The sequence below is a fragment of the Diadema antillarum genome, unplaced genomic scaffold, assembly GCF_040938485.1.
Source record: "Diadema antillarum isolate AM-2024a unplaced genomic scaffold, OU_Dant_1.0 seq00001055_RagTag, whole genome shotgun sequence".
NCBI classification, from domain to species: Eukaryota; Metazoa; Echinodermata; class Echinoidea; order Diadematoida; family Diadematidae; genus Diadema; species Diadema antillarum.
This window is the reverse complement of record NW_027271883.1, coordinates 204,393-329,228: the sequence shown is the minus strand read 5'-3', so window position 1 is coordinate 329,228 and position 124,836 is coordinate 204,393. Positions and strand designations below refer to the sequence as shown.

The 124,836-nt window shown below is 38.8% G+C and overlaps 2 protein-coding genes, 1 long non-coding RNA gene and 1 other non-coding gene across 4 annotated transcripts; all 4 read left to right on the top strand.

The window, feature by feature from the left end:
- The first annotated feature begins 3,445 nt into the window (after positions 1-3,445).
- Positions 3,446-3,517, top strand: Trnad-guc (transfer RNA aspartic acid (anticodon GUC)). The gene has a single exon. It is a non-coding gene; the product is annotated as a tRNA-Asp (tRNA).
- A 3,407-nt stretch (positions 3,518-6,924) lies between these two features.
- Positions 6,925-25,765, top strand: LOC139743174 (uncharacterized). The gene is made up of 4 exons (XM_071653680.1): positions 6,925-7,079; positions 21,403-21,597; positions 24,230-24,491; positions 25,349-25,765. Exons 1-3 carry the CDS (start codon positions 7,074-7,076, stop codon positions 24,476-24,478), a joined length of 450 nt encoding a protein of 149 aa, XP_071509781.1. The 5' UTR covers positions 6,925-7,073; the 3' UTR covers positions 24,479-24,491; positions 25,349-25,765.
- Positions 12,246-15,180, top strand: LOC139743173 (uncharacterized). The gene is made up of 3 exons (XR_011711738.1): positions 12,246-12,322; positions 14,218-14,444; positions 15,145-15,180. It is a non-coding gene; the product is annotated as an uncharacterized lncRNA (long non-coding RNA).
- Positions 25,766-34,962: 9,197 nt separating the features above from the next.
- LOC139743182 (homeodomain-interacting protein kinase 1-like) lies at positions 34,963-112,089 on the top strand. Its single transcript, XM_071653685.1, is given in 19 exon segments — positions 34,963-35,335; positions 62,931-63,152; positions 63,155-63,552; positions 63,554-63,824; positions 63,827-64,027; positions 64,030-64,066; positions 71,013-71,136; positions 75,039-75,158; positions 84,409-84,551; positions 86,674-86,802; positions 88,545-88,716; positions 89,156-89,344; positions 90,256-90,357; positions 102,550-102,726; positions 103,222-103,349; positions 104,934-105,066; positions 106,026-106,201; positions 106,970-107,299; positions 107,927-112,089. Coding segments are annotated over 19 exon segments (4,347 nt in total). The 5' UTR covers positions 34,963-35,328; the 3' UTR covers positions 109,215-112,089.
- Positions 112,090-124,836: the final 12,747 nt, after the last annotated feature.

Genomic DNA, 124,836 nt, shown 5'->3' with positions numbered 1-124,836 from the left:
GCCCAGAATTAATTACTTATACCCATACAATTATGTCTCTCAATGTGCTAAAGTGGATGCAAGAAAATGACCTTTTGTTTTGTTGTGTTTTGTTTTTGTTTTATGAGGTATTATTCTTGTATACATACAACTTTCTAAAGCCTAAACCATGTGCCCATAATGTAAATGCACTCTGGTGAAGAGAACTTGGTATGTGTAGTTGGAATGTTAGTATGAGCAGTGAAAGGTAAAAAGTGTGTCAAAACTCTTTTGTTGTTGTTTATGAAGAGAAATATTTGTCATTTTTTGTTTAGTTGTTTGTTTTCATTTAATATTTCTCCATGATGGTGCAAGTTGTAATCAGCTGTCTAACATCTTGACTCGATTCGGTTGTGAAATGTGTTGGTGGACTTACAGTTTCATACTCACTGTAGCAATACATGTTGATCAAAAATAAGCACATTGTATAGATTATAAGTTCTGTGGACCCATGTTCATTACCGTTAGGCCTACTCATCTTTCTTCTGTTTTTTTCCTCTTTCAGTCAGTGAGGTCTCAAAACAGTTGAGTTACCTTTAGTTTTGTCATGAATTATTTCTTTTGTTGTTTTTAAATATGTATGGTTATTGGAAATAATATATAGAAAGTTCTGTGAACGAATCAATTTTCCCCACAATGAAATGAATAAAATGAGGTATGTGCTGTAGTTAAAGGTGTGTCAGAGTTCTTTTATTCAATGTTTAACATGCTCAGTGTCAGACGAGATGCATGGAATGTGATGCAGAGGGTTAAACCCCAAAGAGCATTACAGAACAGTTGAAAGATAATTCTCGGTATTTCTAATGTGCAGAAAACTTCTGCGTGCGCTAAAAAGCCCTGTCACAGATGCTCTGTGGTATTCCTTGGTGCCATTGTCACCTCCTGTTGTCTTATTCATGTCTGGGATCCCATGCAATTCAATGCAATTTTCGTTTACTTTTCTTTTGTTGCTCCTTTATCTTTGCTTATAATTCAAATAAAAGATTATAACATTTAAAAATTTTACTGATTTGCAGTAAGTAGAGTCATGGTTCACTACTTCAAGGCTTCAATGTGCTGGTCACCTGATGAAAAGTGAAGAAATATTCAACAAAAAATAGGTGTCTCTGGATAAAGACAGTGTGACCCCAGTGCATATGCAGCCAAAACCAGGGCAAGTCTATCCCCTGAGCTACTAGTATTTGTTAATGCATCTAAATCGTTACTCTGTGCATGACACCTAGGTATTGGCAATACAGAGAATTCCTCCTACCCATGAAACCAGCAGCATGGTATGTGTATGTGTGCATATCAGTGTATGCATATGAAGGCCCGGCCTATGCATATAGATAAAATGTTACTACAGTCAAACCTGCCTTAGCGGCCACCTGTCCATAGCGACCACCTGTCTATAGCGGCCACTGAAAAATCCCCCCCCCCCCCCAAGAGAAAAGCCCTGTTAAAGACCCTGTGTAATAGCGGCCACCTGTCTAACGCGGCCAGCGGCCACAAATTTTGCGTCCCGCGGTAGATTTTAACCTGTCTATAGCGGCCAAAAACCAAATGGAGCCGTAGCCGAGCCGATAATTCAGCGTGTTTTTCTGCTTTGTAGCCGTGCGGGCAACTTTCAGTGGTCGTCACTGCTGCATTCATCCCCCATTCAGTCATAATAATGCACTAGTGTTCAGCTTTCTTCAAGATAATACACATACTACTGTGCAACAATTTCATATGCACCGGCATGGTTAAATGCATGAAACAGATGGTGTGTGCATACCTACACACATATGTACATGTAAGGATACAACGATGATACATGTACACGTAAGCAATGCACACAAAGTTGGATTACCTGTCTATAGCGGCCACCTGTCTATAAAGGCCACTTTTTCCGTCTCCCTTGGGTGGCCGCTATAGACAGGTTTGACTGTAGATGTATGGATAGATGCAAGTGTGGTTGATTATACGTTGTACATTATGAGTGTGTGTGTGTGTGTGTGTGTGTGTGCACATGTGTATGTGAGTGATTGTGAAATTGCAGGGCCTACCGGTAAGGTACATATAGGCCTATATCGCCTTTCTCTTGTTTGTTTGTTTTGTTTTGTTTTGTGGTTGTTTTTTTTTGGGGGGAGGGGGTATTTTCAAACAGCTTTCTCAGGATAGCCCCAAATGTCCATGGTTTTATTCTTTTAGTTACTTTTATTTATTATTTGCACAAATCTGCAGCTGGCATATTCTTACTGTAGGCCTCTATGACAAATAGTCTATTGCATGTTTCTGTGAGCACTCGTATTTGTGCTATTGTATTAATTATTATGACCATACGTGGTCGGACCGGACAAGTTACGTGACCGGACGAAAAATTTACTACCACAAATACAATAAAATCCCATAAAATAAGCATAAAATAAAATGGCTTTTTTTGAATACCGGTACCCGGTACCAATAACTATTTTATACCAATTTTTTAGGTACCGCTGGGTAACTTCTCTAAAGCAGAACTCGGCGATTTGTTTCATGATATGTCAACTAGAAGAAGCGCGCAATATTCTATCACACGCGCAATGTGAAACTTGTGCTCGTGTTTGAGTCAGAAACAACAAACTTCAATGTTAATCCATTCCCATAGACAATACACGCAGGCTGGCCACAACGTTCAAAATATATTTGCAAGGGTTTCAGTTAAGTTCTCTAATTACCATGGTACGACAAAAATTGATTTTGTTCGCTTTGCTTTGGAAGAACTATTAAGTATCATTTTCAGAACCTCATCATTGTGTATACAACTATTGTAATATTTTTTATTGAGAATGCCTATGGCAATGTGAAAAACTCATCTATTAAGTGTTCGGGTCACAACCCCCCATCATACTACCCAAGCTCAGCAGTGCCCCTCACCTCCCTCCCCCCACCTCCAAATTTTGATACATATCACAAAGGAAAGGATCTAGTCTCTACCTATCATTCTTATCAGTATAACAACCTCCGTGGGTTTTGCACTTTCCCTAAAGTTATGATATTTCCTCTGGAAATGTAGTAAACTCAGTTGGCCATAGCCTGGGAAGAGAGAGAGTGGTGCACCAACAGAGGGCCTGCGAGTCGTACGAGTCCGTTGCGAAAAGCTGCATACGTAGATATGAGTATTTGGGACTATATGAGAAGGTTTCCCGAGGGTCGTTCGACTGCACTGGTAATGTATTGACAGCGCTTTATCCGAGCTAAATTCTCATACTATGACAACTTAAACACGGCTTTCCATTGTTGTGATGAAATACAGAATGCTTTTAACACTATCATAATAATGTACAACATGTTTTTCTAGATGCATTAATTTCATGTTTCGCCACTTTTTTTCGCTGTGGCCAGTGTGTGGGCGGAAGTTTTTCAGCACCGCACAGAGACGCCGGTGAGGATTTAATTTATAAAATCACTGAGTCTACCATCTAAATCCTTGGTAGTATAGTGGTGAGTATCTCCGCCTGTCACGCGGAAGACCGGGGTTCGATTCCCCGCCAAGGAGGATAACTTCATTTTTTTTTTTTTTTTTGGATCCTTTTTTTCTTTTTTCCCCCTCTTCTTTCCTTTTGGAAAGAGTTCCTTATGTCCCCCCCCCCCCCACTAAATTACATTTTTTTTTTACTAATAATAAACTAAATAAAGGTTATGCCATTTATGGGAAGACTTTTGAGACATAACCCTAGTATAACCTTTATTTAGTTTATTATTAGTTTAAAAATAGTAATTTATTCATTTTGTGCAAATTAGTGGGGGGGGGGGCATAAGGAACTCTTTCCTTCCTTTTTTTTTTCTTTTTAATTTGTCGTCTATCTTCTTCCTTCTTTTTTTTTTTGCGAAATATTACATTTGTGTTGTGGGTACTATAATTATTATAGTTGGTATATAGGGTTTATAATATACTGGTATATGTTCAAGTGATAATGGCGAAGATGACAATAAAAACAATGATAACAATGATAGTATAATAAATGAAATAAGTCATGATAACAATGCATTGATATATAAATCTTTTCTTCACATACGTCAAAATATATTTCTAATCACTAATCAATATTCAGCGTAACTACCATTGAAAGATAATTGTCATAGCACGATGTACAAACCCAAAGTGAATTTATAAGCGGTGACGAGTCACCATAATTATTTTTTTCTAAACCCGCGCTTCTCATTTTTTTTTTCACCCGCTCCCCACTTTGGTTTCAAAATTTTTTTGAGGGCCAAGGCCTACATATTATTATGTAGGCCTATAGATCGAATACATTTTTTTTTAACTTTTTTTTTTTTTTTTTGGGGGGGGGGGGGGACGTGGCCCATTTGGGAGAGCCTCGCGGCCCACTGGTTGAGAAGCACGGATATAAGGAAAACACAATATTGGAACTACATGTATATATAAATACAATATTATGCGTAATGATGATAGTAATAAATGATAATAATAATAATAATAATAATAATAATAATTAACATTTTTACCGCACTTAATACATAGTTTCTAAGCGCCTTACACATATCATAATTATATCAAAACATAATCTTACATTAATCATTCAGCATAATAACAAACTCTATAATATAGGTTTTCCCGCCCAATTTCATGAGATTTGCATTCGAATTAATGACTAGGCATTCAAATTCAAGGGATTTTTGTCACTGCTCTACTCTCACGGTTCATTCTAATTCTTTGAGTATTCAATTTCATTTCATGTCATTCCTTCTAGATTTCATTTCATTCAATTTAGAGAGAAATTTATTCAATTTAACGGCTCAAAGTTGGCATTTTCGCGCCAGCTGGATAGACGTTCAAATTCGCACCAAATACCAGTTTCAATTTCATTTATAGGCACACAACTTCGACCTTTGAACGTTCAAATTCAATTAGCATAACCAAGTCCTGTAATTCATAGGCATTTCTTACGAATATTCTTACGTTGATGAATGGTTATTTCATCAACGTTCAGTGTTATCATTTCAGTTTCAACATCTCTTTTTCATGTTTTTTTCATGTTATCATTTCAATTTCAACATCTCTTTTTCATGTTTTTTTTTTTAATTCGGCTAGTTTCACTTTACTTCTCCATCAAAATATCACATTATTTTACAGAATGTTTAAACTCTGACTTTGCTAACATAATGAGAGATCACATGAGAACACCGATATGTCAAGTGTGATTGTTATAGTCGTATTACAGATTTTGTTTTCAGTCACGTTATGAGGTGTGAAATGTGTGTGAGATACATTGCATTGGGATATTCTTTTACATAATATTCATAATTTCGATGTTCAGTTCCTCAGTCTTTTCAGCGGTCGATCTGATGACGCGTCAGGCACCTTGGCATGTACGTCTGAAAGTGGTTGCACAGCAGCACCGTTATTCAAACAGATGGAGAATATACAAAGAACATGAGCAGCAACGAAAAACACTGCCCAGATGCTGTAAATGTTTGCCTATTCGTTAATTTGAATTCATTAATGTTCATCGCCGCTGTGCTGGTGCGAATTTGAATGCGTTTCACGTGCATTTTCAATTTGAACGCGCTGTTTGCACGTTTATGTGACAAAATCAGGAATTCGAATGCTGATGAAATTAAATTGAATAGACTACTTAGCTTTTTGAATGTTGATCTCGGTGATCATTCAAATTCGCTCGAAAATGAATTCTGGCATCATTAAATCGAATGCAAATCTGATGAAATTAGGCGGGAAAACCTTTAATTTACATTACTTGATATACTCTGGCAACTGTGTAACTGAAAATATTCATGTAAAACTTTGTTTTTCCGAACCTGTCTTACTTTTTTTTTCTTTCTCTTTTATACAGAAACACTTTTGTGCATGACTGTGTTTGACTTTTTATGCTGTTTTGTTAATCGTTTTGTTTTGGATGTTTATGCGGGCTAGTGTTTGTTTTTGTGGGTTTTTTTTTTTTCATTTCTAAATAATCTTATGTTAAAATTGCATACTGGGAAGTACATGATTGAAGTACTCCATCCCTTCTCTCTTTCTCTTTGCTCGACCTCCGGGTTTTGTACTAAATTCTGTTGTCATTATACCAGACTAATGATTTTCTGAAAAGATCGGTTCATGCACGAATGCACCTACATTTAAAGGGACTGTACAGTACTGGTCGAGGTGGGGATTCAGGTTTATAACATATACTAAGTGAGATAATGAGAAACCTCTTATGGTATGAAAGGGCATATAATTTTCAGAAGGATTAAAGGTTTATTTGATGAAAATTGGTTTTCAAAATGGCTGAGATATCAAAAAAGTGATAATGATAATACTATAGGCGACAGGCCATGCCTTTTATTTATAGGATCTCTTTGTTTCACCTTGTTTTTGGATATCTCAGCCATTTCAAAACCGAGTTTCATCGAATAAAATTTTGATACCATTAGAATATTGCATGCTCCTTGACATCCCACAGAGTGGTTTCTGAATATCTCGCAAAACGTTAAAAGCTAATCCTCACCTCAACCAAAACTGCATGTAAAGTCCTTTTAATTACAGTAACGTGAACCCTGTTACAGTACGGAATGTTTTCGACAAATTTGCTGTCCTCGTTGCATTATTGGCGTGAACGATTTACGAAACAGAATAATTATGACAAAGGCAAATATTATTAACATTGTGAGAGCAATATATGTCTGCTATAACTCTGAAGTATATGCCCTATCTATACTCTCACGATCAATATATGTCAAAATGGGCAATGACGTAAATATTGGAGCGTGCTGTATATACGTCTATAAACGAGCGAACCAGCAGGAAAAAAAAAAGGTAATGTGCGTAGGGCCGCCCTTATGTTGACGCTTGATATCATGTGATGTGATTTTACACCATGCACCACAAGGATCTAGGATACGAAGTCCAAAGGTATTCCATTTCGCCTCATCGGAGTACTCTTTTATCGCAGCGCACCGTCTCTACTCGACTCCACGAAAAAAAAAACACTAACGTATCGTCACTAATCATCGACTGCATTGAGTTCAGTTTCTCGTTTTTTGCAGAATTTTATACGCCAATTAGTTGATACGTCTGAAAACGCTCTGACAAAATGCCGGTAAGTTTTCAATGTCATATCATTTAGTTTAGCCGTTCGTGACTCTTGTGTTTACTCTACTGTTCGATACACGGTGACATTACGATACACCTCTAACCCATGTACAACTACTGCGAAGAATAAGCGAAGAAAAGTTCTGAAGAGCCCTCAACAATATGTAGAGGGAACAATATACTTAGTAGGTTGCAACTATCATATAGGCCTATATACTGTAAGTCTTTGTGACTGTAATCCTTACTGATCACGTTGGCCACGCAACCCGAATACTTTTTAATGGGTATAGTATAGTGTGTGTGTGTTCGTCTACAACGCGTTCTTTGCATGAGAAAAGGAAAGTTGTTTGGTATGCCGCGATATAGGAGCGAGAGGAAGTGTATGCAACAGCGAGATTTGAGGAACGTTATATATATGTCATGTTTATTAATATTGTATTAGGCCTAACGTTAACGCTGAACGAGTGTTAAAACGAACTCCATGCAGGGTTCATGTCTGCATGGCCAAACAGTGCATGCTGATCGCAGTCAATAACTCAATAATTTTGATTAGATGTAAGATACTGTTGTCATTGTGTCCTAAGAATATATAAGTATTGAAACAAGTTCACGCGGTTGACTGCAGATTCATCCGTAATTATGCAAGTCTGAGTTTCATGCAACCTCCATGAGGTGTAATAATTGCCTGATGATTGCACCTCATGGAGGTTGCATGAAACTCAGAGTTCCAATAGCAGATGAACCTGCAGTCAACCGCGTAAACTTGTTCCAATAGGCCTACTTCTGTGTAAAGCTCTTCCTTGGAGGCTATCGAGCACTCTTCATAGAAGGATAGAATCACCCAGTATTATATATATATATATATATATATATATATATATATATATTTCGACTTTTCCATTCTTGCATGTAAGACCTTTGAGAGACTTAACATCATTATTAAGGGCTTTTTACACTTGTAAATTTTTGCTTAGTCCCGTACCAACGGTGGGACTAAGGGGGGGGGGGGGGGGGCTTAGCCCCACCGTTGGTACGGGACTATCCTTAGCCCACTTTCTGTTTACACTCGTTTTTGCCAAAGTGGGCTAGCCCCACCGATAGTCCGGTACTATCTGGCCCTGCAAAATAGCAGGGTTAGCACCGCAATTGCGGTGCCAAGCAAGTGAGTGTAAACAGAACGAAAAAATAATCCGGGGCTAAGCGACGGAGACGAAGTCCGACCCCCACTGACCAATCAGAAACGAGGTAATCAAGTGCTGCCGGTGCGTGCGTGTACGTGTACAGTGCACAGCGTAATCATGAATATTCATGTGGTTTGGAAAGTCCGGGGCTAAGAAATACGAGTGTAAAATGGTCAGTTTTCTCCTTATCCCCGGACAAGAGATAGTACGGGACTAATTGGCCAGTGTAAGAAGCTGAAAAAATTGGTACGGGACTAACGATAGTCCTGGGTCAGAGAAAGTCCGGGGTTAAGAAACACAAGTGTAAAAAGGGCTTTAGAATCTCTTGTACAATAACAAATAAAGAGTATACAAGTTGCGGTGGTATAGATGTTTTAATCGTTTTATTTGTTTTATTTCCGTAAAAATCAACATATTTCATACATAAAGGTCCAGTAAAGAAAAAATACATACGGAGGGTAGCCCATTTTCAGTAGTGACAATGACAGTCACTTCTGGTCTTCCATGGGGCCCTGTTCACAAAAATTACATACAATCAGGGACTGACGATAGAATAAAATATAACACAAACACAAATAGAACGGTACATACATTACTACATTGTATGACTACATAAAATACCATAATATTATTACACATTGTTCAAAGGTTTGGAGCATTAAAAAAAATCAAGTGAAAAGGATTTCGGTTTTGTCTAAATTGAACTTAAAAAAAACCTTCAGAACTTAAAAAAATAGATCTTGTTATTTCTATTGTAATATCATCATTCGTATCATCAACTTTAACAATATCATCATTACTATAGAATGCTGATAATGATTGTTACATTATTATCATTCTAATTGTTATTATCATTTGTTATTATTATAATTATCATCATCATGATCGTCGTCTTCGTCGTCGTCGTCATCATCATCATCATCATCATCATCGGTATTGCTAATTTTTCATGAATTTTTATTCATTTGTAGGTAGGAGCGACATTCTCTCGTTACGGGGTTTGTATAGGAGCAATTTTTTTTAATAATTAAGATAGAATGCAAGAGAGGGGGAGAGAGAGAGAGATGGAGAGAAAAGAAAAGAACAAGAAGGAGAAGCACAGAATTGAATTTTTATCACATATTCACCAGCTGAAAGAATGAGACATAGCAAGATTATTTTGTAGCACAAGTATAATCGTTATGAATATGGAGCGTTGGAACATTTATATATTACTTCAATTATTTCCGCAGCATTTTCATATTCCCCATATTCATATAGAATATGTTTATTTTTCCATGGGAAAATATCTCGTAAACTTTGACAAAAAGGTCAACCCATCGCCATTGCGGGATTTCTTTCTTTGTTCAATCATGTTCAATTACGTTTATGTATATGATTCCATATCATTGTAAATGATTAATCCCAAAAAGAATACGGGTTAAGTTAATGACCTGATTGTATAAGTGCAGTGCCAATTTTTGTGTAGCTAGTTAAAAAAAAAAGGTGCGTCGGTGGTTCTTAATTATTGTTCTTTGGTATAATAAAGGGGAGTTTGCTATCATTTGGGGCATGGTGAATATCATACAGTCATGCAATATGCCTCTCAAGAAACGAATTACTCTAATCATGGTAAGTATTGATTAGGGGATACGGAAGAAGAAAGTACATATACGACTGGCATGAACCGATACATGTCTTGTGACTTTTCAAAACTTAGTCACAGCGGTATACGTAACACATCCGGAAACAGCCATTGAAGGTACCATGGGATATCTCACACTGTAATTGCGCAACTGTGGAGAGCATGATGAATACAAAACCACACATCTTTGCATGCGGCAATGGATCATCACAATGAAAACTGTTTTCATGTTAACGAAGTGAAAGATAGTCTTACAACAGGGATAGTTACAACAAGATGAATTTGACATATATATTTGCTGTAACATCACTCTGAACACAATGACATGCAAAGTACAATAGATACTAGCTGTTGTAAACGCTGTTATTAATGACCTCAACATAGAGCGTCTTGCAAAGCGCCAACGCAGTCATTACAAACATCACATTCCTAACCTGTTCTCAGATAATGAAAAAGATGCAAATCCTTCTTTTTTTATCATTGTTAAAACATGCAAAAGGTATGTTATTTCGTTATTTTCTTCGATAGCTTACAGCTGTAAATAGTCTAGATTCCCTCTGAAATGCCCCCAAAGCATGCAGATGATAAGATAGCCGGTTCCGGTTAGTTTTGTCTCACCTCCCTGGTTTCATTGACCCAAGATAATCCGGCAGACTCCAGCTTAAAGTCTCCGATTCTGTAGCAAATCAGAGCGTTCCTTTCACGAAAGGGATTACAGGTTAAATTGCCTTAAAGGGTAAGTATTTGTTTTGGTTGGGATGGGGATTCAGGTTTTGACTTTTTGTGAAATAACTTAACTTAAACCTCTTGTATATGAAAATCCAATAAGGGCATGTACAATATATGAATCTAATGTCTAAGAGGAATTAAAAATTTATTATTTTGATGAAAATCGGTTTTGAAATCGTTTAGGTATAAAATCTAAACCAAATAAAACAAAGGTTCCTATAAAGGTGGGTCCCTATTTTTGTAAGGAACTCATCGTTTTTGGATTTCTCAGCCATTTCAAAACCAGTTTTCATCAAATAAACTTTTAATTCCTGTTAGAATCATAATATGCTCTTCATTTAAAAGATTTATAATTATCTGACAAAGGATTAAAACCTGAATCAACATCTCAACCAAAACTGAACCATCCCTTTAAGCTTCGTCACCACAATCTTGTGCATTAAAAATTCCCCACCCCCCCCCCCCCCGACAGATTATATTGGCGGAGTGGGCAAGGTAGGGGCCTCCACCAGCCTATCAAATTTAAATGTGTCTGAAAACTGAATCTGTCTTCTTTTGTGACGCGTGGTGTAAAATAATGATCACCATCAGAGTGATGTATAAAGCTCGATTGGTGTGTAATGTAAGTTACGATTCGAAACTTCATAAAATGTATGCGTGTCTACAACGCAGAGGCTTGCACGCTGCAGCGCCTACATTAGTTAGTAGTCTTCTCTGATGACGACTGGGCAAATACTGGCACAAAATAATGTGTGCTTTCGGTATTAGATAAGGGGTTGAAGTCCAAGTGGAAACCAATATAAACTTCCTAAGGAAGAAACTAGAAAAATGAATGTAATTCAGACAGAAGTGGCCTAACAAACATGACGTTGTCAGGACCGGCGGAGCGTTTTCAAAAGTGTGGGGCGTGTGGGGAGGGCACTTATGGGTTTCATGAGCTAACGAGCAAAAAAAAAAAAAAAAAAAAAAAAAAAAAATGGCCCTCAGCGTAACTTCTGGGTGCCACTTCCGGGTTTCTTCAGCTGACAAGCAAAAAATAGCAAAAAAAAAGAAAAAAAAGAAAAGAAACTGCGCAAGAACATTAACCCTACCGCGCTCCACACTTCAAGGTCTCTATACCTATTTCTTTCTAGTGCTACTTACGCACTTCCGGGGTTTAAAAAAAAAGTGTGGGGGTGGCCAAAGTGGTGACACCTTATGTATTCCGTTGTGTGGTGCAAAAAAAAGTTCCGCCGGCCAAGCGCGAATCGATTAACGCGAGCGACTATTCTGCAGTAATCACACTGCAAAAAATGCGGTGTTAAAAGTGTAACACCAACCGGGTGTCAAACTGTGGGTGTTAAATTTGGTGTTAAATTGACACAATTTGACACCCTTCGGTGTTAATTTAACACCAACATTCTCTCATTCATTGGGTGTTAGATTCTCGGTGTTAAAATGACACCCAAGTGGTGTTATAGTTTTGTCATGAAAAGGGGGTTTTCACTAATAACACCGTATCGGTGTTAGTTGTCCACCAGAGACAGTCACGTGTTCGCAGTCCGATGATCTCATTGGTTACACATGCCAATGCCTGAAATTTGTTGCTGTGGCGCGGAGTCGTCAACGTCTGTCATCGCGATAGTCAGGTTTCGATGTCGTCTGGGGCTAAAAATGACATTGAATCTATGATGGTGACTTTGCTAAGTCTGTCAGCGGGGATAAGTATCTTTTAAGGTAATTATTTCCTGTACCAGTTATTTTCTATCATAAACGATGTGCATGATTTTCACGGATTTCATCGCATATTATAGACAACTTTGTCTTTGCACGCACATAATACTATAGTATACATAGCGCAGCATACTAAGTACTGTAAAAGTGGAAATTTTCGCGGTGTTGAAATTTTCGCGCATTTCGCGCAACCAGAAACTAGCGCGAAAATAAAAGCCCGCGAATATTTTTGCTTGCCATATGTTCCTGTGCGTGCTGTCTTGATTCCGCGGAATTAAAAACACGCGAAACTCTTCTGACCCGGCCAATCGCGAAAAATTAGTCGCGCGAAAATATCCACTTTTACAGTACATGTAGCCTATAGTGTTTGCCATACATAATAGGCCATAACACCAACGCGCTGTATCACAGCGGTGCATTGAGTCCGAATTTCGCTGAGGGTTCCTTTGTCCAATAATTGCATTTTAAAAATATCATCAAATTTTAAATATAAAAGGTTCCGTGGCATTTTGTATTGTTATTGATGTAGTTTTCTTACCTCAGAGGCTCTGGTGCGGATCTTTGTTAGCGCGCAAATCATTACCCGCTACTGACGTGCACGAAGACGAAGTTCGAACAATGTTTGTGTGTACATGTTCGTAGGTTTGTACATGTTCGTAGGTATACTGGTAGGCCCCTAGGCCTACTATATTTTTTGTAGGGCCTACTGTAACTGTTCTAGGTCCAAACTGTTGGGTTTAAATTAGTACTAGGTACTAGTAGCAAATATCGCTCTAAAAAGAGCGTAAATACCCGATTAAAGGGGCTGGGTGGGGGGTTCTCCCGACCCGATTTTTGTTTATCACAACAGGTTACGTGATGTTTTCAGTAGCTACACGTAGGAACGTAGGGGCCTATAGGACGCTAGTGTTTGCGCGTGGATCTTACGTTAGAATCTACTAACTAGTTTCTAATATGAGTACTACTATTTATGAGTTTGCTAACCGCTTACAAATTTACATTATACAAGAATATGCTCTTATAAAGTTGATGACGTCACATGCTGCATGTAAAACCGGTATTTCCACCGAGTCCATGTTAAGACTCTTAGACTCTATAGATCTAATAGTAAGGTGCGAGTTCAAGGGTAGCGAGAAACAGAATCACAGCCCATATTAATAACTGGCAGTTGTTCTCTGTCTGAGAACTGATCCTAAATTTCACAAATGAGTCAAAATGGAATACATGTATCATCGCTTTTTTCATGATTCAGGTGAGGGAATATACGTCTACTTTGATGGTAGTATTTGTTGAAATAGTCTCTTGAAAAAAAAAATCCCTTGTGGAATATGCCTCTTCCCCATACTTATGTTATTGCCACACTTAATGATATTGGCAATAGTGCACTTGAGAATCTTGAAAATGACAGAATTGCAAAAAGACCTTTTATTATCTATCTAAAAAACCTTGAAAATGAGAGTAGATCAATTGCAAAATGGCATTTGATTTTTCCATTTCTCCTCAAATAATATTTGCATAAATGTACACTGCATAAAGATGATGAATACCTGGAAGCAGGATATTATTGCCCCCCCCCCCCCCCTGGTGGCTAATTAAAACGAACTTGAAATTATGAGCATATCTCAAGTAGGTATATATTATATAGAATCACCGACTGAATTAATCTGAAGCCACCTGAACAAAACCCTTTGTTTTCTGCAGCTCTGATCAAATCTTTCATGCACACAAGATAAATCTGTTTCGTGCACTTGTATACAGTAAATACACTAGTGCAGTTATGTGGATATTCAGTACTTTGAATCCTAAGCCAGTGCATCACACCTTGCGCACCAGTTTGACAGTTTGCGGACTTGTAGCCACTTGATAATTATGTATGTTCATGGTCCTTACACTTGCAGGTTGAACAGTACTTCTCACTCCTTCTCCCAGGCAACGATGCCAAGCTTTTTTGAGCAGTGGCCAGTTTTTGGTGGAAGGTCTTGTCAAGCTAGCAAGAGGAAAGCCTTCAGAAACCACAGTCAAGCTGTTAAGTTTGCTGGGAGAACACATGCGGAAAACTGATGTGGATTCATGAGACTTGGAGCAATCATCAAATAGTGTACCACCAGACCTGGTAGCAGTCAGGGTATGCACAATACTATAGGTTTTGAAAGCCCCTTTTTTATGTTCTAGATGTCTATCCATCCAATATCGTTTCTTGTGTATCATGCCGCAAGTTGAAAACAATCATCTGTGAATGAAACTTGGTAAGGTTATGTAAATCCAGGGGACGTTCCACAAAACTTGTCATTGGTGACAACTGTTATAAGTAGCTGAAATCTTTGCATCTGACAATACATTTTATCAAATGTTTCCCTGGAGTCGATGAGGGTCATGAGGTCAATAATCAAGGGTCAGGAGCCCTTCATTATGAAAAAAATGCAGGAAATATCTTGTGACTTTGATTTTTCAAAGGCAGATGAATGGATTTCACCAAACTCAATTGTAATATAAAAGTTCACAGTCACAAATCAATATGTAATGTAATTTTGTTATTTTGGAGATGCTGATGAAATAAAGAAGAGTTTTTTTTTTCTTGTTTTTTTTTAAAGAAGTCACACAACAACCCATGGGTTCATACTACATGAAGGATCATATGTTTTACTTAATGCTCCCTGATTATGCAGTGCAATTCACTGATAATTTCTGTTGATACCTGGATACTTTGTTAATGAGTCGTAGAATATATTGTATATAACATGCATTTCTTACAACACAGCATAGAATGTACAATAAGTAACCTGCAAATCCTTCTTGTACTCTATCTGCTTCCACCTGTGAACCAGGGCGCAAGGATTGTGCAAGATTGCTGTGGCTTTGGCTATAGACTACCTTATCCGATTTCAAAAGGTAAGTCTACATGACTATAACGTTTGTTCAAATATGATGTGACAAACCCCCTGACATTTTTAGTGTTCAGATATGGTGCGCCGAACCACGCCACTTTCATTATGTTAATGAATGCACATGACTAGAAAAAAAAATAAGATAAAGATAAACTCATGACATTGTATCTTCACTTACTTTTGAGCTTGATTGCACCATAACTTCTTGCTACTGTGTGGCAAAATATATTCCTCTTGCCTCAGTGTTTTTGTTTTGTTTTGTTGCATTTTGATCTGTTTATTTGTTTGTTTTTTACCATCTCATATCGCATTGATTTGTGCACTAAAATGTTGCCGGAGTTTGACTCATCATATCTGAACAAGCCTTTATGAGTCATTTTGGACAGGCAATTAGAACTCACAGTACTTTGGTATTCTGAAAATGAAATTGATTTTTGCGAGTTTAATTGATTTTGCATTTTCTACTTTCTATGATCTGTTTTTGTATAAGAAAAGAAATTAGAGGTCAAGGGAAATTTTCTGGGTTTTTTGTGTTGTTGGACTATGTAATTTATTAAGATCACTTGCTTTTCAATGTTTCACAGGTTAACTTTTTTTTTTTGGATGTTGTGAATATTTTTGCGCACGAGAACTTTACTCGTGAATGCTTCAAAGTCGATCCTTGAACTTTAAAGATTGTCTTCCCCATATGTAGGCTAAAATTTTGAAGTTGCTTTTTGATCAGTCACGAATAAGAGAAAAGTGATAAATTTCAAAGCTTCTTTAAGAAAAAATTGGTATAAATGAGTTTTAATTGTGAAATTATAGTGATCTTTAAGTAAAATGGAATAAGATCCATTTATTATCCTCTGCCAAGAAGTGGTGCCTGAATTGTTATGGTTTTGAGTAGTCCATCCCTCCGTGTGTGTGATAGCTTGAAATCTGTTAAAATAATCATAAATGTGAATAAAATGTGTTAAGCCTATGTATGACTGAGTCTATCAAATTGCATTATGGAATCGAAATAAAGGTCACAGTCAAATTTGTCTAGTTTTTATTTGTAATAGATTCATACAATGTCTGTTTGTTTTTCATTGTTTCCTTACATTTTCAGCCTGATGCTAGTTTTGATCACCACTTGAAGAGGGAAAGCAGAAGAAGATGCAGCTCTTGATGCAGCTTGCTTGCTTGAAGATCAGAAGATGCAGCTTGCTTGACAGAGGACGTCAGAAGGATAACATACATGTGTACCAATATTACTTCATTGTTGACCACTTGGTACTACCCTGCCCTGGTGATATCATTCAGAGTGCCTTCGACACATTGTTCAAAGCACATTAAATATGTGTTTTGTCTACGGTATGCAAAACCTCTCATCAACCTTTGGACATTTGGAATTACCCCGAGTTCGTGAACCGAGATCTAAACTTTCAAATAGATAATGAAGTGATGCATTCTTTAGGAGTTCCCACTGAAACTGCTTTTTTTTTCACTGTTTGCCATACGAACATGGACTGAGTGATGGACAAACAATAAATTGCGCCCAGGGGGCCTGTGTACGGACATAATTTGATTCGTTCAATGGTTTTAGAAGACACTTGAAGAATCATCATTGTGACAATGAAACTGTGAAGATACTCCAAGTCCAGTTCTATGGAGGAACCGAGATAGAGACTGATGATATACAGTTGATGAAGCAGTACTCTCCATTAGTCGATGACAGTTTTTGATGAGGAGGTGATTACCTTCAGTCCAGGGGACATTGAACAACGACCTTGTAATTTTTACATGTCCTAGTTTACATGTGTCAGTATGGAGTAATGCATTACCATGGTAACATCAAATTTTCATAAAGATTACAAATACAAAATGTGGATCAAGCTACTCAGTTTTAAATCAATTCTGTTGAAATTCGATTGTCCAGAAATCTGTTGCCATGGCAATTGCAGTTTTTAAACAAATCATACAAAATTGTGTGGATCACGCTGCTCTCTTAGTTTCTTTTTTTTTAGCATTTGAATTTGAATTTGATACATATGGTCACTATGATAATATGTTATCGTGCAAGACACTTTTTGTGGGGGTCATAAATCTGTTTCCATGGCAACAGCATCTTCATACAAATCATCCACAAGTACGATGTGGATTCAGCTAACTTCCTCAGATTTTGAGCATTTGACTTTAAATTTGGCACATGTGACCACTGTATTATGTACCTGTGCAAATTTTATTTTTCGTCATTGTCAAATAGTATGTTGTCAAGTTAATGGTATTTTGTAATGAGAATCGTATAAACTACAAGTGGATTGAGCTTACTCTCTCAATTTTTAGCAATAACCTTGAGATATGTATATATTGTGACAAGATAAATTTTAGATGTGCAAAACACTTTTCTCGTCAATATTAAACAATGCGTTGCCATGCTAACTTATTTTTTTTTTAATACAAAGCAATCGAAGATATTGTGATTGACTCATAACTCCCTCATGTTTTAGGCATTTGACTTGAAATTTGGCACGTGACCACTGTAGTGCGCTAATGTGCAAATGTCATCTTTTGTATCGGTCAAAGAAAGTGTTATCATGGCAGTGACATTTTCAAATTAAAAACTTACACAACAGTTGATTATGCAATCTCCCTCAGTTTCTGAGCATCTGGCCTGAAATATTGCACAGAGTGCTAATGTAATGGCAACTATCTTTTAAAATGAAAATCAAACAAAAAATACTGTGAATTGGGTGAGCTCCCTCAGTTTTCTAGCATTTGACTTGAGGTTTCGCTCATGTAACCAGTGTAATCTTAAAATGAGTCGCACACTGATCTCACTGTTGAGTAATCTTGCTATGGTAACAACTTTTGTTACATTGTACTTTTTTTTCAACAAAAGGCATACAAGAATATCATGAATTGAGCTAACTCTCTAAGTTTTAGGTGGGGGTATCAATTACATCCAGTTCGAGTTGAAAATATTGGCCCAAGAAGGCCTTATGTGTGTCATTTGAATATTTAAATGATCCGAATTTCACATGCTTGTATCGTCACTTGCAATAGCATTGATCAAAAGAAAGAGTATATATATTTTTTTTTATGTTAACATTTTACAACCAGACTGGATGATCTATGTTGAATATTTGAATTATACAGCTGAGTAGGCAATTCAATTTGAACATTTGAATGATAGAGCCAAGAAGATATAATACTAGTATCAATTTCATTTGAAAATTCAACTTGATAGTGCCAAGAAGGCCAAAGGTATTCAGAGTGAGTATTTAAATTTGATATTTTAGCCTACAATAGCCATAATGTATGTCATTTGCATAGATAATGAAAGAACCAACTGACAGGGTCAAAGGTATTCCATTTTGATACTTATATTGTAGAGATGAGGCTTTCATTACATGTAATAGAATTATAGTGTTTTGTTGTGACAGACAGAATTTATTAAATATTTTGATCAACCTAGTAGCACGTGACTGTCTTTCACCTACTTACATTACTGTGTTATTTTGTGCGATTGAATGTGGAGAGTGTGAAATGATGTCGAGGTATCGACACTTCAAATTGTTAATAAGTTGGCATCACTTGGAATTTATTTCTCACTCTGAAGCGTTGAATCAACACTTCTGTGGTGTCAATAAACACCAAATAATGCAAACTTATAACACTTTGAAGTGTTAGAATAACACCATGACAGGTGTTGGGGTATAGATTCTAACAACAAATAGTGTTGAAGTTACACCGTCATTGGTGTTAAAGGGTGTCAAAAGAACACCAAAGTGGTGTCAACTTATCAATAATCTAAGCAACACCAAAGCTGGTGTTGGTATATTTTAACACCACGGGTGTTGAACTTACACCATAACTGGTGTTGGGATGTGAAATGAACACCATTATGGTGTCAACTTCTTGACACTCTCTTAAGTGTTGAAAAAACACCGAGGCTGGTGTTGGTATATTTTTACACCATTTAACACCCATGGGTGTTGGATATTTTAACACCAGAGACGGTGTTACTTCAACACCAGATGGTGTGGTCCTTTATTGAAGTTCGGCCGGTGTTAGATTCAACACCAGTGGTGTTAAATCTAACACCACTGTTTTTGCAGTGCATGGTAATGAACCGAGTTGCTCAATTATCTATATAGACTAAACACAGAACCAAGTTGTTCAAATCGTTTTGAAGGTATTATTTACGTACAAGTTCGTTTCGAAAACAACCCATATAAGAAGTTATTCAAGGAATCCATACATCACAATCATGTTGAAGAACTGACAAATATATACTTGGTATATCAAAAACATTTTGTTTGATGGAGAAAAAATGTATTAGATTGAATTGTAAGTGAAGAAAATGTATTTTGTATGGATTGTCATGAAACATAAACACACGCACATACACACAAATATACAAAGGAAACGATGAAAGAGATATAGCTTTAAAAGTATTGATGACTATAACGGCTATATTTAAAGATTAAAAAGAAAACGTTGAAAAAACAAAATGAACCACCTTAGTACAGGTAGAGTGAGAGCTAGACATTGCTATAGAGGGCTATATAGAGACACTTGAGTTGTCACTAAGTAGAAGAGTTGGATGGTAGACCGTAGAACACAGTTCCATAGGTCAAGGAGAGATCTAAATACATGACAAGTATATGCAGTGGGATGTCGTTATATCGAGATCGTCCGTTCCAAGTGATTTTTCTCGTTATATCCGGACTCTCGTTGTATCCGAACACGACTGTGATCTCTATGAGAAGTGCAGAAGAGTTCAGGGAACAAAATCTGCTTTTACTGTGCACACTCAGCGTCATCTAGCAATGGGTAAAAAAAAAGAGAAATCACGATGTAAGCTCAGTTCAGTTCAGTTCATTTTTCTCAATCGCAACAAAATCAATAACATTCAGTGTAAGTGAAAGTAAAGAATTTCAACGTAAATAAATTAATAAAAAGGGAGGTAGGCCTACATCATACTTTAGAAGGGAATCATGCAAAAATGATGCTGATGATAAGAGGATGGAGATGGGGAACCTACTGGAAAGCCGACATTCCGACATTCATCAGATAATGTTGAAAGACATGTTTAAAGGGATGGTAGAGTTTTGGTGAGACCTAATTTTAGGTTTCTAACATTTTTTGGTGAGATAATGAGAAACCTCTTATGAAATATGAAAGAGCATGTAATTTCATGAGGAATTCAACATTTATTTGATGAAAATTGGTTTTGAAATGGCTGAGATATTCAAAACAGAGCGATTCTAATAAGTGTGGGACCCACAATTTATTACGATCGCTTTGTTTTACGTTGTTTTTGGATGTTTCAGTCATTCCAAGCCCGATTTTCTTCAAATAAACTTTGAATTCCTCTTAAATTGGTATGCTCTGTACTATTTCATAAGTGTTTTCTTGGTATCTCGCAAAGAGTTAAAAGCCCAATTCTCATCTCCACCAATACTGTACCATCCCTTTAAGGAAAGGGGTGGGCAAATGAAAATGCGTAATTAACCAAAATGTTATTTCTGGAGAAAGAAAACAGAAAGAATATCAGGTTTGATTCAATCCATCTGGAAACAGAACGAAGTCCCCAATGAAATTATTTTTAGTAACACGAAATTATTAGAAAATACGGTTGAAAGAAATCGTGCCATTCACGTCCAAAGAGTGTGGAGGTTTGATAGCGTAGCACAGACGCCACATGATTAGGGAAGGGAGAAGCAGTTTCAATAAACGTGATATTTAAAGTTTTTTTTTTATTTGTGTATGGAAAGGAGAGTACATCATTGCCTTAAGCATGTGACTTTGATATTACGATTTCATTTAACACTAATATACTGACATTACGATTTCATGAATAATGTGAGAGTTTCATCGCAACTGATAAAATAAGGTGCCATTTTAAAACAATTTAAGTAATTCATCATAGCTATAGCAAAATGAAACCTTTCCAGTGATACCTCACTTGTAACGTGATATGAAATATTATTGAAGTTAATATTGAATATATACCGTATATTGTTTTATTATTTTCTTCATCTTTTATCAGATTTACTGGCGAATCTCGACTTTTGTAGAGTGGATTGCATGTTTTGTAATAAAACTCTTCACACCATGATTCTTTAAGACCCTAAGACTTCCCTAATTACTTTTATTCTACATGTTCTATGTCCGATCAGTCAATTTTGTTTTGTTTTTTATACTAATGTGCTTTTTCTCCTACAGTTCGGACATCATCACCACCATCACCACCACCATCACCACGGTCCCCGCCACCACCACCCGCATCACCACCACCACCATCCCGGCGTCGGCGTCGGAGTCGGCCTGGTAGCCGGAGCTGCTCTGGCTGCTGCCGCCACGTCTCGACCAAAGCCCGCACCGCCCAGGACCGTGGTGAAGGAAGAAAAGACCGTTGTGGTAAGTTGGACTCAGTCTCGAATCGGTATAAATACTTCACAGCCGCGTCAAGTGAAGGTCAAGTGAAGCGAAGGGATTCTGGCGCCATTTACAGATTTGTGGAAAAACAAAGACCAAAAAAAAAAACAAAACAAAACCCACAACAAACAATCAAATCAAAATCAGTCAAGGTAACTCAGAAAAAAAGTAGAGAGCTATTCTTGGCAAGTCCCTAAACAACTGTTCTACAATATGTCCCCCCTCTAAAAAAGAAAAAAATGATAATTGTAATAATTAAGAAAATAAAATATAACAAAAATCAATCGAATTTTTGCATCAATAACTTCCAATATGATTAGACTATACTGTCTAAATGCTATTTCAAGGTCTGAAAATATAACATCTTATCTATATTTTTTTAGAAAAACCCGTAGCAGTCAATTTGGTTAAGTGGTCACAGAGAAATGTGAATCGTTGTGAAGCATGTCGTGGATGTGATTCTTTCAAGTTTAGCACTTGGATGCTCTTGGAACTGCGTAATAATGTGTAAACACAATAGACAGAACTTGGAGGGAAGGGATCCTGACATGCTCTACAAAAATCCTCATTTCTCTTTGACCACTGAAGCAAATCGGATGGGGTTTTCTGCAAGATGTGGGTAAAAAGTTATAGTTTCATACCCTGAAATTGTATTTGCGGATTATCATTGCGGAGGGTCCCTATTTGTCATTGTTGTTGTTGGTTTTTTGTTTGTTTCTTTGTTTGTTTTGTTTTGTTTTGTTTTGCGTGTGTGTGTGTGTGTGTGTGTGTGTGTGTTTTTTTTTTTTTTTTTTTTTTTTTTTTTTTGGGGGGGGGGGGGGGGAACATAATATTACGATATAGGCTGTAAACAACTATACTTGTGCAACTATTAGGCCCGAATCAGTAGTTGTAGACAATGAATACAAACTCTAGGGTTGATTGAGACGGGCGTTCAGGTTTTCACATTTTTTGGGTGTGAAATAATGAAGAACCTGCTATGAAAATAAATTATAAAGAAGCTATAATGCTAACAGATATTCAAAATTCATCTGATGAGAATTTGGTTCGACATGGCAGAGATATTCAAAAACAAATGCGTCCTAATAAAATTCTTCTTAAAATTGAATGCTCTTTGATATTCCATAAGTCATTTCTAATTATCCCGCAAAAATTTAAAATCTGAATCCCCATCTCAACCATATACCATCCCTTTAACTTAAAACACACATACACACACACATACACACACACACACACACACACACACACACACACACACACACACACATCCAACCAAAGTCCTGAGGTTTCCGATCCGAGATTCAACGCGACCGGGGGAGGGGTTCTGTTGACCAAATACACAAAACAAAATACCCCCTCCACAAAAAAACAAACAAACGAAAAAAAAAAACAAACAAACAAATAATCAAACAAACAACAACAACTACCTTTGACCCCTCCCCTGCCCCATTCTAGGATCGATTGTACATGACATTTCGTCGATACTGTTTCCTTTTTCTTGTCCCACCGGCATTCTGAGAGTCCAAAAGCACTCTATTACATGTTGGTAAAAAGCATAAATTCTGTAGTTATAAAAAGAGGTGCCATGTGACGGCCTACATGTTTGTAAGTTTGTACAAAGCTTAGATTCAATGCCGCCATTTTGAACTGCCGTAAGTCCTATTACTGTGGTTGATACTTGCTACGTATTACAATTATTTAAACTGTATAGCCTAGATACAGCTCTACAGGGACCAGCACTGAGTATGCCTCCACATTTGCACAGTCTGTCCTCGTATATATTATGTGCTGGTAATATAAGGTATCTTCTTACATCCATTTTATTGTTGTTATACAAACAATGGGAACAAAACAACGCACAAGCATTTCATAGAGCATACAAAACCTCAAGACGTCTTTAGGTAAAACAACCAAAAGAGATTGCCGTCATTTGAACTTTCAGTCTTCACTAACCTGTTGCCAATTTGCAATTCACCATTTTAACATCGCTGCAAGATATCTAGACGCATCTAATCTCTTTGTTCTTTTGAAAGAAATGACCTGTTTAAGGTATTTATACCTCACAGTCTTGAGGGACAATGCTCCAGTAATTATTATCTTGTCATCTCTGAATATCACTATTAGATTATACTTTTATGCATCGATACAAAGGATTTTCAAATAATGACGGCAATCTCGCAGTTACAATTCATGCACACATTTTTAAACACATACACTTTGTCATAGGTTTTTTACAAAATATGATGTGTACAGTTCGCTTTGTTGTTTTTGGTGTTTTTGTTATCTCCACCAGTGCAACGCTATACGCTCTTAGCATAAAATTAAGCTGTGCCATAATACCAGCTGTTAAGCCCGACCAAGACAACCCTATTTGCGAAGGTTTGAATAGTATAGTTTTTAACAATACTTTCTATAATGATAGTGGGGATTATAATCATTATAAATTATCTAAAAGTCTGAAGGGTCTCACTCCTCTCTCTCTCTCTGTCTACGTGTCTTTTTCTCTGAATAGAACAGACAAACAAACAAAAAACACATTATTGTTAGATTTTGAGGATACGGGAAAGGTGGTATGATTATCACTCGGGATACATTGTATTTTGCTTGACAGTACGTGACAAACCCAACTCCAACTGCTGCCGCCTATCCAACCGGATCCCAGCCGCCTCCACCTCAGGGATACCCGTATCCGCCGCAACCCTATCCGAACCCTCCCCCTCCTCAGGGCTACCCATCAACAAGCTATCCGAGTGCTCCTCCACCACCGGCCGGGTATCCGCAACCGCCTCCACCACAGGGGTATCCGCAACCGCCTCCACCACAGGGGTATCCGTACCCACCACCCAGTTATCCGCAGTGAGGATACAAACGAGGTGATCTTCCGAAAGACATTTTATAGGCCTACTGCTAGTACTGCAACATTGGGCATTTCACTGGAGGTTTTGCTTACGTTTATTTGCTTATTTTGTCGTTATTTCGCCTCCCCGTCTGCACTTAATATGACTTACTCTTGCCCCGGTCACACTGGCAAGACATGGCAAAGTTTACATGATGTTTAATATTGATTTCCATGTTTTGCCAGTGTGACCGCAAACTTCCCGAAAAAAAAAAAAAAACTCACCACTTAAACTGGAGAAATTTCCCAGACGCCGCGACCAAATTAGCTTCTCGTAGTTATTATGTGCAGTCGAGTCTAAACGCTGGCAGATAAAACTTCGTAAAGTTTATCACGTGACCAGTCCACCACCTGTTTGTGGGCGGTGCCTAAAGCGCGTGCTTATTTTGCATGTACGAGGGCGCGTGCGTTCTTCTTTGTTGCGCATGCGCACCAGTGACCCTAACTTTGAGAACTGAAACTTCGCGAATTTTGGCTGTCAGTGTGGACAGGTGAGCTAACTTCGTAAGGACGCGATGTTTTACCAGTGTGACGAAACACGAACGAAATTCTGCTTCAGATTTGAAAGGCAGCACAAAATGATAACGATGATAACACATGACAAGTTCATAATGCAGAATATGACATAATGCCATTGCTGACACCCGCAAAAACCATTTCGAGGTATATCAGTGGCTGTTGTTTGTGTTGTTCTACTTCATTTTGTTCTGATGAGCTTTGTCCTCGTATCTGATGAATTAAATGTGTGTACCCAAAAGTAAACCCCTTCTGTGGAAAATTTGCGCAAATATATCATTTATATAATTTGTATCATTTTTTTTCTTAATTTCTCAGATGAACTTTGAACCTCACCCGAAGCGCCAAGAGTTACTGCACAGAAGTGAAGGCTGTCCCTGGGTTGTCAAGACCTGTCCAGCTGGCATGATATACGTCAACATCTTTCAAATAGATAAAACAAAACAAAACATAACATAAAAGAAAAGGAGACAATACATGACTGAATGAAGGAGTCTTTAAGAATCATAAATTCTGTAGATTTATACATTAGCACTTCCTTCTCTTTCTCTTCCTCTCTTTCTGCCCTTTTCTTTCTCTCCCTTTTCCCCTATCTCTTTTTCTTCGTCTTGTTGTCATTATAATGATTTGCTTCATAGATTACACTCTCACTAATCCATCATATTATTATAGTTATGCTCCAACTCCTCTCTATTTCTCTCATTTTGTGCCTTTTTTACCTGCGTAAACACCATAAATAATTCTCTTGACAAAGTTATGACAAGGAGACAAATTAAAACGACTTGCAAAACGATGTGAAATCGCTTTCTACATACATCAATCAGTTCATTTGCCTGATATGTCCCCTAATTATGACACATTTAATGAATGAATGAATGAATGAATGAATGAATGAATGAATGAATGAATGAATGAATGAATGAAAATGAATGAAAAAAACGCCTACAGGGGATAACATGATCAACATGTAACATAGTGTCGATTCGCTGTGTAAAGATAATGATTCACATGTATTTACCATTTCAAAAAATATAATTTCTGTTGATAGTTCTTCATTTATTGTTTTTGCAACTATCTTCATGAACATACATTTTACAAAGAAAAAATATTATTCAAGACAATGTGAAAGTACTATGTTGCAGTTGTTTTGTAAATAATTCTATATACATTTTATAATTGCTGAATGTTATTTCCGTACTACGACTCAATCTATCAGTCACGATGTATGGACGTGGTTATGGTAACGTATCTTCAAGATCTTACATGTTGCTAATTGCAAGAATCATGATTTCTTGTATCATAAATTGCGGCTGGTTTTAAGAATTCCTCGAAAATGGGCATACAAGTACTACATGCATGCTGCTATAGCTTTAAACATATAGTTGTATTTACAAAGAATAGTTATTATATAAATCATGTTACGTCGGAACAATAAGTTACAGGGCTGTATGATAGTATGTTTAGATTTTACGAGTTTAGCTCAATTTCACTTTATTCAACGCGGCTATAGTCTGGCTTTTAGACAATCTGCCTGTACCATTATCGCTTCCCAGCATGTGCTGGCAAACAGTCTGAAAACCAAACTAGTGCGGCTATACTGCAAATGTCGATATGATGCTTGAAGGCTATGGCATCGAATATGAAATGCCTTACAGTGTTTCTGATTTAGTGGATTTGATACAGGGAGCTCAACATTTAGAATTCGCTGTCTATCCGCGGAATCACACAGTTTTTTTTTTGTTCTTTTTCTTTGTTTGTTGCTGTTTTGTTTTTCGGTAATTCGCTTGTTCATTTAAGTTGATTGAATAATAAATGCAATTACAGAGTACCAGTCATTTTATTCTCGTTTTCGATGTAACGATCGTGTGTCCCGTGACGCAAACAAGAACAGAAGAGTTTGTTCGCAAAAACCGATAAGTCCATTTTTGAAGATTTTGAAGTACGGTCTCTGTCATAAAGTACAAAATTATACCTTTTAAATGATTATTGGTCACTACATATAAAGGTAAATTTTTGGAAGCAAACATTTTCTTATTATTCTCTTTATTTTCCTTGACCTTTAATCGCAAATATCTCCATTTGGCAAATAATATGTACTTATCCGTTTTTGTGAACAAACTCCAGAACGATAGACCTGATTATTAACGACTAGCTCACTATAATCGTTGTATCATATATCATCATTTTATGGTTCGTATTCTTCTATTGTCGTCCATTTCGGGGAAATTACATCAAATCTTATGTTGAACTGCTTAAATAACTTGCTTACAAGTGGGGCTAAATCCAGTATTTATCATTTTGGTATTTCTTCACAGGCCTAGAATAGATATTAACCATGTGCATCAAACTGACTATTGTAGGTTAGCCCTCAACAGCTTCAGGAAATTTGGTAAAATCAATGTAAAATCCACGCTTTCTTTTAAAACGGCATATTTTGCTCGCCTGGTACCTCCTTGATTATATCCAACACTTTGCTTTCAAAAAAAAAAAATAATAATAATGACCTACATCCACATTTTATCCATCCTGTATCCTGATTGGCTAAAGCGAAGCCACCATTGGCTATCGTGACCAATAAGAACTCAACACACAACCAGCTGTGCATAATACTCTGTGTGAGGATGTTTTATGAAATTAAGCCCGTTATATCAGCCATGTCAAGGATGATGATGATGATGATGGTAAAGAAGGTGAAGATGGTGATGTTGACAGTGACGATGGTGGTGGTGGTGCTGAGATGATGATGATAACAATAATGAAGAAAAAAACATGTTGATGTTTAAAATGTATGGTAAACCCTCTGTAAAGAAGCATGGATGGCTGCTGAAGCTCCAATTTTGAATTGATTTTAGGTTGTTGTTATATCAGACAAGGTTTCTATAGCTATTAATGTGAGTAAACAGTTTAAGCAGTTAGTTTCTTGGTTTTTACCCCTACTATTTCGACCTGTGCTATTTTTATGCAAAGCCTGCCGAGCTGGTCTTCTTTTCGCAGGACATTTTTGCCATAATTGTGCACTGCGTGTAATCTATTATAATATATGTCACGCTATTTTGCTAACTCCGCTTCTAAAAGTCAGTGATAGGGGAGAATTTTGATGGCGTCCCTTCCAAAAGCCCGTGATAGGGGGTCAATATCCTAACCCATTTCCATCCTTAAACATTTTTGGTAAAGGGGTTGTATTATTTTTTTTTAAAATTTGATTTATTGGTTTCTGTATCATCATTGTACATGCACATTCATGTACATACATAAAAGAAGCTGTTCACAGAATATTATTTCTTCATTGCCTTTGCACAATGTACAGCAAAACGTACAACAAACATACAACAATGAATAATACAGTGGGGCTACATCTACAGAACGAGGCTACATTTATATATTGTGGTTGACCGCCGAAGTGGAGAGGAGGGGGCTAGACAGACATTCCCATTTAAAATACAAACAAACAAAAAACAAAAAACAAAAACGTGTTTGATATGGATTCAGAAGACAGAGAGAGAGACAGAGACAGACAGACAGACAGACATACCGGGAAAGAAAGATAAAGAGATGAGAGCGAGAATCTATTGTTTGTGTTTTCATGAGTTGCCTTTTCTGCTTTGTTATGATATCATTCTTACTTTAACCGACTATATTATAATGCAGCTGGAAGAGAAGCGGTTGCGATCACAAGTCATCTACATAGTATACAGTGTATTATTAAGATGGACTTGACCATTGCCTGCTGCTGCAGCTGTGTATGGCTAAGTGCGCCTTCTGCTCACCACGCAGTCACCATTGGGTGGTGAGTTGGCTCAGTCGGTAGCACGTCTGCCTCACGATCTTAAGGACCCGGGTTCGAACCTGAGTCTGGACTGAGCAATGTTGTGTGTAATCATACCGTCCCCTCTAGCAAGAGGCAAAAACACTCTGTCCCTCGGATAGGACATAAAATGGAGGCCCCGTGTATGAGAGAGTCACAACTCATGCACGTAAAAGATCCCGCTTCATTCATTCATCGCAAAGAGCAGGGTGTTTAACCCGGTGAAGTGGTCCCACCTCACATCCAACTGTACCCCATGGAAGACCAGCTTAGCATAGCTGAATATGGGCTATCCAGCCATGTTCTGAGATGGAAAATGAACAAACAAACAAACAAACCATCATAACGGCTACCGTCAGAGGGCGGAAGACACCTTATACAAGTTAGAGTGTGCTGACTAGTCTTGCACGACTTCCTCAGACGCAGGCACACGATCAAGTATAGGTAGGCCCCAACATACTAGCATACTAGTACTCTTCTAAGAAGGTCTTGGCACTGATTCATGCTAAATACCAAAATCTATCCTTTGTCTCTCCGTCAAGAGATGGCGCAATAACTCATGTCACCATGACGACGGATACTCCTTTTGGGTTGTCGACTATGACTGCATGTAGCTTATACTTTGGTAAATCGAATTGGTATTTAATAAAAAATGTCGTCCAGACGACATGCATTTTTTGTTTTTGTTTTAAAAGTCGAGTTGGCTGGAAAATCTATGTGGCCATGGCAACAAATAAAAGTTAATAAATCGACATGGCAAGTTAATCTTGACATGTCGACAAGATCGTGGATTTTCAATGTTGACTATAAAAGATAAAATAATGATTTATTTCTTGCCATGTCGTCCAGTCGAATGGCACTTCCGTATCTATGAGGGCGTGTATGGAGCGAGCATCGATGGAGTTATCACACGTGAGTCTTTGGGATAAGAAAGGGGTTCAAAAGATGGAGTCACAACAGTCTTATTCAATTCAAACCTATGTTTGATTCCGCCACTCAGAATGTTTTCATTCATTCATTCATTCATTCATTCATTCATTCATTCATTCATTCATTCATTCATTCATTCATTCATTCATTCATTCATTCATTCATGTTTTATTTATTTGAAGAGTGTACGTGAATGTGGAACTGAATATGCCTCACATATTATATGCCTACACCATGTCTCATTGCATAATAATGACCAACCACTCTCTACCCGTAACGGGAGAGACTATGTCTGAGTGTGAATAATGGTAATCACTTTTCGCCATTCCATCCAGATGTATAAAAATAAGCGCTAATAACATGATGATAAAGACAATTGATGCGCGAACAGAACTGCGCAAAGATTGATGAAAATAATGGAAATCAAAATTACTCGCCCAGACATGTCCGGGCACTAATCTGACACAATAAGAACTGTAAAATAATGTATACCATTGTCGGAATTGATCGGAAAATGAAAATATCGGCTCTAAAAGAAGATGCAGTTTCAAACACTTTCCCAAACCCAAACACTTTCACAGCGAACAGCTTCGATTTACTTTTTCTGGACGGGATTGGAGTTATTTTATAAAAATCATGTTTAATTTTATACTAGGTGAAATTTTATTTCATTTATTCAATTTGATAACAAGCCAACCTTATACAGTGTATCCGGACATCTTTTGTACATCCCAAGAAAGTTGACAGCGGTTTGAATACTGATAGCATAGTAAAAACTTTACACTATTAATAGCTCGTGAACCTCCTGGCCCATTGTGAGTGCAATATTATTTTCAAAATGACACTGGTACATTCCCTGACACGAGAGGGCAGCAGTATAGTGTTAACCACAGACCTTTCTGTGGTTAGGGGCTACTAGTAACTCAAAAGTATGTAGTCTTAATGATCAGACCCCTCAATAACGAATGGTATTAATATTATCGGACTTGAATAGGGCCTACCCAAGTTTTATGGCAGTTTAAGTGACAAAGATTTGTTTGTTTGTTTGTTTGCTTGCTTGATTTGCTTGTTCTGTTCTTTTGTTTTGTGCAGAAAATTAAGACACTGAATATCATCAAGTTATTTTTCTCCATTTACTTTTAATCACTCCATCCCGTTCCTGCCCTTCGGATTGCATGATTTTTTTTTTTGATGTATTTTAGAACTCTAATTCTAAGCTTTCATGGAAGTAAAATCTTAATTTCTGACCCCCCCCCCCCCTCTTTCAACTTAAGCTATACATTAAGGTATTATGAAGAGTTTGTTTGCAAAAACCGATAAGTCCATTTTTGAAGATTTTGCAGTACGGTCTCTGTCATAAAGTACAAAATAATACCTTTTGAATGATATTGGTCACTAAAGGTATCTTTTTGAAGTTATGGTCAAAAGAAGCAAACATTTTCTTATTATTCTCTTTATTTTTCTTGACCTTTAATCGCAAATATCTCCATTTGGCAAATATGGAGGGGGGCGCTGTGGTATAGTGGATAAGACTCCCGACTCCCGATCGGAGGACCCGAGTTCGAATCCCGCCCAGTGCTTTCGTCCTTGGACAAGATATTTTACCCACTGTGTCCCTCTCGACCCAGGTGTATAAATGGGTACCTGGCAACGCTAGGGTAATAATAATAGCAGGGCCCTCTGGTAGAACAGTGGCAACACTGAAGAGGCTACCCTGGGTAAATAAGACCTTATTATTATTATTATTATTATTATTATTATTATTATTATTATTATTATTATTATTATTATGGACTTGTCGGTTTTTGCGAACAAACTCTTCACATACTCTGAAATTAATAGAAATACTATTCAAATGAAACCCAGATAATCCTAGCACATGTGGATTTAGCCGTCATGCAGCAATGTAAGTTGTGAATAACACCTCATCGACAAAGTTTCAAGAAAATCGGGCTATCCGTTCAAAAGTTTCAGTACCACCAATGCTTGATGAGAAGACTGCCACAGATCATGACGTCACTTAATGAGTACGACGTAAAAACAATAATAATACAGAATTTTGGATTATGCAAATTCTGTATTGATGAGTATAAAATCTGTGCATGACAGAATATTGCTTGGTGCGCCAACACAGGTACATACGCGCGCTGACATGTAAAAGGATATACAATGAGTATCTACTTCACGACTGATTTGCAAAGTTTTATTGCGAAATGAGCTAAGCGCCGTTTTTAAACATTTCAAAATATACGTCCACCATCAGACAGAGCAAAATTAAACCTTTCCGGTACCACGTACCTCACCTGTAACATAAGAAGGAATGTTCTAGAAGTTATGATGAAAAATATCCTGTAGTTTCTATTATTTTCTTTGTTTTTACAAGCTTCAATCACAACTATCTCAACTTAATAAGAATAGAGTTAGCTCTTTTTGCGACAAAACTCTTCTTTTTTTGTCGAAGCTACTAAGTATTTGCTGTGTCAGTGTACCTTGGCTTGTTTCTCTAATCCATCATTGCAGAGACTCCAACCCCAAGCACCTTCTGATCTGGGGGGCGTTTCATCAACGAGTTCGTCGGAGGTTTTCACCGACAAATTTGCTATCAGCCAATCAGACGCAAGGATTTCAGTAGCTTTTAACAGTTGTCGGTGTAAATCACCGACAAAAAGTTTCATGAAACACCCCCCTGGAGATTCTCCCGCCCGAAACCCCTAGCAAACGGGAGACTCCAACTTGATGTGTGCGAAGCGCGAAGTTCCTAGGGGTCTAGATGTTCTCTGGTGCTATCTAAGGCTTATTTTTTCAACATACGATAGCAATAAGTAAGAAATCCTTTCCACCGGGAGACACAGAGACAGGGCGGGAGAAATCAAATCTCAAGCGGGAGAACGGGAGATTTTGCAAAAATGGGCTTTCGGCGGGAGATCTCCCGTCGAAAACGGGAGAGTTGGAGTCTCTGTCATTGGTAGGCCCTATAGGCCTATTATGATACGCTTTCTCTCTATCTCTTTCTTTCTTTCACACACAAACACACACACACACATACATACGCACACACTACACTTTGTATTAAAAAAATATGAATTTTCAGGTGATCGTGAACGAAAAAAAAGTTGATTTCACAACATTATTCTGAATACAATAACATCTTTCTTTGACACTGGGTAGAAATATTGTTCTAATTATCTTAAACATATTGTACAGTTTCAAATCTAAAATCGGTATTTTGAGTATTCGCAATTGAGTGAGAAGATATATATTTCAATATAATTATGTCATGTTCGGGACAACATAGAGGTAGGCCTATAATACTAGTAGTAGTTTCGGTCTGATGATTTTAAAGGAGCACGTCAACAAATTCCCATTTTGAATTTCATACAATACTTCACACGCTAAATATCCAGGGAAGGTCATCGAACACAAACTCTTCACTGACCGGGATAAGATTCATACATACAAAGTACATGTTTATGAAAGGTAAATAATATTATGATGGTGATATAATCGAGAGACAAAGCCAATGCGAACAGATCATAGTACGGAAACGCGAGGAGGAGGGCCGGTAAGTCAGCGGTAATGTGAAATTTGGCCCCCGTAGAATTTTCGAGCCCGTCTTCCTAGCATACCCAGCGTCTAACCGCATACTAGTACTCCCGATCCCGCGAGTATGCATGGGTCGTACCACGGGCGCATATCACTGGCGGTATTTTTAGAATGGTTGCCGAGCGTTTATATTCAATTTAGGGGAGTACGTTCTGATGGAGCTGTGAGGGACAAATATCATGTGATATATCCACGGTGCGCTGCATTCCTGTTGTGGACAGTGGTGGATTCGACATACTGAGTAATCAAAAGTCGTTTGAAATGTCTTTGGAAACTGATCTGGACATAGGCCAGAATTTATTTGGGATATTGCAGTTTATTCACCATTCTCAACTCAACTTAGTATCAGTAGTCCCTAATAGTGAGATTGATAATAGCAACATTAACAGTAATCAGTATTTTGAGCAGATAATGGTAGTGCATGCATTAAAGCTTCTAACTACTAGTAGTGGTTGCGGTATAGACGGGAAAAAGTTGTGGCAGTAGTAGCGTTAAAGGCTGTAGGAGCCAAGACGAGAATGTAGTTCAACAGTAGGCCCTAGAAAAAAAACAAAAAAAAACAAAACGAAAACAAAAAAATAAACAATTCTTAAGATGACTACTTCACTAAAAGTAATCCCCTCATAACCATGTGACACATCATTATTAAAAATGACAGGGTGTCAGATTATGTAGACATACCCTTCGAAAAAAAAAAGATAAACAAAACATTTTCGAATTGTGTTAACATGGTTCACATGCCTACGGGCCATAGTAAATGTATTTACTTTTGTGTGCCCTGACCCTCATGTATTGTATGGTGTGATTTATTTAATGAAATGTTCTCGCAGCCAAAAGGCTGAATTGCAACATTTGTTCACACAATACATAGTTGATTAAAAAAGAAAGTATTTGCAATTTTCAAATCATTCATCACTATTTAAAAAATAACAATTAACATCATTTACAACATTATTCATTATGAAATATATTACATTCACTACATTCAACACACTGTACGTGACGAATAAACATAAACTGATAAAAAGGGAACCATGCGGTTACTTCCTTTTCTTACATTGTATTCACATCTTTCCCCTCCCTCTCTCTCACAACATTGTAGTCTCCATTCATTTCATTTTCATTTTGTGTAACGTGTACAGTACAGTATATCCTTTGTAATGTTCATTATGGTTTTTGTTTCATGTTTGTAATGTTTATGATATGTATCCTATATTCTTTACCTGGTGGAATAGATAATAATAACGATAATAATAATAATCAAAAGGTGGAAGAATCCCAACAATTTCAGATGGCAAAGTCTTGGAAAAATTCATTCATATTTTTTTTATTGTGGGCAGGTCACGAATTTATCGCTTAAAGTGTTTTTGACTTAAAACAATTATCATCCGCTCTAGATTTTTGTGAAAATTGTCCCCTATTCCAACTCAGCAAGTCGACATTTCTCGAGATCTTTTACACACTAAGGAGGGACTCCTTAGTGTGTAAAAGACATTCACCTATTTTTGAGTGGACTCACCCTGACGTCACGGTATGGCAGCTGATCGATTCTCGGATCGCGAAAGGCGAAGACATGTTGATTAGATGGCGAAATGCTGAAAGAAACACACGGGGCCAAAACAAGACAAGAATTTCGGCCACAAAATGCCCCGTATTGACGCGAGATAGTTCCAACTCTGACAAGAAGAAAGGAAAAATGTGAGAAGCAACACTCAGGATATTATTTTAGTGGAGATAACGCAAGTTTCATACGTGAAGTGGAAAATCGGGTAACTATTTGTGTAATCTACAACGTGCTTGTACGTACGGAATTCGTCGCTGGGGAATGTACACACGCGAGCCTCTATTGTTCGAAGCCATTTGTACGCGGGATTCATAGAAACGGAATTGTGGATGATCGTGTGTCGCCGTCAACTAGGGCGATGATTTCAAGATCAGATCGTCGAAATTTTATTATCACATGCAAGGTAACGTATACAGTCCATGTAAACTTGTCTTTGTTCTTGTCGAAAGCAAGAAATAGTCTGGCGTTGTTTGTCATATTGCCCCCATTATGTGACCTAAATGTTTGTGTACGTTACTGCACTGCGACTGCTTACATGCATGGATATGGCTCCTCAGCAATGCCATAGTGAACTGTGCTACTGTACTGCCATGCACTGTGTACTGACTGACAACTCTAGTGCACTCCCACTGTGCTGTGTTGTGGTGCAAAGAAGATGAGTTGTGAAGTTCTACTCGTGATAACAAATATGCAAGATAAAAAGAGAGAATCCACCGATAGCACTGGCATCAGCTGACTTTAAGTGATTGGCAGTGATTATGGCAGTGATCGTGTAGATGATGTGGCCAAACAGTACCACAGCGCGCAGCATTCACTGTTGCTGTAGAGTCACTGTAGTGTTGTAGCCAACACTTTCATGCACTTCTCACAGATGACTAAATTTACACTGTGCACTCTACAGTCAAACGGACTGGTAGAGTGGTATTGTTCAGTGTTACGTTAATTGACAGTTCAGTGGCAGTATGCCAGTAACAAGATCAGAGTGTTTATCATTATGCACACATTAAAACCTCCTGCATCATGCAATGTTAAAAATCTTGTCTCATGACGTAGAGATCTAGATGAAGATTGTGTAAAAATGGCATTAATCACGTCATTTAGTTTCCTTGAATTCTGTATGAAACAGGAGGAGCCAAATGCATTCTACGTTATAACATTTACATTGTTGAACAATACTTTACATCTGATTTTATGATTGTACTGTACTTCTGGCATCCAGTCAATACCTGTGCTGAATTGAACAGGTCAGGAAAGGCAAAGGCTCTAAAAGTAACATTTTGTACATATTTTGTAATATGCCATCTGGACTCAACTGAGAACTAGAAAAGCACTTGGAGAGTATAGACCTCTGCCAATGGCCTGTGCAGCTTCTTTCCACCCATACAATTGTACATACATGCTGATAATCACCCTATTTGCGATTGATAAAGAAGCCTTTCTATTCAGGAGCAATTATCTGTTGCTTGTACACTGTATCATCACACAGTAAAATTTTCCTGTAAGTTTATCCAAAACTCTTCACAACTTTTCAAGTTATTTTACAAACAGACAAACATACACTGTACACAGCAAGAAAAACATAATCTCCTTGGTGGAGGTAACAAGAATTATAGACATACAGTGTATGTACAGTCTTGTACATTTATACATGTACTGTACAAAGTGAATATTCCAAACACTTTGAATATTCTGACCTTTTCTGAAATTCACTGTGGGAGTGAGTACAATGGATCTCTTGCTGTATGGGTACCGGTATTTGATAAGACTGGTGCTGTCCCTCTATAACTACAATTGTAGTTTGTAGTAAATCATCTCTACAGCTCTTAAACAACTGTTGTACACTGTAGAATCTTAAACACACACACAAACACACACACACACACACACAATATGGAGGTTATATGGAGGTTATAACTTTTAGAACTTTATACTGCATTTCTTTTCTTTTTTTTTCTCCTTGAAAAGAAAGCAACCTAAGTCATTCATACACTCCATTATCTAGTTGATTTAGTCTGGCATGCATGAAAGGGTTTTACGTGGACAATGTAGTTTTAGTTTCAGCCGGAAATGTACAATGTACAATGGACATTGTAGCTTTGGATGAGTAATGGTTCCATTTTTCAGTGACTCATAGATTCAAATAATAATTGTTGATGTGTTAAAACAGTATGGCATGCTTAGTTTCTCTGTTACAACATATTAAACAATTTGTTTTAGGGTTTGGAAAAGAGTGCTTTTACCTTGCAAAGTTTGGAAAACTTCTCGCTTGAGTTTCACTTCTCAGTCTGTCACATTCACATGACCATACATCACTTTCCAAGGCCCAGGTGTGTGTGTACAATATGTGTGTGTGTGTATGGGGGGGGGGGGGGGGATTAATCTGTTTTCAATGACTTTTCATCTACTGTATAATGTACAATCTAATGGTTGCATTATTTTCATAGTTGTTCAGTTCTCTTTTAAAGTTTCAGTTTTTGTTTTTTTCATCATTCATATTTTTTTTTTAATGTGTCATTGTGTGATAAACTTCTCTTTAATACTGTAGCATGTGGGGGCGGGAGGTTAATGCTATTTAATACGTTCAGATAGACAAAGTTATACAAGGAAGTTGGCATTGAATATACAGGACAAATATTTCAGACCAAATTATATTCCGTATTCTTTCTCATATCATTATCAAAAATTGTAACAGAGCCTTACAAAAACCTGTCTTCATCCTTTAATAGTAGGCCTAGTGCATTTTAAGATGTACCAGCATGAGATTTTTTTTAATTTTTTTATTGATCAATCAGTTTTCTGTTTGTGAATTACTCATCTCCTCCATTGTAGGTGTATCCACTGTAGGCCTACAGTTGTACATGTGCAGACAGGGCTGCACACTAAACCATTTTTTCTACTGGTCTGACCTATCCCTGTCGGACCATTAGATACACAGTTTTCCATTTTTTGCTGGTCTGAACCTAAACTTACTGGGCTTTTAAATTCATGAAATGATGTACAAACTACCAAGGGCATTTTTTTTTTTTTTCATTCAATTGCAATCAAGAATTCACTGGTCCTTATCTTTTTTTATTCAAATGTTATTTTTTGACTAGCCCCAACAACATTGCTGCAAGGGTTGTAGGAGGGTGAATTACTCCACATCCATTTTTATAACTGGTAAACTCATCAGACAACTAGATGATCATGTGACCGTTCCCTGACAACATTTGGTTCTGTTTTATGCACCTTGCAGTTGCTGAAAGTGGCCGGTACTGAGGACTTGTATGAAAGAAATATTCCCCTCCCCCCCCCCCCCCCCCCCCTTAAAAAAAAAAAAAAGAAAAGAAAAGAAAGAAAGAAAGAACAACTTCTTTTTTTTTAACACCGTTATTTCCATTATGTACATGTAGGCTTCCTACACCATTAAAGAAGGTATGAAGACAGTTGATTCAAGAGAGCTGCTGGAGTACGGTTCCTGGTCCCTGCTTCATGCCTGTGACTGACTGTTTGTTCATGGGTGAAATTTGGAAGGAAGATTGGGGTTTGGGAATTCATATATACAATTTGTATATTGGGTTTTTGTGAGAGTTTTTCAGTAGGCCAGACTCTTCTCCAACGATTAATCCAGAGGCTCTTTACAGTGCTTTTATACAGTCAGTCCGCAGCGTGTGCGATAATGAGGCACGAACGACAATTTTATTCAGAATCACGTTTACGCAGTTTGTGCCCTTGGGACTGACGAGATTTCGCGATACTTTGCAAGAGTTTTTGCAGAGGTCGCAACAACAGCTTTCATAGCTTTTGCAGTGCATTGTTTGACCCAGGATGGTTAGTTAAGTTATAGAGCTGATTATGCTCATTAATTTGATACCTAATTTCCCTATTTTTGATGTCAATATAGTAGTCCATTTTAGCATCAAAGTAAACGATTATTTTGCCAATGTTCAAGAAGCTTTTAGATCATAGTTTGATGTTTTGCTAGTTCCTGACTGGTATTGAAAATAGATCTCCGTAATTTCTTCGATTTCACACTCGTGAAACTTGAGCGAGTATGATCAATTAAAAAACGAAGAGGGGCACCATTTTTAAGGTTGTGAATTTTCCTGTTGAAAACAAGGCAAATTATGTTTTCTTACTGGAAGTGGGGTAGTGAATGAACACGCGTGGAATGTGTTGTTGATACCCAGACAATGGTCGTGGACAATGGCCAGGATTGGAATGTTTCATGAGGAATTCCACAATCGCAGCTAGTCTTTGTTCATTCTGAAATGTGGTGTGTGCAAGCACATGGAAACATGTGCTTACTTCTTTCATGTGCATGCATTTCACCCTGTGTCAAGAATTCAGACTAGCAGTGCTCGGGGCAATCCACATGAATAATTGATTAAGTATTCATGTGCCTTGCAGCAGAGCTCGGGACAGGTGGCAGCCAGGTCCATTGTTCAGGGTCATTGTAAGTGCACACTCACATACACATCATTGGTTCCTGTGTAAACTTCAAGTTTTGTATAGAGAGTGAAAATTCGATCACAATCTGGAACCTAACATTTAAAACTCACAGCATTGAGTCAGCAGCCAATGGATACTACGCAATGCGACACGCCGCGTCTTGCGACAGATTTCGACCAATCACAGACCCAGAATTCCGGTGCGAATGCGAGGATAATCTTTTTAAACTCGACGCTAGACATGTCTCTGAATTTTGCTAGTTCCTGACCCGTATTGAAATGAAGATGGGAAAACGTGCCCTTATTGTGATACGATATACTTTAGCGGACATAGTCTTCACCATGTTTTAGAGGGGCATGAAAGATTTCAGGTTAGTTTTTTGGCGTCAAACGTGAAGGAATATTTTTGAATACAATACCGAACTTCGAGAGGGATTTTGATATTCTATATTCTTCTTTTCTGTTTATTTTGATCATGAGCATATTTGCTTATGTTTTCTTTTTCAGTCGAAACTAAAAGTGTCGAAAACTGACGAGAAATACTCGTTCTACACGGATTTATTCATGACCATGTATCTGCTCATTACGTATGCAAGCACCGCTCAGCCGTGCATACGACTTGAATAAATACTTGCGTTTTCGCTCGCGCTGCGGACTGACTGTATAGCACGCATGAGTGGTGAAACAGGTGTGGGTCGAAATGTGTGCCAGGTGTTTGCTCATTGGGCAATAAAGGAAGGAAAAAGAAGAAAGAAAGACAGAGAAAAGAGGAGGGATAGAGGGGGAGACCCTTTTTCCTGTGAAACGCCAGTGAGGAGGCATGCATGGGAATGGGGCCTTTTGTTCCCTGAAGTGAATATGGAAAGATTGGGGGGGGGGGGGGGGGGGTAATCTGCTCAGCTGCCCCCATGTAATAAGGCGTAAGGGTCCACTTCACAATGCAACAAGTGAAGTGGCCAGGACATGCTGTTGCCTTTCAGAATTAAGGCTTTTTGGAGAGCCTCCCTACATATGGAGCAATGAGAGAGAAGAAAGAAGAAAGGTTGATTGAGTGTAATCATCTCTTGTAGTAAAGTAGATGAAGGTAAAGAAATACACAGCATGTGATCCACAGGTAATTAGGCAGGAGTGCGAAGCACAGGTAATTAGGCAGGAGTGCGAAGTTGGACATGATGTGCATGAGCTGAGCTGCAGTTGGTGCTCATTAAAACAGTGGTTACAGTGACAGTACTTGTAGGCCTAATAGGATAAAATGTACACAAGTATGCAACATACTGTTCTAGTGGTGTTGTGTGCAAATGATTGTGTAGGGTTATTTGTGTGTATTAAGGGCATCCACCACAGTGCTTCTTTATGGCCTTGCTTTTAGTTTCTTTCCTTAATAGGTTTACTACTATACACTATTCCGTAAAGAACATGTTACATGTGGTCCTGCATTTTGTAGGTTTTGCAACCAAAGCACTGCTGGCTTTGAGAGTGTGGTGTTCTGGTACAGTGTAGTTGCTGCAGGAAACAGAATTGAGCACAATATTTGTGTGCTGTGCTGTGTGGAATTCAGACAAGGGGTGCAGTAGTCATCCATGGCCTTGGACAGCTCACCCCATGACACTTCAGGGTAAAGAAAAAAAAATCACATTGCAGGCCATAGAATAAGAAACACAAGAGCACAACAGGGTGAGAGTACGAGTGTACATTGATATGTGCAAATTTGTACAATACAGCACTCACTGTGGTACTGTATTTTAATGTATAATTATTGCATTATTAGGCCAAGTAAAAAAAGAAACCAGTTTCTCGTCCTCGCGCGCATCGATTTTGGCCGCCGCATCGATTTTTTTACTATTTACTATTTTCAAAATGGCGCTGAAAATACCAAGAAATTCATAATTCTCGTCCCAGCCCGCTCCCCGCCCGCATCGATTTTCAGTTGCCGCATCGACTTTTTTGATATTTACTATTTTTTCGGCCGCCGAAAAAAAAAAAAGATCGACAATTCACCTACCAATCGTGACGTCTCATTTCTAATTTTTACGCCTTGCGTCCTCTACTTAGCTGTAGACTGTAGTACAGCTGTAGCTTCTGTGTGTAGTGCGTATGTAATAACGCATGCATTTCACACTGCGAGCTCGGCCGATCGGCAAGAAGGAATGACCCACAAAGCAGTCGAACTGCACTGTAGTTGGATGGGCGGCGCGGCGGGCCGGCCTACTGGGCTGTGATGTACAGCGCACTCGGTACGTCGTGAACGCGATAGCGGCAACATTTTTGCGAACAATCGCTGTTATTCCACGCATATTTCGCGCGTTGTTCGTATTTTTCCCCGTTTCTGATATTTTAAGCGGATGAATTGTACTGTACAAATGCTTGTGAGGATTGTACGGTATCGAGTTTGTATACATTTTCATGTCATTGTGACTATGTGCATGTGTGTGCAGTGTCGGAAGGTACGGTGCCAGCAGGGAGGTCCACACCTCCCTGGTGCCAGTGCAGTGGCCGTGCCGCACCGTATATCGGCAAAGTGTGCGTGTTTTGTAGCTGTCCAGGGTCCCCATCCCCTGGTCTGTCACGGCGATACATTCTATTTTGCAGAGAAAATGAATGCGCTTTTCCAGCAAATGTAGAATTATTAAATGGGTGTATCTACAAAATAAATAACTTTTCCACGGATTCTGGTTTGTCTCGTATTTCTGCGGGATACTTTTCTTCACGATGTAAATTCACGGACACAGCCGTGAGTGGTATCATCTGTAGTGTGTACTGTTATACAATCATTCATCATCCAAATAATGAGTGATTATCAAATGTCTTTTTAGAACATGAAGAAACATCTTTAAACGTTTAATGCTAGAATGCCATATCAGTATCATTTTGACATCCATCTGCAATTGTACAAGCCACTTTCCAGTTGAATGTGCTACAATTGTACTGTGAAGAACTGCAGATATACATACCAGCTGTGTGGACACAAAAAGTCACAAACACCAATAAATAAAGCTAGTGTTTTGAATATCATGGAATTTATTTCAGTCGTACATTTGTTGAAAGACATGTTTTATACCTGTTTCAATTAATAGCACAATACATCAGAATTGCAAGTACACTGGTATCAGAAAAGCCATTACAACACTAAATACCAGTATTAAGATGGTCATTTTCCCTTGACATCTGTAGTGGAAAGAAAAAGCAACATGTATTTCTGCATGCATGAAGTTTCATTTCAAGTATGGCACATATATCTATTTGTTTGAAAATGCACAGAGTGCAGGCAAGACGTACACTTGGGACCTGGTCTCATAACACAGCTACCAGAGTGATGTTTCATTTCATAAATTGAATATAGGAAATTGTAAAGCCCTCTCTCGTTACCTTTCTTAGAATTACCGGACGAGAAGCACATATTACTTTCATTTTGACGATCCTTGAAAAAATAGTAAGATATCAAATAGTAAGGACCTCCCTCATCGCCTTGCTCAAAAAACCCGGACGAGAAACTACTTTCTTTTTTTACTTGGCCTTATAGACATTTGATAACACAGGGCTGCACACTGACCCATTTTTTTTTTCTACTTGTCCGACCTGTCTGTTGGACCAGTACACTGTAGGCCTACCCAGTTTTTCCATTAACATACTTTTCCATTCCTGAAAAAGTTGCTGGTCCGACAGTGATTTTTACTGGTCAGGGACTGTGTGCATCATTGAATAACACAATTTATGTGCACTGTACATTCAGTCTCTGTATAATGGTGACTTTTTCTTCTTTAGATATTAAAGGACAAGTCCACCTTCATAAACATAAGGATTGAGAGAATGTAGCAATATTAGTAGAACACATCATTGAAAGTTTGAGGAAAATCGGACAATCCGTTCAAAAGTTATGAATTTTTGAAGTTTTTGTGCAGTAACCGCTGGATGAGAAGACTACGGCAGTGTATGAATAACTTAGATGTCACATGCGTACAACAATATAAGGAAAATATAAAGAGATTTTCACAAAATTTCATCTTTTGAAAAAAGTACACATTCCCTTGACTCGTCACCGACATATGTTATGGGAAATATTATTCCCCCTGCCCTTAGAAAGAGGCAAGTCAAGTGCTCTTTTATTATGCGAAAAAAGTGAAAATATGTTAAATTTTCTTTACATTTTCTTTATACTGTTGTACGCGTATGACTCATAAGCTATAGTAGTCTCCTCATACAGCGGTTCCAACACAAAAATTTGAAAAATTCATAACTTTTGCATCGATTGTCCAATTTTCCTCAAACTTTCACTGATGTGTTCTACTAATATTGCTGCATTCTCTCAATCCTTATGTTTATGAAGGTGAACTTGTCCTTTAAAAGTTCCTGATGGAGGATGAATAGTGACAACTATTAAAATTGAGTTGATTTGATTATTAAAATGGTAATTTGGACAAAAAGGTTTTCCTTTTCCCACTTTTACCTACAATTTTGTACTGTGTAGGCACTACTCCATTTATAGATTAAAATTGTAGAACATACAGTAGCTGTAGTACCGTAGTGTATAAAGTTTGTACACTGGAAAATTGCAGTTGTGTACGATAGGTGTACTATCTGTGTGTGTGTTTGGGGAATGGGAAATCTACATTGTAAAGGGCCTACATGTACAAGGTATCCCATGCCAGGACCGTAGGCACATGCAGTTCAGGCTTTAATTACTGTATTTGTAGTTACAATACAAAAAACAGGTGGACATACTTGTATGTACAGACTGTACACATGGTAGGGCCTACGTACATGTACATGCAATCAATGTCTGCTGTGGAAGCGTATAGAGACCTGTCATGCAGGTTTTACTCTGTACACAAAGGGATATTAAAATCAACTGTGCAGCCTTGATTGCCATGCTGCAGTGGAGGGATCCAACTCCAAGAGAGCAACAAAGGTGCTCCAGAGTTTTTTTCTGCAGCGTGCGGGGTGTCTGGGTGCCACAGCCTTGCACGTGCCCCACCAGACCCATAGGCTAGCAAGACTGACTATGCGATGTGGAGGTATGCCTTTGTGTGTGATGTCAGATTTGGGGGGTTGAAGGGAGAGTGGTCTGACCCCTATTCCTGGAGGTTGACCCATGCAGGCGGCCAAGCAGAGGGGCCAGACAATGGAAAGAGTCCGCCCCAGGGTAAAACCCTACACCTCCCAGGCTTGACACACACACACACACACTGACCCCAGATTCAACCCTTCCCAGAATGCCAGGGCACTTGACACTTGCCTTCTGAGTTGGGTCCAGGTGCAAAATAATGTAGTCTTTGAAAGAGAGACAGAAAAAAGGGGAAGTGGGAAAGAGGGAGATGGAGATACAGAGAGAAAGAAAAGAACAACTAAACAAACACTCAAAGTGTTCTTAGTGACTATCTTTTTATGATTTTTTAATGCAATTTCATATTATGAAATTTGAATACTAGTAGTAGAATTGAAGCCAGCCATAATAAAGTGTATTGTAGGGGACCTATTTGTAAAGGATGTAGTATATTGAGTATGTTCAAAGAAGGAAATTTCATGTTATAATGTACAGTGTAAATCCTACTGAAGTAGACAGTGCTTCTGAAATAAGTTGTAGGCCTACCTATCTATGATGTCTCTTGCATCACATGTCATACAAAATGTATTAAAGCATAAGGATCTGCTCTGCATTTCTTGATCACATGCTTTGCCTGCATAGGCCTACAACTACATTGTGTGTATGTCATTCAATACTTCTTTCACACAGGGCAACATGTACACTATGTGCAGGTAAAAAGTGGCCGTGTAGTAAAGTTTTGATGATGGCCCTAAAACTGTAATGCCCATTTAGAGGCAACCATCATTAATGTATACCATCATTAATGTATATTGTGCAAATTGTAGTTTTACAATACAATGTGGTGCACAAATAGTGTGCATAATACAGTGTACATCACCATGGTAATCAATGTGCTTTTACAGTGAATATTTGAGGAAGCCATGTCTTGCTCCTATAAAAGTTAGTAAGGTGATCGTGTGGAAAAGGCAGTACGTACAAACAAATCACTGTCACATTCATCAACTGTAATACAGTATACAGGGTGTATACTGTAGGCCTACAATATACGATTGATAGTGTATTGTATCTTTTTGAAAGGTGCCGTAGTGTGTGTCTTTTCTGCAAGTCTTTCTGTTTATTTCAAGTTTATTTGTTCATACATGTAGGGGAGAGAGGGGCTAATGAGGCCCCGGGGTAAAAGAGGCCCCTAAGTAGAAGTTTGCTTACTACTCAAATATGCCAAGGCCAATCCAGTGGCTGACCATGTGGTCTGAGAGGCAACTTCCCTGCCTTCACTTGCAATATCATGTATGAGCCATACCCCTAAGCACATGGCTCTGAGGAGCTGTTAACTACAGGCATCTCCAAACTGAAATTCGAAAAGTGGCTTGTCCACTTTGGATTAGTGAGTACTGTACCTACACACTACTGAATATTATATATTTTTTCTATGTATTTTATAAAGCTACTATTGCCCATGCTAGCATGATATTTAATCTAATGGAATTTTATTTTATTTTCGGACTGGGGGTGGATGACTGTAGGACTACCAACGGGGCAAAAGAGGCCCCCTGTACAAAAAGCTCTATGATGACTGTTTTTGATGAATGTAGTTTTACATGTACCTGTGCACCTAATTCATGTATAAAATTGTACTTACTAGATGTTAATTTAGTAGTAATTAATGTATTCAATCACAAATTGAAACAAGTACTGTCATTTTTCTTGATTTCAGGGTGTGTTATCTTTCCCGGCAAAATTTTAACGCCGGCCAACAACCGAGCAACATCATGCTCAATTACAAGTTACGTAAATTGGACAAGAAGAGAAAAGAAAGTAAAAAAGCAAAGAAGCAGGAGAGACAGACCAAGAAAAACCAGAAACAGAAGAAGGGTAGACAGGGGGAAAGTGTTGCTGATGAACCAAAGGCACTTGTTCTCAGTGAAAGTGAAAATCAAAGCGATGATGATGAGGTTGAGAAATGTGAAGTTTGTGGAATTATAGATGACACTACTAACTTGGATCAGTTCATTGGCTGTGACTTAAAATTGTGTCCTAAATGGTACTGTAAAACTGTTTCTTGTAGTGGGATCGATCTCTTATCAGTTATAGATATTTCTACAGTTGATATTGTATGTGTCCACTGCCAGGAAAACATGTAGGACAACATACTATACCTGTCCAGTGACCAGAAATGAGAACAAAAAATCTTGGGTGTCACGCACTATACACAACAGTAATTAATCAATTAACTAATTAAACAGGGAAGTATTTGTAAGACATACATTATCAGTATTGATTGTTTTATGAATACAGTAACATTAATTTCAGTTTTACTCATTAATGTGCATGTAATATATTAAGAATGCAAACTAGGTTTGAAGAGGGCCTCTTTTACCCCATCCCACTGGGGCAAAAGAGGCCCCAAAACTTTGTCATTTAAAGCTAATTAATATGCAAATTAAAATGATTTGTTTTCTGATTGTAATTGGATAATGTAGCTGTCACCTGCAACTATCAGTTGAATCATTACCATGTACCTGCTGCTTTTGATTAACAAGATATTTGATGAATTGTAAAAAAGGGGGCCTCATTAGCCCCTCTCTCCCCTACCTGTACCATGCTTGCCATCACTTGAGCACTACCAATATAATGAAGACTATTCTCTGATTTTCTAGTAGTGGAAATATGATTCTTTACGGAAGCAGCTTGATGACTTAAATGGTTATGATTCAATTAAATTCTGCCTTCTTTTTTCCTTTTTTTTCAGTAACTCAGTACTACATTGTGGTTGTATGATCAATTTTGTGTGAAGTACAAGTGTACTACAACTGTCCTGGTGGGTTAGAGAGCACTGTTGGATGATACTGCCAATCACAGTTAGCATGATGAGGTACGAAGCTTGCCGAAGTTGAGCTGTCATCAAGAGTATTAAAAGCGCGTAGGTGTTCCTACAATGTAGGTCACATTGCCTTAGTTGTCTTCTCTGCGCGTTACGCAGTCTGTAGTGATACCAGGAAGCGTGCTTACAAACCATGTGCTTCTTCGTACACTGTATAGTGTATGACATCACAAAAGAAGTTTGCCAAAGCTGTCATCCCCCTCAGCGGAATCATGAGCCGAACTGTGATCGGACCACTGACTACAATGGATCGGACTTCTTCGGACTCGGGGGGAAATGGGCCAAAGCGTAAGCGCTATTAAAGAGGAGTTGATAGCGTACAATGTAGGTCTCTACAGGAAACTTGCGCCGTGCGCCCGCGTACGCATTTGACTATAAACCACCGGGACCATGTACCTTTAAAAGTTAATAGTTCATTCACGCGCATTTGCTCGGAAATCTTTATTAGAGATCCAATGCTTGTTTGTGTAGACATGTACACTACAGATTGTACTGTAGAGTATGTACTTTTTATAGTCAGAAACAGCTGTCTGCTGCTATTGTACAGTCCTACTGGTCATCCTTCACAGCATACTGTGTACACTGTACAAACTGTATCTGTACGTGTACCGTTGGTACTCAGCAGTACAAGGCTAACATTTCCATTGGATCCCATGCCCAGAAAGTGTTCGTTTTTATGTACGTGTACAGTACATGGCTGCCTGCTGAGAGATCATAGGCTCTTTTATTGCACAATAAATTGTACAGTTGGGTGCATAGGAACAATTACAACTGTGTGCACTTTACATGCACATGTACAATGTAGTTGATCTACTTTTTTACACAGCAAACATTGCATTGTACGTTACTGTCATTCTTTTGATACTGCAACAACAGCATACAATATTGTATGAAGGTGGAGGCTGGATGCAACAGGATGCCTACGGTACCAGTAGTAATGAGGAACATGACGTTAGAAATTTCTAGAAGGATTGGGGGGAAAAAAACCCAGAAGTCATGAGTGCAAATCACTGAGTACAGCTGTACATGTAGGTACATTGTAGGACTGTGTCTCAAGTTACAACTGTTATGTGTATGACTGCAGATACACTGTATACAGTGTACCGTGTTCTTTGCTGTGCATTTCTCCATAAATTGGCATTGCACCAAGAACAAGTTTGGAAATCGGATTAAATGGGATTTGTTGAGATTAAGCTGCTGCGTTCCAATTGGGCGTCACACACAACTGTACATACTGCATGTGTGCTGACTTTCAATAGCATGCTGCATCATACCATTTGTAATGAAGTTTTTAATACAGTACAATGTACACATTGTATAGTGTTGCTGATACAACTGTAGATCAAACATGTTGATCAAAAAAGGTGACAAGAAGAAGCATCTATTGTAGCTCTCTATCATTGCGGCCAATGCCTTTTGCTTCTCCTATCATACTTGTGTACAGTACAGCTGCAATGTAGAATTGAATGTGTGACATAAATCCAGAAAGATATATTATGCAAAAGTTGTGTAGTGTGAGTTAAAGGGGGAATTGTATTTTAATAGGCATATGGTATACATTTGGGAAAATTATGTTTTTGACAGCTGTTTGGCTCAATCATGAATTTAATTCTATTTCTAGTGGCAGAATGCTGTGCGTGTGAATACTGTAATCTTCTTCGCGCATATCCTGTGGGCTGCAGGCTGCGAAGCCGTGTCGGCCATGATTAGGTTGCCTGAAAGTCAAGAGTCAAGAATCCAAGCAAACATGGGGAGTTTCGCAAAAAGCGTGGATCCACAAATGCCCCAGCGAGGGAATGAGTGTGACTGATACAACTGTAGCTCCCCATCTAAAAAGATCTAAAGATAGATTGATGCTTTCCGCCGAGTTCCTGTCTCCAAAATTTCTCAGTTTCCTACCCTCCACCAGGCTGGCGTTGGCAGGGCGATTTCCCCTCATTGCCGGGGTCTGACCTCTTACACTGTAGTTGCTATTGAGCATTGCTACATTTAAGGGGGGGGGGGGGGGGGACTTTAATCATTATGGCACAAATACATTGTAACTTGCAACCCTTTCTAGTCTCATGAGGACATAGAATGGAGCCTACAAAACCTGGTCCTATTCTACAAGTTGTAGATTTTTCGAGAAAGTGAATGTATGGACATTTAATACATGGGTATAAAACAGGTATCCAATCAAGGGGAATACATGTCTGATGAACTGTAGATTATAAAAGTCATTAGCATCAGAGTGTTTGTGGTATCAATGCCCTCAGCCATGATTGACCGACAGGAGATTCTTTCGTATCAAAGCCATTTTGAGAGCATTATAAATTCAATACAATCTTGTAGAAAATAGTTCAGTGTGCTGAGAGAATTTACTGTCAAAAGCTTGTACTTTCCTTTTTTTCGGGGGGGGGGGGGGGGGGGAGGTAGCCTTTAAACAAGGCGACTCGCTCTGCGTGCCCCCGTATAGCGCGTTTACCCCACAAACCTGTTGGCCGGCGAGTGGAGCGAGCCGCCTTTATCCACTCGTTCAGGGATGTGTACTTTTGTCATTGTTGTTGCTTTATATTCTTTGACAAATTTGCGTACAAATTTGACGCAGAAAATACACACGGCACCAAGGCAAGCCTCGTTAATATTAAGTAGAATAAGAATAGTTACTTAATATTAACGAGGCTTGCCTTGGTGCCGTGTGTATTTTCCGCGTCAAATTTGTACGCAAATTTGTCAAAGAATATAAAGCAACAACAACGACAAAAGTACACATCCCTGAACGAGTGGATAAAGGCGGCTCGCTCCACTCGCCGGCCAACAGGTTTGTGGGGTAAACGCGCTATACGGGGGCACGCAGAGCGAGTCGCCTTGTTTAAAGGCTAGGGGGGAGGTGGCATGATCGCCAGAACTTAATGAGATTTACAGTCTTTGAAACAATCATGGTTATTTTCTTTTCACAACATGAGAAGGAGAAATACGGGAGAGTGGTCCTCATGGCAGCGACTTCTGAGTGCAGTGAGTCAGAGGTAATGACGCTGTTTCCTTGCGAGTGCACATTATCTAAATGCATCCCCATAAGTTGTCTGCAAGGAAGAGAGAGGGGGGCGTCACTGTACCAAGAACTACAAGTACAGTGGTGTACATTTCCAATTCCATGTCACACAAAGAGCTTTTAATACTACAGTTGCACATGTCTTCAAAAGTTATAATCGCTGGATGAAAGTACGAAGGCTAAGGCCAGTCCAGTTGGAATTTAATAGACACTAGGAATGAATTCATCACAGATATCTGACAAAATTGCAAGCCTCACTACAAATGTAGGCCAGCCGCCAGATCAAGCAATTTTTTCTCCACTCAGCAGACCCAGAATAAATACAAGCTACAAAAGTAGTCAAAACAGTGGATTTGATCAAACATAGTCATACATGTACATGTATTTTGTGCCTTCTTTGTCAACAAAGGGCTTTCCTTGCCTTCCGGAAAACATGCTGGGAAATGCCAAAGGTGGTGACTTCAATGCAAGGTGTATTCTGAGAATTGAGTGAATACAAATTTGAATACAACATTAACTTTATTGTAGCTGAAACACATTCCGGAAATGAATACCGGTAGCTGATTGTCAAGTCCTGCATAAAATCTTATTGGCTGCCTTGAAATACAGAGCTATCGAAATGAATTTATCTTCTTTAATTTTTCTCTACGTATTTTCTCCATCTTTATCATCTATATGAAATTTACAGGTCTTGTACTGTATGTATACATTGTACGTATACTATGCAGTACTGATTTTTACTATCATTTTGAGCTTTCAGAATACCATTCATGCATACAGTGTATATGGCCATTTTTACAATCAGTGGTGTAAAATGCAGTATTAGCACTAATTGGTGTATAACTTTCTTATACACTGACAGATATGCATTATTTTTTCTCATAAACTTACCACCCACAGTGTCTACCTTGGGTACCTTAATGAACTTTCCTCTCTTTTTCTTTCAGATGTGGCAGGCACTTACATGCTTGAAATCCAACACTTTTGGTGTACTCACTCTGACATAGTATTTTTGTCAGAGCTGGCATATTAAATTGTTTATTCCTTTTTATTATTTTTGTTGCTGTTGTGATAGACAGGTATCCAACTTTAAGAACTATTATGTTTACCAGGTTCTGCTTTGTCTTCTTTAAATACTGAAATTGTCCAAACTTTATGTTTCGGAGGTGACATTTTCCGTTAACAATTAACCCCTCTTTTGAGTTAGCTCTTGTTCACAATTATAAAATTCAACTTTGCTAATTTCCATCAAAACAGAATAGTGATCAATCTGACTTAACTTTGATCCAAAGATTATTTAATTCAAATAACTTATCATTTTTTGGTGAGCGTTTATAAATTTATGTAACTTTTCCGTTAACATTTCTGTCACCTCCGAGACAACAGATTTATGTATTTAATTTTTTTATTCTTGACATTAGTTATACATTACATTTGCAAAAATGTAACATATCCCCTCACATTATCTCTGAAGCAAGGTAGTAGAAATATAGCCTGTTGTTTTCATTTCGGAGCAATTTCCAATTTTCCGTTAACACTTGTCACCTCCGAAACAATTGTCACCTCCGAAACAACAGGCATATTATATTTGATAATTTCTCGAAGACAAAGCAATTTTGTTTGATTCTGTCCAATTGACAGGAATCTCTTTTGGATGACAATAGTAATATGGCAACAGGAAGTGAGAATTTTCTGGGGATTAATAAAAGATTCAATAAAAACTAAAAATTACTGTTTCGGAGGTGACAAAACACTGTTAACAAGATTTATTGTTCATTTCTGTTGAAGAGAAACCATATCATGTACACCAATGGTTTCATTTATTTTAGTAACTTAAGTCTCAAAGTGGAGAAATCAACTACCACACTCTCACTCTTTTTTTTTATTACTAGACTGTACGTTTTAGGGCAAATTTACATTTTTTCACTTTTTTTAACAATGAGAATGCACAAAATACACCCATCTGTTGTATATATAATATTGTAATCCAGATCATTTCTCCTGCTTTAGTTAAGTAAACATATAGATGCTTTCATCTTAGAAGCTTGATTTCCAACAAGCAATTTAGTTGTGAAGATTTACCAATCACAGCTTTCCTTGTAGGTTGCTTTTTCTTGTGTTTCGGAGGTGACATTGTTTGTTAACACCATATTGTTATGTGATAGTGAAAGGTAAGACTTCAGTTCCTTTTCACTATCTATTAACATTTTCTAATACATTTAATATCTACAAAATCATCACAACAGAAGTGACTTTTGTATATACATAGCTCACCAGAATTCCCTTGATACCAAAGTAATACATGTGGCAGTTCATGCATGCCATAGTCCACAATCTTTAAAAAAAAAGAATGTTAAAAAAAAATCATCAAATAATCAAACTCCACAAAAAGGCCACATGCCTATAGCTGGTGCACAACTTGTTCTTGAATTCATAGTTGTTGTTTTTCCATGTACAATGTGGTAATCATAAACAAAATTATGTGATTTTTTTTTAATATGACAATAATCATTACATTTTCCAAGTTGAACCAACTGTTTATGACATTGTATTTTTTAAGATTATTGAAGTTATGTGACAACTAAAGTGAAAAGAGGAACAAGTCACCAGGACTGGAAAGGGAAAGATAAAAAAAAAAAAAGATTTGTAGTTCTATTTCAGTACTTTTGATGAGGTGTTTACCTTGTTTTGTTATTATGTTTTATCTTAGAATTTGACTTTAAGTACTGGAATTTCAAGGAAAAGAAAATGGTTTCTTAAAGGACAAGTCCACTTTCATATACATGTGGATTGAGTGAATGCAAATGTTCAACAGTAAAACATATCATTGAAAGTTTGGGGGAAATTGGACAATCCATTCAAAAGTTATGGGTTTTTTAAGTATCTGCGCAATCACTGCTGGATGAGAAGACTACGACAGTGTATGATGTCACGTATGCATACAACGATATAAGGAAAATATAAGTGAATTTCACAAAACTTTACTTTTTTGAAAAAAGTGCACATTTCTTCAACTTGCTTCTGATGTATTTTAGGGCAATATTATTCACCCTGCCTTCCAAAAGAGAGAAGTCATGTGTTCTTTTGTTATGCAAGAAAAGTGAAAATACAGAATGTTGAATTTTCTTGATACTTTCTCTATATCCTTGTACTCATGTGACATCACAAGCTATTCGAAGTCTTCTCATTCAGCTTTGACTGAGCAGAAACTTTAAAAATCCATAACTCTGGAACGGATTGCCTTACTTTCCTCAAACTCTCACTGATGTGTTTTACTAATATTGCTATATTTACTCAACCCTCATGTCTATTGAGGTGAACTTGTCCTTTTCCAGTTTCGGTCCCTTATACATGTAGGTTTATTTGAGACCAGTTTGTGTCCGGGACCTTCTGTGAAGTTGATGGGGAAAATTACTGAACAAAAACAAATTTTCCCCTCAAGTTCACAGAAAAGCATTATGCTGCTCTCTTCAGCTGGGAAACACAAACTGTTGTCTTAACCAAACTGTAAAAACCTGTTAAAGATTAGTATGAATTACAATCTCAAACAAAATATGAGCTGGTATCCATTATCATGAAAGAGAATAACCAAACAAAATAACAAGTAAGAACTGAAAGAAAGAGCTTATATTTGAAAATTAAAGCCATGAGGAAAGACATGAATGTTCACTAAATAGTTAACACCTGAGAAGTTGGGTTGTCTCTGTGTTGTGTCACCTCAAAAACAATAAAATGTTTTTTCTTATCATATACTTTTTACTCTCAAAAGTGACTGTTAAATATGCATGATTTGCAGGTAATTTTCAATCAATTCAATATGATATGTAAAATATATTTTAGTAATGTCAACAGTTTAAATGAATCTGGTGTATAGAAAATTTATCCCAGATGAACCAAACACCTTTCACCAGTATTATAACATTTGTATGGTGGCTATCAAGGATGATGAAGAATTCATGAACATCCTTGAATTAATCTATTAAAAACTATGTGCAAACAAAAACGTACACAAGTCAAATAAGAATTTTTACTTTTGGTATTCATACCGTATGTCCCCGCCAAAAAATTACAGTGGTACCCTCCGCAACAATAACTTTAAAGATAGTGAATCAATCTAAAATACAATGTAAGGGATTGAAACTATAACTCATTGCCCACGCCTTACAGAAAACCCCATTCAATTTGCTTCAGAGGTCAAAGAGAATTGAGGATTTTTGTAGAGCATGTGAGGAATCCCTTCCCTCCAAGTTCTGCATGTGTTTACACATTAATATGCAGTTCCAAGAGCATCCAAGTGCTGAACTTGGAAGAATCAGACTCCTGACATCCTTTATAACAATCCACATTTCTTTGAGATCACTTAATCAAATTGACTGGGGCTTTCTGCAAAATAGAGCTAAGATGTTATAATTTAAGACCCCAAAGTAGAATTTAGTTGATTTAATCATATTGGGTGCTATCAATGCAAAAGTCTAATTGTACATTTTTTGGGGGGGACATACAATTGTACTATATAAATACATGAACACAATGTTAACATTGAAAGTCACCTCCGAAACAAAGTTATTCTTCCCTGGTGTTGTGGAATAAGATATTCTGAGAGTAAAGAAACATTACTGAAATGATCTTACACCCTCATTTAAGGTAGAAAATGGAATGCCATGTTTCTTCAGGTTACAATATCTAGCTTATGTCCATCATATTCTTACTGTAAATTAATATTTTAACACAATGTTAACATTGAATGTCACCTCCAAAACGAAGTGATTTTTCCCTGGTGTTGTGGAATAAAATGTTCAGAGAGCAAAGAAACATTACTAAAATGATCTCACACCCTCATCTCAAGTTAAGGTAGAAAATGGAATGCCATGTTTCTTCAGATTACAATATTAAGCTTACATCTTTCGTCCAAATGGAAGGCAAACTACCGGTACCCATGCTAATTAATGAAGTGTAAAAAAACACTTGTTCTGTGTGGTTTATCTGCTTGAAACAGGAGTTAATTTCTTGTTCTCGAGTTATGATTATTAAAAACATTGATAAAAAGAAGAAGTTTTTGTGTTATTGTCACTTATTCTCAAAATAAGTGAGTGTTAATATTAATGTCACCTCCGAAACATTCTAATATGTTAACTGTCACCTCCGAAACATCCATGTGTGAAAAATCCAAGTTTTAAAGAAATGATTGGAATTTCATTTAACCTACATAGGAAGGTTGCCCTTCTTAAAGACTTGTTATAGTAAGAGTTTGACCTGGCCTGCCCTCCAATAAATAGTTAAAATCTTAAAAATTACATGTCAATTGGTATTTTTTAGCAAAAATTTATAAATCTCATGTATTTTTTTTTAATTCACTTTATATTCAAGCCCCAAATAGTTTTGATTCACAAACTATATATTGTTGTTAACCATATAAACTTTGCATGGTGAAGTTTGACTACAGAGTTTTGTCAATATGGTGCAATTCATGAAAGCAAAATTTTGCTTAAATTTACTTCAGGTGCCAGGGTTTTCCTTAAATTACACCAATAACCCTTCAGCTTTAAGGTCTGAAATGTTATTTTTTCAAAAATTTGAATACTTTCAAACAGGAATCAAACAGAATAATGAAAAAATATTGTGTTTGAAATTTTGACCCTCCGAGTACAAAAGTTACACCACTGATCGTAAAAAAGACCATATATAGTTCATACAATGTACACATATTTGTACAGGGTGGATGTTCTTCCTAGCTTTTAATTAAGTCACAATGGACAACAATAAATTGTTAAAATTCAGAGTCAGAAATGTACATGACATACGTACAGTATTACACATGAATTATGATAAAAACAGTTTGTAACTGTGACACAACATTACAATGTTATTATACATTGTACACTGTAATAGTATAGTTGCAACACTTTTTACTTTTTTTTTCTTTCAGTGTTCAATTGCTGACAGTCTACAGGGTACAAGGTATCCTTTCCCAGTTGTGTATTCAACTTTTCTTGAAACTGTGAACTTTAACCTATTTAAGTTGAGTCCCGAGAATACTCAGGCTGGTGTCTATGGGAAATGCATATCATAGCAAAGTCAGTCTTTCTAATTCTATGTACAACAGGGTATTGTTTGACATTTAAACACACAAATTCCACCCCCCCCCCCCCCCCCCCCCCCGGGAAAAAATACAGGCAATTTTACGTTCGAGAATCCCTTTCCTGATACCCAATACTAGGCGTACAACCAATAGTATAGGGCAAGCAGGGACATTGGTCTGTACATCATACAATTTTACATTGTAGGACAATGTACTTGTGTACAAGTACACTCTCTAGCATGCTGAAGCAGAATGCTAGCTTACAATTGTATAAACTGTGCTATGCTGCAGTGTACGTTGTCCAAGTGTTCATACACTCTTCCCCGTCAGACCTTGTCAATAGTAGAAGACAAGGCAGTCGCTGTCACATCGTGCAGCCGCCAAGCGACTCTCCGCAGAGGGATGCTTCTTATCAGATGTGTGAGTCACAAGGATGAAAAAGTGTTGGCACAAATTTAGCTCTCTCCCTCTAACCACAACTATTTTTTTTTTTCATCATCTTCCACAAAGATTTTGAGAGTGATAAGGACGGAGGGCCCTGATTAATAAATGCACAAAGAAAATTGGGAAGTTGCGATGTCATACTTCCACAATACAGTGTTATTGTTAATTTGTTTTTCAGATAATTTGCAGTGTCAGAGAATGATAAGCATTTATCTGTGGAATCACATACATTCATTATTTTATGATAGTGATCAGTATTTGTATGTTTTCTGAAGGAACAGAGTGGCGTTGCTTTCACATGAATTTACATCGATCTACAAGTACTGTACGTTGTACATGTACTGTAGAACACACAGTCTCAGCACCTACAAATGTACCATTTAACATTTTTACCCATATCGTATGGTACATGTAAGTACATTGCTCAGTTCTACAAATCTTTAATAGCTGTTATGAAATTTATCTGTAATTTGGCTATTTGTATATTTCATACAGGTCTGTCTTGTGGAAACCCAGCACAAACTTGCATTAGAAGACATGACAGTGTAGGCCTACAGTGTACATGTAATACAGTCATGTGGTACAAAGCAAGGCATACAAAAAGCTGTTTTCTTCCGCTGACACATTTCACAATTCAGACAAGAGCCCCATGCACACTGTACAGCTGTAAAGCTCTGATACAAATAAATGTACATGTACACAAGTACGATCTATTATTGGTAAGCACCCATTCATATCAATTGCTCATCAGTCAGATTTGTTTTTGTTTGGTTTTTTGTTTTGTTTGTTTGTTTGTTCTTTCCCTCAGCAAATGGGCAAAATGGACTTGTAACATACACTGTACTATAAAAAGTATTCCATGTTGAGCTGCATACCAGCTCAGCTCTGAGAGCAGTCTGTGTTTCTTGAACCAACCAGATTAATAGAATTTGTTTATTTGAGATCTAGGCCATTGGTCAAGTCAACAGTCAGAAGTGACTGTACCGGTACTTTAAATAGACTGATCAGCTCCGTCACACTTTCTGTATGACCAAGTGACTTGTCTTTGTAGTCTATTTGCGCGCATAGCTCTGTTTCTCTAGATCACACGGTTTGTTATTGACAATGCTGACACCACAGCTCTGAGTAGCAGCACATGGAGTATGTGAGCAGTCACCTAGCTGTAGACAGAGATACATACACTCGGACTAGATTTGAAGATTGCTGCTGGTTTTTTTTTTGTTTTTTGTTTTTGTTTTTGTTTTTGTTTTTTTTAAAACTTGCAATTATTTTATACGAAAAGAGTTAAAACCCTTAAGATTCATTTGACGTTCAGATCAAACCATCCAGCTGATAGTCACAAAACAATAAGACCAATGCAGTGCGTACTTGAGGAAAACAGATTGATTCAAAACAAGATAAGTTTATTTATATAAAGCGAAGAGCAGAGTCCATGTGGTGATTCCTATTGTGTTTGGCATTAGACCAAAGTTCGCTTTCATTGTCATTTTGGTGGCTGTTTGGGCACACAAGTGTAAGAGTGCACGGATTGTTTACAGAGGCACAGGAATAGGGTTCATAGCCTAGAATTGATAGCTTTTGAAATTGAAGGGTAGTATCTGTTTTGTTTACATGATGTATTTTTACTGACATACAATGTAGATAGGTACAAGTAGCTTTGATCTCCATTTTCAAAATAATTTTTATTCATTTTCATATGTACGGGTACTCATGATTACTCACAGTAAAGTGTGGGGATTGTGTGCTTCATGAGCATTATGAAACTAACACTGGCTATACAGTAAGTACTGGATGTATGCTACATTTTCTTGAAAGGCAGTGCAGGCCCCTTATAGCCCAAGTTTCCATCACAAGATGTGAGCATATTTTGGCAAGCCCATTCATGTCTCCACTGGGACACTTTGCTCAGTTGTCAAATCAAGTTGTAAGGTATTATACAATGTAACTGCACTTTGAATATATGACAGCATAAATATGCAAGTATGGGACTAAAGTCACTCTCGGTGCAGTATTATTATTACCAAAGATTCATTAGTAACCTATACCGAAGCAGGGTATTATGAAAGACATTTCACACATTTGCCGATATACAGTTGAGTTGTAAGTGTTGGAATTCAGGGCAAAGAGAGCCTTCAAAATACATTATAGAGCCAAGTGTGCATTCATTTTACCTGCCCAATGTGAATTTCAGTTGCCCAGGCAAGCAGACAGTTGGGATGGTAGCCACCTGACTGAAATGTTGCAGGATGCTTGGTTTGTGCATAAAGTCAGGAAGGCAGCCGTGAAGTTGTTGCATCGAGGAGCAAACTGGGGGCGAGCTGCAGACTGCGGGACAAGTTGTAAATAGCTGGCTTCCTGTATGCTAAAGCCCTGACCAGAGTGGAAGGGGTCCATTTTTGTTGGGGGGGGGGGGGGGGGGGGGGGATGATGGCTTGGGAAGGTGCTTACTAGTTCAGAACTCAAAATAGAAAGTGGCATGAGCAATAGGGAGAGTCTAACCTGTCAGGAAAACGCGGGGTGACATTTCGTCAGTCGGAGGCGCGTTTGCCCGGGTGCGGCTAGAGAGGGGGAGGTTTGTGCCATCTGTGCGTTTCAGATGGCCGTCCATTCTTTGTAGAGTCAACAAGAAACTACAATGTACATTCTTATACTGATGTCTGGTCTATTGCCTGATTCATTCAATGCATTGTTGTGTTATGACTGACTGCTGAAGGGGGGGGGGGGGGAGAGATTATTTAAGATGTGGCCTACGCATGTCATGATATGAAGCACAGCTTGAAGCGTGGAGGAATATCTTGTTATGAATAGTGAAGTCCTGTATGAGATTCAGGTTTCTGAGCATGATTTTCTACCGCACTTACATAAAGCCATAATATTATTGACATTTGATGCAAAGATTGAACTCATTTACTTGGTCATACACGTGTGTGCAGAAACTTTGCCCTTTTAATGTAAAAAAAAAAGAAGAACATGTTATTGTTGTTAAATGTCATTTGTAAAAGTTTCAGGTTCAGACTTGTGCACTACTGTGTGTAGCCAGGCAGAGTATTAGATAACCTGTAAGTTTAGGGACGACACGTGCAAATGCCAGTCATTTCTACCAGTTGTGCTGTTGTACACAAACACTTTCTCGTCTGGGCTTTTTGCATACATACCATGTTTCAAGCTATTGTTCACAAGCACTTCTTCCTTTGGGCTTTGCATACAACCAACACAATGTACATGTAGGTATTACGTACATGTTTCAAACTCCTTCAAGTTTTTTTTTAATACCACATCTCATGATAGTCATCCAACTGATGGATTTTCTCCAGAGGGTTGGTTTTTATTATTGATAGTTGCCTAGCAACATCACACTACAAATTCACAATTTACAAGGGATTTTTTTTTTTTATTATATTTTGATGTTTTTGCTTTGCCATGATGTGGGCTGATGATAGATTAAAGACTGCATGATAACATTTCAGATCACTTTAATAGTAGAAAGCCCAACACGTGTACAATGCACTGGTAATCAGTATCTGGTCATCTCTCTCCCTCCCTCTCTTTATATTCTTCTATCTCTCCTATCTGTATGCCCTTTATGCACACAGTGCCCCTATGGGCTTTAGATGTGTACATCATTAATTAATCCAGCAGGGTGTTCTATTTCAGGGGGGGGGGGGGCACTCCATGGTTCTTGCCCCCACAGCTACAAGGAGGCGCAGATCAAGACTCTAGCCTTTGACAGGAAAGCACTATTCATAGCTCACAAAAGGGCAAGTACAACAATAGAGCAGTGAACAACAGGGGTAACAAAAGTGGGGGCCCCCTGGAGCAATATCTCTTGTAGGCTCACTCCCAGTCTTTTATTTTACACTAATACATACATGTACCAACATAGTTGTGTCTTTGTAATTATGGAGATTAACAGTCCTTCCTTGTGCCACATTCTTTTTTCTTCTGTAGATAATTCATCATCAATATCAAAAGAAGCATTAGTGTAGTTTCTCAATAGAATGTGTGAGACCATAGTTTGCCATTTTCTTTTTGTGAGAAAGTCTGGTGTTGAGGCTAGTAAAAGTGCTTTGTCAATGTGTGTGTACATTGTATTAAAGGTACTTCTGAAAGCATTGTTCTTTCGCTGTCCAAGGTCTGTACTTTCTAAAGTCTTGCCTTGCCATCATTGATTACCTGCTAAGCTTGTCATTAGCCACTGGCCTGTCATTGGCTTCCAAAGGCTCAACAAGTTGAACTGTAAGGGGAAAAAAAAAGTATTCATGAAGCTTTTTGAGAACGTAAAGGGTTAAAGACATTTTCTCAGAGTCAGTATCCAATTTTCTGTAATTTCTTCTGTGAATGGATTTGTTACCGGTACCTTGATTTATCTATAGTTCAAATTCACATGAATGAATTAATACATGGAAGTTAGAAAAAAAATAACAAACTTACTATTCGGACCCCCCCCCCCCCCACTGATAATGAAACACAGTAGGCCTACAAGTTTGAGAATGAAAATCATTTCGTATGATTCAATACAGCATTCAAACTTTGACAGCAATGTGAGTGCAGTTATAACCACTGTGATAGCATGTTCAAAGCAAGCAAAAGTTTGCACTCTGCTTCAAAAAGGGTAGGAAACTGAAAAAATTTTGGAAGCAGGAACTCGGCGGAAAGCTTCAATGCTTCAGGTTGTAGATTGTGTAGGCCTAAAGTCAATATCACTTTACATCAAAATGAAGCGAAAAGGATCAAGATTAGATTTATGTATATGTAGGTCTGAGTAAACAAACCTGATAAGATTAATTCAAAATCTGTGCCGTCATGCTACAAGTGTACATGTGTAGTTGACAGGTGTTTCGACTGTGACTGGTGCAGCCATGTTGCAACTACACGTAGCTGTGCAGTGACAGGGCTGTGTATTGTTGTGTATTTAGCAAACAAATATCCCTTTCATGGAACAAACAACAAACAGAGCACTCAAGTATAAAACACAAACATGGTAAAAAAACAAACAACAAACGATATCATTTTAGAATTGTGTGTTTTTCAAACTCTTGTGGTTGGGAGATTCTAATTCTTTTTTATCTGACAGGCTATATTGGGGGTGTTATTTCAAGTCCATACCTCCAGTTTGAGGTTTGGGGTTTGTGACGTGATGAGTGATATCATTTCCACAAATAGCCAGGACAAAGGTAGAACGCCTTCCCCTTTTGTTAAATCATTCCACATGATATCTTTATGCCTTTCACCAGAGGCATAATGATGTCATGTCAAAGAAGAACGATAGGCAAAGAACAGCAGTGTATTAAAGCATGAAATTTGAGTGGCAAACCACTTGTGCAGCGCGCACCAAGAAGTGAAAGTAATTGTATCATCTTCGACCACATTATCTTTCTACCCCGAGACAGATATTTTTAGAGGTAATCTGTAAGACAGCTCGTCATATGGCTCGTTGACAGTCTCTCAGGTATCCCTGCTGTGACGTTGTTCACCGAAGACATGTTTATATAATTGTTTCTTTTGTTTTCCACGTAAAAGTGAGGAAAGGAGCGGGGATACATTCCTGTTTGTTACAAGGAGGGAGTCTACAATAATTATGTACTCTGACATTGAATTGTCAAATCATTTTGTGATCGGTACGGCTGCCAAGCATAAAGGCAGGATGAGAATGAAGAATGTGTTTTGTTTTAAATCAGAATGACTTTGAAGACATATCCCCTGTAAATAAAGTGTTATTTCTACCAAAAGGTGACATCAATGGTAATGATTGGTAATTGTGAACAGGTCTCTCATGATAACCTAAACCGCGTGTACACTCACTGCACATGCATTTTGCAAGATCTGACATTCTATCACGTAATGGAATAGTCTGGAGATAAAATGTCAACAGATCTGCGGTAGTGATGCACTCAATGTGAAAACATTCATTATTTTGATGTGACTAGTGATTCATAGTTGTTATGAAGATTGACATTGTACAATTGTGTATTACAATACACTGATGGGGATCATGACATATTTTTATAGCTTGTTATATTTTTCAAGATGCCAGTAGTGTTTCTTTTGGTACTGTTGACAGCTTTTGATTTTTTCTTTCTGCTTTCCAGGTATGTCCACTCTCAATAGGAACACAAACTTTGGCTCCCAGACCAGCGCCTTCTGTTCCTTCAAGAAGTTCCACATCGAACCCACAGCCACCCATTTGCGCCAGTCGGCGTCCAACAACAATGACGTGATAGTGACTACCAACCCCCAGACGGGGGTCTCCACCAGCACCCTCAGAACTGTTTCCCCTGAGCGATTCAACACTCGGGATGTGTACCTGGAGTCCTCAAGAGCGGAGGTTCATCCTCGTCGCTGCGAAGGACTCAGAACGTGATTCAGGCCTCAACGGTGCGACTCTTGGACACGTATCAGAAGTGTGGGTTGAAGCGAAAGAGCAAAGAGCTGGACAACCATCACCATTACAGCACCCGGCAGGAGAGGCAAGATCGCTATGACAGACACGAGAGAAATGAAAGGCAAGACCGGAGTGACCACAAGGAGAGAACGGACCGGGGAGATAAGCACGAGAAGTCGCACGCGTCAAACCACTCCAGTAAAGCTACAACGAGCAATGCCAATACGGCAACGAACTCTAATAAGAATGCAAACACGTCCAAGAAGAGCTCGTCCGGCGGGGAGGGCGACTATCAGCTGGTACAACACGAAGTGCTGTGCTCCCTCACGAAATAGCTATGAGGTGTTGGAGTTTCTCGGGCGGGGCACGTTTGGACAGGTCGTCAAGTGTTGGAAGCGAGGTACTAACGAGATAGTTGCCATCAAGATCCTTAAAAACCACCCATCCTACGCCCGCCAGGGTCAGATTGAGGTTAGCATCCTCGCGCGACTGAGCGCAGAGAACGCGGACGACTTCAATCTCGTCAGAGCCTATGAGTACTTCCAACACAAGAACCACACGTGCCTGGTCTTTGAACTCCTTGAGAAGAATCTTTACGATTTCCTAAACAGAGTAAATTTCGCCCCCTCCCCTTGAAACACATCCGCCCCACCCTGCAGCAAGTGCTGGTGGCGCTGTTGAAGCTAAAGACGTTAGGTTTGATCCACGCGGACTTGAAGCCGGAGAACATAATGTTGGTTGATCCAGTCAGGCAGCCTTATCGGGTCAAGGTCATCGATTTTGGCTCGGCCAGTCACGTCTCCAAGCTGTCTGCTCCACGTACCTCCAGTCACGATACTACAGGTGAAGGCGCTTTCCCACATTGTCTCATAATGCTCCAGTGAAACCTTGCTTTCCTCACAGTGAGTCATCAAGCTGTTGTTCAAAGCCGGAAGTTTTTCCTTTTGTGTCCCTTGTCATAGCTCTGGATGTGCCTTGAGTCTTGCCAATTTTTAGCAGCAGTTCACGGCTGAACATTAGTCAGACCAGACTCTAGAAAGTATTCTTGCCTAGTTTGGTGCAGGGTGGCTGCGAACATTTGTCTGAGGGCTGAACAGCTGTCCTTTGTCAAACACTGTTGGGGCATGTAAACAGAAATACGGCTTGTCTAAACTGTGCTTGAGAGTGACAGCTCATTTACCACGTACCACAGTGTGTATCGAAACGTGAGATAGGATATGCATTATTGGCAGAGAGGCAGAAGGTACCTTTCACAAGGAAGTTAGAGAAAGTATAACAGTACCCCAGTTTATATGTTCGAATAGCAAAGATGACCCAGTGTACATATCATGCACAGTCCACCATTCTTGTGAAGCTGAAATTTTGAGAGTGTCCTTAGCACAGGGTGCATATCATGGTGCAAGTTATCAGCATGTTTCTTGCGAGATGACAGGGAGTGGCAATGATAACTCGATCGATATTCCGTGTTCTTGCCTTTTTCTCTGAAGGGTGTCGGAGTCAGCGCTTGTTTGATTATTTGTTTTTTTATATGGACTGTGAGTGTGAAAGTTAAGTATTTTGGATTTTTTTTTTGTGTGTGAATAGAGTCATTTACTGTAATTCATAATCATGAATATTTCTCACAGACAGCTTGGCGACGAATCCTATTCACTTCTTCTTGTAGATGCAATACAATACGATAACCTTCATTTGAATGCATTAGTTGTTGCTATGTAGGGCAAGACTTAGCTAGTAGGGCTTCCTCTGATGAGGAGGAACAACAGAAAGTTTGCCCTAAAGGCATGCATAATATTTGATAACGGTAATAAACCTGTAAAGTACAATTTGTATACTTGGCTAATGGCAGGTCTACAACTACCAAGGTAATGCTACCAACAATCTGCTTGTCTGCTTGTATTACTAAGGAAAACAAAAGTGATCCAATCCTATTCCTCCCCCTATTATTTATTCAGAAAACATCATCTGCCATGATTGGGCTGCAAATGACTTCCGTAAATGGGATTGAGTCATTTTCCTAAAAGAACTCATGACGAGAGTGTGTGGGTGTGTTTGATGCGGATGCGTGTCTGTGTTTGTGTCTGTGTGTCTGCGATACAAAGGGTCTGCACAGGCAGTAACCACCTCATTTGCATAGATGAGTGGAGCTCCCATACCCACCCCTCATTCACCAGCCCCCTCCTCCATCTCCCCCATCAATCACTTATTATACCATTTTATCTTTGCCCTCCACATACCTTGCCAGCAAGCTGGCAGGTAATTATCTCCAAGGGGGGCAACATGTGGCTAGTTGGATGGACAGCATCACCAAGGCATGACAACTACATGGTACACAAATGTAGCTCTGCCAGGGGCAAGCTCTTTAATAGGCACAAAAGTCCTCTCACAGCCCCCCCCCCCCCCCCAGCACTAAATAGAGAAGAAGTTACCCTGAATAAGTATGGATTCAGTCGATGCTAAAATATCAGAATAACACAGAAATGAAGTTTTAGGACAGTCAAACAGTCCATCCGAAAGTTATGTCTTTTTAAAATTAAAGTCCACCACTGCTAGATAAAAAGACTATCTGAACAAGAAAATTTGTTAGACCACAGTAGGATGATGATATAAAGAAAATATACAAAGTTTCATCTGTAATGAAAACTGCATTCCTTTAGTTTGTTACTGGCAGTGTGTTCAAGGATGATATTGTTCCCCCTACCTTCTGAATGGGGTTAAACCATGAACTTGAATTTCATCATGCTAGAAAAAAAAAAAAAACAAACCATGATAAATTCTCCCTTTAATATTTTTTTTACATCATTCCCATTGACTGTGACATCACATCTCATTGCCTTCTTGTCTAGTGATGGCAAAGTCCAAAAGTCAACCAGAAAATTTAAAACACTATCAATTTTGAAGGTGACAGAAATGAAATGTAGCGTGAAATATGGCCCCTCTCTTGCCTTTAAAGTTGACCAAAAAAAGAAAAAAAGAATATGATTTTGAAGGGTACACAACTTCTAAACCAGCTAATTGTGAAAGAAATGGCAGATACATTTGTACCACGTCAATACAGACATCATGTTTTCTCAGAAGTGAGTCAGTTTCAAGAACCCCAAAAATGATTTGCCTACAGTTTGGTGGCACTGTGAACCAACAGAACTATAAATTTTGCAAGTCTTTTTTCATACTTAGTTTTCAGTGTTTTGGATTTTTGTGTTGTTTTATTGCTTTGCATACAATGCTGATTCAGATGTCATGTGTAGGTTGTATTACATGGGAATGGTTTGTTTTTATTATTCTTTCTGTATTTTTCTTGTCATCTTTGCATCAATTCCAGGGTAACTGACTCATCTTTTCAATGAATTCAATTATTTTATTGCCATATTATGAGAATGTGAGATTACAACTTGCACTTGTTGTTTAAAAAAAAAATGCAGGCATATTTGAGCAGAGATGAACCTCTTAAAGTGCCATTGCACTTCAGTATATGTGTTTGAGAATACAATGTATACACAGTAGCTTTGATAAACAGAGGAATGCATAGAATGGTCATAGAAACATCATCAAAGGTGTCAATTTGGACCCAGGTTTACTAAAACATTTCTGAAATTTAAAGTTTCACATGTTTTCACTGAATTTTTGAATTGATTACCATGGGATATGAATGCAAGTGATTAGCTTAGGTGATGATGTTGTCTATTTCCTTCATACACATTGTGTCCAAAAAATGTCAAGAAATCATCTTTGTTGTCAATAACTTGATTCTTCATAATGCCATAAGAAGTTATTGCTCTCCGTACAGTACAATAAATGGATGCGAGGGTCACAACTTTTTCCTTTTCATTTCATATACTGGTATTCAAAAGAAAGTTTAGTGAGGATCCCTGTTCGGGATGAATAGGGGAGGAGAGGCTGTGACATAATTTCTACATACAGACCTGTAATTCACATTTTCATGAAGTTTTTCAAGTATGTTATGGTGTATTATACGACTGTTTTGTGAGAATGTGAAGCTCTAGAATTCCAAAAATGTTCTCATTTTGCATCAGATTTTCATAATAATCCTGTACCATACTGTAGTTTCCCCTTGATTTTTAAACTTTGCACATACTTTTAGTCATCAAAGCCAGCCGGCATCAGGATGTGGAAAGGTGCTTTAAGCTTGAAAACTACTTGTGAAATACTGAGTTTGACTAGAACTTTGACTGCAGTACAGCTATCTAGACAACTGTACACCGTAGGTACAGCATAGCCAAGACATTTGTTTGTTTGTTTATATTAGCAGGGTACGGGTATGTCCGCGGAGTCATGGGACTTGGTGTGCCGAAATTCTTGTAATGCCACTCATTTAATGTGTGACTCTCAAGAGGTGATGGTTTGATTCCGTGACGTCGTAACAGTTCGCCATAGAAGTCCCAGATGCGAGAGTGTGGATGATTGTTAAAGGTCTCTGAAGGTTGATGACAGTGTGCACATGTTATGATCGTGAGCATGCGTGAGTTATTAATGTATCATTGTTGTCGTAAACAAGTCGAGAAACTTGCTGACCACTTTTAATGTGTGCCTTGCGACGATGTCTCCAAGTGATAGTTTAGCTGTGAGAAGATTGTGTGGCTTCTGGCAAAAATATTGGTGCAGCTGCAGAGACGTGAAAAAAGAGGCAGATGCTTGAGGAAAATTTCATGCATTTTTTAGAAGTTGGGACAACGAATGACCTTGTTTTTATTCTGATTAGGGCTATTCGAACGGTATTGCCCCCATCCCCGTCCTACCATGATTGGAACTTGGAACGTAAAGAAGACCCATTTGCTAGATAATATTCCAGTGATTCAAAACCCATTGCCAGACCATGGTGTGGAACTTCTCTTCATTAAAAGCCTGTATTTCCTTACTTGTGTCACACCTTCCTTCCCTTTACCTACACTATCAGCTTCCCACTTCCCCCTTCCCCCAAGTTTCAAGTGTGTCCCATGTGTGTGAAGACATGTAGGGATTGCTAATATTGTATGTGGCAGGCAGAATGTGTTGGCACACAATGCCTGCATAGTATTAGGGGGGGGGGGGGGGCGTTCCCTCACTGTCACTGGTCTTTAAACCGGGTCCGCTTGATCTTGCGAGCAGGACGAAGATCACAAAAATTTGTGTTGCACAAGTACAGAACTCTGTAAGGGTATTAAAAAAAAACCCAGTGAATTCTTGGCCAGCTTGAATAATTTTTAGGTCGAGCAGTTGAAGATACTTCAAACCAAAAGCACACTCTAGTCAACGTTAGCAAAGTACAGTTGTATAGTGTGTAATTGTCGCCAAATACAGTATGCAGGTTGTGGCATCTTTATTTGTTTGATTTCAAAGGCACTGTCACATTCATCCTTCATAATATGCTGCAAATGGCTCAGATGATACAATCTTGAGGGATACTGTGATGTGCTAACTTTGCCTGTGTTTACAGATGTGTCCAAGGGGGGTTAAAATTTAATCTCAAAACAAGAATGGATATAATACATTAAATTTCTGATGTGAAGGTGGATGGCAATATGCATGAAAAACAAATGGACCTTCATACATGACGTGTAGGTTCTCAAAAGCTTGGAAAGATAAGGCAATGTTTTTTACAGACAGAGGCTCTTGGGTAAAGATGATCTCGGGTGATTGATGGTCGACCTCATAAGGTATTATGACTCACCAAAAATTTTCGAAACATGAAGTTAGTCTCAACCGAAACTATACGATTCCTTTAATATGGGAGGTCACAAAACTGAGCAAACTGTACCACTCTGAAAAATCTGATATCAGACTGTTGTTTTGTTTTACACTGTTGCACTGTGTTTGTGTGAAGGTCTGTCAGATACAAGTATACATTTACCATGTAGGCCTACAAAATCAGAAAGAGAGATGTGAGATTGTCATCAAACATCCAGAATAAGTTTCAGGTATCTTTTGAAATTTATCTGTGTCATGGATAGAGTTTGCTAAAGCTTTATTAAAGTTCATCCCCCCCTGGGAGAGACTGATACCACATTCTCGCCATCAAGATAGCGTGGTGATGACGGGATGCTTGGTTGGATTGGTTGTCGAAGAGATGGAGATGGAGACAGAGATCATGGAGATGGAGGCGAGAGAAGTAGCAGGAGGAGGAGGGGGATAGCATCCTTGGCAAGCCTTGTGGCAGGCATTCTTGGTTCCCAGCCAGGCATTCCAGGCGATGGGAACAGGGCGCGGTCCCGCCGATGATGCATTCTGTGGGCCGGAGGAGGAGGAGGAGGAGGAGGAAGAAGAGGAAGATGTCGAGGAGGATGATTGTACAGTGTGGTTGTCGTGTCTGTTCTGTATCCAGTGCCAGACACTTCTCTGTCGCAGCCCTTTACAAGGCAGGGCTTGTCGGCTGGCTTGTTGGCTGGCTGGCTGGCTGGCTGGTTGGATGACTGAAGTGATATCATGGTGTCATGCTGCAGACTATTGTATGTTAAGCGTGCCATGTGTGTTGCACATACGTCTGCCCTCCCACTGTACACACTCATCCACAAAAGAGCATTTGTGTTGAAACTGGAGCAAATTTGCATTGCACACATCTTTTCTTTCTTTTTTTCCTCCAACGAAAAAAAAAAAAAAGAGAGAAAGAGAAGTTTGCCCATTGCACAATGCTCCAGACAAATCTTGACTTTGTCTTTGTGTCCACCCTTTGGCAACTTTGTTGTTTTCAGTAGGTTAGCATTGAAGGTTCTACAGAGTTGAAATGACTGTAATGGTCTTTAAAACTGGGAGAATGTTTTTGGATGTTTCTGATGTACTATGTGTGATCACGCTCTTGTTTGTGTGTGTGTGTGTGTGTGTGTGCGTTTTTTTTTTTTTTTGGGGGGGGGGGTGATTACCTGGTTCACCCATTTCCTGGTCAGTCAACTTTTAACCGTCCTTGACAAATCTTTCAGAAATATTTAATAGCAAGTTGATACAGATGTGTGTTTCAAACACTAGAAGGATGGCAATGATAACTAACAATGATTGTCTTATCTAAATACCCAGGGTAGGCTCCATGGTGTTAACACTGTTCTCTGTGTTGTGTTGAAATAATATGGCATATCTTGCAAGGTTGTAAACACTTCACAGAGACAAAGACTTCATCGTAGCATTTGCCTGCAGGGAAATCAAATTTTGTGTGAGTTTAAAAAGTTGTTATGCTACAATCAGTTGTAACATGGAACAAGGAGGTTTTTTCTCTCTGTCTCAAAAGTTCATTGTGTCAACTATGATGTTTTGCATAGATGACAAGTCAATTGTAATTATATTTTGTATACTTTTGGGATTTATGGACAATGACGTTTAAAAGAAATCATTAGAATTTGCTGGAGAACATCGAGTTCCAACATGAATATCAGTTTGTGTGACTATTACTATAATTGTAGGTGATACAAATTTGGGTCTCTGTGCAATTTATCTCAAAGTCACCAACTCTGTTCAAAATAATGCTCAGAATGTGTTTGATTTTCTTTCCTGTCCATCCAAACTATTCAAATCAGGCAGTGATAATTTATGACTTTCCCAATTAAGGTGATTCATACATTTCCCTGATGCAAGAAAATGACATTAAACACCCTTCTGATAATACCCGAATACAGACAAAAAACAGACCCCAAGATGGGGAAAACAGGGTATGGCGTAAATATACAGTCCAGGAAATCCCACGGAGGAAATTGCAAACCCATCAAACCATGTGACAGTCAGCTGAAGGGATTGTTTGGTATGATTATTATCACAGGGTCATTTATAATTTCTTTCTTTCTGTTTGTTACTCTTTCTCTTTCCACTTCAGGGCACCGGAAATCATCCTTGGTCTGCCGTTCTGCGAGGCCATTGATATGTGGTCCCTTGGATGCGTAGTGGCAGAGCTCTTTCTGGGATGGCCGCTCTATCCAGGAGCGTCGGAGTACGACCAGGTACAGTATGGGAGGCTCTCCACATCCCCTTAGGTGTGGTCCTCGTTGCCATGGCAGCAATGATGACATCTCTTTGTGTGTCTGCGTGTGTGTGTGTTTAGAGAAGATAGGTCCAAACTTAAATACGTATTTGACTATGATGGGGATAGCCATTAAAGTTCAGTAATACATTTCATAGAAATTATGATGATGAAAAAAAGCAAAGCGCTGAGCATGGATTTAAGTATAAATTCTGATTTTTGTTACAGGTTTTATTTTGATGGGAATCTGCTTAATCTTTTAGACTGAAAATTGTAAATTTATTTACAATACGTACCATATTTCCTCCAGGTTTTATTATTAATGAAAGAGAATAGTTGCAGCAATTTTACTTCTAGTTTTGTCATGATATTAAAAGTCATTGCTTAATACTGGCGCTGGTCTGACGGTCACAGACTTGTAAAAGTCATTATTGGGCCAGTAATTTTTAAGGAATTGCCACATGACCGGTAAAAAAAAATTGCATTTTCGGGGCACTTTGTGTATCAAATGTATCAAATGAATGGTGTTTTGATACTGAAAAAGGAGTGGGTTGAATACTTTAAATAGAGCAAATAAATGTGAGTCATTATTGCTGACCGCAAATAATAAGCCCTTGATGAAGGCCCCCCTCCATACAAAACAAAACAAAACAAAACACACACATAGCAAACAACGACAACAACAAGCACAAAATGTTCGCCTCCATTGAGACTTTGGTGCTGCATTCAAGGTGCGCCAGTTTGGAGTTGACTAGTTAATAATGTGATTGATTTTCCATGGACCTTTTGGACCAGGCCTTGTAGAGAATGAGAATGTAAATGTACAAGTGTTTGTGCAAAAGTAATGAATAGTGCTTGTTTGCAGCACTGGTGTGTGGGATATCATGAAGGCCTATAATGGTCAATACAAGTTTCTACCTACCAGGATAGTGAGTGTGGGATGTTTGCGTAACCTTTCCTGTGTACTGCCCTCTGTATGTACCATTATGACTAGTCCCAGACTAAAATGGCTCTGAGAAAAAGTCTGCTATCAAGATTATAGTACTATGCAGTAAAAAAGTGGTGTGATCTACAAATTGTAGACATCTACTCTAATGTAGATGCTTTACGATGTAATTCTTGTTTGTTGGACATGATGCTGGACATCATTTCAATATTTTGTTTAATAGATAATACCTAGGTGCTTATTTTTATTATTATTATTTTTTTATACTGGTCGTTAATACCATTATTATCATTGTACAATTTGTATTAATGGCATCATCAATACCAATATTAGTATTATGGTACATTGTATGTTGAGTGGGCAAGGGAAGAAATAGGGAAGAAGGTTGTTTATATTGTTATTGTGTCTATAGCATTTGAAATGCTTCTGAGATTATTGTTTTTATTACATCCCCTGCTTAATAGTCCCAGACATTCAAGTACATGCTGGGATAAAAGTGTGTGAAACATTCTGATCACACCATGCACATGCTTCCCATGACACTTGTCATTAGCATTGCAGACAAGCACACTTTAATGTCACGTCTTTGTTACATGCAAGCATTCACACATTGTCTTATCCTGGCAAGGGTAATTTAGATTCTCTTTTCCATGAAGCACAGGAAAATGTGTTCATAGTTTGTTCCAGCACGTGGAACCAACATGTGACTACGTCTGTTTTGTCGTTCAATGTACCATAAAGTAGTAGACTGTGCAAAAATATCTACTGTGCAGAGCGAGCCTGGGGGAGTATTCCCCTTCTTTTTCTTTTTGTCCCCAGGGTGGAATTGAAGACGAGAACCATCAAATAGCGTACCAGCATATTTACCACTGACGGAAGTATTTGTATCGTTAAGCGAGAGGTCAGAATGAATAATACAGTATGCCAGTAATGGAAAAAGAGAAACAAAACCAAGCACACATAGTGCAGTGTTCTTGGTAAAGGTACAATGTACTCCAAACAAATTCTGTAACCCAACCACCAGCTTTATTATACGCTTGGCAAATCACGGAGGTCTCGACAGTGAATCTGGGATTCTTTTTTCACTGATAGCAGGTTTGCACCTCTGTGCTCTTCAAATGTTGGCATAGTGCTGTAACATAGTCAAATTGGAGCCGTCCATGAAGCCTGCCATGCTCAAGTTTTCAGCTACACACTGAACTAAAATGCCCTCAGGATTTGAGTCCTGATTGAGATTTAATTTTGTCACCTGAATGAAAGGCATTTGAAAGAAGAGTCAGTCATGTCTACCAGGATAATGATTTATTAATTTATTGGAAAGTGGTAAAATAAAGAAGAAGAACATTAAAAAAACCCTTTGTGGCCATACTTTGTGGGTGTGAATTGGGTCATTGGACACTCCTGCACAGACAAGGGTGCGTGATGGTGATTTGGGAGGTACATTTTGTACATAGGAACAGGGATAGGAGATTAGAAAGTCTTATAAGAAAGGTCAGGGGAACAGTTCAGAAGTATTTTTAGGTGATGTGTCAAATAACAGGGATATGAGTTGCAGCGTCGTATTTAAAGACAACACTTGGTTTAAAGGGGGTATCAAACGCCAAACCTGTATGCAGCCAGCTCTACTTGTGTGCTTTCTACCCTTGCAGCCTGCCGACTGTTTCCGTTTTTATAGGAATATTCTTCTCTGTTTAAAAAAAAAAAATAATAATAATGATTAAACTTTGTGTTCCAATTTTTGTCAACACCTGCTGATAGTAATGTGTGGGAGGTGGGTGAAAATTTCAATTTTTGCATTATTTTCTCCCAGTTATTGTTCTGAATTTTAAAGTTGGCAGGCATGCTCCAGACTTACAACACTACCAAGATAAATTTTGTTTATGAATCAACCCTACCATTATCCAAATTTATAGTACTTGGAATAAAAAAAAAAGGAAATTGGTATTGTGTATAAAAAATCATATGGAATTCCCAACAGAAAAGTCATTCAAGAAAAAAGTAAATGATAATAACACACGACCTTGTTTCTGCATAGGGTAAAAGAAATTACAGTTAAAGACTTTGTAGGCTAGTATAGGGAGATATGGATGGCCTATTAATGATTCGATTTTCATTTGCTGCACACCAAGATACATTTGAAAAGCACATATATGTGAATGGTGCCATCCACAGCGAACATGTGCATCTAAGCGTTTATCGGGAACAGTCCACTTGATTGGAGGTTCTTTGGCTGTGTGTGTACATAGAGCTCAGTGATGAAGAGTACCATGGTGCACAATTCCTTTAAAATGGGGATCGACGAATAATTGAAGACCAAAACTAAAACAGAACACAACACAACCATATAGCACCCACAATATGGCATGTGTTGTGGATACTAGTAATGCAAAGAGTTTGTAGCATGTTTTGGTAATTATGTGTAATTTCGTAGTGCAGCAGAGACAAAATGAATTTAAAAGAAATAGTGAAAGATGATACTTGTACGCATGTCACCATATCAATTATAAGAGTGTTTTCCTCATACTGTTTTAGTTTTTGCAGTTTGTTTTGTTTGCTTGGTTTTTATTTTTGTAGTTGATGTTTATTCTGTGGGTACCATCTCAGCTTTTCCCACCCTGGGACAATTTCGTTATAAACATCCGAAAGCTTCAATGATATGCTTTCGAGAAATATACAAATTGAAACTGAAAGTTAGATTATACATGCTCAAGAGTAATTCATTTTACAGTTCGCGTGATGCGACCATGGTTTGCAAATTAAAGTTATACATGCAGGAGACACTGTCAACGCAGACCTGGTAAGTGGATTGCAATTAGGTTAACCCCATTTTCTTGGGGCACATTGATGAAGTTTTAATCGAGAAAATTGCTTTCTGTAGCATTCCATTCAGACGGCTCTTCCCTTATGTCATATCTCTCTTGTATTTCTCTCACCAGATCCGGTACATCTCGCAGACCCAAGGCCTACCCGCGGAACATCTGCTGAGCGCTGCCACCAAGACGACGCGCTTCTTCAAACGCGACGTAGAATCCAACTTCCCCCTCTGGAGGTTAAAGGTGAGCTCACTTGGGCAGAGAAGAAGCATGTTTAAAATGCTGCGAAACACTCTCACAAAGCAACTCCAAATATCCCTTTATATCACTGATGACATGACCTATGTAGGTGGAACCAATATTTTTACACTATTTTTACATTTCATTCAAACCTACACTTTCATTCACATTCAGACCTATTCATTTTTAATAAAGAACCGTAACTTTAATATGCCAGCCAGAAAAAGGGGGGGGGGGGGGGCTTCTAAAATAAGGAGAAAAGATGATATAATGGATTTTGCAATGAGTCAGGTGCTTTTGCTATGTCTATGGATGAATGAGCTATTCAGACAATAATACTGAAGCCCCTGAGTTACGACTGAAATAGACATTAACATAAAAAACAGCCCTCAAACCAAACAGATCTGAAGGCAGAATGATATTTTGTGCTAGATCAATTCTCATTTGTTATGATTGCATCGGGTGCCCACATTAATGCTTTGCACTCGACTGTTTTCCTGACCTACACCTACAATGTACACAACAAAAGCATATGTAGCAAGAAAGAGTAGCAACAAAGCAAGAAGAGATGACGTAACAGATATTGAAATAGATAATTGGAGATAATTCAGGCATTGACCTTTTAATAGCAACAGATTTCAAACACTAGTCGGGAGCTGCACACTGATAGAATTGTGGAGGTTTACCATAGCAGTGTATATTGAGCTTTATTCTACCAATGTGGATAGATTGGTCATTTATAGGCATATGGCAGGGAAGTCATACTACACGGAGTGGATTTCCTGGTTCATACGGAGCAGTCGGTAATACATGTAGTGGTATGGAAATTTTTGTTTTGAATGCCATCTGTGTGACAGTGGAAGTGGTCATGGAGCATGTTCAGACGTAAAACTGAACGCAGCAGGAAACAGTGGTTGATTTAGTTGATGCATTGTACATTGTACAAGTTTTGTGCCTACATGTTGCTATGTTCACACCTAATTCATTTTATACACGTTCACAGATGACAGGCATGATATAGCGACCAAAATATACCAACAAAATCTAACAGCAATTTGGTTAGTGTAGAATGCTAGTCTCAATGCAAGGGATGTTATTTACACAAGTTGACTTATAAAATACAGCACTGAGCAGTTTGTATAAAATCGTACTGTGTTTAAAATACAGAACAAAACTAAAACATGAATTTACAACTTTGTATAAAACAGATCTATTGTCCAGTAAGAATTTGCTGGAGCGAGCGTATATATGCGTTTTGTTTTTTTATAAGAATTAAATACCCTAATTCACTGGAGTGAAATGTACAAAAAGATGGTTGTCTATAATGTAAAAAAATTTAAAAACTCAGTACTACTACAGTAATAGTGCAAATGTTAAAAACTCAGTACTTGTTTCTGACAGTTTCTACGTCAGTGATTTTGATGACAATACGCTGAACATTGCACACAGGCACAATTTATACTTTGCAAGTTGACCCACTTTTCTGCATTCTTCTCTCTCTCGTACGTTGTACATGTACACGTCTGCTCGAGATTGATGTGCTACAGTTGCGCCTTGGAAGCTAATGTGAAAAAAAAAAAAAAATCCATGTGTATGGGTGATAATAAGGTATTGTCCCCTCCAGACCTGTTGCACATTGCTCCGTTCAGCGAGCCCTCTAATTGAGGGTATCGCCAATACATAGGTGCCGTGCACAGAGCAGCGTTTTAGATGCATTATGGGATAGCTCATGGGACAAACTTGCCCCGGTTTTGGCTGCACATGCACTTACAACACGCTCTGTCTTTATAAAGAGGTATTTTTTGTTGAAGATTTCTTCGCTTTCCATCATGTGACCTGCACATTGAAGCCTTGCAGTAGTGAACCATGACTCTAGTGACCACAAATCAGTAAAGCTTAGACACTTTCAACTCTTTTAAGCTGAATTATAGTCAAGAAAAAAAGGGCTAACAACGGAAAAGCAGACAAAGAACTCCATTGAATCGTATGGGAACTGCGACTCGCATGAGACAACCGGAAGCAAACAAGGGATCGAGGAATCCCACAGTGCACCTGTGACAGAGCTCTGTATCGTGCTCAGGAGTTTTTTAAGTCATTGGCGATAGCGAGAATTGTAGCTCCTTCCTTGCTTTTCATTCTTTCCAGTGCTGCCCCTCTCTCCTCACTAGATATGAAAGGATATTTTCAATGTAGTTCTCTCGACGGTATGTTCTATCTTTATCAGGTTATAAGAAAGTGTATCCTTTAAATTCAAAATTTGCCTGCCAGTAGAATTTTGTGTGGCATGCATGGTGCACTCTGCGTGCAACTTTCTGAATTTTAAACCAAAGTGTGGTTGGCCGCCCTACTACACTGTGTACAACTGTACCTTCAGCCATACACATGTATCAGCAAAACGGTGCACACAAGCTCTTTAAAGAACTAGAGATTGTACTTCTGATATTCAAGCACACTTATCATTGCAATTTATTGCAGTACGAAACTTCTTGTTCTCCAGCCTCTGTCCATGAGGGTAGTTGAGGCTTTCTTTGCTCTTTCTTTATTTTGTCTTTATAGTCAAGAGGTCTACGATTAACCTCCAAACATAAAGGTGTCACAGATGAAGGCAGTGGTTTGCATGAGCAGTCAGCAGAGGGACATTGAGGGATATAGAACGTTATGAAAGTTCTCAGCTAATAAGAAAACAGTATGAAATCAACTGCTACCTTTAATGTCATGTGACACAGGTTTTTAAAAGCAATTAAAAGTAAAGGTTTTAGTTTATTTGACCATGATGTCCTGTTTGTGTTCCTCCCTGTGTGCTTTAAAAAGGACTGAAACTAAGAGTTGATTTCCATGTGACTTTGTAGAGGACTCCCCATTTTGCTTGGTATTTACTGCAAGGACAAATGAACGCCCTGTGTACAAAGTTTTCAGCGGAAATTGAATGCTGGTTAAATAATAATTCTGAACCTCTAACAAAACTCACAAAGAGTTTTCTAGTTTTGAGCCAGGTGACTAAAATGTTACGCTTATAATGCAGATTTGACTTGTCAGCAGTGAAATGTCCATGTTATCTCAGTCACCCATATGACCGACTCAAACATTTCTCAATCTTCCACTGGTGTCTTACACTGTATGCCAGATATAAAAACTTGATTCATGGGCTTCTTTCTTTTCCAAGTATTTACAGAAGGTACCGGTATTTAGACCCTTTTGTTATTTTTTTCTTCTTCAAACAATCACTTTATTGGACAGTGCATCAACGGATACATGAAATGCCTGGGTCAATAAACCAGTTAACGACATATTGCAGAGGCATCATACCGGTACTTGATGCATTGGCCCTGCCTGTCCCCGCGTTCACATTGGTCTTTTTTACGACTGACCGTTCACATTGGTATCTCATCTGTCCCCGAGCTGTGGGGGCAATTGGGACTTGGGGCGAGCTCTGCCAGGAATAGCGCATGCGCACATTTGATGACCACAGCTGGACGCTATCAATTTCGCCCCAAGGTCACTCTCCCCTCCAAATCTTGTCCCCGTACCCGACTTGCTTGGCGGGGACGGGGGGACAAGTCCCAGTGAGCGTTCACATTATGGTTTTGGAGGAGAAAGTCCCACAGCTCGGGACTTTCCCTGCGTCGCGGGGACCAATGTGAACGCGGGGTGTATGGGTAAGATTATCGCTGACAGCTGGGTAGCTTGGTGGAGGTGCTCCAAAGATTTGCCTCACATAGCGACAATTAATGCGTGCAAATTGCATTGCCAGTGTTGAAATGCATCAAGTGTGGACTGGGTAGATCGTGTAGCTTGTAGAATGTATTCCTTTAGGAAGTAATAAAGTATGGTATCGGTACATTTGAATGTGATATTTAGTGAAAGAATGATAATGATAATGGAAAAGTCCAGCCCATTCCAAACAAGTATTAAAAGAATGCAGGACATCAAAAGAACATTCAGCATCTAACTTTTGTAGCTCTTCATTCCCAAGAAGTTGTACAATACGCAGTGATAGTACAGCTACATGCATTCAAACAGAATATTAAAGTTACATGACATCCAAACCAATGAAAAGGAACAAAGAAGGGAAATGTCTTGTAAGCTTTAAAAAGATATAAGGTACACTGAGTATACATGTCATGACATGTACTGTACAGTGTGTCCATATAAAATAACCAGCATGACATGTTGATATGCATACAAATAAATTGCCCACTGTAATTAATATGTATCCATTACATGTAGAACCATAATGGCCTCTACTGATAGATCGCATGAAGTAATTTCAGCGATTCCCTTCTGCTAGCCTTTATTCCAGATGTACTGAATTCAAATCCAGCTCTTTCAATATTTTCCACAAGTCTCTGTGTGGGTGGGGGAGAGGCAGGGTTGGTGATTATGTATCCATACACATCTTAGTTTTAAATCATTTCTGGAAAGTCTCATTTCAGGCAACTGCATCAGCAGTTTCAAATTACTATTATTTCTTAGGCCTATCATAAAGCGAATGGGGATATTTGCAGGTATTTGCTTGGGTTTGATAGATAATTGGGGGAGGGGGTGGTAATCAGGGTTATGAGACCATGATTTGAAGATATTTCTCTTCTCAAGTTGTAGGTTTCGTTGCAAGACAATTGTTGATTTGAAAATAATAATAATTTGAAAAAAATGGAAAGAGGAATGCTCTGGATGTACATTTGTAAAAGTCTGGGATAAGACTAGCCATGTCAATGCACCTGTTGGTATACCTGATGCTGCAAAGGATTGCACACACTGAATGCAATGAGGCAGGCTTGGGAGGAATAGCTTGCAATACTACAATACCTCAGTCAGTCTCCTGCATGCTGATCATCCTATGTCATGTGACTTTTGTCTCCTTCTGTATATCACAGTCAAGGGTAGTCTTCTACTCAACCTGGTACAGACTGTATTTACAAAGTTATGCACTTCAAGGAAATAACCATAATACTAGGATACTGGTAGTGCTATACCGGTACTGTACATTTGTCGACTGTACTGCTACCACTGTTTAAACTTTGATCTACTGTTGGTGGTAATGATGATGGTGATGAACTTGATAATGATGATAAAAATAATACTAATAGTACAATGGTTGTCGTACTGTTGATGATACTTGTACTAGGCCCTATTCATTCACAAATCAAAGATGGCATTTTTTTAATTTTTTTTTTATAACTGTATCATCAGAATGGTATTTTAAAACAAAGGCAATGTCATTCGCTTTCTATAGCCCGCCATATCCTTGCCATCACATTTCTGCTATTCGATGCTGTATCTTTTTGAAATGTTTATTCATATATTTGTGATTTTTTTTTTGTTTCTGTGTTTATTTATTTTTATGATTCATTGTTGATGTTTCACATATTCAAGTAAACTATTCAATACGAATCTGGACCCTTCATTGTCTAAATTTCTATTCAGATTGTTTGCTTTGGTTCAAAGATTTTCAAAGGCCTCTTGTGCTGCAGTTGCTGACTTTATACACTTTTTTTTTAATTGGCAGCACAATTTAGGAAGGGGAGCACCTGTTTGCTCTCAAATTGGCAAATTTTTGCACATTTCTTTTTGAGTTTGTGCCGATTTTAATGTGATGGGTTTAACCAGTTTATGTCCGATGATCCTTCTTCAGCATGAATGTACAGTACCTGTGCAGTGATATTCAGAGTTGCCAATGTAGTGATGGCAAGGTGATTATTTCTGCTGTAAAATGACAGATGATTTGATGGGTCAGTGTCATAATGTCATTATCACAACTTTTCTTTTTCCAAATTTTCATCTCTTCCTTTCTCTTTTCTTTCTCCCTTTAGGCATATACTATAAAAAAATACTGATGTATACATGTACTGTATGGCATCAAAAAGCAGCATGTGTGTGCGTCAGTGAATATGGGCCTGATTTCAAAGACTAGGCGGATGAATATTTGAAATGTCAAGCACATGTCAATACTGTATATCATGATGCCCTGGGTCCACCTATCAATATTGAAAGCCATGCAGGAAGATGTGCTTTGTAAAGAAAGTCCATTGGAGGATTTCTATATTTACGAAAGAAAATATCAGGTTCTATATTTTGATATACCATTGAAATGCGCTGGGCGATGATAAACTTTGCCTGATGATGAATGCCGTGCCTATAAAAGCCGTCGTGGGCGGCAATCAATGTGTTGTTATAGCTTCTCATTAGGTTCAGTGTTCTCCCAGACCATATGCAGATAGAATCAAACATAGTCTGACCATTAAAGTAAAAGATCTTTAAGTACTGTATTGTTTGAAGAAAAAAATTCAACCAAAGCTCTGCTTTAGCCATCTGTAATAAAATACAACAAGATATACAAGAGCCTCAAATTGAGATAGGAAGAAGAAGGAGAAGAAGAAGAAGGAATTGGAGAGGACCCGACTGCTTTTATAGTAGAATGTGGGTGGCATAGTGTCATGCAGCAGACTAGATAAGAAGGAAATACAAAGGGGAATGGGTTGGCATTCTTTGTGATATGCTGGCATAACCCCAACAACAGCAGGTATTGTACATTTTTTAAGTGCATTCTGTCTTTGAAAGACTTGGGAACATAATGCTCCACCTCCAGTACAATGTATATGTGCTCATAAACACATGCTTCTATTTTTTATTTTTTATTTTTTTTTGTGGTTAGGAGTAAACAAGAAAATGTTGCGCCTTCTTGTAATTCTGGGAGAGATTTATTGACACAGTGCTGTGGACCCATGATGAATTGACTTGCAGGTTTCATAGTATTCAGCGGGCCATGTGCATAAAAGTTGATACTAAATACATTGACATTGTTAAAACTCCTACAATGAACAATCCATGTAGATAAATGCAGCTGTGTGAAATTGATGCTGTCACATTTAAAATACTGCACAGTCGTTTTCATGCAGACGAAACCAGTAGAAGTTTGCAAATTTGATTTAATAGCAGGCCTATTCGTATAAAGTTGGAAGGAAGTTTACTGGTGCTGCTCAGCACTGAAAATGCAGTTGTACTGTAGTCACTTTGAGTTTGACCAATGATACACCAATCAGCCATCAGACTAGTGCAGCTGAGTAATGCATTATTAAAAGCTTCTTTGAATAGACTGATGCTGATTCGCTGAGATTTTTGCTATCACATGATGGTAGAGCAAAAGCTTGTTGAAACGAGGATTTAAAAACCATGACACATTACCTCATTATATCAGGGCCCTGTTTCATAAAACTTTTTTATCAATGACAAGTGACAATAGTTGTTATAAATAAGCTACTGAAATCCTTGCCTCTGATTGGCTTAGAGCAAATTTCAGTAGAAATGTGGCAATTGTTTAAAATTGATAACAAGTTTTATGAAACGGGACCTAGGTTTTTCACTTTATCAGAGAACTAAAAAGAAAACAAAGGAAAGATATAAAGGCTGGGACCTGCAAAATTGATACTGTTTCGTGTTTGCTTTGATAATGGACTTTTTGTACATGTATCCAACCTCTTTGGAATGAGGTTCCACTGCAGAAACAGTGGGTGTATAAATTCAAAGACATGAACTTCAGGAAATGGGGACGTGTCTCCATGGCCCCACTCTCTGGGGTTTGCCTCTTGGCTGGCGGCTCGACTTTATGTCTCACATGATGAGCCTCTTGCATTTCTTGGAAGTATCATACTTAAATCTACTAGGCCTATGCTTTGAGAGGGACTTTGACCAAGGCTAGTGCCTATGCCAGGCAGGTGCCTATTCCCTCCAGTGACACTTGTCCATCTTTTGACCGCCCAAATGTGCACCCATCATTACGCCTTCCCCCCCCCCCCCCACACACACACACACGTACACACACACGCATAAAAACACAACATACGTGCATGGGTGAAAAGGTTATTAAATAAGAAGAGCATTCTGCCCTACTGTAGGCCAGTGCCAAGAAGAAATGTCTCAGCCTGGGGATTAAATGTCAGCCTGATAACATTGTAAAGGAGAAGAAGATTCAAATTGCTGGCAGTTATCCATAGAGCATAACACAATACATGCACATGACACCATGCAAAGAGACGGTGCATCAAGCATACTGTACAGTCTATAACAGTGCATGCCAAATAATGTGATGTACAGGTGCCCTGAAGGATATAAACAGGATCATGAAGTGCCTTACACAATGTGCATGTACAATTTGTACATGTGTACAGGTGTAGTCCTTAAAATCCATTATCTTTACCAATGTGTAGTATAATTATGTACATTATTGTTCTATCTATTAAAACATGTTAGGCTCTTTTGCTATTAAAAACAGTTTTCCGTCAGATTTGAACAGCACTGTATAATCATTGGCAAAACTATCTCTTGTGTTTTACTTTTGTTTTAGGTTGGTTTGTTTCTTCTTTTTTTTTGGGGGGGGGGGGGGGGAGAGGAGTTGGCATAATGAAAATGGGTGTAGGGTGTGTCATCTTGGTCCCCTTCTAAAGTGAGTACCGGTACTCCCTGATGGTTCTTCTTTTACCTGGGATACTGTAAAACATGATGTATTCGTGGCATTAAATTTTCGCGAATTGGAGCCGACAGCCTTTTTTTCGTGGCATGAAATTTTCGCGAATTGCCACTGGCGTTCATTGCATGTAGTGTAGACAAAAACTTTCTCGTGCATTTTAATTTCGCGAATGTTGGCGCTCGCGAAATTCGCGAAATTAAAATGCACGCGAAAATTCCTCGTTTTACAGTAGTTCTGTGAGGGAGCATACTTTAGTATACTGTATAATGAGATGCAGTAAGAAAGTACAACTGTAGGAGCCATGTTGTCATGGTGATACTTAGTGGAAGAATCGAGTGGGTATGAATTTTGGGTTGTATGTGATTATGGATGACACTGAATAAAATGTTTTTGCCACTATGGGATAATTCATTTCGTCATAAGAAGTAAACTTCACTCTTGTCTCTTGACAGCTTTTGCAATAATGGCATTTCACAGTGGAAAGAGATGCCACAGTTATAATCAGTGTATTACATTGCAAAACAACATTGACAAGTGCCAAACAAAGACAAGTCTGTGTATTACAGAGGCTGCTTGTGTCTCATCTTTGAATACCATCGGTGTGATGTGTTAGAATGGTTTGAAGTCGTAATTACAGCCGTGTTTACTGCGTGATGTTCAACACTTTGTATGGCGTGCATACACCAACAAACTCTTCAGTGAAGTATGAAGTGTCTAATGTGTCTAACCCTGTACACTCAATTACTTTCAAATCCATTCTCTTTTTTTTTTCCTTTTCTTTTCTCCCAGAGCCCTGAGGAGCATGAGTTAGAGATGAACGTGAAGTCAAAGGAAGCCAGGAAGTACATCTTCAACTGTCTGGATGACATCGCAGGGGTCAACCTCCCAACTGACCTGGAAGGAAGTGAATACCTGGCAGAAAAGGCAGACAGGTACAAAATTGTATAGATCTATTTGGCTCAGAAGCACACAGTAATCTCTCCTAAATAAAACAAAACAAAATGAAGCAAAACAACAGAAAATGGGTATTGGAGGTATGCTAGACTCATTGTCCAGACACTTCCATGTTTAACTGAATGTTTCCATTTTATATGGTAAAACCAGGATTTTGGCATGCATGACCCTTTCGAGAATTAAGGTGCCAAGTTTTGCGGAAGTATAAAGATGCATGCAAAAGTTCTTTGCCTATAATACAGTGCACTGAATGCCAGTGGCAGTTTGTGAAAGTTTCATACCTAAAATGTTTCCGGTTTTTACAGTACAGTAGATGGAATTAATTTATAGAAGATACAGCATGGCCACGAAAGGAAAAAAGCCCGTTAGAAATTCTGTGGTTAAAATTGCGAAAGGACGTAAACACATCAGAGAGAAAAACACGGAAACATATCCTGCAGTACTTCGACCTAATATCATATTGACCTCTTGAGAAGCATTGTTGTCATGTGTAGGAAACATGCATCATTAGTTTGCTCTTGTTTTATTGTTTTTGTTTGTCTTCTCACGTGTTGACTGCTGATATTAGTTTATTCAAAGGACCTGCGTAGTATACAGCTCTGCCAATAAAACTTTCACTTTGTCGACCTAGACAGTGTGATGAACTTTCCTGCAATGAAGCGAGGATGTTTTATCGGCTCTAAAAGTTGGGAGTATTTTGCTCTACATTTTGTGGAATTGCAAGCATATGAAACATGTCAGGAAGGTCAAATTTTGTGCTCCTGTGAAATGCCGCTAACATAATGAAACAATGCAAATATCACTTCAAAATACTCTTCACAAAATTGCAAATGAGCAAAGCTAGCACATAGTGCAAAAAAAACCAACAAATAATGATAATTCCTCGATAGCTTTGATTACATAGACATATAAAATTTGAAGACTGATCAAAGATTATGAAATGTGAGAGAGAAACAAATTGGAAATAATATCTGTTTGTATGGATGTCCTGATATCGTGAAACATGGGAAAGAAATTAGGGCGCTATGTCTGTAGCATGATGGGATTGTGGTGGTTAAAGGGACTGTACAGTATTGGTTAAGGTGGGGATTCATGTTTTGAACATTCCTAAGTTAGATGATGAGAAACCTCTTATGAAATATGAAAGAGCATGTAATTTTAAGAAGGATTCAACATTTATTCGATGAAGATTGGTTTTTAGATGGCTGAGATATATAAAAAAAAAATGATTATAATAAAAGGCGACAGGCCATGCCTTTTATTAGGATCTCTTTGTTTTGCGTTGTTTTTGGATATCTCAGCCATTTCAAAACCGATTTTCATCAAATAAACTTTTGATACCCCCTAGAATTGCATGCTCCTTGACATCTCATAGAGTGGTTTCGGAATATCTCGCAAAACGTTAGAAGCTAAATCCTCACCTCAACCAGAACTGTACACACTCTTTAAAGAATACACAAAACATGTTATAATTCTTTGTTCTCATGTCAAAATGTACTGAGATTGAGGCGTCTGTGCGTCGCATGCTGCTCATGCCAAGAACGAGGCACGAATTGTGGACAGCTGAGATGAGACAGACAAGAAGTACATTTGACTTTATCATGTAGCAAACTGCCTATCATGAAGATGGTGCATATAGAAAAAAACAAAACAACAACAGCAGTTTTTTTGCAAGGATCACAGTGCTTGCCAAATGTACAGACAGAGTTACAATGTAGTACTTGCCAAGAACATACTGCATTGTGTAAGGTTTGATACGTGAATATATTTGCGAGGAACATAGTGTGTGTTTGTCAGAGAAGTTTTTTTTTGGATATATGTATAACATTAATGTGAACAGGTTTGAACCAATGACGGTTAGGGGTATACAATTATGTAAAATCACAGAGTGACACTTGCTGAAAATTGCTTTACTACCGTGATGATTCTCCACCCATTCAATTCTCATGTGCTGGAACAGTTCATCAAATTCTGAGCTCTTGATATTAATAATGCAGTTGTTGTAGGTATTGATGCACCCCAGACATCAGATGGTCTTGCCTAGATAAATGAAAGCAGTCAAGTTATCATGACATGCCATTGACCTTTTCTGACCTGCAGGCGAGAGTTTGTCGACCTCCTGAAGAAGATGCTGACCATTGATCCGGACAAGCGGATCACTCCTCTGGAGGCGCTCAGTCACCCCTTCGTTAGCCTCACTCACCTGGCGGAGTACGCCCACTGCCGCAAGTAAGAAAAGCCTTCCCACCCCCAAACATGCAATGGACCAGTCCATGAGTCATGGAGTTCACCCTGCCAAGCAGTGGACTATTCCATATTATGAATTCTGACCCCCCAAACAGAACGAAACAGAACTTTAACCAGGGATGGTTTCACCTCAATTACACCTTATGATAGTCTTCTGTTTTGTTTGCATTGAGGAAGTGATCGTTTCTTTTATTTTGCTTGCATTAGGGAAGTGATGATTTCGTTTGTTCTACTTGCTGAGCAGCATTATTATCATAATTCAAGTTTACAGAATCAAAGTGTTTATTCACTTGAGGGTTATTTTGTTAGTTTGGTTATTCGCTTTTGAAGGTTTGAAGGGATTCATCGGAGAAATTTGATGGAAGTAACTGAAAGCTTTTTGACATTGCTTTGAGTAACAAAAACCCATTAATTTATTTTAAAGCATGATTTGACCCAGCATATAGTGTCTATGATGTTTCAGGTATAGATGTGTGCACAGTGTTGGATTATTGCACCCAAACAAATTCAAGCAAGAGGAGATTGTCCAGGGTTGTCATGGCTAAAACAGAAGTGGTAAGAATATTCAACAAAAGAAAAAAGTGTCAAATCAGCATTAGATATGCTACACGTTGGTCAGAGCAATTCTCGTCACCCACCCAACCCCTGCTCGTTAGACGCAATTACTGACGTCTAATCTCGTGTGGTCCAAGCGTGCGTCAGTTTATGATGCGAGAATGATGGCTCGTAACTATGGTTACTTGTAGCCAGTCCATTGTTGTTGGATTTTTATGATTTTTTTTTTTTCCAGGGAAAAACTTTTTTTTTTTTTGCCCTTTGGAAACAAACATCAATTAAGAACTTCAGTATCCCATTATGAGCCAAGCTTTTTAACAGGGTAAAATTCAGCCTTCTTCTGACTATATGCAGGGCTCAACAATAATATGATTGTTTTTTTTTTTTAGTCCTCAGATTTCAAATTATAATGCCCCAAGCAAAAACAACAACGAATAGATGAATTAATAAATTGGCCTGAAATATATAAAGGAAATAGCAATCCATTTGGAATCTTGGTCACCTGATCTGGCCAACAGTAGATATCCTTTTTGGAAATTTAGTGGCCCAACATCAATTTTTATTTTTATTTTTTAAATTGGGAAATGCTTCTGATGCAAAAGGAGGAATGCCCAAGGATAGAATGTAAACAGCTCTTCTAGGCATGTTCAGGACATGAGCTTTTCCAGTGTGTAATGGATTGGAGAGCACCGTGATTGATTAAAGTGGCCAAAGTTTTGCTCGGTGTTTCAAAGCTCATTTCTGATTTTTCTTTGGCTTCTGGAGAGGGACAGCCCATGACCAGAACTCCCTCTTTTGATATTCCTGGTGAATCTCTGATTAATCAGAGTTTAAGAATTATCATGCTACCGTACTGAAGTATTACCAGCCAATAACTGATTGAATAGATTCAAACCTATGAAAGAAACCAACAAAGAAAGGGTTGAAGAAAACATTGGAAATGGAAACTTGTGACACACTTATTGAGTCCGTGATTTCATAGCTGGATTGTTTAGTACATGTGCATGTGCCATTATACTCGCTATTTTGTCTTCATAACATTCAATAAAGGTAGGATCTTGGTCACAGGAAAGTGAGGTGAGTAATTGTGCTGACAATTCTGAAAACTAGATTCTATGGCATGGGAACTGACCGTTGAATTGACCGCTGTCCCTTTTCCCCGCTCGCAGCACCAAGTCATCGGTCCGTTGCCTGGAGGTGTGCAAGAGGGGAACGCAGCTCTTCGACAGCAACCTGCCCAGCGTGCCAGCAAGCTTCGGCGGGGTCATGACCCCTACGGCCAGTGCGGGCAATCTCAACATCGCTTTCAACAACCAGCTCAACGCTGCCATCCAGAATCAGGTAGGGCCTACAACTGAATGCCGCTGAGCACATGACCTTGACAAATTTGTCTTTGTAACTTAATGTACAAGTGAAAGAAAATGTTTGCACCCAAAGATTATTTGCAATCTACTCCCATCAACGCTCAGATTCAACTATTGATACCAATCTTCAAGTGAATGTCATTCATTCATATGACACAATTTATTCTAAGGTTGATACTATTTCTTGACTACAGCTAATCACCTTTAATAGGGCATTGAAGTCAAATGTATCTCCATAGATTTTCCAATTATCATGGTAGATCTATTTCTGTCAAGACACAGGGCAAGTGCAACTACTTAAGACTCCTACAAGTAGAATCATACTTAGAAAATAATCTTGCTTTGATCTGGACATACTGTAAATGTCATGAATTTTCTAAGTCGTTGCTAAAAGGAGCAAACTCTATTTGTGCCAGGCTCACACCCAGACGCTGGGCACGTCGATCCGGTCCCAGGCGCCCGAGTTCCCCTTCCTCCAGTACCACCTGCAGTCGGGGCCCTACATCCCCTACCAGCCGCCCCAGATCGCCCAGAGGGTGTCGCAGAATACCAATCAGCAGCAGCAGGCATCCACCCAGTACCCGAGACCAGATCCCTTCCAGCAGGTGGGTACCTCTGCTTGCACCCCTCTCCCCTCTTTCCTTGCCACCCTTCTCCCTCCCTTCCACCCCAATTGTCCGTCCACCCTCCTTTCGTCTCCCCAGTTCCTCCCCCTTCCCCTTGCACAGCAGTATTGCACAAAGATCTTCCCTCCCAAGAGTGCAGACGAGTTGTAAACATGGTGCCCAAAATACCCTCATCATTCATCATGTGGCATGTGAGAGAAAAAAAAAAAAAACATACAGAAGATAAATCTAACAACAATTTAGAACTCCCAGGTGTTTTGGCAAGGTGCTAGCCAAAATTAATAAAGAAGAAAAGAGAAATAAAGCAATGTCAGATGTCTGAAAGAGTTTTTCATAGGTATGGATTATCCTGTATAGTTGAGAGCAAATGCTACGTTCAAAAGTTGAAAAAGTTCAAAATGCTTTTGCCCCAATTCAAATCAAGTCAGTTTACTTCAAAAGCGCATGTCTCAGCTATCCATGGGTGTATTATCTGTGTTCAATGCAACAATCTCCCCAAATACTTTATGATGTTGGCAGCTGGGCGTATGCTTCTTATTAGATACCTTGTGTTCGTGTTCAATCAACTTCACATACACACAAACAAATAAAAGAATTAAAGCAAAAAAAAAAAAGGAGAACAGAATAAAAATCATACAACTGGTAAAAGTAACCAAGAAGTGTTACTCTTATCCTGCTGCAACGAGTCCACATGAACAGCTGTGATTCCATGCAGGGGACCATACGAAACAATATGCCAAAGGTGAAAATGAAAATCGTCACCATCCCAAATTTAGGAAATGGCATGTAATTGCGCAATGTCACAAGAACTACTCCAAGGAAAATTGGAAGGAGATAAGTGAATGAGATACGGAGGAGATGAGAGTTACAATGTGTATTGTGGCGTCCAGCCCTTACAGGTTTACCCCGTGAGAGTAGACAATGGAGTGGCCATGGTCAGCCAGGCACCCCAGCCTCAGAGTCTTCAGCTCCAGCCTCAGCTCTTCACACAGGTCAGTAGTGTTAAACACCACACATAACACCACTGAGCTAACACAAACACCTTTGGCTTTAACAACTGCACCTTCCTTACGCCATAACCCCATTTACCATAACCCTTTGTTCTTCTTTTCCCAATTTTTAACAATGCTACCTTTTACTATTAAAAAACACCACTATCCCCTTTTTACACAATTACCTTTAACTGACATCAGAACATCTTGTTTTGGTAAACTAATCTTCACTTCACCTGTTGAGGCCGAGTCCCGAGTATACTCGGGCAGGTGTCTATGGGAAATGCGTGTTGTAGCAAAAGCAGTCCGTCCTCAACGGGTTAATATTAGTACACTACTATCCCTTTGCTTACAATCCTACCTGCACATCTTCCTTGCACCATCATCCACAGTTTACACCATTCTCCTTCACTTAACACTGCTACTCCTTCCTAACACCATAGTCCCATGCACCAATGCCCTTTTTCTTACACCAATACACCTTGTTAACACCACCATCTTGTGCTTTCACCAGTTCCCTTTGCTTACACCCATACTCCTTGCCTACAGCTTGACCCCTAGAACTCCAACACAACTACCCCCTTTCTTGTGCATACCCCCTTGCTTCATCTTGCTAATTGCTTTTAATTGGAAGCACAAATGCCAAGTCTGGTTATTTTCTGTCCATGCTGGTGTTATTCAGTTGCCAGGTGATAGAAGATCTTGTCAAGTTATCATGTCTGTCATGCAGAAATGAGTCAAAGAGATTCAATTTGCCGTTCTAAAGCCCAATAAACTTAGGAATTTTGGATCCACATACAGTGTACATATTCAAATGGATAGAAACTAGTAGACTTCAAAGGAGTTTCATTGCAGGTAAGCGCCACTTGTAAAGATTTTAGAGTAAGTTCATCCTCACACAGAGCAAAATAAACCATCCGCAGTGATACCTCACAAGGAATATTCTTGAAGTTATGATTAAGAATATCCCATATTTGTTTACTGTTTTCTCAGTTGTTTTTTTATTCAAGCAGATTTAATCGCAAATATCTCAAATTGACAAGCAATCAGGAGGTCTCAGGTTCGAATCCCAATGGAATCCCATTTTTATTGCTCAATTTTCCACTAATAAGAATTAAAGTGAACTCATTTTGTGATTAAACGTTTTTTACTTCTGCATGTTTCCATAATATAAATGTAAGTATTTCTGCGTCCATGTAGTTTGGCATATCATAAAGACAATGATGATGGGGAGAAAGGAGGTAAAGTCAGAAAGTGTTGGGAACTCATCAAAAGAGAGAATGCCTTTAATCAGGGACAAAGCAAACTTTGTTTCGAGTGTGCATGGGACTATGACATCCTGGTTTTCTGGAGCCGGCTGAGGAGAGAGTCGAGTGAAGGGGATACGGCGTAATAACCCCTGTCCTGTTGTTGTGACTCCGCAGCATATTTTTAGCCGGCCGCCCTCTATCTCTTCATCTACCATGCCGATTCTCTACAGAGCCCGTTTTCCTGTCTCCCAGCCGACCCCCACGAATATTGCTAGTCTTGGTCTCAGGCTGAGAGAAAAAAACACATCATTTCCGTGCAGCTAATTTCTAAAAAAAACATATGCAAATAATTCGTAGTGTGATTTACTACGGGCACTGCTGTGTTGTTGGGAATTGAATTACACGATGACAAGTCAAACTGTCTGATTTCACTCGTATCAAAACATCTTCCATTCCGGCATTACTCACCACATCACACTCTTAGTCTGGCAAGTAAATTATTCCTTCCCCGAGCATGTATCACCTGCGTGTCGACATTGGAATTAGTCTGATACAGTTCTCGAGGTTGTCTTGAGGAGAAAGGGAGAAAAATGTGAATGAAACTCCAAACAGCATGATGATCTTAAGCACATGTACTTAACTTTTGCTTCATCGCAACTTTCATTAAATGTCAAATTCTTGCAGCTTGCCTCTCATACCATGAGAGTGTTCTGTGTGACTTGAATTGCAGTTTGTTAACTTTGTAGATCTTTCTTGGATTGAGAGAGGACCTTTTTTGCAGGCAAAGGGAGTGGAATTCTGTGGGATATTGAATTAATTTCTCTACATTCCTGGTAATCTTTGTAGATGATCCCCATATGGCATGAAGAGGGGCAGTCCTCAATCCCCCTCTCCAAACCCATTGAGTCCTGAAGTAGTGTGCTGTAAGAATTACCATCTTGTTGTAAAGTTGACAACTCTAAATCTTATTCCATATCCTGTATTATAGAGAAATATTTACATATTATACTTTATAAGTGGTTATATTCATTAATTCTGTATAAACACTGGAAAGGATGTAGGCCTATTGCAGTTTCTTACTTTGAGAGTAGTAACATACATTCTTAAATTTTATGTTCTGAAATACATGTGAATTTGAGAATCATGTATAGACTTTAAGCAGTTGTGATCCATATCAGGCTCACATGAAAAATATTTTTTTTTACCCTCCCGTGTGTTGGTATACATATCAATCAGAAAGACCATGACCTGAAAAAACAGAAAGACAAAAAATCTTTGTCCGTGACCGTAGCAGAGAAATTTAGTTTCTGGGAGTAATGTGGGTTTAAGTTTGACTTTTGGGGGACTTTATGTAAAAGCAATCGGTCACGTACAGATGACACATCTGCATATCGTGCAAAGTGCATGGTCTCCGGAACAGAAGATGATATCCTTATTTATTTTTATCCCTCTTTGGCTCAGAGAGAAAGGAGAGACGAATAATGCTGTGACATTAGAAAACAAAACAAAAGCAGTGAAATTGAAGCAGGAGAGCAAGGAAACATTCATTTTGCCCTGAATCAAGGCTAATATCTCAATCTGAATTTGTTTCCTGTTTTCAGTATATACCACCATTTTTACTAGACAAAATGCTCTGTACCGTCCTTTTTGTCCCAACATCTTTTTACCGTGTTGTCTCTCTGATCAACTGCTCCTTACTTGATAGGTCTAATCCCCTGACAACGCTGGTTTGTCACCCCCCATTACTCAGTGGATGCTTCCTGGGAAATGTGACCATGTTGTGGGCGTGATGGAAGATGCCATTACTGTTATGGGGGCTGTAGAAAAATGGGGGTTGATGGATGTGCCTCATAATAAAGAAGTGAAGAGGCTCTGCTGATTCTATAGGGAACTGATGTTGATAGTCATGTTTGGTGGTATATGATAGAAATACAAGCTGTCAATTTCAATGGCTGTCTGGCCTCCCGACCATCTTTTAATATTTTCATAATATTTGACCCAAAATATGTGCCATTGAGACATGAAAATTGTCAGTTAGAAGCTCAAAATGGTATCATCCTTTCTGTAGCAGCTGTGCAATCACGGTATACAAGTCATTGTACAGTATCAAAGTGTGCACTTGTAGTTTGAGGAAATGTCCTCTTTTAATAGGGTAGGTTAATGGGATGGGGGAGGTTGGGTTGGAACAGAGATGGTTTTCACTTGATACTGAACAAAACCCACCAACTAAAACGAGGGGGAAAAATCTTTCCTCTAAGAGAAAAAGAATAAATATGTACATTACATACATAAACATAGGGACATTATCACTTTGTGTTATGTGCTTTATAAGGACTGTCAATTATTGATTATTATTATCATTAATTCTGTGTCATGGGTTTATGAGCTACAAATACTTTTCATTGCAAGACAATATATGCTCTAACAAGACTGTGGAACAGCAATAAAAGGGCATTGTGCTTTTCAAGAACTGATAAACTGTAAAATTGGGAAATGCCAGTGATGTATCACAAATTTCCTTCTACGTGACAGCTAGCTCTGCATAGTGTGTTACCATCTGTCTATCCTGTTTGACACACAATACCAGTACTGCATCCTTTTAGGAGGAAAAAATGCTAGGAATGATAGCTCGAAGATCCAACACAGCAGAATGACTGTCAAAATACAATCCAATGTCTCTTTATTTCTTATAAAGACTTCATTTTCTGCCGAGAGACCTTATCAGATTTATGTCTTTAGACGAAGGGAAAGAAAGCGGAAGAGAACCCGTGGAGGTATTCTTGAAGGTACACGTACCTTCGAAGGTGACTAACTGGGAAATGGGGCGATAACATCTCTCACCCCTCTGGCTTCCAGGGTTCAAAGTTTTAACATCCTAATTACAGCTGTGCTCCCCTTTGTACAATTTCACCCTTCCAAAGGCTTAGGAACCCCCTATGATGGGCTGCATCTTTGCCCATATCTGATGGAACAAAAAACACTAAAATATTTTCAGTCCTTCCTTTTCCGGCTCCTTTTTTTTTTTTTTTTTTTTTTCGTCAGGTGCTGCTTGAAAGAAAAGCCTTGTGACCAACTGTTCCTGTAGATAAAATGACACTTCCTAATCAATGACGGGGAAACAATGGGTATACCCATAGTGACTCGCCTTCCGCTCGTTTCCATCGCGTTCTTTTCAAAGTGAGAATCCACTCGGTGTGCAGTTTAGTTCTTCAGTAGGTCGAGTGAAAAATCCAACTGACAGAATGATGAAAGTTTCCATTGAAAATTTCACATGTACAAGAAATGATACAGTGATAAAATTTTCAAGTTTCTAAGTTTTCGTAGATTGGGGATATCATAATCATCGAACAGCAAAGAATACGAGGTGATCATTTCGTGGGTTGATAAATCTTCTATTCGCTTCCTTGCAAATTATCATTAATTTCATTTTGAACTTGAATTTAAGGAAAAGGTAAAGAATGCAATGAAAATGAAGAGCATTTACATCCTCTGATTCAATTTGCGTTCGGTAGTATAAAGTGATTACCGACAAAACAAATCATTTTGTGATATATTTATGTTCAATTGTCTGTGTGTGTTGTAAAACGGTGGCAGCAATGCTTTGTCTAATTTGCAAACAGTGAATGCGACAAGAGTTCCTAATTCGTGAATATACTGTATGTAAAGTGAACTCCATTCAACTCCATGACATTCAGGGTGGGGGCGGTCTGATTTTGATTAAACCTTTACTGTCCTGTTTTACTTTAATGTACAGTACTTGTTAAACTTAACGTCATCAAAATGGAATGTCTCCTTAAAAAGAGAGAAAAAAAAGAAGATCTATAATGTTTTTCAAGGAGAGAAAAATTACAAACAGGAGTTTGGCAAGTTTGTATGATTCATGCGAGTGTTGGATGGGTGGAAGGGGTACAGTAGGTGAGCCAGCACTTGCCAAACTGCATTGTTTAATGAATTTTCACGGCCAACATAATCTTGAATTTTGCTCTGGTCCTTCTGAAGCTGTTATTTGGTGAATATATTTGGAATTTTGTACCTTGGAGTTCCTTTTGAGAAGTTTTTTTTTCTTTCACCTGTTCTTCGGTCTCTCTCCTGGCGCTAACTGTCATTTCATTTACGGGTGATGCGCAGGTCAATGCCGGTGCGTCAGAAATATAACGAGCCTGCTTCCACTCGGCTGCACCCACCGCTTTTTGTGCAGCGGTGCCTGCCCGTTTCTGATAGCTGATATGATTGACAGTTTTGGCTGTTTTCGTTCAGAATTAAAGCGAGCAGGAAAAGCCATTTTTGGACTTTCTCTTCAAAAAAGATCTCACATCCTATTCTTGCACACAAGGGGTATTGTTTACAGAGATATAATGGGATGGGGGAGCCGGAGGGTGGATATTGTGATCAAATTTTATGAGACTGCAAAGATCAAACCCATTATTAGTTTTTGCTGTTAAGTAGCTGACAGTGAAAAATCCATCGCACCTCACATTTTCTGTAGCCAACATACAACACTAGTGATGGACAGAGATTTTTTTTTTTTTTGAGGCATTGTGTACTTGATCCTGTTAGTGTATACATCCATAAAGAAGTAGTAGTACATAGTAGTAGTAGTAGTAGTAGTAGTAATTATAGTAGTAGTAGTAGTAGTAGTAGTAGTAGTAGTTGTTGTCACATTTTCCAAGCATTGTGATTGCAGAGGAATGAGTAATATCATAGAAGCACTTGACCTTATTAGGCGATCTTAGCTAAAGCAGTCTGTTTTATTTGACATACATAACACCCAGATAGATCCTTGTCATTTGATTGGTTGTTTGCTATTGATCATTCGTCCCATTTTACTATTATGTCATCATTCGTGCAATTGTGGCTCCATTTACTGTGTAATCTTGGATCCATACGATTTGCTCCATTGCACGCATGCCGAGAGCTCGGCACAATAACACTATGTAACACGCTTGCGTTTGCAGTGTGTACGCAACAGCGCGCTAGCATAAAGCGTTCAGTGAGCACTCTCTTGATCTCAGATGCCACACATTCTCTCTTGTTTCTAAATTCATAACACATCAAATAACAAGGATCTATTTCAGGTGTTATATAAAACAAATAATGAATGTTTTTCATTCGTGCAACGGACAGAATATTTTATTCTGTGGAAGATGAAATTATTGGTCCATTCAACTCGGCTGCACCTCGTTAATGGATCATGTCATCTTTCATTTCAAGAAAGTATTCTGTCCATTGCACTCATAAGCATTCATTATTTGTATACTGTAGTACAGGGAGGTCTCTGGCCATATTGCCCTGCACCTACTGAAGGAAGCAGCTAAATTCCACGCAGACTTTTTTGCCCGGGTTTGGACAAGTCGATTGTGTGTTAAACCGAGATTAGCCGGCTTTGCAGTGTTATACAAGGCTAACTGGATCCATGCTCTCGAGCTCACACTTATCCACGCACATCCACCCCTTCCCACAGAAGAACTCATGCACACAAACACATGCATGCATATTAAGGGCAGTCATGGGCATTTCACTGGTGGTTGCAGAGGGGAGGCTGTAGGCAGATTATGCACTGAAAGGTTAAGGGCACTTATCCCATTCCATACTGGAACCTAATGACCTGTTTATTAAGTCTATGGACATTTCAGAATTCAGTATGGAAACGGTTAAGTACAGTGGAAATCCAGCTCAAATGTATTATGGAGAAAAGTAATTTTGTAAATTTCAGTCCAAACGCCTGGGGATTACATGTAAATAACATACACTGTTTGGCACAATTGATTGCTTTGTTTTAATTTGTTTTACTGATACCTGGGCCATTTCAAAACTGATTTTCCTAAAATAAACTTTTAATTCCTCTTTTAGAAGTGTGTGCTCTGTAACATTTCATAAGTGTGTTTTATTTGTCTCCAAAAAGTTAAAAGCTGAATCCCCATTTTAACCAAAACTGTACCATCCCTTTAGTCTTCATTTCCCCCCCCCCCAAAAAAAAAATAATAACAATAATGATTATAAATCCTAGTGTATATCGCCCACCTTTAAACAGACAGATGAAAAAACAAAAAACAAAAAAACAAACCCAAACTTCACAAACAATGACAGAATATAAAGTAGTTCTAGTGATACACTGGTAGTGTCAGCCTCCCAAAACAGGACTCCCATGTGTTCTCAAGTGACTAATTTCCTACCTCTATTCCCTTGGAGCTAAACATGCAGACAGCCTCCTTTTCTCCTCCTTATTTTTTTCATCAGTAAGTCAAGAAAGTCAAGAAAAATAAAACAAAATGAACTGACTTAAAAGGAAGAAAAAAAAAAAAAAAACCACACCAGAGCAAGTTTCTACATGAAGTCTTGAACAAAATCAGGAGTCATAGCTATAGTTTCCATCATCATCGCTTTTTTCATTGTATCTTTCATGTCCTGAAATGTCCATTTGTCTGTCTGGAAAAGTCACTTTTTGCTTTGCATTGTCAACTCACTCCCCCCCCCCCCCCCCCCCACCTTGTAATTGAATCATCGTAATTCTTTTCTTATTTATGTAGTCTGAGAGAGTGGTGTTTCTCAAACTATGATAAACGTTTTTCTTACGGCTCCTTGAAATGATAATTTGTTGGTTGTAGAAAAGTCCTCACACCCAATTAAAATACTCCTACGGCACTTCAGAGACAAAATATCAATATCGACATGTTCACTATCAGGTGACTCTAAAACACCTTCAGCATTCGCCAGAAGATGAAATGTATATTGGCAGAAGAAAAACAATATCAATGTGCTTCACCTACCCCCCTCCCCCTTCCCACCAACAAAGAACCAGAAATCAGTAACCCACTGGACGCATGACATGAAATACAGTGTGTATGTGCAGCTCATGCAAATGGGGCAGCCACAAATTGAGTATGCGGAACGTTAACGGGAAACATGATACCTAAAGTCTACTTGTAACATCCAGTGCCTCTAGGTGTGTGGGAAAGGCTTCGCCAACCTTGTGTCCCCTTGGCTAGCGTCAGAAAAAAGTGACAGTTACACCCACAGTAATCTTAAGATGTGAGCAGTGGAATGGAAAGGTGGGGGGGGGGCAGTTAAAGGAGAGATGGAATAATCATCATTTGCAAAAGGCTGCCATTCTCCAGGAGATCCATTTGCCGGGAACCTTGGTCGTCTGTTCAACATTTGGCCTGCTGCATTGATTTCTGTGTCATGCTAAAGGAAAGCAAGCAATTCTTTCCTACCCTTAGCTCTCGCATGGCCGGATTGATTGCTATTCCAGTCGTAAAACAGCATTGCAATCGCCCTTGTGAAAGGGGTCACGCAATTTGGCTTACGCTTTTGAGTGAAACTGTTACGTTGGTCAATGCCAGCAGAGTGTAAAACGGGTTGCTGGGATGTGAGATCCTTATGTACAATGTAGGTGAGACAATGAGCAAATCCTGGCCAGGGTCTGGCTTCATGCACTCTTGTCTGTCTTTTGTCTTTGTTTTTGTTTTTATTTGTTCAGGGTGGTAGTCTTGCATTCAGGCTACTGTTAGCATATTGCCCATCCCTGTGCATATAACTGTTATTTGGTGGTGGTGGGTGGGAGGGGTGAGAATAAACCATCAGCATATTTTATACTTCTTCATTGAGTTCCTTTATCTGTATGTGCCCAAAGCTTTCTTTTGTAAGCTGTGACCGATATAAAGAGGCAAATTTTACATTTGTATGTGATGTTGAAAGGAGTTTAGAGTAAGTATTCATGTTAGTGTGCAGTTGAGGAGTAGAAATAGAGACAAACGAATTACCGTAGCTGCCAACTCCCAGTGCACAGCAAGTTCATAACACAAAGGAGTCTGGGAAAAAAAGACTATGACGACCCTTTCCAAGATCGGAGCGGGACTCAGAAGCGCCAAATCTGCTTATGACTCATTAAGTGTGCAGCTCCCTGTACCTTCACATCATAGCTGAACTGTGGACTGGGAACACATCGGCTGTTATACACACATACATTTTGTACCTATGACAAAAAGAAAAAAAAAAGAAGAAAAAAAGAAAAGAAAAAGCAGGAACTCCAAAACTCAGTAAAAACAGAAAGAAAAAGAAACTTGGATGACTGTATGCTAAATCTCTTATCTGTGTGTGGGCCAAAGAATAACAGACATCAGGCGTTTGTGCCAAGGGCACAGAAAAGATGTCACCACAGTACAAAATTACTTAAAAACAAAGTCAACTTTGGATTATACAGACAAAATCACCTTCTGTTAGTCAAACGTCAGGAGGATGGAACATGTATCTGAACTGATTCTGTTGCTTTTCTGAAACCAGTTGTTGCCAACGTGAACAGAAGTGACAAACCAGTTTCAAGTAAGGACAAGCCATAGTTATTGCTGATTTTGTTATGCCTCTGCCGCATACATGTAATGTTACCAGGGGCATTATTTTTCTCATGGTTTAGTTTCTTTTTAAAGCCCTATCATTACAGTTCACTCCAAATACTTTTCAAGCTGTATAAAAATGTACATCAAACGAAATACAGATTAAAAAAGCACACGTTTCTTGTGTTTGGCTGCACAGAAAGAATACATTGTGATTATCTTAGCATGTGATGTGATGTGACTGTGTGCTGTATAGAAAACAGCGTCACTTGTTCGACGCTTGTGAGATTTTTTGCCGTCCTTAGCATGAACCAAATTTAGACTCCAGATCTACACCATGTATGGTGTCCAGCCCCATTTCTTGGAAGGTCAGCACAGCTTTATGGGATAATCTGGACATAAGAAGCGGTTAAGTAATCTTTGCAGTCTTAGTAGCCATTATTCAGTGAAGGTACAATACATTGTGTATGCCTGGTAAAACAGACAGACTGTACGTGGGAAACCCTTCGTGTGCATTGCTACTGTAGACTTTATGTGATAAAGGGATGGTTTAGTATTGGTGGAGATGAGAATTTGGCTTTTAAATTTTTTCAAAGTATCAGGAAACCACTTATGAAATAGTACAGAGTATACCATTCTAAGAGGAATTCAAAGTTTATTTGATGAAAATCGGTTTCGGTATGGCCGAGGCACCCAAAAAACAAAGTGAAACAAAGCGATTGTAATAAAAGGTGGGTCCCACCTTTTATCATGATTGCTCTTTTTTGGATATCTCGGCCATTTGAAACCAATTTTCATCAAATAAACGTTGAATCCTTCTTAGAATTACATGCTCTTTCATATTTCATAAGAGGTTTCTCATTATCTCACTTAGGAACGTTATAAACCTGAATCCCCACCTCAACCAGTACTGTGGCAGTCCCTTTTAAACCCGTTGAGGACAAGTCCTGAGTATACTCGGGCAGGTGTCTATGGGAAATGTGTTTTGTAGCAAAATGAAACCGTCCTCAACGTGTTAACCATCAACCAAGCTGAGAACAAAGCATGTCTGTGTAAATGATCTAAAGCAGGGGGGGGGGGGGGGGGGAGAATAAGATATAGAAAGATAGAGAATGGCAGGTACAACAAATACTTAGACCCACATGTTGAAAGGCAAAACAGACATACAGAAATACAACATACATCCAAATTATCATAAATGTATTCAAAATTGCAGACATTAAAGTGAGAGAGAGAGAGAGAGAGAGAGAGAGGGAGAGAGAGCTAGAGAAATTGGGGGGGGGGGGGGAGACGGAAGGAGACATATGGATAGAAGGAAGTGATAGTGCCCTGATGAGATCACTCGATGGCGTGTGTGCCCTAGCCTGGGTGAGTGCTTTGTGCGATAATGGAAATCACACTAAATCTTGTCAAAATACCCACTTTGCGACTGCCGAATACATGATTAATCGCTCAGTGCAATCCCTGCCGGCTTTGCGCGGACTTCCAAGGGTTGACCCAGACAAGCTCTAGCAATTACGCTCAGGGTTTGACTCGCGGAAAAAGCACCGCACAGGCAGTGTTCTGTTTCATAGTGTTTGCATGCCTCATGCAAGAAGGCACTGCGTTCGTGGGGCATGTACAACGTACAGGAAAGAGTGGTGCTCGGTATGAGCATGTTGTAAGGAAATCAGAGTAGGAAACTAGGAGAGAGAACGAATCGTCTCACACTTCCTTCAGCCAGCTCCTCAGTGAAGACATTATCCACTGTCCTTTTGTTCCTCAAACACTCATTGCCCCCCCCCCCCCCTGCTCTCTTTTTCTCTTTACATAGCAATTCACATAGAAAGAAAAATATGGTGCCGAATCATGCATTCTGTGTGTTTAGGTCATGTCGGTAATGGTGAATATTTGTAGGAAAGTACATTGTTCTACATTGTAATACAGCATACAGGAGTATGAGAAGAAAGAGGAATGATGACAAAATAGGTGAAAGAGGAGATCACAACGAAAAGGGTTTCTAGAAACAGTATATATTCCAGTTTATTTATCTTTCAATTCTTCAAAATCACATCAGATCATTGCCATTAGATTTCTTGTGTTTGTTTGTCACTAATTCTAAAACAAGGAACCACAGTGTGGGTATGCTTACTCTCCTTTCCTCCTTCATAGTTTGGATTACAAATGTACCAGCATCATAGCAAATAACTTTACTCATCAAAATGTTCATCATTATCATTCATGATTCTTCATATATTGTTACTATCACTATAATTATTAGTATAGTGGCACCATTATTATTATTGTTATTATTATTATTATTATTATTATTATTATTATTATTATTATATTATTAATATTATTATTATTATTATTATTATATTAATTCAATAATACTGATGAAAAAAAAACTTTATGTTATGCCTATTACATTATGCTTTTAAGGGCTTTTTTGTCATTTTATCATGATTTCTATTAACATCAATATTATTATCAGCAATATCATAATCATCATAATCATCGTTATTGTCATCATCATCATCGTCACCGTCAACATCATTTCCTATATTAAATATTTTGATTCACCATTCATAATGTGTTTGTCTGTTGTGTCTTCTTTCTATCTCCAGAGTCCATCATTAGGATCGCGACACACGACCACGGTAGTCGCTCCAATCGGCCAGCGCGGGCCGGGCGGCCACCACTCCATCCAGCACGTAGCCCTGCCCATGGCCGTTGGGAGCTCAGGGGCCCAGCAAGGCTGGCCACCCCGTCCAGCGGGGCAGGGCCAAACAGTATTCTTACCTGTAAGTCCACAACGGCCTTGTGACACAGGACTGCCAAGTCTTCTTGATTTTTACAAAAGGCTTCCTGAAAAAGTCAACTCTCTGAATTTCACTACATCCTGACAGTAAGCAAATAATTGTCAACTGCAAGGGCGATGGTACAATCTAACATCGGCGAGGTGTCTATCAGGCCGAGCCAAAGGTGAGGGCTGATAGACACCTCAAGGATCACCATGGCGTTGTTAGATTGTAACCATTGCCCAAGAAATAGGAGATGATTATTTGGATTGACAAACGTGAGATTTCACAAAAATGTATTTCATTAACCATGCAGATTTTTGTTTTATAATCGTGCTGAATATTACAACACAGGTGGTACAACTGTAGTCTGCAGCAGTCAAATGAACGAGACTAACATTAGATCTAAGACGATAACAAACAATCCAGAAACAAAAACTAACAAACAAACATACAAATCCCAAAATAATTCCAATAATCTTTTCTTGTCTGCTGCAGAATGGGCCAGTCCAGTCCTGGCCACCCAATGGGGGTCAAGTATTTCTGTCGCCATGGCAACAGGGGGCAGCAGCAGTGACACAGCAGCCAGTCATTCCGGAGGCACAAACCTTGACTGAGACTTGGAGGTGGGTCTTTTTTTCTTTTTCTTCTTCTTCTCTTTTTCTCATTCTCGCCGATATTCTCAATAGAACAATAGTCAGCAGTATTTCAAGATATATAGTGGGTAGTGCCTTTTCATGTTTAGGAAGATGGAGCCGTTCAAACATATAGGGCCAAGCCATGCAAAACAGCTGCTTATGTTTTTTGATGGTGTCATAGCAAATTTGCAGAAGTGCTACTTCTTTGTTGTTGATGGCAGGGAAAGAAAGCCCACCAAACAAATGAGACACCAAATGTGGACAGGCGAGGGAGCCCTTGGCAGAAACCTTTGGCAGCTACTAGCAATTTTAATGGGAAAAAAAAAATTGAATAAGAATTAAAAAAACAGGTGTACTGCAGTGGGAGAGAGTGTACATGTCTACACCACAGTATACTCTGCAGATACAGTGTACACCCTTGACCCATGGTAGCAGTAGTGGAAGTGTTATTACCTCCGCCAAGGGAGGAGGTTATGTTTTCGTTACCATTGGTTTGTTTGTTAGTTCGTTCGTTCATTAGTTTGTCCATGTGCAAAATAACTCAAAAAGTAGTAAGGGATGAAACTTGCAGGAAAGGTTGAGAATGACACAAGTAACAAACGAGTAACTTTTGTTAGTGATCCGAGAATTTTTTGGAATTTATGAAGGATTTTGATATTTTGGCAGGTAGGGTCAATGAACTTGGGAGTTCAGGCTGCGCGTACTTGAGGTTTGCATGCGCGCACTAAAGTGCGTACTCTAGTTTCTGCTAGGGCGAGGCGCGCCGCGCAGCTGAGGGTTTATGACGTAACAAAGGTTTCTATATTGGGAAATAGGGCGACTCTCAGCACACAATGCTGTAAGTACGGATGGGTGGAAATCACTGATATCTCTATGGAAGAACATAAGGACGGTGGAAATGAGCTGCATACTTGGCGGAGGTCTGCGCTCTCAGAGTGCTTCTCTAGTTAGTAGCTATATTTGTATAGTGGTTGTGGTTGTGGTGGTAGTAGTAATAGTAGTAGTAGTAGTACTTAGTAGTAGTAGTTGGTTAGTAGTAGTAGTAGTAGTAGTAGTAGTAGTAGTAGTAGTAGTAGTAGTAGTACTTCGTAGTAGTAATAGTAGTAGTAGTGGTATTAGTAGTAGTAGTAGTAGTAGTAGTAGTAGTAGTAGTAGTAGTAGTAGTGGTAGTAATAGTAGTAGTAGTAGTAGTAGTATTAGTAGTAGTGGTAGTAGTAGTAGTAGTAGTAGTAGTGGTGGTAGTATTAGTAGTAGTGGTAGTAGTAGTAATGGTAAAAGTAGTAGGAACAGTGATGATGATTACTATAAATCTCTCGTTTTAAAACATACTTAATACTTAGTTTCTCAATACTTGTACTTCTACTTAGAATTTGCACGACTGTCAAGTATACTTTTCATGATGTACAATTGTATTTTCATGTGCTGTTTCAGTCTTTTATTGCCTCAATGGAAGATTTATGCTTCAAATTTTGGTTGTTTGTTTGTTGTTGCAGTTGTTGTTGTTGTTGTTGTTGTTGTTGTTTGGTTAACAATTTGCCCATTCTCTGTATGTTCTCTTCCCCTTCCCACCAGACGGCAGTATGTTTCTGCAGCCCCGGTATCATGGAGAAGTTCTGATGAATCTGGGTTTGTCACCACGGAGCCGAGCCCCGCCCTCTTTCACATGGATGTTGGGGAAGGGACATTCTATGACCATGGTATAGAGGTCAGTAACCTCACCTGAACCCCTCCTCCCCCCCCCCCCCCCCCAAAAAAAAAAAATAAAAAAAAAAAAAAATAAATAAATAAATAAAAGAAAAGAATGAATGAATGAGTAAAAAAAATGGATGGGGAATGAAATGAATAGCGAGGGCAGTCATACCCTAGCTATCAATGAATAGCATTGCTTGTAATCCTGAGTTTGTGTCTGTTGTACAGTTAGAGACATCTGGGGGGCATTTCATGAAGCATTTTTGTCCGACAACTTGTTGGAAAACTTTGCTCTCAACCAATCGGATGCAAGGATTTCAGTAGCTTTTAACATCTTGTCAGACGAAATATCTGACAAAATGCTTCATGAAATGTCCCCCTGGTCATTCCAAACTGAGAAAGATACATGTATGTTGCAAGATTTTGTGTATGTAACATATGAAGTGTATCTGGAGCGGTATGAATTTAGCCATACTTTGCTTTATTGTATTAATGTAAGAACAGACAATGTGAATGCGCCATGGAGAGACCTCAAAACAAACATAAACACCAGATTATTGTGGTGTCACCAATATTTGATTGTGAAGTAAACACTCTCTCGGAACAGAAGTTCACGAGCGTGGTGGTCAATTTCATGTTTGTATGTGACTCGTATGGTTAGTATCAGTTTAAATTCCCAGAAGGTTGCCTAAACAGCTCCCTCCCATTATACCCTCACCCACACATAGTGTGTAAGGGAGGGTATATAGGAATGAACCGGAGGTTGGGTCGCAGTTGGTCGGTCGATCTATTGTTTGATCAGTTGCAAAATCACGTGGATTGAAACACATATTTTTTTTGTAGCAATTCACACAAAATTTGGCATGTGTGATCGCTATCATAGGTGTTTGCATAAGACACCTTTTTCGTCAGTATCAAGTTCTCGTTGCCATGGTAATGGTGAATTTTTATTCCTCTCCACTTCCACCCTTCCAGAGAGCGCAGTTCTCAGCCGGCCACCACTTCCACCCGATGATGCCCGTGACCCCGCAGCACTCCCTGCAGCACTCCCAGACGTGGGGCACGGCAACCAACCTGGCCCACGGGGCCGCCGCCTCCTCCTCCAGGGGAGCCTCCCAGCACCGGCTGGCTCGCAAGCAGGGCGGGCAGAAGTGAGTTGTGCCTCCCTCGTGTGACCCCTTGGTCGTGTGGTTTGGTGGATAGTGGATAGGGTAGATTGATGTACCACAGCAATAATTGATGATAAGCAGAAACAAAGAAACATGCAATTGACTCGAATGTGACCTCAAACCTACTAAGATCCTTACTGTACGAGCTGAAATTTTCGCGGTGGTTTTATTTTCGCGAATTTCGCGAATCGCCTTTGAACCGCGAAAAACAACAACACGCGAAAATAACAACGCGCGAATCTTCAGTTCAGTTAGACCCTCCCAACTGCGAAATTAACAACATGCAAAAATGTCCTCCAAGTAGCAATTCGTGAAAATATCTGTACGCGAAAATTACAGCTCGTACAGTATATGTGTGAATTTTAGCTCATTAAATGTAGTCTAGTATTTAACTTTAAGACTGAGATAACACCAGAGAGCATCTAGACCCTGGGCCTGGAGAACAAGAGACAAGAGAGAAAAAAACTAAAAGGGATAGACTCTCCAAATGGCAAATTTACATATCTGACATCCTGAACTAAATTTGAAAGTTTGAATGATCCTTGGTTACATGTGTCTTTTGGAAAGATAGCCAGCAGAATAACACATCAATTTATCAGAATGGTTAACAGGCATTTTCTCTATGGGTTGTTCATAATCTTTTGGCAGTTTTTTTAAATCTTAGACTCAAATTGTACTGCAGTGGTGCATCTGTAAAATGTGTGGATTTATGAGACGTATATATGCTTTGTAATCATTGCTTCCCTTCAGGACTCATACTGCATTTAGCAGCAGTCTCTCCCCTCAGAAGAGCAAGCGCATAAAGGGCAACACGCCACCTCTTGTGTCGGCATCCGAGGCACGGCCCCATGGGCGGCGGCTCAACGCCACAGTGACGTCCCAGGACGTGCGGCTGAGCCCCGCCCTGAAGCAGGAGCGGGACGTGGAGGGAAAGAGGGCGGGGTCCAACGGGCGGGGTCAGGCATCATCCTATGCCAACAAGAGGGAACCGATCGTCATCCCGGACTCCCCCAGCCCCACCCCCAGCGTCATCACCATCAGTAGTGATAGCGAAGATGAGGTGGTGCGACCGGCAAAAGGGTAATCTTTTAATCCTTCCTGCAGACACATTATTCCAGTAAACTCTTAGTATGAGCAAGTGTCCAGTTGGCATCTGACAGGAGGCCTAAGGGCCTCAGTCCATACATGGCTCTGAAACTGCCCTCCACCTCTGGAGATTTCAGCCAAATATAAAAAAACCAAAAACATGTACGCTGTTTTTTCGGCTATGGCAAACGAGTCAGGTAGTGTGGAGGTTACTGGGTAAAAGTGTATATTTTCGTGTTTGAAGTAATTTTTTTTCGCACTCGGTCTGGGTAGACCAATTTTGCATGCTTTAATTCTGTGGATTGAAGACATTAATTGGTGGAACATATAAGAAGCAAAAACATAATTTGCATGATTTCATATTCACAATAGTTATGTGCAAAATGCAAAATTTTCACACCACAAAAATTTCCACTTCTACAGTGTAAGAGTGATTGCCAAATGATCAAATTGTGCGTGACAGTCCACTCTATTGTCGCAATCACTCGACAGACTTGAAAAGGACATCAAGATCTGTACGTTTTCAGTTGAAAGACATTTTAAAGAGTTTTTGGCTTGTTTTAGGTCTCACTCAGCCTCTCCTGACACATTTCATTTGGTTTTGTCAACGTCTTATTTCAGATGTGAAGACAAGAGCTGCACAGCGTGTAATGACAACAGCATTACCCACAGCTGCTCCCTCAGTAGCTCCAACAGTATCCTCAGTGCCAGTCCCGATGCCCATCACCACACCCAGCACAAGGTCTCCTCGCCGTCGTCGTCCTACTCGTCCTCGCTCGGCGTGTCCCCGCTCAAAACCAGTGAGGACGTGGTGAAGGAGCAGCGGACCAACGTGGTCAGCTGCGTGACCATCCCGGACAGCCCCAACCCCAGCCCGGATGGGGCAGCCCCCAAGGATGGCAAGCCCGCCAACGCTGACAGCAGCGAGCGGCAGAACCTTAACGAAGCGGGCGCGGGGAAGAAGCGCTCCTACAGTGACGTTAAGGTGGTGAACGAAGTGACATTGAGCGCGGGTGTCGTGAGGAAGGGTGTGAATCGTATCAAGGAGGAAATAGATGTTGATGATGAGTACGGTGGAAGCTCGGTGAATGTCCAGCCGGACAAACCAGTCCGGCAGGCTGGGATTGGAGAACAAGAACTGAGACTCAAGAAGGAGAAGCCGTCGCATCACCGGTCGGATTCTGCCATTGCGTTCATCAACCTTCCTCCCCTTCATTCCGAGACGTCGGGGTCCACCACAGTGACCACACCCTCGATACCGCCTCAGCCGTCAGCGGCAGTGAACAATAACAATAACACTAACAATAGCACTCTACCCTCCATAGGCGTGAGTACTGGTCCTTCGCTTCTCGCCTCGCGCCAGGAGCAGTCCAGGAAACGTACGAACCGCCCTGATCTTTCCTCAACCCAGAGGCCCACCAACCAGCCCCTTCATCCCCAAATAAACTCAACATCAGACAGGGGGGAGAGACAGGTGTATATTTCTAATACTGGGGCCCACTCCCACCCAAACTTGTCAATCATTAACAGCCCTTCCCACAAGCCAAAGACCACCCAGCACCACCTTCCGTCGGCGTCACAGCTCGTCAGCTACACCTACGGCAACACCCCCATCAGCTCACCGGGAGGCGGTGCACTCCCCACGCTCTCCCAACCCGGCAGCCACCAGATCCGCTACCGCACGGCCAACATTCCAGCGTCCCTTCCGCCCCAGGTACTCCACTCCCCGACGGTCCCCCCGCAAGTCTACCAAGCCTCCCCGCTCCCCGGAGCCCCTCACCAATTTCACCACCACCCCCAGTATAACCGGACTCTCTACGTCCGCTCCCCGTCGGGGAACATCTACAGTACCTACCCACTCAGCCCGACGAGGGCGCGGCCGTACCAGTACGTCTACCAGGGTGATTGACTGACGCTCGTGCAAGACAAACTCTCCCAGCTACATTTCTGAGGGTCGAGCAAGCTGCAACCATGGCAACAGGAGATCTTGGGTGAAACGATGTTGGTGTCTTCACACGCCACCGAGACCCATGGTGATTTCAGGGGGGTTCTTTTTATTTCCAGTCAGGGTAACATCTCGCTGGCATGTGAGAGAGAGAAAAAGTCTGATTGTTAGACTGGAGTGGATATGGGATAGAGTGAGGTTTGCGAGCGATGCCTCGCATTTTTATTTATTCACTTTGCTGGCTGTGGTCTTACCCACTGCACCTGTTGTGTGATGCTTTGGAGGAGGATGATGGGATGGGGTCCATGTAGTATTGTTGCGCAGAGCTTTTCTCAACAGCCTTCGTGAGGAAAGAGTGACTCTGTGATGGTTACATGTTTATGAATTGCACACTATCCAGTCGTTTAATTGCGACTATCCAGTGAGCAATTTTGAGGGCATGCTAAAAGGGACATTTGCACTTTGCATTGTCAGGATAGGCATCAGAACTATGACTAGTTTTGCTTTCGCTGCCAATTCTTATAAGTGCCGGAAGCCAATTCAAGAGAGCTTGCTTGCCAAAGCAAATATTTTACATTGGATTCATTGAGCGTTTTTAAATGTATTTTGTTGTCGTTGTTGTTGAAAGTTTACTTTCCAACCAAACAAAGCTTTTTAATGTAAAACCCTCCCCTGTCCATGGTGGGCAGAATTGCCTGAAAGAGATGGGTCAGTTTTTTTTAGAGGACAGATTTCCTGAAGTGGACAGACTGAAACCTCCCTTAGTCCCATACATGTGTTTTAGTGCTGGCCAGTACATGGAAGCTCCACTATGTGCAAGCTTATTTGTGCAGGCGTGGAGGTTTCTGTGAAATGCAGTTGGATAGAATTTGTCTTGCCCGTGGAATCAGTTATTGAGAAAATTGAGTTATGTTCTATATTTCGAGGGAGACTGCTATTATTCTGTATTGGTGAGTAACAGCGGCCTTTAACTTGTGGCACTGCCGATAGTGTGTAGTGGAGATATGAATACAAGTTAGGTTGCCTCTCCTCTCCTAAGTGGCCTGTGACAAGGAAATTTACTTGAAATTGACATTTTTAATAATCACCTTTTAATCTTCCTGCATGCAGTTTGTTTTGGTTGTTGTTGTTGTTTTTTTTTTCCCCTGTTTTCAATCCCTGTGTGTTGTATATTAACTGGTTTTAATTTTGCAATATATATTTTGCCTTTTTGAGATATATACCTCATTCACTTGTACAGAAAGTAACATATAATATTCTCTACCCAAAGAGTTGTGCCCCCTAGAGCTCATGACTATATTTTGTTCTTTCACGATTATGCTTGTACCTGGCTAACTAATGTTATCATAACTATCAGTGGAGTTGCCTTTTTACAGCTACGAAGAGATCATTCTTTGGGGATTTTATCTTATTGTTGTATTTTTCTTCTTCTTTCCCTACAGTTATAAAATAATAGAGAATTGTGTTGCGAGATGTATGGGAAGAATATTCATCTTAATTTCTCTGGTTCTGTTTTTGAAAAATTTTGTACTTTGCTTTTTTTGGCAGAGAATTGTTTCTGGAACTTGTGTTGGGATGTGGCAGTCAAAGTCACCAAGGTGCTATGTTTTAGTGAAGTTTTGATTTGCAAAAGGAAAAAGGCAAACAAACAAACAAGGAGAAGGTGAAAGAAACATTTTATAAATCTTTCACAGAGGAGGCCAGCTCATTTTAACCGTCTGCTGGTATATAACATTTTATCGTGATATTGTGATGATACAAAAGTCATATGTACCTGAAATTGTTGAGAGTAGCTCTTTAGAATGGCAGCATATTATATATATTTGTCAAGTTTTATGTTCTTCTCTTTGGAGTACGACTACAAAGTATTGAGCGTCTTGACGGTTGTAATCTTTTTACGTGTATCGCGTGGCATGGTAGTGATGTTTGGGCATTAGTATATGATGGAGTCAGATCAATTAGAAAGCAAGAGCTCATTTAACCTAGTGAATGTATTTCATTGGAATTCAAGTTCATCATTGGTTTTGCTAGCTATTAACTATTATCACATAAACATATTTTCTGCACTATTGTCCTGCAGATCTTTGATCATTTACAGTATTTGTAGGATTCTTTTTTTTTCTCTTGTGAGCTTATTGTGGCTGTGTGTAACATCAATGGACATTACTGGATTTCTGTGAATAAATCTTTGTACATGTACAATATGCGGTTACAAAGAGACATTTGTAAACATAGAGAGAACTATTTTTGCTAGTGAATTTCATGATAAAGACAATTTTTGAGGTTTGAATGGACATACGTTTTCAAATGACTTATCATCTTGCTCTGTACAATGTATATGTATGTAGAAAGAAAAGGTATTTTTGGATTTGGTGGTGTAGTTCAAAGTTGTGTGGACATGAATAGAAGTCTCCAGGCTTTATGTGTAGTCTTTCTATGTTTTGAAAATCCAGAAGAATCGATAGTGGCATTACTTTTGCCAAGATCCACACGATAGATTAATATTGCAGAATTATCTTGTGAGCACGTATGCAGTTGGTTGTAGTATCTCACCCCATGTCCAGTTTTATCTTCTATGCGCAAGTTGCCGTGTCTCTCAGAGACTTTTGTGTGTGAGTGGATCAGTTTAGGTAATCATTCCTTTGAATGACTATCAGAAGCGTGTACTCTTATTTTAGGATTCAAATTATACATCAGCGTGTCCTGCAGCAGATGAAGTGTTTCCAGTATCGTAAGAATAGGGAGGCTTGCAACTGTATTGATAGCAGTGACTTGTCAGAATCATGTCTGTATAACAGAGTTTAGACAAATCAAAAAGATGTGAACTATCTTTACCGAAAGAGCCCATAAATTGTTTACCTAAATGTTGGTTTTGTTTTTTTATCGTTATTATCATTATTCCTTTTTTTTTTGGGGGGGGGGGAGGGGGAGGGGGTGCTGATTTCTTGTCAGCGTTCTAGTCCCTTTTATCGACATTTAGTCACTAGAAGACAGTGATGTAGAATAAGGACAACTTTTCTCTTTTTTTTTCAAGATGGAACACAGAAGTATTAACAACAAGAACATAGAATGAATCCTACAGCAAAATTGGAAGAAAATTGAAGGGAGTCTACAGCTCTTCTTTTTTTTTTTTCTGTTAAAGAACTTTGTAAGTTTATAAGTCTGAGAACAGTTATTTGTTAAAATGCTATTTCAGAGAGGACAAAGGGTTTGCAACGTTCCAGTACAGGGATACATTAATAGCACCAGCTCCCCTGTACTTTTAAAAAGATGATGACTGTTGTATTTCCACTGTTACTGCATTGTTGTTAGGGGTTTGGCCTTTATTTCCTTTTTTTTTTTTTCTTTTAATTCTTTGTAATTTTTCTCCTTAATTTGGCAGGTGATCAAATTTACATTGAAATTGATGTGTATAGGGAGGTATGGATATATCCTTCTTTGTGATAATCAGCTGAGAGCCTGAAATACAGATATACATGTATGCCTGAGAAAATCATTCCAGTTATTGGTGATGGGGTTAAATGAAAATCACCTATAAGTGAGATTGGTGTTGGCTAGATTTAAGTCCATACCTTCAAGAAATCTTTCTTCTGTATGTCTATGGGTGTTGTGATGTAGTTTTGTGTTTTTTTCCTTGAGGATTTTTTTTTTCCTTTTTTTAAAACTTATTTAGACGGTAGAGTTTTCAAAGATGTTTTATCCAGATTATCTAACCTTTCATCCATGTTTTCCAGTGTCCAGCCGTGTTATAAACGAGCAGGGTGCTGGAGAGTGAATTGTGGGTGTGGAGTTGCCAGTTGGACTGATTCGCAGTAGACTTTGAGAGGATAGACAATGTGATATTATCACTCTGCCTGTATGATACTAAATGTGAATTGTACACCTATGGTGTGTTCAGGTGCTATTTGAACGAAGTGAAACTTTTAATGAAGACATCTTTGTGGAAGACTAATATTCTGTGTGCCTAAACTAGTTGTATAGTGTATTCAATACTGCAAAAGGTACGCATTAGGTAGAACACTGTTGTTGTTTGAATTGTGGGGGAAAAAATAACTATTTGAATTGTTTCAGAGTATACAGACTTTTCTTTCTTTTCTTCATGTTTGTGGTTGAGATATGCAAGATATGTATTAGTCTTAGGTTGTTAGCTATTGTGCTGGTCAGAAATCAATACTATGTTTGCAAAATTAGACTGCATAGAATCGTCACTCTTTTGTCTGACTCTTTGAAATGCTCAGCTTTTATATATATATTTGAATATTTTCTAGGTATTAGTACCATTTTTCAACATATTGAAGTGACTTCGATTTTGTGTAGTTAATATTCAGAGTGGTAGAGTATATACGAGGGAGTGGTGTCGTCTTCAGTGAATTTGCAACAACCAAAAGTCTGTTGTAAAGTCTAGTTGAGTAATAAGTATAAAGATTCTGTACCATTATATGAATGTCATTTACGAGATGTCATGTTGAATATTCTCGACCTTTATGAAGCAAGAGGTCAATTTGTGTCGATTCTGATGGATTCTGCTTCCAAAATTCTATTTACATATGTGTATGCAGTGAATGATGTTTGTCCATGAGGTGGGTGTTTTTTTTTTTTCTTTGGTCTTTTTTGTAGAAATAACCTTGAATTTGTAGTTTTCACAACAATTTTTTCTGTTTGATTTGTGCTGTGGAGAAATCGTTAAAGCGAAGATCAAGTTACTGCAAGAGTGCCAAGTTGATTCTGTGAGCAAATTCCGCAGCTGTGTGGTCCCTGTTTAAATTTTTATTGTCGCCTATTGTGATGGTTTTAGCAATACCTTTACGCGGAGATGTGTAGGGTTGTTCACAAGATATAGACCACTCCGACCTGGCAGAAAATCGACCAATTCTGCTCCCTTCCAAGCGCACACACGTACGCTGGATTCATGATATATACAAGCTGTATATTGCGGCAGGCGCGAGCCCTGGTCGCAATATATAATGTATTCGCATGTGCATGCGCGCATTGGACACTACAGTAACGGTGGAATTTGCTGCCGAGTCAAATCAGTCTATATGCAGCCTCCTGAAACACCGGTCATTTGATTTTGCAGGCTCAGCCATGCTGTGGTTTTGTGTGAGAAAAAAACAGATCCCCGAACGCAGATGAAGGACTTGTAGTTAACACAGTCTTTTATGCACCCATTTTTATTTTTTCAAGTTATGGGTGTTTCTCTTCGGTGCAAGGGGTGAAAGATTCAAAACCCAACAGGGTACAATCCTCGTGAAGGTGTGTGATAGACTGTACATGCAAGGAAAATGCTGGAGAAGAATCAATGTTAATCAAGACATTTTTTAGCTTCTGCAGACTTGTGCCTATGCCAGGTTTTCAGAGATGTACACATAAAGGGAGTTGTCAAAGCTCTACAGAGTTCTACATCCAAGGTTATTATAGGCAGGTGTAACTTGAACTTTTCCAGCAATTGTGAACGTTGGCACTCCTGTTCTTTTATCAGAGCAACAGTCTAATATACGGGATGGTCAAAGATAGTGACATTTTGTCGGGAGATTTGACGCTTTCATAATTCAGCACGGCTATATTCAAATAGACGGAATAGGGTTCATCAGAGTTTGAATTCTGCCAGAGTGGGCTTCGAACCGTCATCAGTGTGACGAGCTCAAAAAGTGTACGCGAGCCCTTACTAGCGGAGGAGACTGTTGTGAGGGGAACTGGTGAGGATACTTCGGTATCCGTCAGAAGTGCGCCTAGTTCGCCCTGTTATCATGGAGAAATTCTATTTAGCCTTGGTTTCTCGTCACATTTTTTTTTCTGAAATGTGCTATTAAATGTTTTCTTTCTTTTTTTTTTAGACACTGCCTGAAAGAACTAATAGAAAGACTTGCATAGAACAAAGTGCTCTTTTTACTAGGCTAAAATGTGCAAGTCATATATTCACGCAAGACATGAGTTTGTACTTGGCCATTGTGAGATTTTTTTTTTTTTTTGGTTCCTTTTTTTTTTGTGGGGTTTTGTGTGGGTGTAGGAGTGAAATTGACAATATGAGTCCTTGTGTGTTCAAGGGAGAAAACAATACAAATTCAATCATCTAACTTTCTATTTGTGGAAATTGAAATCTCGTCGGTTGTCTCTTGCAGCAATAGGCTCCGCGTATGCATGTATATGTGTCATATTTAAATTCTTTCATTAACAGTATTAATCATTCCATGTTCTATAGCCACTTGTTCGATTTTTGATTAGCATTCGTTATCCTAGCAAGTTAGTCCTTGTTCTAGCCAAATATTGTTGAAAGTTGCATTACAGTATATATATTGCATTTTATTATTATACATAGTGGAATCCCTCCCCTTCATAGATGTGTAAATTTGCTACAAGTTCACATGTGAGCATCATGAAATACTTTGAATTTGTGTGTCGACTTTGATAAATATGTAGAATATTTCTGCAGTTCATTTGTGATTGTGGTGACAAGTGTAATACAATTGTGGTGGAATTTTAATTTTTGAGTTTTCCTTTTTTTTTAAGAAAAAACGAAACATCCATTTGTTGTGAACAGCTTGTAGAGTTTTGATTTTGTATCCTAGATTTCTAGTTTCTTTCCCATGATGCATTTCTCTCACGACTTCGCACATATGCCATGAAATGTACATGATGGTGCATATCGGGCATTCTGGTGATTTTATCCTTGTGAGTTAACTGATTTCTGCCAAGGGATGATATGCCAGCTGGGGCTCACCCCTCTGAGGGTCCAAAGATCACATGCAAGTTTGTGTTTGGCCAGACTTTGTTGCTAGTTACCTGATTATTCCAGTAGAGTTGCATTTCAAGAGAAATGAACTGTTCATGTAGGAGATTTGAGAGAAAAAAAAAAAGGGAGGAAAGATCACTGTTTTGGTATATTTGGACAGCTGTTTATTGGCAGTTTAGTATTGGTCTTGCATCTTTTTACATTTGTTTATGCCACCCCTCCCCTTCCCCCATCCTGCCACACATACACACACACACAGACAGCTGTGCAAAAACAGTGATAGCTTTGGATTAGTGTGTGTTTCCATCCTTTACACAAAGAGAGTTCAAATCTTAAATATGATGCCAATGTAAGGATCAGATAAAAATTCTGCAATTAAGCGGCTTTTGGAAATACTCCCAATCATACCAAGCAATGCTAAATTAGCAAAACAGTGTTATCATATGAAGATAATCTTTATTTTGTGGTATGAAACACTAGCCAGAAATAATCCAGATTATAGGAAACTGACCCCGAAATATACAAATAGCATGTTGAAGCATCGTTTTAAGTAGCCCCTTTTTTCTGATGGTGTGAAAGCAAATGATACCTCCTGCAAGATTTTTGAGTGAAAGCCCACCATATTATACTGCTATGTGTTTTAGCCTTTGCAGATATTGCTCTGTTCACTGTGCTAAATGTAACACTCTGAAGTGTACCTGCAGTGGCATTTTGTGTCCCAAAGTTTTTTAAAACAAAAATGAAAACAGACATATAGATTTGATTTACAGTTGGGTACCTGAAGCAACAAGTGTTTTGCTAGAAAGAAATCTTGAGTGTAAAGAAAGGAAATGTATTAGTGTATTTACTGCAGAGAAAATTGCCAGTTTACTTACATGTGCCTTTGGAGTCATCATTTAATCTTGTCAGATGGTAGACAGCAACATCTAGATATGTTATGAAGTGATGTTATGCAGTGTTGTTCCTTCTCCAAGTATATAATACAAAATGTATGTAGTTGTAGTAACCATGGTATTCCCCATTCTAGTATTGTTTGATATAACGAGCACTCAGCAAGGACTTGCTTCTTCCCAATTAACTATTTGTATTGTACCGTAGTAACAGACATTTACCTTCATAAGCTATTACGGAAAAGAAAACTGCTTGAAGAAAAGAAGCTAAAACAAAATCAATAGCATAATCAGTCAGCATCGTAAACATATATATGCCGCATTTATTTGTGCACTCTTTCTCTGGGGCGTTTCGTTTGGGAGACAAACAGTGCATTGCAATGAACAGCTCTAGTAAAATGAGTCGCTAAATGTACTTCCACCTGATTGTTGCAGTAATGCAACTATGTTTTCAGGTACACTGAAAGGTAACGCTGTATTTTGGTCTTCTATCTTTTCATATTTTGGCATGTTGCCATGTTCGTTTGAAAAGTAGAAAAAAGAATAAGACACAATTCTTCCTCTTGGTGGATGTATTCAGAAGAGCTCCTCAGTGAATCTCAAACATGTGCAAATCATTGAGGTGTTTTCACCATTTTTTTGGATAAATCGATCAGTGCGTCTGTTTTTTTCTTTGTTTTTGTCTTCTTCTTTTTTGCTTTCTTCTCTTTCTTCTTCTTCTTCTTCTCCTTCTTCTTCTCCTTCTTCTTCTTCTTCTTCCTCTTCTTCTTCTTCTTCTTCTTCTTCTTCTTCTTCTTCTTCTTCTTCTTCTTCTTCTTCTTCTTCTTCTTCTTCTTCTTCGTCTTCTTCTTCTTCTTCTTCTTCTTCTTCTTCTGCTGTCAGAAGTGTTGTCCCACACATGTTCCAGCCCAGTGCGATATAGCTGGTGTTATTTCTGTCAAGTAAATGTAGATGGATAGTGATATTTCAGAGACGTTATTTTGCTTTCATCCAAGTGATCCTCGTCACAGTTTGGCAGAAAAATTCAAGTTTTGAGGGTAGTTACCCAAATTTTACTGTTTATCTCCATGTTTCTCTTTCTCTCCACTTTGTTTAAAGAGAGGTGTTATTCTGTCGAAGATTGGAGAAGGGTATTTGCAATGAGAATTGAATGAAATATAAGATTTAATGCTGCATTTACGATGCCCCATAATTTTTTTTTTTACCAGTGTCGAATTAGGTTAAAGAATAAGCATAATATTGACAATTATAACTAGGCTTTGTTCAATTCTTTTATTTTCTCATTTCCTTTTATCTGACAAACAGACATACAGCGAAGTTGACAGATCCACTAGAATATATATATATATATTTTTTAATTGTATCTGGAAATAGTTTTGTTTTCTCAAAGGCTCTGTGTGTCAATATTGTAGTGTAGTTCAGTGTAATCACCTTCTTTGTTTTTTTGATCGTTTAACAGTATGCATTATATGTGTGTGCAATACGAATTGTAGGTTTTAGATTTAGAGTGGAATTTTTGTGGCTGATCATTTTTATTGCCTTTACTTGGAGAGCTGTGTTGTTCTTTTTTTTTTCTTGAAGAGAATGTAGTTCGAAATGTAGATCGCAATGTGGTAGATGAAATCCAAGCCAGAGATAGAAACAAGAGGATTCAAGGTGTTAAGGAAACTTAATACTTTCTACACACGGTAGTGGTACTACACGGTTTTACTGATGTATAACTCGATGTGATGCTTTCCTCAAATATATATTATATCAAGATCGTAATATTATCAGAATGGAAGCTGCCGGCATAATGGATGTACTAAGAGATGGAAGAAATGATTAAAAAAGCGGTACTTCGTTGCTATGTACTGTAGTCCGTTGTGGTACCGTCACTGTTGGCACGTATCATGTAGTGTGGACATCTTAGAGTATTATATATTGTACACATTAGCTGGGATTTCATTTTGTTTTTTTGTTTTTCTCGAATGGCAGTTCAGAAAACGTGAAGAAAAAAATACATATAAAAGAATTCTTTGCCTGTGTGGTTACTGGGCACAAAGTATGTTTCAAAATAAATAAGCTATTTTATTGGCATTGCAAACCTGGTTTTCTTTGTCTTCATATCATTGTATACCCCCCCCCCTTTCTTTTTGTTGTGTGTGTGGATAAGTCTGTGTCTGTGTGTATGTGTGTGTGTGTATGTGTATGTTTGTGTGTGACTGTTAGTCTTGTTTTGCCCTGAGTCTGAGTTAAAAAACACTTAAAGAGATAGAAAATAAAAACAATGATATTGTGATAGAACGGAATACAAGAAACAAAGTGCATGCTTGCAGGAAAATGTCAAGTCAACTGGTATTAAACAGTCAAAACAAGAACAACAATAAAATTAAGCAACTGAACTAAATACAGTTTCCAGTTCAATTTCTCAATCAGAAATCCTTACAATGACACAAAATACAGTTTAGTTTTTTGTTTTTTTTTTTGGTTTGTTTGTTTGTTTTTTACTATCATTTTGTTCAAGTTCATGAGAATGTGTTCACGTTTATAATATGGATAGGCACATTATGGTATTATCATGTACTAAATAATGTACTGTAAGTAAGTGAAACATCTCGAGTGTATGTATGTCTCACATAGTTTGGCTCGGGGGGATACGAGGATTTAGCGACCATGGTCAGTATACCGTGGTACGCAACTGTGTGTAATAATATTGCGTCTCTGAAGATATACAAATCTCTCCTTTACTGTTGCCATAGTTCGTCGCCCTCTAGACTCGCCTCACGTTTTGCCTAAAGTCTGCTCTCTCGTGAACGATGAGCTGCAAACATAACTGGAATTGGACGATGATGGCGCTCCTCCTCTTGCCGCTCTCTTGAACTGGTTAGGAGTCGTGACATCAAACACATTGGCATTGTTTACACCCGTCTGCGTCCCTGATCGGCTGTTTAGGTAGATGATATATGATAATTGGTTTTAATCAACGAAAGTAAAAATAATGTATTTTATGAAATTTGACTGACTGCACAATTTGCCTTAAAATTAAACATGAATTCTCGTTTTGAACAATTTTGGTCGAACATGCATGTGCATAATTCTTTATGCGTAACTTCAAAATCGCGCTCCCTGGAGTCGCAAATTTGGTGTCGAAAGATGCGGGAGACTCGAATGACAGAAGTCGTAAAACATCCCGGCAATAGCTTTTTGCAGCGGCGACATATCGCGAGGATTGTGAAGGGGAACGGGCCTCCCAGCGCGCCCCCCTCCCCCCACACACACACACCCAAGTAGGGTTAAAAGGAACTGGGGTGTTGCTCCAGACACATGGATAAAATGCAGCATAAAGAGTAGGATAGACCTATCAAACAAAAATCCGGTGAAATATCGGATTTCTGCATAGGTGTTTTCCCGATATTTCTTAGTGTCGACGCAGATTCGTATGTTCCGAGTGAGCGTGTTGTTATGGCAAGTTACAGGTGCCGCTGCATTGCGCATGCAGAGCTCAATCTACACCCATTTTTAGAAGATTTTGTAGAATGTAGAACCATTGTACTGCTGATGCCCCGAATAGGATACAATGGGAGAGTGATACATCCATCAACTTTGATGCAAAAATTAGCATCCTCTCATCGTTATTGTTGATGGACTGTTTATTTTGTCTAGAGTAAAATGAAAGGGAAATACATGTAGTTATAATGATAAAATCTGCACAAAATTAGAAAGACATTTACAAAAGGAAAATAAATTTCAGTTACACATACAACAACTGCAATGTTTTTAAAGAAATCTGCAACTGGAACATCAACTACGTATGAACAACAAAGGACTACACAGTGAAAGCAAATGTTTAATTCAACCATATCTCCCAATGAATAGTAAAAGTCGAAATTCAAAGATGTATCACAGAAGCAAAGAGATTTATGTATCTTTCGAATTAATGTTTCATGAAGACAGCAACAACCAAGAGTGTGTCGAGGTGCTGAACTGAAGCAATTATTCTGGCGGCACGGAGGATTGTAACAGCTTTTTTACTGTGCTTAAAGTTATAAACAGCTCTTAAAGTTATAAACGCTATTCCTGTCTCATAATATACATATATATATATATATATATATATATATATATATATATATATATATATATATATTACAGATAAATGAAGTTGGATTCTAATGCATTATGTCAACTTGTTTGTCTTCATCGTCTATATACATATACATAAATATATATATATATATATATATATATATATATATTATATACATAAATATATATAATTATATTATATATATATTTTTTTTTGCACGATATGTTTTGTGCATTTTTTGTTGAAAATGAGTGAATCAAATCAAATCAATTGTTCTCTCGCACTTGTTCAGTGGGAAGAAAGTTGGGATGGACTCCTCAGTCTGAAGTCATGTTTTGTTTTGCTGTGTTTTTTTTATATTTTTTTAAAGAGCTAGAAGCTAGTGTGCAATGGTTCCCCAGTGTCCCCTATAAAGTTATGTTTATATCATGAGTGTGTGTGCGTGTGGGTGAAAAGATTCTGACATAACCATTATGTACAAACATACACACATTATTATGTACACTGTACATACACGCATACACACATACGTACAATACATGCATATATTATTTGCACTGTCGACGTCTCAGCCACTTGAGAATAAAACACTGAATCCCGATTACTACGATGAGCGATGGTTTGTGTAAAAATTCTATAAATTTGCCCCCGGTGCCTAGCAATACGCAGGCTATCTAATCCCCTTTTGTTCGTCTCCACGGATTTGGCGGGATTTCTCTTTCAACCAGGGCTGGAGAACATCGGCGAACAATCTTAAAGGGGGGGGGGGGAGAGAAAAATGCTTCAAATTTTGCTGTCAGATTCCCACGCTAGCAAAATTTGATGTGCCAGTAATTTTGCGGATAAGGTTTTCTGAATAAGTGGGCTTGAGATCTTGAGATTTACAAAGTAAATTTGATCCATAGCAGCTATATTGGTGATGTCATCGTGTATTTCTTCTAAGTCATACCCTGAAAAAAAAAAACACACCAAGCAGGCTGCGTGTGCTTCCAATCCTTACAAAATAATTTTCGACTCACTAGTCCTTTTTGTCAGCCAATTGAAAGATAGTGCATGATCATCTGTGGTCAGTATATAGTGTAATTATACGGTCACAACAAAGACTGGTGAACACACGCTTATCTCGGATAGTAACTCGGTCCGCGGGGAGAGAGAGGCAGAGGGGGAGAAAGAGGGAGTCTGGTGCGTTAATTGATAGAAATGAATATGAGCCGTTGAGCGATTTGCGGAAATGGGAACAATAGGTATGGGTTCTCAGCCTACCATCATACTGTCTATAGGAGATCATTAATGAATCGGGCTCTCTAGGACAAAATGTTCAATCTATTTCAAACTCTGGCGAGTCCAGAAGATTATATTTAATTGATTTTGATTTTGATTTGATTTCTGCTCTTTATGACATTGATTTACAATTACATCAATTTTCATCAATTTCATTAACATATACATCGCCGGCGCCACGTTTTCAAAAAAAAAAAAAAAAAAAAAAAAAAAAAAAAAAAAAAAGGTGGGGGGGGGGGGGGGGTAGGAGGGGCACTTCCGGATTTCATGAGCTAACAAGCGAAACAAGGCCTTCAGCGCATCCCCTGGTGCCACTTCCGGGTTTCTTCAGCTGCAGCTCATCTTGTCTCCCCCACTTCCGAGTTTCTTCAGCTGACAATTAGGGAAAAAAAAAGGGGGGGGAGGGTCTTCAGCTCATCTTTCTCATTCCTCTTCCGGGTTTCTTCAGCTGACCAAAAAAAAAGTTTTCAGCGCAAAAACAAAGCCTTACCGCGCTCACACTTTTATCGTTCTATCTATTTCTTTCTTGTGCCACTTACGCACTTCCGGAGTACAAAAAGTTGAGGGGGGGGGGGGCCAAAGTGGTGACACCTTACGTATATATTCCTTTGTATGGTGCAGAAAGGGGGGCTGAGCCCCCCCCCCCCCCCCCCCCCTTCCACCGGCCATGATATATATATATATACAAGTATGACATTGAATCATTAGTTTTTTTATTGTCATTTTGAACGATTACCAAGAACAAGCACAATGCTTGATTATGACAGGGCTGCACACTAACCCATTTTTTCTGCCGGTCAAACCTGTCTCTGTCGGACCGGTAAATGCTCCGTTTTACCATTTTTTACAGGTCCGAACAGAAAATTTACCGGTCAACAACGACAACCTAAAAAAAACATTAAATGACTTGCAAACTTATTTTCTTGTTTTTTATGGACGTTTTACCCCCCCCCCCCCCACCCATGTACTTTACAGATTAATATTTTTTTTTGTGTAAAACTTGCATTATTTGTTGCACAAGAAATTTAAAAAAAAAAGATAGGAAAAAATAGAATGTTTGTTCGTGAATTACAGTGTAAAATGGTAATGAACAAAATCAGATTGTATCAAATGCGTTTGTGACTTTTTCTAAACATCGGCGCACGAACTTGCTCTTGGTGGTCAGTTGGATTGCGACGATTTATGAATTATTTTAGCTGTGATATTTTCTGATGCACGCGCTACAAGGGGTTCTTTATTTTTCTCCCGATAATCTATTCGCATTTGTGCATATACGTTCTTGAAAGGTACACGACATGCAGGGCCGAATTCGCAATCCTTTTTGCGCCCATTTCCACCTCAAATATTAGCGGGATTGTGACGATTTCATAGATTACTTCGGCTGTAATATTTTCTGATGCGCGCGCCAAAAGGGGTTGAAAATGTGTCCTTTATTTTTTCCCGATAAACTCTTCGAATTTCGTGAACTTGTGCGTTCTTATAAGATGCACCACATGGCCGAATTCATGATACTTTCAGCGCCTATTTCTACCTCAAATATCAGCGGGATTGTGACGATTTCATAAATTACTTCGGCTGTAATCTTGTATATATATGATGCACGCACCGGCTAGAATGGTTGAAAATGCGTTCTTTATTTTTCTCCCCATAATCTCTTCGCATTCCGTATTATATACATGCGTTCTTTAAAGGTATACGACACGTCCGAATTTACGATCCTTTTTGCGCCTATTTCTACCTCAAATATCAGCGGAATTGATGATTTTATGAATTACTTCGGCTGTAATCTTTTATGATACACGCGCCAAAAGGGGTTGAAAATGTGTCCTTTATTTTTCCCCGATAAACTCTTCGCATTGATAAACTCTTCGCATTTCGTAAATGCGTTCTAAACAGATACACGACACGGCCAACAATCATGATTCTTTTGCGCCTATCGTTTCCTCAAACTTCAACGGGATTGCGATGATTTTATGAATTATTATTCGGCTGTAATCTTCATGATGCACGGGCCAAAAGGGGTTGAAAATGTGTCTTGTATTTTTCACCCAATAATCACTTCGCATTGCGTACATGTCTACACGTCGCGGCCGAATTCACGATCCTTTTAGCGCCTATTTCTACATCAAATATCAGCGGGATTGCGATATGTCATTAATTATTTCGGCTGTAATCTTTTGTGATACATGCACCAGAAGGGTTGAAAGTGCGTTCTTTATTTTTCTCCCGATAATTTCTTCGCATTTGTGCATGCGTTTTCAAAATTATACACTGCATGCAGGGCCGAATTCGAGATTCTTTTTGCGCCTTTTATTGTTTCCTCAAATTCCAACGGGATTGCGAAATTTTCATGAATTACTATTCGGCTGTAATCTATATGATGCAAGCGCCAAAAGGGGTGAAAATGTGTCCTTTATTTTTCCCCGCTAATCTTTTCCCATTTCGTACATGCGTTCTTAAAAGGTATACGACACGGCCGAATTCACGATCCTTTTTGCGCCTATTTCTACCTCAAATATCGGCGGGATTGTGGCGATTTCATGAATAACTTCGGATGTAATCTTTTAATGCACGCACCAGAAGGGTAAAAATGTGTTTTTTATTTTCTCCCGATAA

Bases quoted from the DNA above. Each gene is read 5' to 3' on its own strand.
- LOC139743174 (XM_071653680.1), top strand. The intron at 21,598-24,229 runs GTAAGTTGGACT...TTTGCTTGACAG, and splicing joins AGGAAGAAAAGACCGTTGTG to TACGTGACAAACCCAACTCC.